At 38.9% G+C, this 144,179-nt stretch overlaps 1 protein-coding gene and 1 long non-coding RNA gene across 6 annotated transcripts; one reads left to right on the plus strand and one right to left on the minus strand.

Moving 5' to 3' along the window:
• Positions 1-9,297: 9,297 nt before the first annotated feature.
• On the minus strand, positions 9,298-38,046 carry SNX16 (sorting nexin 16). 4 transcript variants are annotated; one of them, XM_075085307.1, is made up of 9 exons: positions 37,874-38,046; positions 36,921-36,995; positions 32,731-33,192; positions 28,809-28,895; positions 23,667-23,815; positions 17,931-18,000; positions 13,399-13,535; positions 11,103-11,219; positions 9,298-10,819 (listed from the first exon to the last, which is right to left on the minus strand). In XM_075085307.1, exons 3-9 carry the CDS (start codon positions 33,100-33,102, stop codon positions 10,711-10,713), a joined length of 1,041 nt encoding a protein of 346 aa, XP_074941408.1. In that variant the 5' UTR covers positions 33,103-33,192; positions 36,921-36,995; positions 37,874-38,046; the 3' UTR covers positions 9,298-10,710. The 4 variants fall into 4 exon arrangements, with proteins under 4 accessions (XP_074941408.1, XP_074941409.1, XP_074941410.1 ...); XM_075085308.1 differs by lacking the exon at positions 37,874-38,046 and adding an exon at positions 37,266-37,540; XM_075085309.1 differs by lacking the exon at positions 36,921-36,995.
• Positions 38,047-38,137: 91 nt separating this feature from the next.
• LOC142053528 (uncharacterized) lies at positions 38,138-98,088 on the plus strand. Of its 2 annotated transcripts, none has more exons than XR_012659248.1 (3): positions 38,138-38,590; positions 41,419-41,566; positions 95,128-98,088. It is a non-coding gene; the product is annotated as an uncharacterized LOC142053528 (long non-coding RNA). The 2 variants fall into 2 exon arrangements; XR_012659247.1 differs by having other exon boundaries at positions 38,141-38,537.
• Positions 98,089-144,179: the final 46,091 nt, after the last annotated feature.

The raw sequence follows: 144,179 nt of genomic DNA on the forward strand, positions 1-144,179 counted from the left end.
TTAAAGTAAGTGTCTCTGTGTGTATAGTATCTCACGTTTTATGTACACACTCACACATGTGTATGTACACATGCATAAAGTGTTGGAGCAGTGATTTCAGACCGTCATTCATTATCTGGTGTGGAAAGGATTCAACTGCTTGGGCAGCTCGTCTTTGCCTCTTTGTAAAGCCTAAAGGCTTTGTCACAGAATGTCAAGGAACTGTTCTGGTCTGTACACGTGCCTGCTGCGTATACAGCTGTGGGGGTAGAAGAACGGGATGGGTGTGTATGGGGAATATTCCTCATGAGAAAATCTCAGTTTTTCATGATGTAGAGGCTAAATTATTGGAATGATTTTTTTTTTTTTTTTTTTTTAACATAAGGAGGAAACTTTAGTCTCAGAAATTATTCAACAGCCAGGACTAGTTTGAATGTCTTAAGAAATGGCAAATATCGTAAGTCTAATCTTAGGTAGCTATCATATTTTCTCACATCTGTCCCCATTGCAGAGACTGTTGCAAGACCCACCATCACAGCACTGTTCAGTCAGATGTAGGGGAAAACCTGCCTGGTTCACGTGACTGATCACAGTTTAAGTGGTTTATTGTTTTGTTATCAACACATAATTAACTGACCATCCCTGAACTATACACTTGGGATCCATATCTGCACTCCAACAGATAAAGCTAGACAGTATAATTACAAAATGTTAATAGAAATTTCTAAACATCCTTGTATAACTAGGATGGCTGTATTGTGTCTGGCAGGGTCATGCCTGCCCCTTCTCTGCCCTGCTCCCTTCTTCCGCGCACTGCACATCCTCGTGTTTTCGTGCTTTGCTTATACATCTGCTTAACTGATCTCCTCACCACACACTAAAAGTCTCCTGGTAATTCCCTGGTTGCTGTTTAATACAGCTGATTGTTGTCTTCCTCTTTACCAAGATGCGCTTTGGGCATATGACCTCAGACAGTTTGGGCATCCACTCGCATACCCCTGTACACCCCACGAGCTGTTTTACTGGCCGGCGTTACCCAGGCCATTTTTAAGACAGCAGGGCTGCGTAGGTACCCACTTACTTGCCTTTCCCAAGGAATAGGCACCTGATTCTCTTAGACGTGAATGACAGTGTGTGTCTAAACTGAAGATCTGCAGTTTGTAAGTGAGCTAAACTTAATAAAATAGGTGGGAATCTAATTGGCCTGCGGTTGTGGTCTTATTCCATGCAGGTACCGAGTTTCGATACCTCTCATTGGTACGACATCATCGGCTTTCAAAGAGGTACTGCCTTAGTGGGCAAGGAGTGTTTTGTGGGTTTGAACAGGATTTATGTGGGGCCCCCTCTACCCCAAGCTTAGCACTCTTTCCACAAAAAGTAAAACGTGCATTTTAGGAGGAATGCATGTCCTCAGATACATTTAATACATAAATATATTCAGATGTATTATATACACTTTTGTGATTGGATTCAACTTACCAGAGGGACCTTGGTGCAGCTGCTGAACTAACTGAAGTCAGCTAGCACTGCCTATGTATAGACATACGTAGGGTTACTCGATTACCCTATACCTACCTATTGTACATAGCCCATATGCAGACCGGGTTGCTGAAGTGCCTGATGCGCTGCTGTTTGTGCCAAGCGGCAGTGATGAGCTCCGTCGGCAGCAGGGCTTGGACTCGGCAGACCTCCAGGAGGAGCTCTGGATTCAGAATACAGCAAGAAACTCCAACAGGCTCAGGCGGCTGTGATTTTCACACAGATCCCAATTTCAGTCTTTCCTATTGCTCATGCTGGAGGGAAAAGGGCCTGCTTGGAAGTGCTGCTCAAAAAGCGTAGGGGGAAGGCGCCTTGTGGGCACCCTCCCACCCTCCCCACTCCCCCCACAAATCTCCACTCTTTCAAAGCTAAAATGTGCTTTTAAATACTAACCCACTGTCTTGACTGCTTTTCTGGCCTCTGTGTCTTCTCTTACCTTTCCCTGTCCACGGCACCTGGCTTGGTTCTCTGCTCTGGACTTGCAAATGTGCAGGGCAGCAGGATGTTGGAAGCAGACCTTTGCGCAGAATTTTGCCAGCCCCCTCCTTAATTACCCCCATCATGACAAACTTGAGCTACAATTCAAAGATTAAATCAGTTAAAAGTACCCATTTCTGAAGAGAAGGTCAGCCCAGCATGACGAGGGGACTTAACCTCTTTCATACCGGTTCAGCAGTTGTGCTTTGCAGTGACCAGCTGCAAGATGGATGTCATTGCAACACATAGAGAACACTGAACTGCAAAGAGGGATTTCTCAGTTCAGTGTGTGTCTCAGCCTTTGCTCGGGTTCAGAGCATGTCTGCAGTTGTGTGGTAATGTCAGTGTTACGTGGAAACACGTGGGAGGTGTCTATAGGAATTGCAGCTGTCGGTTTTTGAGGCTGTTGAGAATGTTCAAGTGTAGAATTAATCACTTTGATTTGTTGACAATTTGGATCTTAAAGGTAATTTTACCAAGAAGGTGAGGTCTTATTCGTCAAAGGAAATTCGCTCTGACCTGACACAATCAGCAGATTGGCCCTGTTTTTAGGACTGGCTACACAGAAAAGCTGAATTGGGTTTGGGCTTTCTGACCACTGAAGACGAAACTCTGCAGCCCTACTAGTTGTTGTAGTGCAATGTCTATCTGTAACTAGTGTCATTTACTGCACTCTACAGAAAAAGCTTTACCACGCTAGAAGATGTATCTCTATACTTTGGAGTATCCTCCTTCAGGTACTATAAAAGTACCTAAGTAAAGCACTACAAAATGTTCTCCTGAAGGAAGATAATAGGCTGGAAAGAGGAGGCCCTAATAGGACAATATCAAGAACAAGGAGAATAAATCATATAGATAATGTTTTGAGTCTTTCACCATGCTTTGCAAATGTACTTTTTACACTGCACAAGCAAGAGCTTGAGAGAAAAAGCCCTTCAGATCTTCTGCACAAGAAGCTGTTAGAGCATCTTGGCTATACTAGAAATGGTGGCCGTGCCAAATATCAAATTTGGTCGCAAGAGGAGGTATTAAAAAAAAAAAAAGCTGCCTCTGGCTCTGGTAATTTCTGCTAAAACAAAAACAAATACAGTGGAAACTGCACAGGTAAGATGGATTATGCTACTAGTAACGTCCTATGGCTGCTAATGCAAAGTTTCAGAAGTTAAAGGCTGACCGTGGGAGCAGAGACCAACTCACACCTTCAGCTCCCAATGCTTTGCAGGCTCTGTCAGCAACATGTGTCTAATCAATTTAGTTTCCCAAGCTAGGAAAAAAAAATCCTCCTGCGTTGACCAAGAAATTCTGCAAAAGGTTTGTAATAGCATTAACCTGACAACAGATCTTACCTATATGTTGTATTGGACACTTGTGGTTGAACACAAAGGGTTTTATTTCACAAAGACGACAATAGGAGAAAGAAAATGATGGGGGAAAATGATAAGTAGTTGCGACATTAATTTATGTAGCTTGAGAATCTGACCAGAGCACATATTGTGCCTGAATAAACTGAAATCTGAGCCAACAGCTGCTTCACCAGAGCAGAACAGAGCAGCCTCTTTGTTGAGAGATCTTGTGCTCTGACCTTTCAATGATCATGAGTCTTGTGTAACTCACGTTATCTGAGAAGCGAAAGATGTTGGTCTTTCCATGATTTTCTAGATTCAGAACTGAAACTCGTACCTCTCAGAGGATGCCAGCAGTTGACTACAGCATGCCAACAGCAAAGATACACGAAGTATTTTCACATGTTCTCATGTTAACTCATGTTAACGAGCAAGGTTGAGCTTGATTTTTCATTGTGTAAACCTCCTTCATAACACATTACTTTGCACATTAATTTTGCAACAGTCTCAACTTATTTTTAATTGCCTGTTTAGTAGGGATGATTGAGTCAGATCTGACTGGTGTGAGATGAAAAAACAGTGATCTCCACAAGAAGCTGGCTTCTCTGGGCTTGTCTCATACATGTGAGTGGAAATAACACCTCTGTAGGCACATCAACATTTTATTGAATGGCTGATTTTATTGTTTTTCAAAAGATTATATTGAATGGGACAGTTTTCTCATCCGTCTCTTCCCATGCAAGTTATTATCCCCTTGCCCAACTCAAATCTAAGAGGAATCACGTTTTTGTTAGGTTTACATTATCGTACAAGCTATGCTATAAGATTTCTAAATTAACACTTCACATCAACACAAAAAATAAACTTCTCAGGGCAAGACTTCCTCTAAACATACAAAGCAGCTGCCATGATAGGGTAGGCCTCGTCCCCAACGCCTCTGCTTATCCCTGTAACAGGCCTATTTATACTACAGAACGAGCAGGAAAGGGAGACCCCTTCACATCACAAACTATCTACCCCATAACTCAGCTGTCAGAAATGCTGAGAATATCTAGGAAAGAGTCACAGCAAATTTGGGAGGAGAGATCCTGTAGGAGGTCTGCATGTTGCAACTGCTTCCTAAACAAAACTTGTCTATTTATTTATTTACTTTTCAGATATGCAAAGCAGTAATGAGATCTTGAAAGGTTAATGCGCAACCTTCTCCCATTAGGCCCTTGCCAGATGAGCAATGCTTGACAAACCCACATTAACTGCCAAACAAACTTATGGGCAGCATTTCATAGTCATCCTCGACGTTTCCATAAAACAGCCGTGGCAGCTGTCGTTTCTTCTAGATGAAAAACATTAATCCACAGGGGGCTCAGAGAGCAGAGGCTTGTTTCTCTACCACATTAATGCAAACGCCCTAGCATTTTCAATTGGAACTGGTAGAATAAAAGAATATTATAAAATCTAGAAGCAGCTAGTAATTCATGAGCGGGGATATTTAAACCTGCTTGAAACCCAGCTGAGATATTCCAAGACACAGTTCCTGTATTGTACAGACAGGAGCCTCACCGGATCAGCGAATCATCTAATTTTAACCTGCTGACAAGTCTATGGGATCAGCAGTAACACTAGGACTACACCAAATGACTTACTGTGCAATTAGGGTGAATCATGTAATTGCTTTCTTCCTCATTTTCCCTATTTGCAAAGCAGAGGGAAATACAATACTTATCTCTCAGACACAAAGTGGGGACAAATTCATTATTGGGAGAGCACCTGGATGACCCTCAAGTCACAGGAGTGCTGAGTATGAAACAGCAAGCATTTAAGATCTCCATGAAGAGCTTAAAAGGGGTAAAAAGCGCAAAGGTCTCCACGAAGATTGTTTTGAAAACCATGAAAACACAGGTTAGAGTGCTACTCCTGAAGGCTTAACACAGGGTTCTGTAGAGCCTGCTAACTTCCCTTAAGACAGATGAGACTCAGCCAGCACTGGGAGCTGAGCCCAGAATCCCATTTATTAGGCCAGTGCTTTAATCAGAGGAGCCACAATGCCCATTGGCAGGCAAGACCCATGCTGATGGTTTCTGCACTGTGGGAAGTGATCTCTCCTCTGATGATGCATGTTTCTGCTTCCTGAAGCCGAAGGGTTCAGCTCTAGCTAGCAGTGACAGCACTTCTGAGGACTGGACTGAAATTATTACTGAAGTTTTTACCACTCCCACTTCCAACTCTCATCTTTCTCCAGAGCCACGCTGCCCTGCTTGCAGTTTGGGAGCTTTAAAAGCAATTCCAGAGCCCCAGCCTGGGCTGGTCCCTGGCTGGTCCCCTGTGATATCCTTGATGAGACAGAAAAGGCACAAGTCACACAAACAGGGACAGGCAGAGGGTAAGGATCTGGGTTACACACGAGATGAACGTGTTGCAGACTACTTTGCTGCCTGTCAGTCGGAGGTTAAAGGTATAAAAAGAGAAAGAGAAGCTTTGCCAGTCCAGCTAGAACATCAGCAGCTTTCCTGAGTTGTAATCTTAGTGCCAGGTGATGTTCCTTCGCAGAAAGACTTCAGGCTTAAAATTTTCATTACCTGTTAAGTAAAAATGGCCTATACATCAGGCTTTCTGATTTATCTAGCTATGCAGGTTTACATTTGAGGACTGAGTAACTTCGCCCATTTGCACAGCTCCTTCAGCCTTCCTGTTACCTCTAAATGACAGTGAATAACGCCTGTCTTTCAGAAACATCCTGCCTGAGCACATCCTGTGCTCTGGGCAGCCTAAATGTAACTCAGACTGACCCTTGTTAAACAGGGTCCTTCAATGTTAGTATCTGTTTAATTCGATGATGCTGGGTAAAACTGTAGTTTGGATCTTTAAAATGTGCCCACCAGAAGAAAAAAAGGTGCTTTGTATGTGACACGTGGGGTTTTATGCTTAGACACATCTCATAACAGTTGCCTCCTCACTGTGGCGCAGCTATCAGGGTGGTTCCGAATTCATCAACCCAAGGAGAAATTTAGAGAGAAGCATTTCCTGTTCCGGTATGGCTGTCTGAAATGGTCTCAAACTGTCCAACTGGAGAATAATCTATAAAGCAACAGCAGGATAGATATGGCCAACAGTCACTACTACTCATAAGTGGGGATGACATCAGTTTATCATTTATCTCTATGTCAAGATAAGAATATGTTAATCTTTTTCTTTTGTTTAGAATAAAGGACTGAATTTTCCCACCTTTCCACTCTTCCAAATCTGTACAGTTGCAACAGATAACAAAAGATACAATGAACTCTGAAAGAAGATTGAAAACATTTAACAAAAGTTCCAGCTCTGTTTGTTTTCTTTGCAGTTCACAACCTGAGAAAGGCCAAACACAAAAGGTTGCCCTTTGAATCAAGACTAGGATAAAGGTTAGCACAACAAAGGTTTGCAAGGAAACGCCAGCGCTATGGAAGAAGAAACCCTAGAAGGAAGCTCCTGAATGGGTTAAGATAACGAAGAACCTAAACCACTCACAACACAGAAACTAACCTTTAGTGGAGAAGCAATTCTGGTTAGCAGATGATTAAACCGATTTTCACTTTCAAAGGGGAAATATCCTCAAATGTAAACCATGGACAATGCAACATCTCTTACCTCCTCTGCCTTTTACACTTCTCGTCTTTTCTTTCTGTTAGGAAGTTAAGATCCTATGCACTACAAACATGATAAAGATGAAAAAATCAAAATGGACAACAAAGAACTCCACTGGTCAGTACATCGACTGCTCACACAAACCGTGTAGAAGAGACATCTTTTGGGGACAGCTGCATTATCAGTACTCCAGGTTCAAAGAAACAAACATGGATATGAGGATCTGGTTCGGTCACCCCTAGCATCCCTTAAACCAAGCCCTGGATTTTGTAGGAAAAGGACGTATCTAGTTTTAAATGTTGGACCTGTCTAGAAATCTGAATGTACTGATCTCTGGGACAAAGATTTAATTGAAATAGATAAAGGAAGGACAGGAAGAAAGACCCCTAGAGCTAGTATTCCATAAAGGGAGTGTTTCCTACAGGATTCTTCCCTTCCTTATTGATTAATGACTATTTGTCTATCTGATGTTTCTTAAAAAACCTGATTGCAGCAGCAGCAACTTCAGAGGGTAACTCTTCAGAACTCCTCCCCCAGTGTATATTAGAGCCTGCTGTAGTATGGGGAAAAAAACCTCCACAAGCAAAACCACATAAAACTTCCTGTAGGAAAGTTGCTTTTGTTATTACTTCCATTAGAAATGAAAATTTGTGGCGTGATAATTGCTACTGCTTCACAGCTACATTTCAACAAAGGAATAGAAAACACAGAGAAAAAAATTAAACTACTTAGTGGTCTAATGAGATGCACACTAAAAGCAATGTGGGGCAGACATACCACCTGGGGCGGGAGCCCCTTTCTCTACAACTGTGGTCCCCCAGAGCAACAAAGAGATGCTTAACACAGGGATGAGGACAGGGGCCTACAGGAAAACACACGGCATAGGCTATTCCCCCACCTGTCAGGTACAGTTTTATAAATTAGTGAATTTGCTCCCTTCCTTGAGCTGGTTCAATAGGACTATTATAGCCACAGTAATTAATGGTTGTCACAGTGGGAAAAGTATGAAGTGAGAGTCTTATACAGACTCAATCTCGATTCAAGACTTTAATTGATTTAGGAATACACAAATCAAAAGCAGAGAAGTTGCATGGGCAGACTGCAAGTGCTTTGGATGGTAAAAAATATCCTGCAGGATTTATATGTAAGATGTAGTGTTAAAAAAACAAGCAGCAAAACCCCAGTAAGATTAAGCTGGGTACAATGTATTAAAATCTAAAACTACGGGAAAAAACCTGATTGTATATCAGTGGCTGAATTATTAAGACAATTACATTTGGAATGATTTAACTACAATAGACAAGAACAAAGTGTTATTGGTTGCAGTTCTCTTAAGTAGTTCACTCTGCTACAATTCCAGTTTGAATACTCCTCTGCTCATTAGGAAGAGCACAGAATTCCACTGTCAAGTTTTCGTGAATGAAACAAGTGAAAGTTGGCTTCTGCTGTACTAAAATTGCAGCAGTGAGTGAAATGAGAAGGAAATGAGTGGAAAATAGTGCCAGAATGGAAGCAAGCGCACTAGAAAAATTCAGTACGGGACAGACTTGGAAACTACCTCAGTCAGGATGTTCAAGGCCACCATGGGTTGTACACCTCAAATTTGCCTGTCCCTTAGGGGGTGACCATGCATTAACCAACAACATAAGCCAAGTAATACCACATGGCTGCTGGACAGATCCACATTTTTCAGCTCGGTTTAATTAAGAACCAAGGTCTCCCCCAAACAAAACTGTCTATTTATGTGATATTAAATATTTTGCGTCAGCAAAGTATCTTCTAAACCTTGAAGACAGAGCACAGCAAAATCTCCATTCCTTTGCCCTCCCTTGACCGAACTGTAAACTAATGCTTTCTTTAGTGTCTACATTTGCAGATTTACCTGAAGTACTTTAGAAATTTGTACCATGTATGACCCAAACACCTTTTCAAGATTTTTAAAACACTTGCCGTGACCTAACACTATTTCAACATAGAGTTCACCCTTTCCAAATATGTGACATCTGACAAAAGTTTACATGAATTTTCAATAAGGTGGCAAAACTTTGAGTTCACTCAACATCTGTGAAGATTTGTGTAGACTATATGAAAAAAAGATTAGTTCCTTTTTTATTTTGATCTTCAACAGAAGTACAGTAAGCTTTCTGGTGTCTCGTTACAGAATTCTCATTCATTTTCATGCAGACAATTTTTGGTACAAACAGAACTTGGACCAAAAGTTGAGGAACTGTAGGAAATCACTGACATAAGAAATCTCTTTCTAATAGTATTTTTATCCTTTTGCTAGACAACGCATTGAACATCTCTTTTTTCTACAACAGAAAAGAGAAGACAGGTGTTTTGTCCATAGTTTTATTTCACCAGGAAGGTTTATACAGTTCTGCATGAAGGTCATTGTATGCACAGCCTGAAGTACAAAGCTCCCTTTGAAAACTCCAGCACAAAGACACTGCATATTGACAACATTAAACAACGATGTGGGTGGTGTAGGGAAAAAAAAAAAGGATTAAAACAAAACAGCATTCTTCCTATTGGAAAAGCAGAATAAAACAAGGCACTTTGAGTAAATAAGTGAAGAACAGAAACAAGCTGCATCAAGGATTCCACAGAACTGACGCAGAGCACTGTAACAAACTTCTGCAGTAATGAACAAGTAAAATACAAAAAGGCACTACATAATCCTCTCCCTGCAACTCCCCTTCCTCAACCAATTAGCCAACTGAACTTGGCACAATGGAGTCTTAATTATAAAGTGCATCTCCTGTCTTAATACATTTTGAAAAATAGGCTATAGAACATAGGTACCAATATCCCCATGTGTACAATATATCGAAACAAAAATACATTGCAGCTAGATTCAATCTAGTTACGAACTGTGCAGGAAAAAAATATGGCTTCTTTACAAGTCTTTCAACCATCTCCATACAATCTAGACTATTTCTAAACAAACATGAATGTATTAGCAAGATGGTAAGAGGTAGTGTTCTGAGTAAAAGGCAAACTCGCCGATTTTATTGTTACATGGGTATATAGCAAAGGTATCCCAGATTTTGAAAGCAGCATTACCGAACAAAAAGTATAACAGCATGCTATCTTGGGATGAAAATACACAGTGTTTTGGGGGTCTCATTACTTCCTTCAGCAAAAATGACCAGTTCTTTTAAAATGTCCAACTATAATCCCATTTTATAAGTACTTTTCTCTTGGAACTCTAAGTTTTCCTATTGCATTGCATTAAAATTTCCAGAGAAATACTCCTTAACTTTAGAATTTAAAACCAACACATTCTACACTCTTATTAAACGTAGGATGAGTTTGTTTTTACTTCAACAAGCATTAATTTATGGCTATAGGGATATGAAAACACAAATACCAAACAGATGAACACATCAAATGTGTCACATCAGTGGCCACATACGACATGCTAGTTAGATGTGTTTGGTGATTTAATGTGAAGTTTTCATCACTCCGCTAGGAAAGTCAGCCAAGTTGTGTATGTACACTATCTAAACTTTAGCTGATTTTAGCCCTTATTAGACTTTCATATATTAAATATATAAAGGCTAGATAAAAACTGATATCAAAGCAGCACTGGGTATATTTCTTACGTTAATTTGTAAGGATTTATGTAAACATTCAATATGTGCATTCTTGCTGTTTGCTGTGAATTCTTCACAGCTACTATGTGCCCCTACCCACCGAGTATGTCCCAAACATGAACCTTTCCCAGGTAACAGCAGCTGCTACAGATCTATTCCTCTTCATCAGTGGTATACGCTACTTCAGCGACTTCAATTTCTGGTACAGAATTTTCAGCCAAAGAGCCACTCCAGCATGCCTCATGGTTCTCTTTATCTGAGCTACAACAGATCAATAAGCTTGGTCAAATGGAAACTAATATGGTTCTCCATAGTCATTTTATGCCTGCAGTCCACAAACCATTTACAAAGCTTGCTCAGCTTATCACTTATTCCAGATCTAAAATTATCTATCCTGAGGGCCTTTATGAAACATGGGATAACTACAGAGAGGTGCAATAAAATGCTGAATTCCTCAGCTGTTCAGAATTTATGCAAGACCAAACATTTACAAACATACTTTAAAAAACCTAAAATATAATATAAGCAAAATAACAGTATTTACCAGCTGTCCTCTCCCAGGGTACCCTGGTCTGCTTCTACTGCAGAAGACTCCACCTCACCACTGCACTCACTTTCTTCTCCTGACATTTGACGAGTCATTTTTCCTAAAGATAGATCCCTACAACAAATAAGAACAGAGTACCACAAATCCATACAGCAAACATTCATCACTGAAGAGCTGTTTGTTTCATTTTAAACTTTGCAGTTTCTGGTTACCTATCAATCCCACTCCTACATGCCCCATTTCTTTTATTACTAGAGATGCAGGGCTTGCACTAGATAGGTATTTAAACAGTTTCTTTGCTCCAGCTGCTTATTCCTGAACTAAATTCTGTCCTCTGGTTGCATCAAAATTTAGTAGCTTTACAAAATTCAATTCCCAGAGGAGTGGTTATGACTTAAGGTAAGGAATTACAAGCAGATGATCTAAGCCACACACATCTTGCATAAATAGCAGAAGGATTATAACCAAAAAGACAGTCAGAAGGAAGACAGACAGGATGATAAAAAGACTTCAACAGTTTCCCATTGTAATTTTAGAGCCACGTATTAAGTTTTAGAACCATACATTTTCCCATTAACGTAAAGAGACAAGTAATATTTTTTTCTTTACAGCAACACAAGTTGGCGGTCTGACTAGGCTGGCTACAAATGGGAATACAGTCACGTAAGATTATCAAAAACACCTTTTTTCCAGAATATTGATCTGTGTGGAAACCATATCAATTTAGCGCTGAAAGCTGCCACTTGAATTGGGAAGAAGAGCTTGTGACCAATTTTGTGTTGGAAGTGATACTACATTTCACCTTCTTTTTAAATTACTCTGCTATTGTTTCTATAGTTTTATTTCAATGCATGCATTTTAAGTAATACTTCAGCCGTATTCTCTAACATGATCATTGGCCTGCGCTTGGGCCAAATCCCGTACGGTATGTAAAGGCCTACAAGTCTGATGCCTTGTCCAATTGTCCCCTCCTACCTCACACACCTTTTAGGTACCTGGCTTTTAGAGCGTAAAGGCAGAAGATTTTTAATTCTTGTTGGGCCATCAGATCAAAATCCTACTTCAACAAGGCCTAAGACGCACTCATTTCTTTTGGGTTCAATTCCTATCAGGCAAGCTGAATTTCTTAAACAAGTCATGGGTTTACTTGCTAACTTTTACAACTAAAAATCACAGGAGTTATTTTCTATTAATTCTTCAGACACTACTTGGCTAACTTTCAATAAATTTTAACTGTCTGGGAAAGTGGCAAGGTGTTTTTGTTAGAACACAAACCTATCTTCAGGGAAAGCACTAAATCCCTTTTTGCTACTCATGCCGTATTGTCAGTCACACAAGATTTCCTATCATGATGTTTTAGCCAAATACAAGCTATTTAATTTTTATCAGCTATTTCACTGTTTAAGCCAGCAGTAGTCAGAACTTTCTCGTCAACCCGGGAAAGCATCTTTCAAATGTAACTACTTGTCTTCAGGAGTAAGTGACAAACTGAACATGGTGTTCAGATCCAAATTTTCAACAAGCCACACCAATTTCATTCAAATCCTTTTCCAAATGTAGTTCACTTAAACCTTATAGCTAAAGATGTGATTTGTTAGTCAACCTGGATATGCTAGAGTCAACAATCCAAGCAGTATTAAAGTAACTTCTAAAGCAACTATGGGAATTTACTCCTTTGCTAAGGAAAGCCCACAATGACGGACTGAGCAGGTCTACTGGGACACTGAATAGCCCAAGATCAACTCCCCTGGGCCTGCTACAAAATTTAGCAGATGGGCACCATAAAGTTTTATTGTAAGACTTCACGATTCTTTTCCTTATATTTCAGTGGATGATATGCAACATCATTCCAGAAAATTCAGAACAAAGTTAGACATTAACACAGACATACATCCGCATGATCACTATGTTGTGTCAAAGCTTTGAGCACAGGTGGAATTTTGTAACTCAAAGCGATTTTTCCACTGCTCTCATCTGTAGCAGGGCATTTCACATATCCAACATTTCAAAAGCAGAAGAGAATATTTGCCTTATCTTTACAGGACTTAAGGGATTAGGAAACATAATCCCAGTTACTTTAGTGATGTCCCATCTTTTTCACTCTTAGTCATTTGTACTAAACAACAGCTTGTTAGCCAGCGTACAAGGAAGAGCTTACCAAAAATATTGCTTTGTGTGTAGTTATGTGGGGAAAATTGTTTCCAAAAATACATTTAAAGCTGGTGCTTGTGACTATACAGAGAAAATGCCTTCATGGAAAGAAACTCCTAAAACCCATAAAATTTATACATACCTAATTCTTCTTTCAATAGCATCTATATGAAGTTGCTTTTCACTTAACAACTTCTTCAGTGATTCAACCTCCCTTTGTTTTTCAAGCAGTTCTTTTTGTAGACGGTAATTTGTTTCCTCCAGAGTTTCACAGAAAGCCTAAAAGAAAAATTTAAGAACACCCGCCATTTAACTTCAGTGGACTGCCTTTACTGATTTTTCTTTTAGAAATATCTACCTGTAACAGAATTGCAGCTGCTTTTCTTTGTATTGGTTACCATAAAGACCTATACAAACTTTTTAAAAAAAGTTGTCCTTAATAAAACAATGCTGCTTTGCTTTGAACAATGAATTTATTATGCTAAACTGCAATGCAAATACTTTATTGCATCATTTGTCTCACATGAGACTTGAGAAAATGTTTCTCTCCTTTGGCGCACAGTCCCTAATTATGAACCTTTTTGCCTGTATGGAATATCAGCTGAACTCCCTACTCTTCTTTCCCCTCATATAAGCTTTGCTTTGACATGCCTTGGAAGGTATGTTCTTCCCTTGCCCAGGATAAAGACAAAGTTGTACAGTTCTGTACAAAATAGCTGTTACAAATATCACAATCATAAAAGTCAGAAGACCAATACAAAAACGTTTAGAAAAAGTTTAATGAAATGCTAAGAACACTGACTACTCAACCATGGTAAGCATGTTATGTTACTCTGCTGAGCATGGCATGTATATATAGTACACCCTGATGAATCTGACAGTGAGCAATCTCAAAACTTAATGTGAAGAGCCAATGTATAATGCAATATCTACTGTGCAGGAAGTGACAGAAGCGTTGGCACAGAGCCTGCTGATCTATTACTGGAAAGAGCAAGTCTACCAGCAGTAATGTGCAATTCTGATTTAATAATTTACATGTTCTCACTACAAAGCCCACGTAGGAGGCTTTCTTGGCTTAACATTACATGCGACTAACCAGTAATTCACAGAATCCACTGAATAGAAACATTTTATATAAGCTCAGTTAAGAACAACATTGTTAAGACACTGTTTTCCTCAAGTTTTAAAACAGGCTACAAACATCAAGAAGATACTATTCTTTCCTTTAATTGAAGCAGACTTATTAACTTCTTTAAAATGTTGTTTTCCTGTAATTATACAATTCAAACAAATGCAGCATTTTTCAATCCAATAACCATTTTTTTTGCAGAGTTTTCCTTTCTTTTATTCACTCAGCACATTTATCTTGATTGACAGGCATTGAAGACCAATCAATTAAGCCACAGCTTTATTCACATCTTCTAGAGCCATGTAACATGCAATTCATTCTTGACACAGCACTTTTAGTGATTCCTCTAGGAATCGTTCCAGTTTAGTCATCCTGTTTCATCCAAACCAATTAGGTGAATTCTACTGTATTTTGAAAAACTGAAGTTTTGCTGGTGCCCTAGCTGAAAATTGGCTGTTATTTCCTTAAGAATATAATGAAGTTATGTTATTTCTACCTTTAGATCTGCACACATGAAAATTCCCCTATTCACAGAATAACTAAAAATATTCCGCAGGTGTTGTGAACTGTTTCATTGTTCTGTACGAGAACTGAAAAAGCCTTTTGAAAAAAATCATCTCTAGCTGCAATCTGTGTATCAGTTGCCCAAGGAAAGGACGTCACTCTTCACAACTGAAAGAGAAAACATCATCATCATATTCTGAATGCTGTGTAGGAGCAGAAAGGTGAACCAAAGCTGAGGAAGACCTATCAGGGAATTGTGTGTAATGAGACATCTTGCTCCTTGAAGAGCTGGACACCTGGTGAGGTACAGTTCTAATACTCAGGTGGGACAGATTTTCCCTGTGAGCTCTGGAAGGGCAACAGGACTAGGCCAGCTGGAAGAGAGCTTCACTTCCTTCTTCAGTGGATCATGAAACACTGATGGCTGGGAAAGGGCCTGTGGGAACAATTACCAAGGATATGACAAAAAAAAGATTGCTTCAGTGAATATTTTGCCTACGTTTCCATGATTAAGTTTCTGTAAGGCCTAAATGATTTCTAATGGGGGAGGTACCTGTACCCCTCCCAAAAAAGACAAATATGCTTTGGCAAGTCCTTACTGAACTGGAACAATAGAATGAACATAAACCAAATAGAGGTTATCTCTGTTTTTCATTATCAGGAAAATAGTAACAGCAGAAAGTTGAAACAGAAGTGATTTTTGAGGTACCTTTAAAAAATGAACTCCAGGAATAAACATGTGAACTACAGCATTTGCCCTGTAGCTGGGTACTGTTACAAAAAAGCAAGGTATGGATATAGATGCGCTCTGATATGTAGGAGTTCAGGATCCTAATAGGCAGGAGCAGGGCAAAAAGCAGGACCACAACTATGGATTTCGGGTGAGCAGACTTCAGTCTGTTCAGAAATCTGCCTGGAAGAGAGAATCCATGGGAAACCACCCTAGGGGGAAAAGCAGCCCAGGAGAGCTAGTTGACATTCAAGGATCATCACCTCCAAGCTCAAAAAAGGTCCATCTCAACAAGTAGGAAATCAAGCTTAGGCTGCAGGGGGCCTGTATGGACGAGCAAGGAGCTCCTAACTGTATTCAGACATAAAAAGAAAGGTTACTAGCATGGGAAGCATGGAGAGGTGACCCAGGAAGAATACAGGGCTGCTGTCTCACCTTGCAGGGACAGGGTTAAGAAAGCAAAGGCCAACCTGGAGCTGAATCAGGCAAGGGACGTAAAAGGAAACAAGAAAGGATTCTACAAGTACATAATCAGCCAAAGGAAGACTAGGGAAACCATGGACCTATTGGTAACTGGAGTGGGGGAGCTTGTGACAGATCACGCTTAAAAGGTTAAGGTGGCAACTTTGCCTGTCTTGACTGCTAAGACCAGCCTTCAGGAATCCCAGACCTCTGCAACCAGAGGGAAAGACAAAGAAGGGCAATACAGACTTACCCCCAGTGGAGGACAACCAGGACAGGGAGCTGGACATGTGTAAGTCCATGGGGCCTGACAGGTTGCACCCAAGAGGGAGCTGGCTGATCTCCAGCTTGCTGTCCACCAGGACCCCCAGGCTCATGATTCAAAGATCATAATCAAAGATAATTAAGGTACTTGAGCATCCTTCATGTGATAAGAGGATGAGAGAGCTGGGACTCTTCAGTCTGGAGAAGGGAAGGCTCAGGGTGATCTTATCAATGGGTATAAATACCTGATGAGAGGGAATCAAGAAGAAGGAGCTAGACTCTTCTTGGTGGTGCCCACTGACAGAACAAGAGACAATGGGAACAAGTTAAGAAACAGGAAATTCAATCTGAACATACAAACCCACTTTTTTTACTGTGATGGTGATCAAACACTGGAGGAGGTCACACCGAGAGGTTGTGAAGTCTCCTCTGTAGATTATTCAAAATCTGATGGGACATGGTCCTGGGCAATCTGCAGTAGCTGACCCTGCTTGAACAGGAAGGATGGACTAGATGATCTCAGGAGGTCCCTTACAACCTCAACCATTCTGTAATAAAGTGGGGTGTTCCTTGGAGAACAGAATTCTCTGACAGCTGTGTCTGACAACTTTACAGAGATGGTTAATAGCTGTGCTGTTGTAGTTCTAGCTATTTTAATAGTTTGCCTAAAATCCTATGGGGGAAAAAATAACCCTGAGACTACACCATGGTGCACATGATCAAAGTCTCGATGAAGGCAGCATTTAATTATCTGAATAATTCCTGTAATTTTTATTAGTTTTCATCAACTTATATAGCTATGATGAAAAGTGATTGTACAGAAATCAAATATGAGCTCATAACACAAAAAGCATACCAAATCCTTCAGATGCACATAGCAATGTAACAAGAGCCAAGGCACTCCCACTTACATGCAAAACAAACTGGTAAATATAAATTTAGTTGGAGGAGCACCACTTAACATTCATAATTTCTACAGCAATAACAACATATGTGCAATTCCAAAACACATTGTTATTTTATAAAGCAAGAAAACTAAGAAAACCTGTTCTAGACAGACTTGGTATAGCTCTGCATACCAGTGAAACACTTCTAATACAACAGGCTGCAGCATACAGTATTATTTGTTCGGCGTGCTCATATGCACATTGAAAGGCTGCTGTTTTACAACACTACTTGACACGCTGTTTTTGGTGGTCAGAATGAATCTTTTAATTACATTTCATAGAAAGAATATTTTACTTAAGACCTGATGTCTAAGGTGTATGCATTGTGTCAATGTGTTGAATTAAACCTACAAAAACTCTCCTTATATTCAGTAGTTGCCTTAAAAACAAGTTTTATCCACTGGTCATAAAAAGCAAAAAGGAAGAGATTCTGTCTTGGAACATGGATCAGGTACAGCAAAGATTATTAGTCTGCACCAGTAAGCAGACTGTATCAGTTTTTGAAATACACCCATTTGCAAATTTTTGTGAAAGAACAGAAATAAAATGTTTCATTCCATATCATTCAGCAGATCTTACAACATCCTAACAACTACTTCCTTTTGCATTTTCTTTTTATCATACTACATAGCACTTACCCTGCTCTCTTCCAGACTGTCAAAAGGACCCGGAGGATCATCCAGACACAGAAATTCTCTCACTGGAAGGCTTAACCAAATAAAAGAGAGTGAATTACTTGATGTACAAAAAAGTAACAATCCTTAAATATGATGATACAAGGGCAGTATTTCTTTAAGGGGCACAAGCATCTATCCTCAAATTTACTCCCAAGTATTCAAAATAATGTTAACAAACTATTAAGTCTCAGTTGTATGTGTTAACCAGGGACAGTATTTAAAACTTGACTTAAGAAGCAGCACAAATATAGGTAGAGTTTTCAAACGGAAAGTAAATTTAGAACATAATTTTTTCAAATCTTCAGAGAATTTGTTGCTACAGGACAACTGACAAGCAAGTTTATCCTTTTGGTACTGAAGAGGTTTAAAAAATTCTCTTGGTGCACAATAAATATTAGAAGATGGATTAAAAAGTATGCTGCTACAAACCATACACAGATCCCTTCAGGAAGTATCAGTGGAAATAAGCATGGTTACTGAAACATGCTTACATGACTCCATTTTGCTAAGATCATAATCCATTGACATATACACAGTGTATAATTTTATATATATACACACAGACAATATATAATTTATCTATCTCTATATAAAAGAGTAGTAAGTTATAAAAGAATAAGAAGTGTCAAGGTTAATGTGCTATGGATATACTACATAGCATCTCTAAACACACATTTTGAACTAATGCATTCAACTTAAAATTGTGTAAAACTATAACAGCTGTCATCACCCTCTAGGCATTGTTTTGCCAACGCCAGAAGGTGGAAGTCCATACAATCCTGTGGTTTACTATAGAGTATTTTGAACATCTTGCTCATTCTATCTTCCAAGCTTAGAAAATACTTTTCACAGAACTCCAACATCTCCAAACATGTCCCTTCACCCACCTTTCTTGCTCTTTTGTATTCAAGCATCTATAAACAACTTCTAATCAGCATACTACTTTCTAACTAATTGTGATTATGGTAACTTATGAGCAATTCTGCGCTTGCACTCACTACTACAAATCTTTAAATCATCTCCTGCTGCGATGAATGCACAAAAATGGAAGACATGAATCCAAACTGGTTCCCTATCCTTTCCTCCCACCCAAGTCCCATGGGAAGGTAAGGGCAAGAAGTAGTAGTTTTCTACTTTCCCCTCATTCTCTGCATTTGAGGCAGAAGCAAAGTACAAACACAATAAACTTCTTTTACCCAGCTACTAATCTAATCAAACAGCTTCAGGTTTAGCAAGCAAAATGGGGAGAAGGTTTTCAGCAAACCCTAAGCATTGACCATGCCACCACTTTTAGTTTTAGAAAGGCTCTGAAGAATATTTATCTAAAACACACTGAACCTTTATTTCGTTGCTGCATTTTTGTAAGCCTGTTTTGAAGTGCTTATTGCTCATGTGAAGATACCGGTGGGTTTTTTTAGCCAATGGCTGGTGAGAATTCTTGTCTTTGTATCCACTTTCAACTCATCAATCTTTACACCAAGCTGAAAAAAAAATTTCTCCTAGAATCATGATCATTCCTTTCTCCACTGAATCTATGACAAATGTAATAAAACCTTTCTTTTTCAAGCCCTCTCCGCTGGTTTACATTCATCAGTCCATGATATGTGCAAGCCATAGCCTAAACCTGTACTATTAAAACAGCTTCTCCCATGTGCTCAGATAAATAATAAAAAATTCCTGCTATTTCAACCAAGACTATCACTCCAGTTAGCACAAAAAATGATAAAGGATAAGAAGTAATTAGTTAAATTATTAGAAAATATAACCTCAAACCAAATGAAAAGTTATTCAGGCATGTAAAGTACATTTTTAAGGAGAAGATCAAGGTTGTTCCTTTCCCCTCCAAATAGTTTAATCTGTTTGAAGTGACCATTTTCCAACTGTTCTTTCCATAAAGATGAAAGCTGTGCTGAATGAACTTATATGTGCCTAATGCAGAAGAATTAAGTACATGGAAACAATTCTGCTCACCATTTTTATTCAATATCTTCATCCTTATTCACATAGCTCAGTCCAAACATATTTTAAAAGTATTTAATTTCTACATTTTGCTGTTAATTTTATTGTCTAAAGGGTTAATTTAAGACGGCATAACATGCAGTAATGCTTGTGAGTGAAAAACAAGATCCAGATGTGCAAAAATATCCCATCTACATGTATCATCTGCTTACATCAGGTCAAACCCTTTTTTTTTCATTTTCCAGAAAACTGTGGCTTTTTCCTATAGTTTTTAAAACTTAGTGAAATTGGAAATTTTAGATTTATTGTTTTACATAAGGAAGGCAAGAAACTTAAAACCACAGGTCCCTGAAAACATTGTTTCTTTAACTAAAATATGCACCTGATGGCACAAACATTCATTTGCAGCCTAGCTTTACTCTGGGAGTCTGCTTTGACCCTGCTCTCCCCTCCATGTGTTACACCTCTTTCTTTCATTTAACAAATAGGAGAAAATTCTGCCTTAAAAGTATCACAGAAGTCTTCTACATCACGTAATGGAGATTGCTATACATGGCATCTTTCTTTGCTCCTATGCTCCCTGACATCCTTCTCAGGAGTGGCAGCAATGCCAGTGTACACCAGTGTTTGGGAGGGCTGCATTGGGCAGTGCCACACGTGGGATCCCTGACAAGAGTTAACAGCTGACCAAGTTCCTCCCTTTCAACCTTCTTCCTACACAGGGTGGAGGCAGAGCGAGCTGTATCATCTCTATAAAGCCAGATGACACTTCTGTTCAGCCAGCTAAACTTCTTTCTCACACTGCATGAGTTATATGAAATTTTCTTGAACACATTAAACTCTGTGGGTGGATTTCAGTTTGATCTTTCACTGGATCTTCGATACAAGGCAAAATATGAGAAGAAATCCATAAAATGCAGACTTTGAATTTAGTCACTGGCATACCATCCTACATTTTATCTTTAAAACCAGATTCCCAAAGTAGTTTATCAAAAAATAGGTATACTAAATGAGGTCTCCTATCCCTGAAGGGCAAATATTTCCCACTGTCAATACGCCTCAATGATAATACAGTGCATGAAGGAAAATGAAACATACTTCTCTACAAAGAGAACAGGCTTATTTGGTTTTGGTAGGACCCAGGCAGTCTGACCTATTTGCAAAACTGTAAAAGTATGTGGTGAGGTTTTACAGAGGAAGCGGGGTCAAATGATCACCACTGCTTATGTAAGGTGCAAATATTAATTTCCACTAATAGTAACTTTTATTCTCTGATAAGTAGGGTTAAAAAAAAATCAGACAGATCAAACCTCGCTGGTTTTAACCACTTCCTGAGGAATCCAGACCTTCCATAGATTCAAACATTACAACCTATTGGTATGGCTTATATTAAGTTTTTTAATAAACTTTATCTTCTTGCTTTACTTACACAGCCAAGATCAGAGTTTTCCTCAAAACCACACTGCAGTTACCTATCTGTTAATTAACCAAAACACAAACTGATTCCACAAACATTTAAATTCCCCTTTGTATCTGATGAGCAATGCAGTCTAAAAGCTATGTTTTGGGTTTTTTTGCCTTAAATTATGACTAAACACTATTTTGCCCAATATGGACCTTCATCAAGATACAAACAAGCTAGCTGAAATACCAAACTAGCTGCAACAACATGAAGCATAAAGTCTTCAATCTATTCAAGCAAAGTCCATCCAGCCCACTAGCCTGTCTCTAGCAGCATAACATAAGTGGCATTTAAAATTTTTTTTTTTGGCACACCCATTATCGTCTAATTTTAGAATCAGGAAGTTCTTACACTTCTCAGCCACATATTTCACCCATATGATCATGTTTAACAGCCACTGACAGAAAGCTCACAGGTTTATCCCAATTTCTTTTTGAAAACATTTAAGCTATCTGTCTCTGACATTTCACAACAAAGCTTCACAGCTCAGTGTGACATATTGAAAGATGACTATGAATCATCCAAAATACTAACATTCTTTACTCACCTTCCCTATCCCCTCGATGATTTCATATGCCCTGTTTAGCCAGCCCTTTCCCAAAACAGACTAAAGAGAACAGTACTCTTCTTGTAGCGAAGTCTGTTTGTATCCTCACCTGTTCTTGCTTGCCTGCTCTGTACTTCTACCAGACCCTCTTTTGAAATTGAATGCTGTGTTTTAGCATTGGACTATGTGGAAGTGCAATTCAGATTCCCACAGCAAAGACATTTTTCTTCCGCTTTCAAGTTCCTCTTCAGCAATTTTACTGCAACTTTGACTATTGTTGAATACTGAACTGATTTAGAAAACTGTATTAATACCAATATTTTCCAGGTTGGAAAAAACCCACAAAAACTAATTGAGTTTATGATTCTGTATATATGTACTTACTGTCATTTTGCACTTCATGACATGAAATTTAATGTTAGTAACTCAGTGCCTCAGGATTCTTCTACAATACTGCATGATCTCATTGTTCATTCCCTTTTCCAGATAATTTCCAGATACTCTGATCATCAGTGTCCATAAGTGATCTGCATTCCATACATAATATCCCTGAATTTCCATCAATCTTTTTCCCCTTGCCTTTCAGCCATTTTATAGAAGCTCCCTCATAACTACTTGTAAGATAGATTTCCCTCTGCAACAGACACCATTGCTTTTCCAAGTATTATTTTTGTTTACCTGCTTACCACTTTGGGAATTTTATTACAAGCAGCACCAAAAGTCAGACTTACTGATCTTTAGGTCCCAAACCCAACAGTCAATGCCTTATAAAAGTGTGCCAAATGTAATTATAGCCATCCTACTAAAAAGTAGATATGAGCATTAGATAGTCTTACACCACAGCTCAGCGATTTTACATTTTTAGTTCCTTTAAAATTCTTGAGGGAATGCTGTTTGCTCTAGATAATTTCTTAGTCTTCAGTTTTAATTGAGTTTCAGATGAAGACAGTCCTCAGACTCATTCCTCAAATCTCTGGTACAGCAACCTCACGCTTTTTATTTCTATTGTTTAAAACTAGCTGCTCTACCTCTAGCAACTTGCTTACTAAAACTTTCTTTTGGCCTGTATTAAAGTGATTCTACATTTCTTTTGCCAGAATTATGTTCTGCTCACCTTCCAGCATTGGAAGAATCTTCCACTTTGTATGAAAAAAGATACTGTTCAAAGTGACTTCTGCACTTTGTAGCTTAAACATATTATGTTTTTCAGACTCTCCTTAAGCCTTTTCTGATTTGTGGTTTACATTTACTTATGCAAAGCAATCTATAAGGTACTTCTATTACTATCATGTCACGTAAATGAAAAACCTTTAGTTTAATACACATTTTAAGAACTCGTCACATAATAGTGTGGGTACTTTCCATTATGAAAGTCTAACATTTAATCTCAATATAAATTAAAAATGTATCAATTCTGCATGGAGCACAGAGAAGTAATGTTTTAGGAGTAAACATGGGATTAGTCTAACATTTTAAATACTACAGCTTTTAGTTAGTAGTTAACCACGTACAAGTCAAAATACTGCAGTTCCTCTTCTTTTCTTAGGTTAAGGTGGGATTAACTTAATAGGACACTAAATTCACATAATGACCAAATGCACAACTTGAATGTTAATGAAATTCCTCACTGTGTTGCTAAAAGATACACTGATAGAGTTAGGAGCTTATATGAGGAGTTTGCACACACGCACAAAAAATCCAAATCCACAAGCAAAGTTTAGTTACATACCAGTTAGCAATATCTTTGTGAGCTACTAGGTTCTGGAGGAATGCTTGTAGTCCCAACTGTCGATCTTCCAAGAAGTCAGGATTATAATTATCCTTGAACCAGCGCTTTGGTGGAAGGGCCAACCGAAAGCCTGGAAACATATCTTTTAGCTGAAACAGAAATTAAAACCAAAGAAAACCAACAAAAAAGTCTCGATGAAATACTGAATTTGACACAGGTACTGACTTCACTCAGAATTACAGGATCTTGCTATCTTTTGTTAAAGTACAAGGATGTCTCAACCGTAAGTGCAATCCAATTTATGACACAACTGTGTCCAAAATTTATGCTACTTGCTGTGTTGCCTTAATCAAATGACCTCTCAAATTTACCATATGAAAATCAGAATGAGAGACTTTGCTTTGTTATTTAATGTCTGAGTCTGCTATTTAATGCCTTTGAGTCATTAAGTATAAGAAAATTGTATGTAAGTAAGAAGTATCAGATGAAGAAGCATTTTAGTGTTGTTTTTTCTAAAGCACTCAGGGATACTAAGTACTACATAAATAAAAAAGCCCATCACAGACTTACAACTCAAACTCATCTTTTTTGGGGGGCTAGCAGAATGAATTACAACACATGAATGGGATACTTCTAGCAAAGAGTAGCTCCTTGTATACCCAGAATATTGAAATTTCAATATGGATGGGGCTCAAACTCTAGTACTAACATGCAAAATTTTGTTTTTGAGTTACTTAAATAGTAATGGTCTATACTCAACATGAGAAATACCTAGAATATTTCTTTGAATTAGAAATTAAATATGCAAGTGAATGGAAGCATAAAATCATATAATGACATCCATAATTAATTGGCACCCATGGACATTATTTTTCTAATACATCTGCAGATCAAAAAGCCATGAACACTTTCATTAAAAAATTTTAGATGCCCTTCCTTAGAAGGGATGCTTGACCCAAAAAAGATCTCAAAGAGGATTTAAAACCAACAGGAAAAAGAAAACAGTTTTTACAAAATCTAACGTTTCTCCAACTGCCACAAGAATCGTTTAATCTTTTTCTAAGACAGGATCAAGCCAACTTCTGTCAGGAATGTACTGCACATACCAAACGCATTCGCATGAATGTTCCAGTGACAGGGATTCCAGAACATGCCTTGAAAACAGTTTAGCTCTCAGCATTTACATAGCTGCAAGGTAATTCTTCAGTGTGTGCCTTGAGCCTTGCATGGCAAATTTTAAGGCTTCTGTCAATAAGCTTTATTTAACTACTCTTTATGGACTCATTGAAAAACTAATAGGTAGCTCTTTCAGCAGAATAAGTTTTAAAGAAGTTAAAACAGATACTGTGTTTCAGCTAGAATCTCTTTACACCATTCAAAGGAAGAACCACATTAGTGGATCACCCTTGTTCAGGAAAGTACAGTTTCACAGCACAAGAAGGGTGATTTTTTAGCATCAGAAGTACTGTATATTCAAATAGCCCATGATAACTACTAGTTTCTTATTTATAGAATGGCTTATTATCAAAGCCTTGCTCTTTATTACTGCATTTAATTATTTAAGTACATGTTTTCCTCTTCTCTTACTGAATTTCATGTTGATATTAGACACTTCTTGATATTTTTGAGTTTTACTTTGGTCATTCAAAGTTCCTTCATCTCTTACCAAGTCATCATTAAAACCATATATGTAAGTATCCTCTGGGCTCCATAACTCCTCTTAAGTTAATAAAATACTGAATAGAACTGAACCCAAAAAAGATAACAAAATGAGTTCCTGTGTTAGTTGTGGAGAGGACCACAGACAAAAGCTGTGAAAGCTTTTCAGCCACACAGATTTCTGCTTAATGGTAGTTTCACTTGTCTGGTTATGTAGATCATGTAATTTATTTCTAAGCAAAGAATACGCCTACCCACAGATTACTCCTTTTGCGGATGAAGAGAGTATGAGAAAGCCAGCTGCTGTCAGCAGACTAATTTTCAACAGCACAGTCCTGGGGCATTTTTCTTGAACACTCCTCAGACACAGCAGGAAAAACCGTGGGTCAGACAAGTTATGCTGGCTGTGACTGCTTGCTCACATCCAGCATCTTTTCTACATGTCTCTCCCCTACATCATCACATGAGGGATTACGCATGTCACATGAAGAACAGTCTCAGGGAGAAACAGTTAACTACTTGGTTCCTGAGACTGGCCATTTCATTATTTGTTCAACACCTCTACCAGCATAGTAATAAAGTTCTTTTCCCACCATTTTTTTGACCGAAGAGTATTCCTCACTTAGATCTCCAGTCCACTAGGTGTTCTTAACAAACAGAACCTATGCATCTAGCCAGATGTCTGCATTTTAGAATTTGAAGAGTTAGGAACAAAGGCTGTCACGTTCTAACATCCTCCAAGATTAAATTTTTTGTTAATATTACAGCAAAAGACAGTATTTCAGTCTTTGCTGCATCATTTGCTATTTGCTGCCCATAGTTTGCTCTCAAGTAATGGATCTGTTATTTTACTGCGTCCTTCTCTTACTGCTCTCTGATGATTTATAGAACTTTACCTATTGCTCTTAGCATCCTGTGACCGTCCATCTTGCATCTCAGCACTTCTTCCTTAGTCTTCAGAAGTCTGTATTACTCCCTCGTGCTGATTTCTAATTGTACTTTTTTTTTTTTTTAATTACTTTTGACTTTGAAATCATTATGTGACTTCTTGCACAGCCATACTGGCAGTATCTAATTTTTGCCTTATATTGGATTACTTGGCCATCATCATCTATTTTGTCTTCTTTCAGTAGGTATGGAGTTTTCACAACCTTTTCATTGCCTGGAAAGTAGATAGCTTTGAAATTCAAAGAACTTGTTGCTCACACTTAAAATCTGTTCACATCAATGTGCTGCTGCACTTAATTTCATTCATAAAGAGAAAATTAATGGTTTTGAGCTCTTTTACTCCCATTCATCTGTATTTCATCAGCTGTTCCTTATTAAAAATATTTCAGAAACTACTGGAAGTACAAAACACTTTCTAGGATCCTACAGCCATCTGTTCTGCCTTCTTTATTTTCTTTTGAGAGATCAGGGCAAATAAAGAATGCTATTACTAAGTTCACTAGCTGCTTCTATTAGTTAGCTAAGCTGCATTCATTCATCTATTCCTGATTTTATCTACCCATGCCCCAAATGTACTTATTCTCACATCTTCTCCATTTTTAGCCACTGCCAAAGTCCAACTCTCAGTTCAGTTTGGACTTCTGAGTAAGTATGTGTCAGGCATATACAAACCATAGTGCTCTTTTGTCTTTACCTGGTCTTCCTTAAAAGCCACTCCCTCTCTGTTAATACTTTAAACTGATCCACATAGTGATAGATTATTCAATTCAGTTGGCATTTAATGCCAAATTTCTAATACCATTTCAGGGAATGAATAATTTGCCACAAACCTCAAGAAGGATGGTGGGGAAAAGGACAGTGTATTTTTCTTGTTTATATTGAATTTCTAGGAGATAGGGTACAGAAAATCCTGTCAGTATACATACATGCAGCTTCCTGTCTGTATTTGCCATTAGAGAACAAGGAACCGCAAGCATTGCACTGTGTGTTTTGAATCACTGATGTGTGGATATAAACATTTGCTCTTGGTTGGTAAGACATTATGCTTTTCACAATACCAAAATGCCAGCTCCAGGAACTGAAACATACCATAATGCTGAAACTCCTAGAAAATTACAGAATAGTAAAAGTTTAGATGTATGCCAAAAGATGTAAAAGCTTCATCCAGTGACACAAGGGAAAAATAAACTTCTTCCTTTTAAACAGAAATCCTAATACCTATAAATTGTGCTAGAAGCCAAACATTTTTGTCAAACATTTGACTGCAAAGACTAAGGACTTCACTTGTAGTATCTAAGTATCTAGTCTAAAATGAATACCTCTGACATTTTAATTTTTCAAACTACTGATAACCACACTAGAAGTAAACACTTGTAAGCCAGTTCTTGACCTATACCTGACATAGCTGACCAAAATACAAACTCTTGTATGACTTGACTTCTGAAATTTCAGTTGAAATTCCCAGACCATCATGATCATCTCAAAAGAAGTCAGGCTTTTGCCAATATCAAGGCACTCCTTAATTTAGGATAGAAAGAAATCTCTAAACTAATTCCCATTAACAATTTGTGGTAGTTTTAGACTGCACTGATGTTTTAAAGGTAGACTAAAATATATCCAAACAGTTCAAACCAAGAACCCAGAAAATTTAAGTTCAAGTCCATATTCAAAATTTCAGCAGAATTAATTTCTTAGTTGTTAGGCACGTTGATCCAAGAAGAAAAGGTACACAAAAAAATCCTTACTATAGGTGAAAAAAGGGAGCGTTAAAAAGCTAAGTTGGACATGAAAGAACATATAGCAGCAAATGTGTTAAACTTGCAATGAAAGATTTTTCTTAGGAGTGGACAGTAGGACAAATAAAAGTGCAATTCTACTTTTATGCTTCTGTAGAAGTAATGCTAAATGGGATAGCCAAATGCTATTTACCAATTAAAGACTTGTGCTTTTTAGACAAACATTTTTTGCTTTCAAGTGTTCTAAAAATATGAAGTTGCTGACCCAGAACTACTTACCTGCCATCTTGGTTTTCAGCTTCAAAGATCTGATATAATATTTCACAGTTACCTTCAAAGACACTGAAAACAGCTGAAGACTGACCCACATACAAAGAACTTCCTATGTTCTTGAAACTTCAGTTTTATTATTAAAAAAAAAAAAGCAGAGTTTATGGCACTGAAAAGGACTGAATAATTACTGGATCATTCTTGCAACAGAATACAGGCCCCTAGTACTATTTCCGTGCCGGAGATACAACTATTAAAGAGTTAATTTTCTTTATCACATAGACTAGGAATAAATATAAAGTATGAAGCACACCAACACCTTCAGATGAAGAAATACCTTCTTTACATTAGCTGTAGTTATTTCATATATCTTTGAAAAAACAAGGAATCATATTTTCATTCGTAGTATGTGTTGTATATGCAGTAAAAAAAGCAAAAGAAAGAAGTGACAAAAATGTGAGACAAAAAATGAAACATGAAAGAAGAGCAAGGCAATTTAGCTGACAATTTAAAAGTGTATAATTCTCACCTTGTCATTAAGCCTGGAGAAGTCAGTGTACCGTCTGAAAACCACCCAACTTTCCTCTGGACTTCTTTTTACCAGTATTTTATACACCTGTGTGGAAAAACAGGAATATCAGAAAAATGTGCAGAACTTCATGCTGCGTTGGCTGGACAGCTGAAATTATCCTTTATTTCTTAATGAAACAAAAAACTCGGATTAAAAAATCCTTAAATAGATTTTAAAAACACCTTAATTATTAGTGTAAATTAATTTCAGACTATAAGAACGGAGTTACTATAATTTCTAAATACAGACAGAAAATAGTTAAAGAAATGGTTTGTGAAACTGCATCCAGATTTCTTCCCCAGAAAAAAAAAGTCTCAGCTATCAAAGAGGTAAGTGAACTATGTTTTAGTGATCTACTTTAACCTTTGCTGAATTATAGTTTTACTCATTATTCCTTGAGGCCAATCTGCTTTTAAGATGACTGTAATAGTCAGGTACTCAGTGTTATATTGTTTTAAAATGTCTCATCTGCCTTGCTTCACAAGGAAAAGTGATGCAAGATAAAAATAACATCATCTCTTGGTTCCATTTGTCTTGAACCTTAGGTTTTGTCTTTCCAGGCAAAACATGAACGCTTCCCTAGATAACTGCATCAAAATGATTATGCTAGCACTGTCCAATACTTCAGTTCTATCCTTTGAAGCAGAATTAGCAAGACAACAGCACAGCAGTACTATTCTCCTATTTAAAAGCAAATGGATTAATAAACGATAATAATAATAATTAAAAATAAAAAAATCAAACTATTACCTTTCACGAGGACTGATACTCAAATGCCTGAACACAGTGAATCTAACACCACACAACTTTAACTAGAAAACATTAAACAGTGTCTAGGAAAGAAGGGTTCTTATGTCACAACCCTACTTTCCCCAACGTAAGGAAGGAGAGGCTGTGCAAGTGTACTGGGTTAACTTTCCCAATCTGGGTGTTCTCTATTTTTATTTTAAAAATAAAATACAAGAGAAAAAAGATATTTTTGGAATAATAATGATAAACAATTCCTTACAGGCATTTAAACAAATTCTATTTAAAACATTTTCTAATCTATTACATAGTAAAATCTTTTCCAGGATTTCATATTTTCACAGCAGGTTCTCTTAGCTGATAAATGCATTTTTCTTGTTGCAGTCCCAGCATGTGATAACCCCAGTGGTAGCCAACTTCTGTACACATGTGAGACTATTTTAACATTTTTGTATTCGATAAATATGTTAAGTTGCAGACGGTTTCACAAGCTACAGATAACTACAGTGCAAATTAAAAGCAAATTTTTCAGCAAGTACTTCTCTTATTTACATTTTAAACACCAAATTCACTTTCAAGCAGCATCACCTGTGGAAGTCAGGCACTTTGGCAGAGGTTGTATTTCAGCCATTAACTAAAAGCTATTAGCTTTTAAAATTCAAGCTACAAGACATGCCTGTGAAGCAGGCATTAACATGTAATTCTTCTACCTTGCATTTTCTGTATGTTTGTCCAAATATTTCAGCTTTCTTGTCATATCAAAGGTATAAATGGTTTTATTTTATGAAAACTTCATAAAGCAGAACTGCTGTACAAAATTGTGAAGACACTTTGCCAATACACAGTAAAATGTAGAACAAGCAGCTTTAGAATATGCTTGTGGATTTACTTGTTACTCAGTATTCTATTCTATTCTTTTATTCTACTAAAATTTCTGCCATGGCATTGCTTACAAGTGCACACATGAAAAAATCCAGGTACTCTGACCCTCACTTTGAATGGTTTCCAAGTAAATATTAGACAACTTAAAAAAGTGCCTTCACAAATTATGGTCAACTTAATTGTAACAAGGAGCACAATTAGCTCGTCATTACTGGCCCCCAAAAACCCAGAAAAACCCAAAACCAAGTCTATGGTCAACCTGAAGAAATCTAAATATTTTTAGATTTCTTGCCAAAGTTGAAAAAAGTTTTGGTGGTTGGGTTTTAAGATTTATAATTAACAAACAAGGAAAACTAGAGTATTACAAAAACGTCAGTTCCTTCACACGAGGTCTTGGAAAAAAACTACAAATGAATTTAAAAAATTCACATAATTCCAGTCAATCCTGAATTGCCTTACTCCACAAATACAAAATATTCAATGAAAATATGCCAATATTTAGGAATAATCTCTGGCTGATTCAGCATCTCATTATCATTTCTATTTGGCTTAACAAAAAAAAAAAGCAGCACTAATTGAACATTCCAGGACTGCCAACTCATTCAAGACCAACTGCTTACAAACAGAGACCTTTTTCAGCCTGGTTTTTTCTCCCATAAGCTTCAGCAGCCACCTACTCCAACACGCACTAACATTTAATTCCTGAAGTTAGTACATCACCCAGCTTAAGTAATTCAGATTCACATTTTTGGGAACTATGAGACGCTAACAAACAGTAAGAAAACTTCAGCAACTGAGTCTCATCTCTTAGAGGTGGTTTCAATTTGATGTCCACTGCCTTCCATCTCATTGATTTTGCATTGCAGAAGCAACCAAAGTTTCTAGGACTAATTACTTGCTGGATTTAATGCACAATAGCAAGCTTATTTTCAACATGCAACTGAAAACAAAGTTAATTATGTGCTTTCAAGAAACAAACACAGCAAGAGAAGTGAACTCAGAAAGTGCAAAAATGCATCCAAGCATTTTAATGATGAAGAACGTTTCATTTGTACTGTAACCTGGCCTTCTACCTAAACCACGGAGTGAAAGTTGTCACTGTAAACAGCTGAAGAACATCTTACACACACACACTGAAATACGCCTTGACTTATTTTCAGGCTAACCCTTGTTAATATAACAATACTAATAATTGTTTTAGTTTTGAAGGTATTATTTAAAAGGGATCTTTTAATCTACGCGTAAAAAAGATTTGGCTCTTCTCTTATGCTACTATGCACAAAGACATTAGAAACTGAAAAACTTATGACAAGACAAGCCATCCTTCTCAAATAATCATAGAGTATTTAATTCTTTGCAAGAGAACCTGATGATTTTATCAGTATTTCAACAGTCACAGGGGCATTAGATGCCACACTTTTCTAATCTAAAAGAAAATAGGAGAAAAGAGTGTCTGCTATTTTGCCCTCCTTAGTTATTTGTAATTAATGTTGCTCTCCTGAAGTAACATAATTAATAAATGATTAGTAACAAACAACTTTCATCAGTCCCACAAGCGTTGCTGAATTATCTCAAAGAAATGTTTCAACCACATCCACAAAAACAAATGCGTTAATGTATTTATGGCATATAAAAAACCTGAATTGCCAGCTCCAATATATTTTGAGAAAAATTGATACAAGTCAGTTAAGCTTGTGTTCTGTGATGAGATACTGCGTATGTGACATCTCACTGATGTTTTCAGAACAGGTTTCCCCTCATCAGAAACCAAACCTAGCAATGCAAGAAGCTGAAAACTACATGTTTGCACTTCAGTGCAAATGATGTATCTTACTAATAACTGTAAAAGGCAAATATCAGGGTATCTTATAATAATTAATTTCAAATAAAAACCTGTTTTATTTAAGATGTTTAACTATCCAGAACTTCTGGAAAGTTCAATTTCACAAGGAATTGTAACTTTGCAAGGAATTCCTGACTCTTCCAGCAGAAATTGATAGCTGAAGTAGAATGAATTCTTTCTATTCCACATACACAATTACAGGAGAGACTGCTTCTGAGTCTCAATTTTCCCACCTGTATAACAGGAATGATATTTGCCTGTCAGATGGTAGTACTTTAAGCTAAATTGGTATTTGTGAAGTACTCCAACATCCCTGAACTCCAGGATTAATAATCAAAAGAAAACGCAAAGTACATTCAATTATTATCTTGTCATTACAGGATGAACTATACTATCCCCAAAACTTACAGTGAATTTTGCTCTTTCCTCCATCACCTCATAACCCAGTATAGTAGGCGTGGACGGTCGATCTTCCCAGCTCCTGGAATCTGTGTTCTGCTCTATTTCTTCTACAGGCTGAGTACAGTATTCTATGGATGTATCCATAGCTGTAAATTTAGTCCTAACAAGTGGACTACTACACACAGATGACGTAGAACCAATCTGGTCAGGCACGCTCATCTTCTTAAAACTACCAATTGTAGAGTCCTCCAGCTGTCCTTTTGAGGAGCTGGAACTTGTTGAGATGCTCCCAAAAGAAGAGCTTCTTTGGTTTCTGTTTGTAAAGCTGGATGATGAATTCCCAACAGGAATAGGAACAGGAACGTATGGTGTTGCCATCCTTCATGAAAAAAAAAACCCTCAGTTTTTGGTCTAGGAATTTAAGGTTCATTTGCTGTATAAGCCATGTTTTCTCTTCAAGAACAGTACCTGCAGTGAAGGACAGAAAATATTGTTGTAATTTAAGTGAAAACAACACTAAGATACTGCTTTGGAAGAATCTGTATCAACATCAAGATGGTAAGAGCAGTATCGATGGTTAAAATATTTTCACAAGAAATTTCGCTTCATATAAAACACTGCTTTTAAACTGTATCTCTACAGTTTGACAGCTTTACAGGAGTTCTGTCTTTCACCGCTATTAAAATGACAGGAAGTTAAAGATTACAAAACAGAAAACCCGTTGTCCTTTATTATTTGTTATTTTATTTTATTGAAAAGTCAGCAATTTTTAGCCATATAAGAAGCTGTTGTGGTTTTAGTGACTGTTTATACTAAACAATACAAAAGCTTTTCTCAGAATTGCTTCTGTAAGATATCCAGAGCAGCCTACACGAGCTAAACACGCATGCAGCAATACATGACATGAATCAAAAGACACCACAGTAAACAACTTAGGTGAAAAACATATTTGCATGTATTGCATATTCACTGAAGTGTAATGGATCTGTTTTCAAAGTGAAATATTTTTTCAAAACAACTCTGTAGCATATAATACTGCAGACATTTGTAACCATGTTATCCGGGCACATTTTCTGTAGCTTGAATTGGAGCAATTAAGTTTTACAGGCATGTACATCAAAAGCAGGTTGTAATAGCAGCTAGTTTACCATTCCAGCAGATTAAAATGGAAAAAACAGATTCAGGGAAAAAGAGGAAAAAATATCAAATCTTTTACCTTAAGAAAATAATTTCAAGCTGAATTTAATCTTTTGTATGCATGTGTGTACATTTCTAAAAAAGGCAAAAAACAATTAAGACAGCAATATCGAACTGCCAAAAAGGCACCGTCTCCTCATTTTAACAAAGTACCCAAAGAAGAGCTCTTACAAGATGCAAATTAGATGCCACCTCTTTGGATTAATAGGATTTGAGTCACCAACTATTTCACCCAAGAGTATACCAATTAACCACGAGGCTGCAGGCGGCTGCGAAATGGGAAACCTGATTTACGTCATATATATAATCAATCATCTACTGGAGAAAAAACCAAATGAGTTTCCTAATTGCCAGGGTGAAGTGATGCTTTCATTCTCTTGCTCTAAATAAATCTTAGAGAACATGAATAAAGAAATAAATATGAAATGAACCAGCATCAACAAGAAACACTGAAAAATGCTCTTGAAAGAATGCCTTGAGTGAAGGAAAAAAATAATTTTGTCATCATTTCAGCTACACAGAAATCTTAACACAGTCTGTATGTCAGGAAGCTCAGGGAACCTGACCAACAGGAACAGTTTTAAACTGGCAGCGACTCCTCAGAAATACCTTTTGTTTCCCTATGGGATGAGGCTGGACACTTGGCAGCAACCGAGGGAGCAGAAATGTCAGTATCAACCCCTGCAGATTGACTTGTCTGGTCAGGTACAGGATTTGGACCATCCAGCAGCTGCTGTTGCAGCACAGCCCTGTGCTTGATTGTGTGACTTAACCCCACCTGTCAGACAGATGACCTGCTTCAGCCTCTTATAGTTTGAAAGAAGCAAGAGACAATGTCTTGGAGACAAGACATTCTTCTGGAGCCAGGCCAAGATCTAAATCCCTTTCTCCGCCTGCATTTCAGTAAGTAAATCTGTTTTCTGCCTCAAACAATAAACTTTGAAAATTTTTTTTTAAATAGAGATAGAAATATCAAGTAAAGTATTCTCTGGCATTCTTGTCTGTGTAAAACACTGAACAAATAACTCTTTTTCACTTGCTACTTTGGTGACTCTTCCATGTCACCAGCACAAGGAACTGACAGCATCCGCTTAGAGAATACCCCACCCAGCTACGTTCCTGGGAGATGTGGGATTAAATCCCTAAAAACCAGAAGAACCCACTGAGTCCAGGTTTGCAACAAATAGAAGGATCTGTAAATAAAAAAAGTGGTTGTTATCTTCTGCTGCATGACTTCATGAATCTGAACCAGGAGAGCAAAATAAGCCTACACCTCAGGAAGCCTGGTGAAGATCACAGAATTCTAAGAAGAAAAAACACCTGTGCTTTTCAGCACTTTGGGGGAAAAAAACACTCAAACAGACCAAAACCTACAAAAGCAACCATGAACCATGAGGGCATTTTCACCAGTTACAATACTTGTGAACAGTGTCTTTCTAGAAGAACTTCCTTCTTTAAAGTGAAATGCCAGTCAAGAACTTACTATCTTGAACTTCCATACTTAAACTACTCTTAAATGCATGTGCATTGCTGAAAGGCTGAACCTATACTGGCAAGCAACGTTGCTCAACACAGATCTGTAAAGCACTTGGTGTTAAGAACCCAACATCTCCATTGTACATGCTTCAGCAGCTTTTATGTCAGACTAGCTGTAATTTGGTACCACTGACTTAATGCCTATTAGCAGCTGGACTGCATTAGGTCTGTTCCGGGGGTACATTTTCTGGTTTAGTTTCTTTTATACTCTGCAAGACCATTCCAAATTGCGAGGCAACGCATATTAAATGGCGATGATCACAATATTTGCTTCTAAAGGAAATTCTTGACTCAATCTGACACAGTGAACATGCGTATAGATAACTAAAAGGGGCTGATAGTGTCACACCCAGATTCCTAAATCTGAAGAGTAACAGAAGAGTATTCTTTGAGTAACAGAAATGTCAAATGAGCAAAGGGCACACTCTGTGATTTTTTTTTTCCCAAGAAAACAGAAGAATAAATATACAAAGATATTCCATAAGAACTTACTAGACTCAAACACACACATGTATGTAAATCCATCTTAAACTGTAAAAGTATCACAGTTTCCAAATATCTAAAGCATTTACATGCTATGAATCACAACAGGGTTTAAAATGCCATTAATTTACACTTTATGAAGGCTACACATTAGAAAAAGAATTCAGTGCTCAAATGAGGGGGGGTACAACCTTAGTACTCAAGCCTTTTCTATGATTCAGAAGTTTACTGTCAATTCACACAATAAAAGGAACTGAAAATAATTTAATAAAAAAAAACCCCACCCTTTTAGACAAACTGTATCGTTCTTGCTTACATCACTTGCAGCGAGGAGGGAATATTTAGGTGCACAGCCTGCTACTACCCAAGCTTCACCACAGACTGGTCTCACATGTCACTGCAAACCAGCAGAATCATTACACTACACCAACTTTCAGAACAAAGAGATCACTCACAACACCTAAAAGATAATACAGTGACTGCACTCTTTCTTGTCTAGATATTTACTTACTTTACTTGTAAGAAATTTGTTTCCTGTTCAGTACCTGTGTGTGGTTTAGTTTGATTCCCAACTGTAAGTTAAGAATGTAATGAAAAGAAGACAACATTTGCTGGAAGTTCTGAACTGCCAGATCTGAAACAGGATAGGACAGAGTCCCAGGAACCCTACCGTCACATGCTACAAAACAGCATGACACCAACTTATCCTACTGGGTGTTTACAACAGTTGCCTCCCTTCTTGCGGGTGAAGCAAATAGGCTGTAATAAAACCACTTAAAAAGGGTTTGCCTCCAGCTTGCAGCTATTGCAATTCCAAAGCCTTTTAAACTAATGGTTTTTATGTTCAGCGAGAAACACGTAAGCCACGCCATTCAAAGATAATAGATTAGAAACAAAACAATCCTTACTTAACAGTTCTAATTGGATTTAGAAGACTTTCAGCTATACAATACTATTTGTGATCTGGTTACATGTATTACCTCTCTGGACAACGCAGCCGGGCTGACCTCTGTTGTTTAGGATTTCAGTGCTACCATGGGATGTCAGCTGAGGAACTAGTAGGACATTTAAAGAGACAACTTGCTGAGTTAGGTTTTATAAGTTTTTTTTAAGAACAATCGTTTTGTGGCGACTTCATTCAAGTTACTTAACAACATCATTTCACCTGTTTACGAACTCAAAGCTGGAGCCTGTTTATCACACCCCGCACGCACGCACAGGAGGGCAATTCCTGCCCCAAAGAGTCTCTTACTGAGTTAGAGACAACTGAAGGTAACCGTCCCCCCGTCCCCAATTCCATAGCAGGATGCACTTGCGTTGCCTACCTCTGCCTGTGACTTAAAGGTTCTGAAACAGATAAAAACCGGGCAGCCACCCGCGACCGGCAGAGCCCCGGAGCGGGGGAACCCGCCGCGGGGCGGGCAGGGCCGCTCGGGCCCGTCGCGGAGGGGACGCGGCTCCCGCCCGTCGCTGCGGGAGCGGCCGCCGCCGAGCCAGCGGTACCGGAGCGGCCAGGTGGCCGCAGCTCCACCGCCGGGCAAACCCTGCCCGGCCGCCCAGCTTCGGAGACCGGCGGGTTTCACCGCAACGCTGGCTGAGGAACCGCCTCTGAGGTGAGGCGTCGCTTCCCAACCCCGCCCCGCCCCGGGGAAGGGGGGGTCCGGCCGGAGCTGCGCCACCGGCCGGCGCGGCGGGGAGGCGGCGGGGGCCGGCCGTGCCCGGCGCGGGACGGGCGGCGGCGAGGCTCCGCTCCCCCAGCCGACCCGACCCGATCCGGCCCGGCCCGGTCCGGTCCGAGCCGAACCTCCCCACCGCCTGCCTGCCTGCCTGCCTGCCTGCCTCCTTCCTTCCTTCCTTCCTTTCCTGCCCCGCTCGCCCCTTCCTTCCCGCCCGCCGAGCAGGCAGTGAGGGGAGGACGAACGCCCCCGCTCACCTGCTCACCGCCGGCCTCGCCTCCCTCTGCCGCGCCACCGCGGGGGCCGCCCCTCCCCCTCGGCCGGCCCCGCCCAGCCCCGCCCCGCAGGGGACGAAGCGGGCAGGGGGCGGCGGCGGCGGCGCAGGGACCCCAAGTACCGGCGTGCCCCCCCGCCGGCGCAGCCTCCGCTTCCCAGCAGGCAACGCCAGGCCCCGCGGCGGGAGCCGCCCGCGTTGCCCGTCGGGTGCCGTAGTTCCTCGGCGGCGCGGTGGCCGCTGGGACTTGTAGTTCTGCGGGGTGGCTGAGGGGTGCGGGGAGGGCCCTGCGGGCGCCCGGGCCCCTGGACCGCCGGCCCCCGGGGAGCCTGGCAGGGGGAGCGGGGAGGGGGCTCCGGGCCCACGGGGGAGGGCGGCGGGTCCTCGGCCCCCCCGTCGGCTACCGGGCGCGGAAACCCCAGGTGCTCTGTCAAGTGCGGGGTGTTTGCGTGATTTCACCTAACGCCGCCATGAAGCCCTGCCGTGGCGCGAGGCGCGCTCCCGCGGCTGGCTGGGAGGTGCAGCGCTGCAGCCGTGGGGAGCGCCAGGGGTAAAAGTGACCAGTGAGTTGTTGGGGGCGTCGGGAATCACAGTTCTTAAGTAGTGGTGGGGATAAACCAGCATCTTGTTATCTCATAGTGACCTAGGTACGTAAACAGGGATATGACTGAAAATGAACACAGCACAGGTTGCGTTAAAGGTACATTTTATTTATATATTTTTTCTTTATACATCTTTATACATTCTTTATACATAAAAATGTGATACCTAGAATTTCTGAGAAAGTCTTGCCGTTGAGTTTTCATCCGGAGGTTACCACACACGTGGTTTTCTGGGACTGCCTTTTCCCCTCCTTCGCATCTTTTATCTGGAAGGTACTTGAACACTTCGGGATTTTAGGGTGTCGGCAGCCTGCTCGAACAGTAGCTGTGGCTGCTGCCTGACATCTGTCTCACATTCAGGGGTCCGAAATCAGTTAGATTCTGTTTCCAGGAAATATTGCACCTCTTGTTGAAATGCTGAGCAACTGATCTGCTTGTTTATAATAAACCTGATACTTTCTGCAGGGCACAAGCACACAAATAGTGTAGCGAAACTCTGCTGGGAAGGTGATCTGATCTGCGAGTGCAAACAGTGGTACGGTCTCTTGCATTACCCCTGTCAGTATACACTGCTCTGGGGGCTCCTGTTGCTGCCCGAGTGTAATTCATCTTCTGCTGAAATTATATTCTTAGGGTGTCAGGGAATTTTGTTCTTTGTTTTTTCTTTTTTTCCTTGTGTCATATTGTTTAAGCACTACATCAGACTCTTTGGAATGAATTTTGAACTTAGTGGTTTTTATGGATGCAGGTCTTTCAAGCAATTTCCTTGGATTTGGCAGGGTAGCTAGCATTCATCATGAGCAGAATTAGTAGATTTGAAAAGCATTTGTGAATGACTAGTTCAGAAGCCATGCCATGGGGAACATTTTTTGATCTAATTTTCTCTTTAAATTCCCATTTCTGTTTTAAATATGAAGTCCTCAGAGGAGATAATACTGGAATTTTAAGATTTGTTATATTAATGCATATCAGAGGAAATTTAATCAATTGCCTTTTGAAAATGGCACTGCTGAACCTGACAGGCTAAGCGCATAGCTATTACAAAATTCAAACTTTGTCTCACTCAAGATGAAAACATCCTCTAACATATAGTGACGGAGGAAAAAAAAAACCTGCTAGAAACAAGAATCCTAACTTCCAGTTGTTCAGAACATGTTTTTCTATAGTAGTTGAACATATCTAAGCATTGCAATAATTCAGTTGTATATTATGTGTTTTTAAAATTTTTTACTGTATTTTTTAAGGTTTTCTACCTATACCAAGCTACTTTTTGAAAAGAAATGAATTTTTTTCACCTCTAGAAAGATTTGATAGTTATATATGCATGTTTTTCAGTCTGTTAGTTAGCTATCCTAACAGCTTGTGACATGACATTTATTGTACAGGTTAACAGAATTTTTAACAGCCCGCCCCCACCCCGCGATAGCGAGGTCAGTTTTCACTATGACACCGTCGATCAATCAAGAATCCTATTCCAAATCCTTGAAGAGAACAGGACAGGACACTTTTTGTCACACTGAGCAGGTACAGTAACAAGGCATGAGGCTGCATTTCTTTGGTCATTTGGAAATTCCAAGGAAGTCAGTGGGATTTTTGGCTGCTGAGGAATGTGGGCTCAGTGCCATCATGTCACAAGGCGCTATCCACCCACAGAGTCATCAGGAATGACTGTTGCTTCACTGGGGTGAGAGAAACTATGCAGGATTAAGTGAACTAAAATCGCGTCCGTGTCCTTCCTGGTTTTCTCTTCACAGTAGTTCTTCCCCGTCAGTGCGGGCTGCAGCAATCCGTAAAGCTTTGAGACTGCTTTGCTTCAGCTGCTGGTGCAAGCAGAAAATCTGTGGCTGCCATTGCGGGCTAGATGAGCCACCCTGTGGCAATACCGTGCATTTCACCTTTATTGAGCCGAAAGCTGGTTAGCTAGCTTAATTTAACCTTTAGGGGCTAGGGCTTACAGAATCAGAAAAGCCTATTAACGTAAGAGAACTTCAGGCAACCTCTGTGAAGTTCCCAGCACTTTCTCTGCTGGGAAGAAGAATGCAGGAGCTGCTAGTTGCATAACACTAGTGGTCCAGCAATTCCATCTTCTGTTGTTAAAAAAACCCAAACAAATAATCCTATAGGTGAGAACTCTGGGATAATCAGTTATTGAATTAAATGTAGCTTGTGCTGTGCTAGTTGTGGCATAATGTGATATGTTTCCAAAGTCCCACCTGCCCTCTTGATCGTGTGAAACACTGAGGGCAGATTTTTAGTCAAGTTATGGGATTTAGGCACTCAAATCTCATTACATTTCAATTGGATATAGGCACTCAAATTCCACTCTATTTTAGAAGAATTCAGGTATTTAATCCCATTATATTTCAATGGGATTTGGGCCTTTCAGGATACTATAAAATCTGTAACTTGGAGGATATTTGTTTTATGACACAGCCAATTTTGTTTCTCAGCTGTAGAGTCTTCAGCATTAGAAGTGATGGAGTTTCTCCTAAAGGCAATTATTTCTGTATTTCTAGAATCCTAGAATTCTGTAATGGTTTGGGTACGAAGGTACCTTCAAAGATCATCTAGTCCAATCTCCCTGCTGTGGACAGGGACGGCTTTCACGAGATCAGGTTGCTCAAAGCCCCGTCTAACCTGACCTTGAACACTTTCAGGGATGGGGCATCCACAGCTTCTCTGGGCAACCTGTTCCAGTGTCTCACCACCCTCATCATACAACATTTCTTCTTTATGTCCAGTCTGAACCTACTGTCTTTCTGTTTAAAATCATTGCCCCTTGACCTACCTCTGCAGGCCCTGGTAAAATGTTTGCCCCCATCTTTCTTATAAGCCCCCTTCAAGTATTGAAAGGCTGCAATAAAGTCTCCCCACAGCCTCCTCTTCTCCAGGCTGAACAGCCCCAACTCTCATCTTTTTTTTATAGGAGAGGTGTTCCAGCCCTTGGATCATTTTTGTGGCCTTCCTCTGGACCTGCTCAAATATGTCTTTCTTGTGCTGTGGACTGCGGAGCTGGACACAGTGCTCCTGGTGTGGTCTCCTTCCAGGTTCAAAAACTACACAACTTCAAAGAAGTACAGCTGGATATTTTGAAATAAGGCATAAGTGTTGAAATGCTACAGGCTTGGGGAGGAGTGGCTGGAGAGCTGCCTGGAGGAAAAGGACCTGGGGGTGTTGGCTGACAGCCGGCTGAACATGAGCCGGCAGTGGGGCTCAGGCGGCCAAGAAGGCCAATGGCATCCTGGCTTGTATCAGGAATAGTGTGGCCAACAGGAGTAGGGAGGTGATCGTGCCCCTGTACTCAGCACTGGTGAGGCCGCACCTTGAGTACTGTGTTCCGTTTTGGGCCCCTCAGTACAAGAAGGATGTCGAGGTGCTGGAGTATGTCCAAAGAAGGGCAACAAAGCTGGTGAAAGGTCTAGAGAACAAGTCTTATGAGGAGTGGCTGAGGGAGCTGGGGTTGTTTAGTCTGGAGAAGAGGAGGCTGAGGAATGACCTTATCACTCTCCACAACTGCCTGAAAGGAGGTTGTAGCGAGGCAGGGGTCGGTCTCTTCTCCCTAGTAACAAGTGATAGGATGAGAGGAAATGGCCTCAAGCTGTGCCAGGGGAGGTTTAGGTTGGGCATTAAAAAAAACTTCACAGAAGGGGTTGTCAGGCATTGGAACAGGCTGCCCAGGGAGGTGGTTGAGTCTCCATCCCTGGAGGTATTTAAAAGAAGGGTAGATGTGGTGCTTGAGGATATGGTTTAGTGGTGGACTTGGCAGTGATAGGTTAGTGGTTGGACTCCATGATCTTAAGGGTCTTTTCCAACCTTAACGATTCTATGGTTCTATTCAATGAACCTATGGGAGTTTCATAAAGTATCGGTATCCAGATCCTGAGCTGTGATCCTGAAATACTTTAAGCAGTTGCCATGTCATTCTAATGTGTCTCCGCTTCATACTGTATCAGTGTGTGTGCGTGTATATGTTGTATGTTAGTAAGTCCTATGTCTGTATGATACTGCTTCAGCACATGTTCAGAGGTACCTTGGCTTTTAAAGGGCTGAAAAAGATGGCCTTTTATACACATTCTTTGAGAGCTTCTGTCATTGGCAGGTTGTACTACATAGTTTCAGACATCCAGTAGTCAAAAAGGACTGAGGGGAAGGTAAGAGATGGGATTTAAACTCAGTTGCTGGCTGGGTCTTTGCAGGTTTGGTCTGGCTTTCTGTGATTCACTGCTCTGTGGCTGGTTGTGCTCAAGCTTGCTTGAGGCAACTTGCTTGTGCAGTATAGGCTCCTGGAAGCCTGTACTCCTTGTTCAGAATTTGAAGTAGCACCCTGAGGACTAGGCTTCTCCAAAGTCCGGTTGTTTGTTAGCCCTAGATCTTTTATGGTTTCTAGGACTTTGGTCTAGCTCAGGTCTTGAATTTCAGACTTGACCCTTGTTCAGAACACTCAGGTGTGCGATACTCGTTGCCCCTTTGTCTCCTAACTGATTACCCTCAGCCTGGTAACATGGATATATTATTTTCTGATGCTTACTGTAAACTTTACTTGTAATATAGTTTTATACCTAAATTGGTTTCAGGGTGGTATCCTGGTAATAGACTTCTTATGGAACAAAAATAGACTTAATAGACTCTTTGAGGAATACCGGATTCATAGGTATAGTTCAGCTGCTGTGTATTATTCTGGGAATTCACTGAGCTACAAATGGGTCTTACCAGCTTTTATTCAGTTATTCCTGTTGTGCTTCTTGCTTAGATGGGAATCCTCAAATAAGAAAGCAGAAGCAGCAGCCTCTAAGGAGTTAAAAAATTCTTGCCTGTCAGAGGCTAGGTCTGCTTTGAGTTATAGGGAATTTTTCTCTCTCAGGATTGCTTCTGGGTAGAGAAGCTTACACATGTTGTGCCCAGTGTTTTCAGCTGAATTAACTGTAAGTGTGGGTTTGAAATAATATGAGAGTTATAACATTCGCTTCTGTCCTTTGATGTGTCCTTCCTTTTTCCTTTTTATCCTCACCATCAGCATTTTCAGCCCCTGTCCTAGCTGGGTATATCTTGCTTTGGCTTTAAAATACACAATTAATTATGATTAGCATCTGCTAATAATGATGTGTCATAAGAATAGACAGAAGTATTCTGATAATTGATTGCATTGATGCTTGGGCAAAATTGTCCTAGAAATTGATGACTAAAGACTCATTGACATCTGGCTACACTTTAGAAAAAGAACAAAATATGTAATTTTGATAATAGGTAGACTTTATAACATTCCACTGGGGTCCTGCTTTCCCTGCATTCTTTGCATTGGTTTTTACTGGTAAAATCAACTTTCAGGGACTCTCAGTCCCCTGTGATCAGTGGGAAAGTTTGGATCAAGACAGATTTATCTTGGTGAAAGAGGATTATGTTGGGGAACATTTAAACAAACTGGACATATGGAAGTCCAGCGACCTAGTGGGATGTGCCCATGAATGTTGAGGGAGTGAGCCAATGTCACTGCAAGACCACTCTTGATCAGATTTGAAAGGTTGTGGAGGTTGGGGGAGGTTCCTGAGGGCTGGCAGAAAGAAAATGTCACTTCTTATTTCAAGAATGACAAGAAGGTGGATCTGGGGAGCTACAGGCCTAAGTGTTAATCCCTGAGAAAGTGATGGAGCAAATAATTCAGGAAACCGTTTCTGAACATGAAGGACAAAAAGGTGATCAAGAGTAGTAGCTAGGAAGGGAAAATCGTGTCTGACAAACCTGATAACTTCCTGTGACGAGATAACTATCTTGGTGGATGAGGGAAGAGCAGTGGAAGTTGTTTATTCTGACTTAGTTAAGGCTTTTGATGCTGTCTCACATAACATCCTGACAGATAAACTGATGAAGTAACGTCTTGATGATGGCACAAAGTACACCTTTGTCAGGTTTGTGGACAATACAAAACTGGGAGGAGTGGTTGATATACTGGGTAGTTGTGCTGTCATTCAGGGGGACCTCAACAGGCTGGAGAAATGGGCTGTTAGGAGTCTCATGAAGCTCAACAACAGGAAATGCAAAGTCCTGCCCCTGGGGAGGCATTACCCCATGGGATAACCAGTACAGGCTGGGAACCAACCAGCTGGAAAGCAGCTTTGTGGAAGAGGCCCTGGGGGTCCTGGAGGACACCAAGCTGAACATGAACCAACAACATGCCCTCGTGGCAAAGAAGACTAATGGTATTCTCGGCTGTGTTAGCAGGAGTATTGCCAGCAGGCTGAGGGAGGAGATCCTTCCCCTCTGCTTAGCGCTGGTGGATAACACCTGGAGTGCTGTGTCCAGTTCTGGGCTCCCCAGTACAAGAAAGATATGCACATACTGGAGCAAGTGCAGCAAAGGGCCGTGATGATGATTGCAGGCTTGGAGCATCTGACAATGAGGAGAAGCTGAGAGAGCCGGGATGATTGAGCCTGGAAGAGAGAAGGTTCAGGAGTGTCTTATCCATGTGCAGAAATACCTGATGGGAGGGTGTAAAGAAGTTGGAGCCAGGCTTTCCTCACTGGTGCCCAGTGACAGGACAAGTGTCAGAGGGCACAAACGAAATACAGAAACTCCATCTGCACATAAGAAAGCGTATTTTATTGTGAGGGTGATGAAACACTGGAATAGGTTGCCCAGAGAGGTAGTTGCTTGACGATACTTAAAACCTGAGTGGACACAGCCCAAAGCAACCTGCTGTAGCTGACCCTGCTTTAAGCAGGGGCTGGGCGAGACAATCTTGAGGTTGCAAGGGACCTCTCAACCCTTCTTTGATTCTGTGAGCTTAGAGGCCTGCAATCCTGCTGTTGCTGCAGAACAAAAAGATACTAGATGCAGTTTCTATTTCTGTTTTCTTAAAAGCATCTAAAAGCATCTACCCTTCAAAGAGTATGGGAGCAAAATTTGTTCTCCTGATTTGCTCTTGTGTGATGAAATAAAATTCAACTTGTTGCAAGTTGACAGGTAATCTTTGAACGTACTTTCTGATACTTTTTTTTCTGAATAAGTTTTTTTTTCTTTTCTTCTTTTTCCTCCCTGTAATCAATGTGAAAATAAAAGAACATTGTAAGAAAAACCCAGGGAGTAGAGAATAAAGAATTATTTTTAATTGAATAGTAGACTACATGGTTTCTTTTAAATCTAAATAAAATTGTTATGGCAGAGATTTCAGGCATTTTGACTGAGGAGTCATATTCATGTGCAATAATGGCTTCATTACATGCGTTTGAAGCTTCAAGTTTGAAAATTATTAGTTTGCCCTTAGCTAGAAGAAGTGGTTTTAAATGTTCTTTGTTTTACATCATTGAAACATTCACTTACTTTCCTTGTGGGGAAGGGGTGGGTCTTTCCCAGTAATAACCTTTTGGACGCAATGGCACCCTGCGCTGTAATTTGACATGACAAAGCTTTGGTCCTTTGATATGGCCTTTGTAGAAGGTTTTGGTTTTCCCTCCTAATGCTTTACATCTCACTGTTTTGTGTGGCACAATGTAGTTTAGTATTGATTTGTGAGAGGTCTCAAAAGTATTTCTTTCTCTGTGGGGTAAAGAAGAAACTTGGTATTGTTAAAACATGAAAGGACACGCAAGTGGGACAGACAGTTGTTTCACGGGTTTCTGTGTGACCTTGGACAAATCACTTCAATTCCACTTTACTGTCAATTCCCAGGTTTTGCTATAGGCTCATTAAGCAAGCTAACAAAGTTACAGTGAATATAATCTTCTTCTAAATCTGGAAAGCATCCCTATTACTTGCACAACCCTGTGTTCTGAATTTAAAGCGATGACTGTCTTTCCTGCACAACACAGCTCTGTTACAATGCACTCCTTCTGCACGCAGTCACTGATACAGCCCTGTAAAGGGCAGTGTTCATTAACTGTATCCTGTGCACAAAGGATGTGAGTTTCATTGTTTTTAACAATAATACAGCAACCTTTTCCTTTATTTCTGAAGTTCAAATAGCAGCAGTGGTGTGAAACAGCTTTGTCTTGGAGAAACATGTGGCGCATTGATATGGAAATGAGCACACCCTGTACTTCAGTAAGTGCCAGGGTGGCAGCCACACTTAAGTGAGCTTTTGCATTGTGCTCAGCATATGTTCAGCTAGCCAAAATTCTAGCAGTTTCCTTCTCTGTTAGAGGTAGACTTTGAAATAATGCTATACTTGACATCCTTGCCTGTAAAGTTAGATAGAATCATACTCTTCCCCTTCTGTTGTGAAGTAGCAACATGTAGTTAATTATTTTTAGATGAATATTATACAATAATGTATTTTGTTTACGGTAAAAAACACCAGATAATTTAGACTTTTGGCTTTGAAGAAGAAAAATATCTCTATCCTTCAGGAAGACTCTTATCTATTGCTTTCTGTTTATTTCGCCTTTTAGTCTTTTTCAACTCTACCTTGTGAATTGCAATTCAAGAGTATGTTGCACACTGACATGTTAATTTAGCATTAACATTTGCAGGCTATTCTAGGGCCGGAGGCTACTGTTCAGTGATTATTATTATTGCTATCTTGCAGTGCCAAGAACTGTGCTAAACATTTGCAGACGTGTAGAAAAACATCATTATTTTCTGGATGGATTTGTAACTTTATATTGAACAGGATGAAACAAGGGATGATAACAAATATTTCAGGCAGAAGTTGATAAGAGAGAACAAGGGTTATTAGATGAAGATCAATCACTTACTCATTTTAGGCCTTGACATAGAATTTTTTATTATCAAACAGTATTTATCACGATGGATGATTACATGGAGCAATGACTCTTTTAGGAGAGATGAGCTCTAGGGGGAACGCTGCAGCCGATCACAGCTGCAGCAAGTTTCACTGAGTCAGCATGGTAGGAAAACCCCAAAGTGCAGGAACTGAGAGGCAAGTCCTCTGCACAGTGTGTTCTGCACTACTTGTCTCACTGTCACCTGGACATGGTCACAGCGGCTGGAATGCCCATCCCTTCCATTTGAACTGCTCACATGTTTTATTTCCCAGTGAATGTAAGAGTATAGGAGGGAAGCAGAAGGTGGGATGGTCAGAGCATGCCCGTAGGACACAGCCACGTCTCACACCCTCACCCAAGACTGGGGAAGAGCTCCCACGTACCACAGCTTAGAGGTAGTAATAGGTACCCAAAATGTCATTTCACCTAGAAATCTGGACACAACCAATCACTAGCATATTGCAGCATTCCCAAAAACTCAATAATTGTAAATGAAGGGGAAAATTAGACAGTTGGATGAGTGAATAATATATTTTATGCACTGAGGAGGAAGGCAATTTTTAGGATGCCTTTTGAATTAATACATTACTGTGGCTGGATGTAATGGAAACCTCAGATATTCCAAGTGGAGGGTGAGATAGGAAACACGAGGGTAGTTGTAAGAAAGGTAAGGAAATATTAGGTGGAGTTTTGCTGTCAGAACTGTCATAGGTATTTCTAAGGAGTTCCTAAATGGTCTGATGTGTTAGCCTGACTCTCTCATTGTATGATATTAAGGACTTGTGAGTTTCAGCAGGAAGACCTTGGCCTACTAAGTCCACTGAGTCCACAATTGCCACTGAAAATTGTTTTAATCTTTAAATAGAGATACAGAAAAAAGAAGAAAAGTAGTTAGAGCATTTGAAATGTAATGTATTAAGTGAGGTTTTGCGATATACATTTTAAAGTAAAACTTGTAACTATAAAAATATGTAATACAGTAAAAGGTAAGAAGTTTTTGTTTCATCAGCATCCCCTGATTGCTTTCCTTTGTATATAAAAAGATTTTAGAAGGAAGTTCTTCCTCCTACTCCTGTTAAACTACATTATAGCTGGTATGAAAGGCTTTATCAAATGTCTTTTTTGGAAGAATTAAAATGTATTTGAGGCACATTCAAGGTATTGCTTTTCCTAAGTTTATGTTTCCATATGGCTTTGCTGGCAAAAAAACCCCATGACAAATAGGCACAAAAGGGGAGGCAACAACAAAAGCCAACATTGCACTTTTTATGGTTGGTGCTGATTTTTAGCTTGCAGCTTCACAAATTGGAATGACAGGAGCGCTGTGCCATCTTAGCATCCAGCCCAAGACCCAGAAAACCTGCATCAGCCACCTTTCAGGTCATGGGCTGACAATTAAATGAAGCAAGGTTCTGTCTTGGTTGGCTATATCAGATTTCTTTCACACCAAAGAGGAAAAGACAAGTAGGAAAGAGCAAAAATAAATCAGAGCAAGAAAAAGAGAAGAAATGTTGCATGTAGGACATAAATCTTATGTTCTGGATGGTGTAACAGGTGGATCTAAAGAGCAGTGATCAGTTGTGCGGCAAAGGAAGCTGGACTTCTCTTGCTCTGTACAAGGTAGAATACAGGACTTTATACCACAAAGCACAGTGTATGAATTCTACTTGCCTGGTATTACATGGAGTTTCTTTGGTGTGAAATGAATTGTGTGCTGTAATCTGAATGGTAGCAATCTGACTTTTGTGCAAGAGAGATGGTTGAGAGGAAGCATAAATAATAACCTTACCATTTCTTTCTGTCATGTAGATTGTGCTGCACATTAGATGATGAAGATATTTCTGTCCTTTGATATCCTGTGTTCTCACAACAAATTATTATACATCAAAGAAATGAGCTCTGAGTCAAAATGATAGTAAAAGAAAATAATGTAAAGAGCTGGTACCTATGAAATACTGCAAATGCCTGAAGAAATGGGGTGAAGGAAATTGCTCACAAAGTTGTTCAAATGACTTAAACTGCTGACTGAAAAATAAATAATCTGGGATATGACTATTAAAAATGAAATGTGGTTAAAAGCTGAAGTTTTTGAAGCACTGTATCCAATACTCAGTGGTAAGCCATCTTTCCTTAACCTCCTTCCCTCATTAAAGTTTTAGAAAGATTGTAGCAGGGGCAAGTAGAGGGCAAAAAGATTGCCGATGTCATGAAGAGTCTTTCTTATCTAAGTCATTATTCCTTTTCCAGCCATGTCAATAGTGGGTTGAAGTCATTATTGCCCAAAGACACTTCAGTGGTCTATGTGAAATGGTTTCCTTCTTGTTCCTGTTAGACATTTACATAACAAAAAAGTTTGCTAGGGTCGATACCACCCAGCTGATACCAGAGACTAAGCAGTGGTTGGGGTTTCATCACAGAGAGAAAATTGTAGTTAACGTGGGTTGAGTGAGTCATGTACAGTGGTAGGGAAACTTGTGCTTTTTGCTGGTGAGACTCTTGTGTGATCTGGTCTAGTCTCACTTCAGTGCAGTGTCTTTCAATACCCACTTGGGGACGAGGCTTTTTCTTCCGTGTTTAGCCAGCTAAATTTACGTGTGAGGTGCTTGTCTAGGATCTCTCATAGCCCATACAGAGACAGAAGCATTTTCAGAGGACTTCAGTTTCTCTGAGATATCCATTTTGGAGATGTTTTAGATCCCTTTGCAGAGGTTGTCCATGTAGTACTGGTCAGAAATGTTGGACTCCAGGTTGTCCCCTCCTGCAGAAATGGCTGGGTCTTGGTTTTATTCATATGCCCAGAGGGGAAATTAACATAAAAACTCCTTAGTAAAATGACATATGGGTTAAAGTTTTCCTTTACAAGATTAAGAACAGAGGTAAACAGTAGACAAAATGTTATGTATTCTGGGAAGCTTTTCCTATGAAAAAAAACAAAGGAGGAGAATGTAAAGTTTTAGTGGATGTTAACTATTCACACTGAAAATGTTAGTGATGAAACTTACTCTGAAGGCAGAAAGTGGTGTTTCCCATTACTCAGAGCACAGACTTTCCACAAATTCCTGCAGTGTAATCTTGTCTTTGATAGATCTTCTTTCTGTGGCCTCAAATTAGTTCCTGAGCTCTCTCTTTCAGTTACTAAGTCAATAAAATAGGGATAACAGGACTTTCTGTCTCCCTTGAAAAATGTTACTTAAGGATCTAGTGTTGAATTACAAGTGAACAGTGGTAGTTATGTGCTGTATGTGCTCACAGGCCTGGACTAGCACCAAGATCTCTTGAAGTTGATGGGACAGACGTAACCTAAATATGTAACTATCACATTTCTATCAGCAAACAGTTATAAGCTGTACATAAACTTGTCAGTTGCAGCTTTTGAACCCCATGCTTCATTTTTGGTTATGGCCTTAAAAAAAAAAGAAAAAAGAAAAAAAAATATTTCCCAGAGGGAAAATACAGAGCAGAAGGGTTACTCTAGGCTGTGCTCTTGGTGATATATTTGGATGTTATGGAAAATTGGAAAACAAGTTATTGCCATGTCTTATTAAAGATCCATGTGTCTGGACCAGATGTTTGCTCTACAGCCAGTTCTGCTAATGAGGAAAAGTGTAACTAACCATAACGTGATTGATTTCTGGGTGAAGGTCCATCTTTGCCTCTAACCCTAGCAGGTGTATGTATTTTTCTGTATTGTAGAGAATACACGTTTTCTGTATCACAGAGGATTTTGTATAGCCTGTCCACTACCAGGACTTATGAAAGAAAATGTATTGGCGAAGACCAACAGATTGTGACTCTTTCTTTAGGACATGCCTTACACCCTCCCTCTACCTTTTATTAGAAGTATCTAGACAAGTGGCAAGTGAATTGCTTTGATTATACTTATTTTAATGCTTTGTTGCCTTGAATTGTGAATTGTGATTGCTTAGATAAATGCATTGAAAGACTGTCTGTTCTCACTTTGGCTTCCAGAAATACCTCTTTATGTTTTTCAGTGAGGTACTGTATTGTAATTTACAACATCAGTCTCATTGTGTGAATCTCTGCAGACATCTCAGCAACCTCTTCAGGAGTAATACTGTGGGTACCGTTTCCTTCTACTTTCCAACAGTGAAAGAATAATGCTCTCACAAAGCTGTGCTAAATTAGAAGACTAGCTCTTTCTGTGGCAACTCCCTATTGTTGTGTACAATTTTAGTCAGTATGGTTAAAGAAAAGGATGAAGCATCCTAGCTTTCTGGGTGGTCTAAAAAATCTGCCGTCTCCCCTCAGGTTTTCCACAAATGTACTTGGGCTTTCCTTTAAGTCTCATGTCTGAATTTGAGAATCCCCATAAAGGAAAGAAAGATTCAAGCAATCTCTGAATGTAACCTTAAAAAGTTGGAAATAAGACTAATGAAATCTCAGTGTGGGTCCCTAAAGGATAATTTAGTGGTAGGTACTGAATACAGCATGCTGTGTGATTTGTTGATGAATCCTGTGAGTTTTACTTAGATGCAGGATCCACCACACCGAGAACAGAGCAATAATTCAAGCACTTCTTCTGGGTGACAAAATTGCTGTCTTCCTGTAGCTGAGTTAGTGCTTAAAGGTGCAACAAGCTGGCTCATATATTTTCAATAGGAATTTTTTAATAAAAGGCAATAAATTTAAAGCACCCAGCTGTTCTATAAAGGCATCATAAAAAAGGGACAGTGTATAATAAATTACCCATCATTTATTTTAAAGAAGGGGTTTCTAATGAAAGCTTAGCACTAACTGGATCTAATCACACTGGGAAAATTTGGCTATTTTTGAAGACACTTAGATCCTCGTAATAGCTATTCTACTTTAACACTTTCTAGATTTCTCTCTCATCTGCAGTATGTCTAGTACTCTTCAAAACTGCTTTTTCCCAAGACTGGAGAGTACATACCATGTTATAAACTATAACTTTATGTAGGCAAGCAGAATTTTAATCTTGTCTAACTAGTCCCACTTACAGAGCTAACTTTTCCTTTTTGCAACAGAAAACGTGTGGATGTATTAGTCGTTAGCAATGTACGTTTGCTCTCACAAAGTCTGTAATCTCTTCCTCCATATTTTCTTACATTTTCAGTTCAACAGAAAAAATTTTGATTCTTTTTTCCCTGTCAGACCCATTCTAAATTTGTCCCCATTTAACTGCATATGCTGTCTGCTTGCTTGAGGATTTAGTTTAAAGCCCTTCTGCATTCTTTGCCATCATTTGCTGTGCTTCCATCTGAAAATTTGGCCATTTCCCAAGATGTTTAAACAATTCATATTTTTCTTTTTGCCTACTTTGTTTTCTCTTTCTTTAAGTCCCCTTAAAAGCTAAAGCAAACCAAAATTAACCTGATCTTTAGATATGTTAACATCTCATAAAGGGAAAAGGCCTTGTTAAATAAATAAGTCCATGTTAGTTCTTGCAAAACTCTCTTCTGTTCCTATTTAAATTATTTAATGATGTTTAAGTCAATTCAATTATTTCTACTAAAGAATATTAAAACCCCGTATTTTAATGCAGTGTAAAGACACTGATACATATAATTTTGCATTTAATACAATCTAATATCCTTTATTTTTTCCCTCCATGCAAACAGAGGAAGCTTACAAGGACAGTGACCATACATGGAGATTGGCTGGTTTCCTCTTTAATAATTTTTAAAGGTTTCTTTAGATACTCCTGTTCCTGTGGTCTACACACTGAAAAGAAGACTTCTACCTTCAGAAACTCTCTGCAATCAATTGAGACATCAGTGCTTCTTAGCACTGATAAAATAACACCCTGTCAAATATTTGATGGTGGAGGGATGGTGAGTTGCTCGCTCAGATGACTGACCAAGTCACAGTCTCAAGATTTTGGGGTAGCGGGAAAAATATTGCTTTTGTTAACGCTTTCTCTCACCTCAAGATGCTGAGAAGCCAGGTGAGGTAAAGTCAGGCTTTTATAGGAGAGAAGCTTGCCTGAAGACACTTTTACATGTCTACCTTTTACTTGATTCATGTTTAACTCATTTGCCTTCATCTAAATAAACATTGCATATCATTGGTAGAAAATGAATTAATTTCCTTCACAGCCAATCTTCTCAGGTGATGCTTCTTTTTTTTTTTTTTTTAATTGATGCCTTCCTCTTACTGAGTTTTGAACCATGGTTCTGTGGACCCCAGTCATGCCTCAATATATATGATAGACCAATATGACTTTTTATAAATTTTTTAATAGAAAGAGTTAGGAAAGCTCATATGGTCTCAGGGACTTCCACTGGTGGTCTTAAGGGCTGCAGTGGCCACTGCTGCTGTTGTAGGGCATTTTACTTTCCCCCCTTTCTATGCAAGGATCTGCAGCTGGCCATTTGAACCTCTGACAAAGGAGCGGAGCACTGACTGTTGTATTGCTTTTACTCCTGATGACATCTTGTCATGCACACCCATTCAGTCACTCATTGTCTGTCTTCTGTGCACAGGAACACCACCTGTGTCTCCATCATTCACACTGTGTACCTTGCTAATGGCTTTTCAGTGTGCATACACAGAAGCGTGTGTGGGATGTGCCTGGTTTTGGTCTAACATTTGTATTTGTACCTATTTCAAGGTCCTTTTATGCCGCTGGAGCTGTGTAAACAGGCAGTAGTGGTGTGTACCTAAGAATTAAGTCCTATTTAAACAGGAACAGCTCGATTCTGTCACCCTGACTCAATTTCACGTAATACCTTACTGTACAAGTACTACTAGATTCAGTGGATCTGTTTATGTGACAAAGTGCTGTTTGTGTGAGAAAGGGCAGCAAAATCAGGCTGCTTGCACTTCAGCCCAATGGCAAATAGGCTATTAACTGACTCTGTTATGGAAGAAGGGCTGTCGTAAAAGAAATTTGGCACTGGGAAAGAAAGAACAGGTCAGCAGGATAGCACAACTTTAAGAACACAGGCGGTGATTATATGTCATTATTTGTCAGTATTCCTCTTCTGTAATCTACAGTGGCATTGGCAAAGTTAGCTGCAGAGCTCAGGAGTAACTCTAATGGGATGTTGGCATACCTGAATGGCTTAAGTAATGTGAACTGAGCGTGATCTACCTTTATTGGCAGCAGGCAAACAGAAGCCAATACGGTCAAAATTCCTTCTATTATATTTTCAAAGATGTTCTCTGTAGAATAAAATATTGCTTTGAAATGTATTTGTTTTGAAGCACTTATATTCACAGAGCTCATATTAGCTCCAAGAGCTCAAGAATAAAGGTTTGAGAGGAACCTCTGTGCCTAACAGACACTATACTTATGAACTACATTTCCCCAGCGTGCATAATTCTAAATACTGAATGATGGCAATTACTAAGGGCATTTGAAGAGTGGGACATTGAGGAGTGTTGTCATATTATATTAGTTATGGGTAATAGCTGCTGACTTTGGAACAATGATGTGAAAATCAGACCGCTTCAGAAGCTCAATTTGGAAGCTGGGAGAGTCATGCAAGGTGACAGATCAGTACCAATGTAGGAAATGTCTTAGAGGCAGATAACTGCTGTTTTATGCATAAGTAGTCAGGGTCCCAATATTTTTCCTATGCAAATCAATGTCAAAATTCAGTTTAACCTCATGAGGATTTTCTCCTTGCAGGAAAGGATTGTCTGTTGCTATATCACAGACAAGAGTTATAATTACATTTTAGATGGGGAAAAGTTATGAATTCCATCATTTACATAATACGTTGAAACTAGCGATCCCTAGGAAAGTTCTCAATCTCAGTTATTGTCTGTATAGAACAATTCTTGTTCAGAGAAACAAATGAGGAAGGTGCTTTCCCATGAATTTAGGAAGGCATTGTGAATTGGTATGCATGGTATGCATTTGTGCTGATCCTGCAATGTGCATTTCTCATAGACATATTCCTAACTTGCATTTGCATTTGGTGAGAGTACACTGAACATTCCAGCAGACTGCTCGCTCATCTTTGGTATTTTGCCTAAAACAGTGTGATCTCCATAGCTAATGATGCTTAAGGTTTTTTCTTGCATCTCATCCCTCATCTACATGGGGTCACCTTTGCCATTTTTGAAGAAAGACTCCCACAAAAGAAGCGTGTTCAGGAGAGATTGGCAGAGTCCTGCAGTATGTCTCAGGGAGGAAGGAAGATTCCTTCCAATCTGTGTTATAAGTAATAAAATGTGGTCAGGCAAATCATTCTTCTCTGGAAAAGTTCAAATAAACCATAAGGGAGATATTATGAGCTTATCCAGCATGTAAAAATACTCATGTTCTCATTCATTCATGAAGCAACAATAAAGAATTTATTTTGTGTCTTGCATATTTATCATTTGTGGATGTCAGAAGTATTGCTTTCTGTCATCACTTAAAAAGATTTTCTGGTGAAGCCCTCACATCTTCCAAGGAAGATGTATATTATACTGGGAAAAGAGTTCTTTTGCTATCATAATATAAGCTGCATTTTGGAATAGTATTAACTGTATTCACAAAGAACTGTCTTTAACATCTGGGTATCTAGATTAGGAGTGTTGCCATTGTATGCAGAATTTCCATATGGGAAAATTTTATAAATGTGGAATTACTTTGGACTACGTAGTAGCTTACTGAATGTAATAAAGTATATCTATCTCAAGATTTTCATAAGCTATGCCTAGTTAGCAAGAAGTATATGTTGCAGTGAGATTGGTTTAGTAGGATGTTTTGCTCAAATATAAGAATAATCAATGCTCTTGGCAAATACATAATTTCAAAGTTAGTTCCCCTGATTTGTCTCTGTTACCTCATTCCCCCTCTCCAAACAGTGAGGCTCCTATTTCTAGAACATATCTAGTATCATCACCAACATTAGTCCTTAGCTGATAAATCCAAATGTCAATGCAAATTTTTGGCCATTGAAAATGATAGAAGTGTTTTTCTATATGTGCTTTTTCAAAGTAATTTCTTTGCTCCTTTGTTGCAGTGCTACTTTTTGCTTTTGTACAACCTGGTTTTCTTTAAGCGGACTGACAAAAATAAATGTGGTGCTGTTTAGATTATTGCTCACATTATTTTAGGATTAAAAATTGGATTGTTGTGCTGTGGTGTTACTATTTACAGTGATATGCATCATAGATTATTAGGGTGAAAAGCAAAATTTTTTTTAATAATATAAAAGGAAGGAGAAGCAGAAAAGTGCACAAATTTTGCATATATGAATTCCTATTGTTGTATTTTGGATATAGTCCTGTTCTCTAAGTAGTAAGGCTCATGTTCATTGTAAGTACAGAAGAGTTGTATAGTTTTTAGTGCTTAAAGTAAGGTTTGTCTTTGTGTCTTTTGACAGTTGTGGCCCCTATTTCTTCTTAGGTATTGCTTTACATTTCAAGCAAAGCATAATATAAGTGTACCAAAAATTCAGAAACAAAAATAGAGCATAATATGCACTGAGTCTGAATCCATTATGTGATGGTAGGTTTTGCTTATGGTGAGAGAGATGGTATTATTACCTGACCTGGACTACTTTTTGTATAATTTCTGTATTAATTTTCATAAGCTTTTGCTTTCCGAGCATTCTTCTAAAAGGGATTTTAGAGACAATATAGCAGGGGGAATGTTTTCTTTTCAAAGTCAACACTCTGGTTTCATTCGCAGGAAGTTCTGCTGGTATCTCTGTCTTCCTCTCTTAATAACTTAATAACTCTGGGGAAGAAAGGTTAAATTGCAGTAAATCTCAGTGCATACTATGTATGTATATTTAATTATGCCTGTTCCCTAATAGATAGGTAAGAACTTTAACATTCCTAGGTCTGCAATCTAAAGTTATTATTTGTTGCAGATATTTTTCCTAACTAAATGCAATGGAAGTACAACAAAGCTTCCTTTCTGGAAGCAGGGTGGTGATTTTTTCTGCCATTCAAGAAACTTCAGAACAATAGGAAACTCTTGAATTTGGTGCATTTGCATGTACTTGGAAAAAGTCTACTTTTAAATAGGAGAGCACTGTATCATTTTAAAGCACTGAAGAGTAAGTAATACAAAATCAACCAAGAGGATAATCTCTGACATTTACAAACATTTATAATGGCATTAGTTCCAGGTAAGTTAGCTGAGGCAATTTGAACCTGTAGACCTGAACAAATAAATAAGCGTGGCTTGCCATCAGCTATTTCAGAAATGTACCAGTATTGCTGTGGAGCTTTGTGCATCTAAATAAGCAGGGAGATCTACCAGATTTCTCTGGGGCTTCCTTCAGTCAAGACATAGTGTGCCTTACTGGGAAGTATTTCACAAACAGGTAAAAATGCTACGTTGCAGAAATTCCTGGGCTTTCTGGAATTTCTGCTGCAGTGTTTCAGAGCTGGTCTGAAAATAATGGACTTACAAAAGACTCAGTGACAGGGCTTAAAGTTGAAATTTTGATGAGATGTCCCTGATTGGCAGGTCTGGCAATAGTTTCCCTTGCTTACCTGTGAAACCAATCCATTCTTTATGCAACTGTATGCAGCGATTAGACCATGTTGCCAGCACAGGCCTGAGCTTGCACTTGATCCCAAACTGACTTGTCCAAATTCTCTGAACCCAAGCCAGTATCGAAGCAGCTTTCTGCAAGCCCTGAGGCGTGCAGGAGAATAATAACTGAGCCTGTGCAAATTTTCAGCATAAGCAAAGTGTGTGCTTAGTATCAGGAAGGAGAGCTAAGCATAGGTGTGTCTGCTCTTGCGTAGCCTCAGTCCCCTGCCATAAGTGCCACAGTGACTTGCAGTCATCTAGTATGTCCATATGTGGATTGGAAAGACCAATATTAGGGTCAGCATGCACTTACGGGAAGTGGGTCACTGTGGCACAAGTGACCTCGGCAGTATGAGTATGCGGAGCGTGGCTTGGGGAGCGCGCTGTGCTTTAGCCCGCTCTTTGGTTCAGTGTGCACCTAGCAGGGCAGGCACGGCTGCAGGGCTTTGCTAAGCTGCCTTGCCACCGGTGTGTATTGCTATACGAAGGACAGAAGCACTGATACTCACCTCTTTGGACTGAAAAGATAATTCAGTTCCTCACCTACTCAAATGCAAACTGTCTTCAGGGGAAATCTTATTTATTAAAGGTATCATCCACATTATTCCTCAGGCAAAAATGGGAAGAGGAAGAAGAGATGTCTGAGACAGCAGTCTGAGGGCCAAAGGAATTTGGACATTATTAAGAAGACATCCCAGCAATTTCTGCTCAAAGACTCAAGCAAGAGCGTGCAGAATGGGGCTGACCAGTGGCAGAGACCCTTGGTAGGAAAATATTAATCAGGGTCCCAAGTGCCTGTATCAGCAATCCTCAAGGAAGCCTCTAGACATCCAAACTCAGCTCCAACAACTTCAAATATTTGCCCTGAGAACCATTTAAGGCAATTAAATGGATGCGGTACTCAAAACTAGGAGCTTGATTTAAAAGCAGAGATTTTATAGAAGCACAACTGAGAGTTAAATTTGGCTTGTGAAGCCTTTATTTCTGGTACTAATGTTTAAGATGGAAACAACCCAGCTTGACTTCCAATTCCCCAGAGTGAATTTGTAGGCCTGAGATTTAGAAGAAAAAAGCCCTTTTGCTGGTATATTGAGATATTTAACCTGCAAATCCATGAGAGAAGACAAAAATGCAATTTTCATAATGCTTTGATTGCATTTTTTAGGGGAAAACATATTTAAAAACTAGAAACAGCGCTAAATGCCCATTGTAAGATGCATGCTTTAATGCTGATTTCCTGCTACCATCTGTTCTGTAACAAAAACAGTCTCTTAGTTTCTGGGTCAGAAACAAGGCTCTGGTAGTAACTTTGTACTTCTTGGAGGATGTCATGTGCTTTAAACCAATTCACTCCCGTGGTGCTGTGCTGTGGGAGGTCAGCTGAAAAGTTTAAGATAACCCAGGACAATTTAAATCACACAGTTTTAGCAAGGGTCTGTTAGTTTTAAGCACTAGCACAATTTGGCCAAGGACTACGTGTAGATTGATTCTTCAAAGTTGAGTGAACATCTAAGTAAGACCCGGAGGCTTGCTGCAAATGGTTTTATGTTTATTCTTTTTCAAGACTTCCCTTATAAAAGTTTCTAACTGGGTGACACATTCTAGTTTATACCAAACTTTTGTAATGGTGAAACTTAGAGTATAAATTGATCATCCTGTCTGTAACTGCAGCTACAGCCTCATGGAATATAAATCTGTTGTCCCATTCTCTACATTATTATTCTAATGAATGCCTGCTTTGTGGTTTGGGTTTTTTTTTTTTTGTGTGTGTGTTTTTTTTTTTCCTTCTGAAGATGTGACAGAATTAATCTTCTGAGTTAACGATATATTTTCAAAATTGTTAAAAATTTGAGTTTTTAGAAGTACCCAAAGTAGTTACTTGTAGGGGAATAGACAGGGATCGGCGACCGGAAGATTACAGGATGTGATGGAAAGATAGACTCCTCCCCATAGGAGTGGCAGGAACAGGAAGCGCAAGAGCTATATAAGCGTGTGACGCAGCTAAATAAACAGACATTTTGTATCCATCACATTGATGTCTGTGCATCACTGTCCCCAGGGTGGGTAGAGCCCTGTGTCCCGGAGATATGCGGCCCAAGATAAGTTCTCCCGTAGAAGCGTACGGCTACAGTTACTGTTCATTGATAAAAACTGAGAGGGCAAATTATTGGTATGCTTTAGTGTGTAATCAAATGCTTTTGTATGTATGGGGTTTTGTAGGAGCTGAAAGATTTGGTTTCTGTTACCAACTTTCTGAAATTACTCTTCTGCTCTCTATTTTGTCTTCTTTGCATTCCTTTTCCAAAAGAAGTTCATAGATAGTTCACAAAAAAAGAAAAAAGGTATTAGCAGGTAAACATTTCCATCTGCTAGAATACCCTGTTTTAGCACCTGTAATTAGGGTTGCTTAGAAGAAACCCAGGAGACCAATATTTACAAATATCACCATTTTGGAAATAAACATTGATTATTCCAAGTAAGTCTGGAAATGTCTTGAAACCGATAAAAGAAAAGCCACCAGCACTCAGTGAAGACCTAGTCTTCCTAATTTGAGCGTCTTCCTCTCTCCGCTGGCAGCGTAGGGAATGTAGCATGTCCAGCATGTGCTGGATTTCAGTTAAACTGGGACTCTTCAGCTGGAAATCTAGGAAACCCATAGGACACGCAGGGGGGTCCTAGTCACCAGTGTGGTGTTGGCATTGCCACCTACCTCTTACACAGAGTCAAAGAGCACCCTGGGAGGAAACTAACATTACAGCCCCTGCTCTTGGGGTGTGGCACATGCTTGGCGTGGCTGGATCGCCAGGTAGGCATAGATTTGACTCCTAGTGAATGGACTTCACCAACCCCCGTTCCCTCCTTCTCTGGGATGAGTGGGCGTTTAGGAAACCTTGCTGCCTGGCACAGGGGTCACCCTTCCTGGGACAGTGCCCTGACGCAGGGCAGCGGGCCTGTCTTATCTCCCATGCCCATGGCAGTAAATCACTCGTAACCTTTTCAGGGACTGAAGTGGAGTCTTGTCTGCCTTGTCCTCTCCTGCCCTGGACCTTCACTTTCAGGTTCAGTGGTGCATCCCCAGTGTTGATAAATGTACTTAGTCACTTAATCATAGACTATGCTAGAAAGTAACTGCCTGGATTGCTGTCTTGGGCATTCAGGGGGTTTTCTGGAGCTTTCCAAATATTTTCCTGCCCTCTTTCTCCTCCTGTTAGCCTGGAAATGCTAATAATTAAAATCCCCTCTTTATTCAGAGAAACACTGGCAGTGGCCCAGCAAGGGTGCACATATCACAAACACTTGTAATTTTACCTTGCCTATAACGGAAGCTGAGGGCAGAATCCAAATGGAAAGATTAGAGTTAATCCTTGGAAGTAAGATGAAGTTCACAAATTGTTTGTTTGACAACTTAGTTTATTTGTCTAGTTGCTGCCATCTATATAGTCTGCCTATCCCTTCTTGATAAAGAGATCATTTATCGTTCAGAAACATGGGTCAATTTTTTTCTGAGCTGGTGCACACAACTAATGCATGTCATTAATGGGATCCAGAGGGAGCAGTTCGAAAGATGAGAGGATAATCTACTCACCATGTGCATTCAGTCCTCAGCCTCCTTGCTGAGATTGTCCTGCTGGTTTGGTTTCTGTTCTCTGACATAAACCTGCCCTACCTGTAATAACCAGGAACGTAGCGAGCCTACTAGTTTAATTCAGGGATAGGATGGGACAGATTCTATTTGCAATCTTTGGAATTCCAAAAGTTCGGGGTAGGTGGGGAACCAATTTCAAGATGTGCAGTGCTGCAGGGGTGTTGCACAGTGCTGTAGGTCCCGAAGTGCCTTGGCCTTCGCAAGAGCCTGCTCCTTGCAGCTCTGTACCCTCCCCCTGGAGCCACTGAGGCACTAGCTGGAGCCTCTCTGCCAGCATTTTTCCATTATTGTTTTCATGCTGTTATGCTTGTATCAGTCACATAGACTTGCACCTGCAAATCTTGATAATGTTGTTACAGTGGGCTTTCACAGAAGTAGCTACCACTGGTTTAAGAACAACCCCTCTTTCACCTCTTTTTTTCCCTCCTGTTTTGTAGATTTTAATTTATATTACAGAAACCAAACACTCTGCACAACAAAGTAGATAATAGTCATGGAAATGCTTAATAAATGTTATCCAATAATATATGTGGACAAAAGCTTAACAATCAGTCAATATACAGTGCGTGCATCTGACCGGTGTACTCTGGTCGCTGCTAACACCATCATAAGCAGGAAGAATCCATAGGGAATTTGAGTGGGTCTCAGTGAAATATTTAGGATGAAGGGAAAAGTCGTCCTCCTCTTCATGGACCACCTACCTCCATCACCACTGGAGACCCTGTCCAGAGGATGGTGCTCACCTGGGACCCCATGGCTGCCCTTACTGGCTGGCCTCTGGGGAGTTTTTCTTCCTCCTCTCCACATTTTCCTCTCTCCTGTCCTCTTTGCTCTGTCCTTCTCCTCTGCTTTTGTTTTCATTTTTTAACCCAGATTACTTTGTCTGTTAAAGTCAATGTGTGTCATCAGCAGTGGATCCTGCTAATAAGTCTTTGTGCATGTTACCCTGCCTCAGCATCCTTTGTGCAGCGGAGGAATTGAGGATCAAGGCTAAAGTAGGAAGCTGTAAGAAAGTGAAAGGTTGTGATACAGACAGGTAAAAGCTGAAGAGGAAAGAGGGGTCGAGCAGCAGGACCTTCAGACAGACGTAGTGCTGGTATGGATATGCTGGCTTGGTTGTGCTGATTTCTGCTATCAAAGTGCTCTTGCTGAGGGTATTGTAACAGGAAAATTATGGGATGCTTTCATCTCTCTCTGCAAAAGTGCAATTTTTCTGGAATAAATACATCTGTGGAAGGACTTCACTGGCACTGATATGTCAGTCACAAGGACTCTCAGTGCCAGCAAAAGTCTGTAGGACACCAGAGCGTGTTTGTGAATGTTGAAGAAAGTGGGATGCGCACAGAGGCACAGGCCTACATCCCCAGCTGGGCCCAGTACGTTTCCTCTGACAAAACGGGACACAGAATGTGTCAAAGTTCTTTCGCAGGCCATGAACGACTCCAGTCTTCCAGCAGTTAGCTTATTAAACGTCTGTTAAACTGTTTCTCCTTCTTCCTGTAACAGAGGGTGCCGGTCACTGTGTAATCCCCGATACAGAGCGGCAAGCATCCCAAGCAGTCAGCAGTCTTGAAGATGTGTAGCCCAAAGACTGGCTCCTGTGCAGGCGCTGCAGGGCTGAGGTCCCCAGCGTGGGGTGGGCTGGGCAGCACAGCACACCAGCGGTCCCTGCCTCTGCCTGTCACCCCCAGAAGAGCTTCTAGCACCTGTCAGAAGCCCGCCTGCAGATCTCTAGGGCCAGGACACTCTGTAAAGTGACCTATTTTCACATTTGCTACTCCTTTTGCTTACAAAAGCAGATTTAGCTCAGTCCTTATTTGGTTTTCATTCTATTGTGTATACACTAATTGTATAATCCATGGAAAAATATAACTAGCTGACATTCACAGAGAGATACAATATCAAATATAGTGTCATTTTTTTCTATTCATAAGTAATTGATAGAAAACAGCAGGTGTTATATTTTGTCTTGGAGCAGATAACATTCAAGGAAGAAGAAAAGAAAACCTCTCCTTTTTCCATGGTAAGAGACTGATAAATTATTCCATGCTAGATAAGGATAGAACTCACACAGGTAACAAAGCTTTGGCAAAAAAGCACATAATAGTAACAGCCATAGTAATAATAGTAATAATAAAAGGTGTATACATGTTTATGCTGCTAAAAACTTATTTAGATGCAGAGCTCCAAAGCTTTCCATATTATTGAATCTGGAAGAAAAGCTTTTTATTGCTCTTAAATAATAATAATTAAAAAACCCAAAACAAAACAAAAAACCCAAGCCATTTTGTACCAATGGGAACAAAATCAGAGTTTCCACCCCATTTTTTCAGTCACACTGAACTCTCCTTATTCTGATGCTCCTCAATCTGTTCTTGGTGACCTGCTGGGTGGTTTGGCTGAGGTCTGCTCTGTGGGAAGCTGTATGCCAAGTCTGGGTCTGCCGTGCCAACCACGCAATCTGCTGACCTGTGCCTGGGACCTGCAGTGCTGCTGTGGCTGCTCTGATGGGCCGGTTAAGAGTAATCCATGCAGAGCAGTTCACCAGTGAAATCCACACCTAGGTCCTGGCCAAGACAAAATTTACCAGTGGTCTGGGTGTTGGCTAGAGTCTGTCATTGGAATAATTCTGCTGAGAACAGGGCAAAAACAGTCACTGATTATTATGGGCTAGACCATGGGCGCTGTGCACAGACTCATACTATTAAAAATTTTAGTCTTGTTCATTTCATCCAATTCATCAATATAAAAAAAGTGAAGAAAAGTTTAAAAGTTGGTTTTAATGAAATACAAGAGAATTAACTCACAAAATACGTCCACATGCTTATATTTCGTGCAGTCCCTTGCTGATTACATCTTTTATTGATACCCATCTGAGTTGGTGATGAATCTCTTCTATGTATTCTTCACTCCTCCAGTGTAATTGAGCCTTACCTATCTGAGGTATATTTAGATAATTGGCTGACTGTGGTGCTGTGCAATTGATTTTAAATTGATGCTGAATAGTGGAATAGTTGCTTGTGGTACAAAATAATAAATGAAAGCAGCTCTGAGGTCTGTCCAAGAGCAGTTTAGAGATCAAGGTTAAATCAGACCTTGTGAAACTGGGCACAAATCTGCGCAAGTTGATGGAATCACTTATGCCAGGGCTGAGTGTGGCATAGTGAGCTATGAGCTGGGTTTGCAAAGCTTTCTGGGCACACAAAATACCATTTGAACTGAGTGCTTCTTGTTGATCTTCGTCTAACATAGGGAAAACTTCAGATATTTTGAAATTCACTAGAAAATTATGATAACAAAAATGGAAACCTACTATCTTGGAGCAGAAACTATTCAGGTATTTAGGACACTAAATGTATATCACGGTAAATAAAGGTCTGAATCTCTGCTTTCTCTGGCTTGGAACAAGGACTTAAACATAGTTGTCCCTCTTTTCAGAGGCCAACACATCATAATTTGCCATTTGGCTCTCCTGTCAGGTCATTCTTCACCTGTCCTCTGAAATGGCAACCAGATCTAAGGCATGTTTCCAGCACAAAAGTTACAAATTCCTCATACTGGAACGGTTTGCATGAAATGAACTTTTGTCAGAATTTAAGTTAAGCTTAACATTTTTTCACCTAGCTCCTTAGAACATCCTTTCACCTGAGAATATGGCCTGGCCTGATCTTCAGTTAGGTCTCTGATCTGTGTCTTCAAATCAACTGAATTTTGTGTTAGCACCTAAGAACTCTTTGGAGGTGAAAAAGAGTTATAACTTGTGATTTTAAAAGTTGGAAGTTTTAGTATGGATGTCAACATAGAAGTTTAGACTTGCTGATATGATGGGTAGGAGCTCGCTGCAGCTTCACCAGCTGTGTAAAAAACCCCTTTCCATTGTATTTACCCTGGGAAAATGGTGCCTCTCTGCCAACATCTGTTTGTCAAAGGTGGACTTATTTTGAGCTTAGCTTATTAGCAAAAAACTCAGGATCTACTGTCTTTCATGTGCCGATGGTTTGTAAATAGGCTCAGAGCTGAATCAGAGATTTTGTGTCCTGTTGCCATTCAATAAAAGTAAAAGAAAGGGCTGAAGGTCTGAATTGCTTGGCAGGCAGCAAGGAAGAAATCCTGAGCTTGCCTCTCTGCCATTCAGTTTAAAAATGTTGAATGCATCTGATGAAATTGAACATTACTCCTACCCATTTTAATTCTTTATAAAACTTTTGCAGACTGAGTTTCCACAACAGAATGTGAAGGTTTCTCTGCTTCTCTGGACATGTCCTGGAAGATGGCTAGTGCTCCCTGTTACCTTTGGAATAATTGAGCTGCAGCTCAGACAACAGGACTCTCAGTTTTGCCAGTTGTATTAATTTGAACTTGTTGAGTAGGTGAGAAGAGAAATGAAAATAACTGAGCCAGAGTTACATTTTTTGTGGCAAAATTTGACATAAGGAAAATATAAGGAAAATGTCCTTACACTGGTTGTAGCTGAAGGGGAAGGTATATTTTACAGATGCAAAGGAATTTTTGCTGAAACCATTCTTGTCCATTTTTCTTGAAGTGAAAGGATGGAGTCAAGTTCTGAAGCAATTTATTTTAAAGCCAAAAACTTACCGTCAGGCTGCAAGGAATAAAAAATAGTAGAAGTATGTCTGTGGACTAAATTGTACACTTGGAAGGTTTTGTCAGTTATTTCCCTTCATATGGTTTTCTATTTACTTGAGATACTATATAGACAAGAATATTTTGATTCTTGACACAACAGTAGTACAGATGTTTAATATCATACTTCAGAAATTTTTAAATAGCAAAATTTTTAGTAATGTTTTGCAGATCCTAATGATACTTTTGAATTCTTACAGTCTTCCTCTGTTGAATGGTTTCATAGTTGGTTTTTTTCCATGTGATCTGTGGGCTGATCATTATAAAATGGGGATGCTGTAGTAAAACACTTATATTGGCTTCCACATTTTTTCAGTGATGAAGGCATGCTTTGTTGTTTTTAGAGTAGCTTTCATCTGTCTGTCCTCTCTTCTATCCAGTTACATACTAAATAATCTATGTAATTTCTGATTACTTTTCTAATAGAAAAAGTGTTTGGGGTTTAAAGTACTAAACTGATTAACAGTAGGTCTAGTGTTAGTGCTCAGCTTTGCCACAAACTTCTTGAGTGGTACTTGGCAACTTGCTTTATCTCTCTGAGCCTCCTTCCCTGTCTGTTAAAGGATGGAAGAGTGTTGATGGTTCATCCTTTGTCCCATTCTTCTGCTAGAATAAACTTATTCTGGAGAGTGGTTAAAGAAAACTTAAATACCACTGTATCAATAGCTTAAGTACATGTTTACAGCTTTGCTTAAATAAGCATAAATATATGCCATTAAATCCTTTCCTGAACTAGGATCGTGAACTGAAAGTTCAAGGTAAGAAGCACCCTCGAGAGTGTGCCTGTGTTTGTACGTTATGTTGGGGCACCTGCCAGGGTGGAGAGCTTGGAAGGCTTAAGGGGTACAAATGACTGTAAAGGGTGTTGCTATTTGAACTGTTCCCTTGCACACTGGACCTGCATCAGTTCTGCTACCAGAGCATGTCCGGAAGATGGGATGAGGTTGCTACTTCTCACATTAAAGGATTAATTTATGGTCTATTTCTTTGATTTCAGCATGATTGTACCTAGGCTGCATGTGAAACTGCCCTGCGATCCTATTAAAATGGGAACGACTTTGTCTCACTGTCCTGCAACGGAAGAGTCAGCAGCTACTGTCAGGCTGTCTGAGAAACTGTGACAGTGAGTTCTTGGCTGTTTCCATCTTGCTAAGCTAATGGTAAACTGAACAGCCCAGTTAAGTCACGTCTGGTCCAGTCTCTGTCAGTGAGTGCTGACCATGAATGCTGTGAGAAGTGCTGTTATTTAACTAAAAGTCTCATATGATTATGAGATATGACCATTTCATATGGTAGAAAAAGCTGTGCTGAAAAGAGGTTTGAGATACAAAATAAGCATATTTTGATTCTGTATTTGGTTATGAGTATGATTACTTCCTTATTGCAAAACATGGTATAAATAAGAGCCCTAGATGCAGCCCTGGCAAGCATTATTGGCAATCAGTATGAAAGCAGGATACTTGGTCTTTTGCAGAATTGGGCTGTTTATGATTGAAGTTGGTGGAAGGGTGGTTAGGCTGTAATTTTACTGAATTAATCCCATGCTTGGAGATTAATTTGGAACTTTTTTTTTTTTCCTGGGGGGAAGATTATCTGTTTGTTTGGCTTAGCATTCAGTGGCATTTACACTAGGACTGAATGGCTCATATAATTTCATTTTTAAGTCTGAAACTAATTTTGCATTTTGAATCCCCTTTTCTCCCCCCACTACTCAGAAGGAGCTGGAGATTATTTTAGCTGTCTCATCACCTATGAGCAGTTGCATTATGTTTAGTTTTAATCAAGTTGTATATAATAAACAAAATGCTTGTTCCTAGGCATTCCTCCTGAATGTTGAGGAGCTAGCATTCATATAATTTTATAAGAAATACATTGATAAACTGAATGAATTGATAAACATGTATTTTTCCTTAATACATGATTAGCCGGAGACATATGAGGATAGTAAAGATTAGAATGATACAAAGAACAACAGACTTAAAAACAAGAATCAGCTAATATATTAGTTATACAGGGAAGGGACTGTAACAAACTGACTATTCCTTCTAAAAAATCTTATTAGTATTTGTATTTTAAAAAATCTGAGTTATAGTTGCTGTGGTTGCATGCTTCAGGGACTGTGTATGTTGAATCTGATTTGGATCACCTCTGTGGGTGCAGGTAGGCATCCTTCTGGAAGACAATGCGCAAGCCTACTTTATCTACCCTATTGAGAATCACCCCCTCATCCCACCCCAAAATGGTTATAAATGTACTGAGACTTCCCTTTGTTTCCTTTTAGTTGCATCATCATTTTTCACCTGTATTCATTGGTGTTTCTTTTCCAGTGCAAACTGTGCATGACTGATCCTTTCATGTTACTGGAAATTAAAGCATGATCTTTAATTGCACTTCTATTTGTAGATCAAGCTGTTCTCTCCTTATGTCCCATGAGACCAAGTTGCGGCATCAACTGCGAAGCCACTTCCCATCAGCCATTTAAAACAAGGCAGAGAGATTACTATGTGCATATCCATAAATAATAATAATAAAAAGAGCTCCTCTCAGAGCTGGAATTAATTTCTTCATGTTTTTTCCCCAGTCTCATGGATCAGATGGAAAGTGCTTTCTTCTAGGTGAATGGGTATGTTGTCCCTTTAGATGACTTGATTCAGATCTGAGTACAGATGAAAACATGCTTGACATTTATTTCCAAGAATGTATTGAGAGAGAGGGCAACTCTATTCAGCAGCTGAGCTTTGTGTTCATGCTGAGGGGCAACAACATGCTGAAGTACCACAGAATCCTTTCTTACAGGTCCTAAGTAAACTCCACGGGGATTTCACTGACATAGTGTATCAGGCTTCAGCAAGGTAAATTTTGTTAAGGACTTACGCTTGTTCAGTAATGGGTGTCAGTGAGTGGACTAATATATTTATTGTGATGGTGAAAATGGAAGATTTTAGCACGTGTCATGGAGTTACTGTGCTCAGAAGCCCATAGAGCAATACTGGTTCTTTTTTGTATCTATCATACCAAATCATCTTTAGAATAGAAAAATTCAGAGTTAGTTTTATTGCACAGAGATAACTTCAGTGGACCATCAGAAGCTCAAATCTACCTCTAGCAAATTTTGTTATTGTTCCTAGTGGACAAAGGATCAAATATTTCTGGTATGGATTCTCTTCTGCTATGGGGAAAGGGAAAAAAGGAGTATTGCTCAGCTGCCGTTATTGTTGGTGGCACAATATGAAAGTTAAAGATGAGAGTTTTACCAGTTTGCAATAGCTTCCATGCCAGCTGGAGACTGCCAGAAAGCATTGTGCTCCTGTCAGTTCCCATCGCTGTTTCTAGAGCTTTTTGTAAAGGTGATGCTGAGGGTCTGTTGCTGCTGAGAGCTCCCTGTGCCTGGGGAATTACCAGCAGGGGAATGTAGAGCTCATTTCTGGTCTTCCTGCACACCATGAATAGCACTTAGGAAGCAGAGCATTTGGCCTTACGTGATGTAGTTGTATTAAGCTGCTCCTTGCCCTCAGTTACTGCCAAAATATATATATCAAAGTTAAGTTCTTCGTCATTCTGATGTCTGCATGTAAATACCCTGCAAAAGTCATTGCACCATTGACTTTCAGTGTAAAGTGTGAGTCAGAAGCCTCCCGAGTGACTGTCTCTGCTTTTGCTGCTAATGATTTTAGTGTAATAACCTCACTTGGAGATGGCAGATGTACAGAAAGACTGAGTCTGTTTCCCAAACAATGTACAGGCTAAACCCTGTGGGCTGCTGGAAGGAAAGGACTTCCAGTAGCAGTTCCTCGGTTCGGCCTTGATTCTGTGGGGAGGTCAAGGCCTTTGCTTTCCAGTGCATGTATGAGCAGGCTATGGACCCTTGCTTACCTGCTGCTTTAATCTCAGGGGCCCAGGATGAATGAAGGTGCTGAGGTAGTTGCAGACAGATGGTATTTTTACAAACTTAAAGTGATTTCATCCAGGTGGGAGCAGGCAGGCTCTTGCTGATGATCGATCCAGCTTTGCTGAAGGCTTCAGCCTGCTCACCATTGAGCACTGTATTCACTGACTGCTGAATGAGCCCCTAGTTAATTTTACTATTTGTACTGCTTTTTGGGAGACGTCAAGCAGTGCAGAATCATACAGACACATTCTGATGACTCTGTGCCCATGCCTCAGCTATCCCAGACTCAAGCATCGAGCTGTCCACAGGGGCAGCTCTGTCATTGCTGGAGGTCAAAAGGGACTGCCCTGTCAAAAAAACTTCATCGAAACAGATCAAAAAGTACAAGTGTTTGCATAATGCCTGGTTATAACATATGACTGAAAACTTTAGCATTCAAAATTTTTGAAGGGATAGAAAGGGACACGTGTTTTCTGCTTCTACTTCATAAGCTTATCTGAGCATATAAGCACTGTGAACAGATTGACCATGTCATGGAGGTTCCTCCATATGGAAAAATTTTTTGTTTGTCGTGGTTTGGTAAACTGTCTCCTGTAGTTCAGGGTTTGTCCCTATGCAGTTCTCCTCTATTATATCCCCCGAGCCTGAACAGTACTCCAGAAAATAAGTTTTTATGTGGGGAAAATGTATTTCCAATCCTTTAGTTGCAGAGGCAACTTTTAAAGTACAAACTAGTAAAGTCTGTGAATTTCCAGGCATTCTGGCTATGTCTAAAATGATATAACCAAGCTGGCTTTCAACCATGTAGCTTGCTTATAACAAGGACACTGTGCTGAATTAAAGTAGCCAATTAGCTGTGATGAAAAGCTGATATGTGGGGCTGGGTCAAGGCAGCTACCTTGCTTCTGGAATAGCTTGTTCCAAGGAGCCTCCATGATCTCTCTGCAGCACTGCACCATGCTGAGCAGGCACATCTCCAGCAATGAAAGGTTGTACAGCTGTAAGCTGCCATTAGTAATCTTCCTGAGGTGCTGCCTGAGGCTTCATCCTGGCTCCTTTTCAGGCTATGACCCTGGAGCGCACAAGGCTGCTTCCTCATTGCATCCTGTTGCTCTGATTTCCTCAGAAAGGAAAGTGAAGGAAGTTCCAGCAGGATCCCAGCTAGGCAATCAAAATCCTGGAGCATGCTCTATTTTTTCTTGGTAATTAGGTACAGCCTTAGGCAGTAAGGGTGGGATTTATCTCATTTGACTGAAAGTGTTGGGAAGTTAGCTATCAGTTCTGGACTGGTTGTGTAGGTTGCCTCAAAAGGAGAGAGGGAGGTACTTCTAGTGGATGCTTTATCTTGTCCTGTAATAGAAGAGATGAATCACACTCTGGAGGTGTCTGTCTTTCTCCACTGACTGCACAGAAGAAGTCTTCGTGATTATGTTGAACTTGATGCCAGTCTTTTAGGCAACTGAAGTTTGGAGAGATGCATCTTTTGGTATTTGAAGCTGTATATAAGCCGTGTGCTGGGACATTTGTTGTTCAGGAAGAGAAGAGGCATGTTCCTAGTCAGAGGAACCGAACCACCTAGTATAAATAACTGCTATTCTAAAATGATGAGAAAGTTATGTGTGGGAATAAGCCATCTGAGACCATTTAAGAAGAGGAAAAACTCAAAAATCCCACAAAGCCTAAGAATTCAGCCAAATCAGTGTATGAATCTAGCTGGAGCAATTGCGTGAGTAGCTAAAACCAACACCTTATTAGATCAAGTTATCAGGACACATTTTATCGGCAGTATTCCAGGGAGTATGCTACTTTATTTTCCTTGGTTTGACTCCTAATCTAGCCATATATATAAAAAATGCCTTTCTATTTAATTTCCAATAGATAGCAGCAGTTCACACAGCGTATTTTTTCCTTTTTTCTTTCTTTTTTTTGCTGTGAAAGTACATGTGAATCAAAGAGCACCTTAAAATGTCTCCTTTTCACTCAGAATGTTCAGTATAATTCTAATGCATGCGATACATGCTGCTCCTGTCACCATAGCTAATTTATGAGGAGTATTGTTGAAGGGTTAGGTTTATCTTGAGACCAAGCCAATTAAAACCACTTTTATTTACAACACCAAGGAATAAAAGGAAAAGAAGAGGAAAACAGGTCTTTCCTTGGTAAATTTTTGTAGATTAGTTACATTAAATCCATTCATTCAATGAGAGCATTTTCCTCAGAAGCTTGATTAAAGTCAACTCAAAAGTTGTTTTAGGTGCTAGAAGCATCAAGACTTGAAATGCCCCCACAAATGATGTCTGGGCTATTGAACCGAATTCTTCAGAGTTCCCGAGTTTGATACACACCCTGGCTGTGACAGAGTGACAGTTTCAGACTACTGAATTGGAGTGGGTATGTGGTCATGCATCTGCTAGGTATCTTCTGAAGTGATTGCCTGTGTACAGACCAGGTAGGAGCCACGGTGTGCTCTCACAGGTGTTAGTTCTGCTCGGCTTCACCTACCAAACAGATGCTTTTCGAGTGTTTTTTGAGTAGATTGAGAGCTGATTTTGGGGAAGTGCTGAGAAAAATGACAGTGTTGCTAGAGGACAGGCAAATCACTACAGGGCAGAAAAGGAGATTATGAAACAGGAAAGCAAGTATTATCATTCTTATGCCATGCTGTACATTTATTCCACCTAAACTTCTAATTGTACTTAACACATTTATTTTGATATGAATAATTTCTTTAGTCTTGCCTTTTGTATAGGTCATTTTATCTGCTGTAAGTCTTTCAATATGCTCAGAATTAAAATTGCTACTCACTTATAATTATCTGAGATCCCGCACAGCATTTTTCCTCTGGAAGGCAGGCTGCAGCTCAGTTCGGCAGAAGCAGCATGCTGTGTACCTCACTTCCAATAACGAAAGGCAGTTGCATAGAATTCAGTTTTCTTTCATATCTGTAGAAGAATTATGGGAATCTTCATCTGTGTTTGCATTCTGAAAGTATGCAAGATATTCGGTAGAATAGAAGATATAAAGGTCAATACCTTAGCATTTTTAAAATACATTTAGCTATTGTTGCAGTCCCTGTTATGTATTTATTGCACCAGTGAGTTGAAAGCTGAGATGTTGTATGCATGGTTTGACTGTTAATGTTCTTTCTGTCTTCAGACCTTACCTGAGTTGTGAGGAGAAAGACACTGTGTATGATGGACTACTTGGCAAGCAGTTCCACTGAAATAAAGGGTGGCAAAATGTGACTGAGTGGAAATGATTGAATTATTTTTGAATTGTGCTAAATTCACAATTGATGAGGTTCAATACAGGAGTCTGACAAATTACTGAAATCTACATTTTGGCTACCTGGCCTTAAACTTTCTGAAGACCAAAGCAAACAGCAGCTTAATTTGCAGCATGCTCAGGACTGAGTCTGGACTGAGATTTACTTTGTGAATATCTGACCTGCTTCTATGGCCCATCCTCGTTCCAGTTACCAAACAAATGGGTGAATTATTTGGGCTTGCTTTTTCTGCTGTTTTTGAAAACAGTGAATACATGAGTTCGTAGCTTATTGACATTAATCAAACTATATTAAAATGTTAGGAAAATTGAACTACCTCTTTCTTGTACAGTAATCAAACGCTGTGTTCAGTTGCTTATACTGTATGGTCAATGGCAGCAAAAAGCTCCATGTGCTTCTCCAAGTGTAGGGCAATGTGAATAATGATGCTCCAATCTGATTATGGAGCTTCTTAGCTTCTTGTATTTATATTGAGTACTTCATTTTATAAATCAGTATACACAAATATCAGCACGTATTAGTTTTCTGACCAAACAGAAATTACTTTTTCCTAATCTATTATCAAAGGAAATACATGTGGGTAGTGTCACCTCAATATTTATGGTTGTCTTCTGGATTTGTAATATTTATACACTTTGAATAGATGTATAGAATTTGTTAGATGTCTGCTTTTTTTTTTTTTTTTGGCAGGAGGAAAAATTTGATGTTTAGAACAACATCTTGTTATCAGTTCAAAATCGAATCCATATGGAACATGGGGCCTTGAGGATTTAGAACATTGTAGGTCCTCATCTAGTAATTTCTTTTCACATTTTCATTGACCCTGCCAGCCCCTGAAAACTGTTAACTGCTTCTCTTTTACAAAAGGAGGAGGCTGAAACCGCAAGCAATCCCTAAGCATGTATATTTGCATTTGGCATCAACTGGTGATTTTTAGAATGTGTGCACACCCCTCTCAGAATGGCCTATAAATCTCTGCTATTAGCAGAGACAGCCTCCATATATTTAAATGTTTGGCATTCCTCACAGATAAACTTCTTCTGATTATTTTGTTGAGCAGCAGCAGCAGCATTTAGTGAGATGGCCCAGTCATATGGGTAATTCAGTGCTTATTCACCAAAAGCAGAAAAATAAAAATTCTCAGCATAATGGGTAATGAATATGTCTTACTTCAGTGACTACGAGGGGCGGATGGTGAATCATCTTCCTGCGAGACTGAACATAGATTTTTTTCCCCAATACTTTTTGACATTTTTCATACTGAAGAATACATAAATCTGTCCTTTCTTTCATGCAGCTTGGCTTTAACAACACCAAGCAAGTTATGCTGAACAAATCAGTCTATTACTTCATGTCTGTTGTTAAAGTTTATTATTCTTTCAGATTATGATGAAAGTTATTAATTGTTATGATTTCAAGTGCACAGTTTTGCCTATATTCACTTACATAGTTACTTCGCATTGTTTTAAGGAAGTGATTGATTGCAAAAGCCATGCAGAATATCAGGCCCTCAATATTACCTTGGGAACTACAGTTTTACCTTCTTATTTCAGAGCTATGAATGGGAGGGAGCACATTGCCTCTCTCCTGGCAACTTCTGAATACTTTCAAGGTAAACAGTACTAATTTCTTATTTCTGTTGCTGACTGCTGGTTTTGCTTTCCATGTCTAGAAGAGACCGTTATGGTGAGATGATCTATCCATCAGCAAAATACAAGCTGTTCACTTACACCAGACAATTCTGTATCAACAACATAACTTTATGTTTGAGTTATGACAAATTTTTTAGGATATGTCATGCAGTAAACACTATCGTGGTCCATGTTCTCGCTCTCTACCGAACTTATCCTCTCCCTATCTTGAGGAGGTCCCTTTCTCTCTTTCTCTGTACTCCAGCACTCTCCAGTGTAGTTCACAGATGTATATGGCTGTGGTTGACTCTGCTGTTGGGCAACACCACCGCCAGAATGAACACCATGCTACTTGGCTCTGGACAGGACTGGGATGTGAACTGCGTCACACATTGAGTGACAGCATTTATAAAGTGTTTTCTTGTATAATAATGTAAAATTTAGTGTTATTGTTTCAATCTCACTATTTGATCCAGATAGGTGCATAATTGGCTTTATTATTATTCATCTTACCTGTCCAGGATAGTCTTTTTAGTCTAATGTATTATGACTTCTGATGAGGTCCCAGGAGACAGCACAGGTTTTTGAAAGCAAAGAAAAGCAAATATTGTTTTTCCTTCCCACGATACTCCTATATTTCAGTGCCAAACACTGTCAACCTGCCAAAAATAAACATATATAATACATTTATTCATGTGCTTCTCTTGATTATCTCAAAAGGCATGTCAGTTCCAAGCTTCTGAGCTGGAATCTGACATGCTGATATGCTGGTGTGGAAGACGTTTGAGTTAAGAAAAGAACAGATAGTGTCTTGACACATTGTCTCAGTAAAGGGCTGAGGCAGGAACTCTTTGGAGCCATCAGTGCTGCAGGATCTAACTGGGGATGCTAGCCTTTACTACCAACTTACGTCCCTTCAATGCCAGTCCTAGAGGCACTTTACAGGTGAGAGACCACTTGACTTTGAAAGTCTTCCTGGAGGACAGAGCTTTCACCAAAATGCAGCCTTAATAGCTCAGATTTGGAGGCTTTAAAGAAAGGCCTGTCCACTTAGTGAGAAATTGGTTATAGACAGAGAATTTTTTCTAGAACAAATTGGTATTTATTGATCAGTCCTTTTACAGGAGGAAAAAGACTTTCTGTAGAGACTCCACAAAAGTCATTTCAACATGGGACCAGGCGAAGTGGCTGTGTTCCTCCCTAGAATATAAACTGAATCCTTTCTTCTTTACTTAAAGCCAGTTTTTCTCCATGTGATTTCATTTTCAGGGTTAGGAGTGCAATGACTTCATAGAAATTTGTGGTTGAGATTTACTCTTCTTCCAGTTTCCAATTTAGAAATAAGGTATGCTATTGTCATTATGGAATGAACTGACCAGTTAATGAGCTCTTTAGTAGTTACTAAAAATATAAATTAAGACCTTGAGAACTTACTAAAGGACACTAAAGGCCTAATTTGAAGGGAGTATTATTTTCTTTATTATCAAAATTTCAAAACCCAGTCAGATATTTGAAGTTAGATCTGACTGTCTAGCAAATGACAAAAAAAATGTCATCCCAGTGGTTTTATTTTCTTTAACTAAGGAAAAACTTAATATAGTGGAGAGTGATATAAATTAACTTTGGCTCTGAAACAAGACATCAGGATTTTTTTGATTTGGGATTGACCCAAATAGGAATAGAGTATGCATTCCTTGCTTTCTAACCCTTGGGATTAGCATGCATTTGGAGAAGCCTGCATTCAGAGTCATACATGAACAAAAGCTTCTCAAATCTTCCTGAAACCAAGTATATATATTAAAACTTTTGAACAAATGGAATTTTAGATCCAGAAGGCTGGAGCTATATTGAGACTTGAATCTCACATTAGGAAGGTCTTGGCTGATGACCTTCTAGCTGTGGTTGTATGAGGCAGTGATGTGTGGTAGTGGTGCTGAGTCAGCTGCACTCTGCAGAGATTACAGACCTTTTATCACCTGCAAAAAGTTAATCTAGGAGAGTCTTGCTTTTGTCTTGTCACCCTAGAAAACAGATCTGGGAAAGACCCATTTTGTACTTAGTCCTTGGCAACACAGCTATCCATTTTAGCTACCCACTTGAAAATGTAGACCAAAGCATTCCTTGTGTTAACATTAGCTATGATGAGATCACTGGACATATTACTGGTCATTTAATAATTTTTGCATAATCTGTTCTGCCAATATAAAATAACCAAATAATTGTTAGGGGCTGGAATTTAGCAAGTGATGCTTTTCTCTGTCCTGTTTCTGCTACCCAGGACATGATTGGTTTCTTTCTGATTCCTTCCTGGCACCCACACTTAGATTATTCCTCTTCCCTTCATGTTGATATATGCTTTTTGTTTCTTCTTGACCTTCAGGAAAACTCTTTTAAGATGATTGAGCTTAAGGCAAACCGAGCGTGAGGATGTGCCCTGAATGAGCAGGAGGTGCTACCCAAGAGAGGGGGGAGGGCAGAGGGGGAAGGGAGCCTAGCAGAAAAATTCAGTATATTTCTTAATTTTCCTTTCACAAATTGTTTTTAAAATTGTCCAGAAGAAGACCAAACACTTTGGACAGGGATTGCTACATTTTTAATTTCCATTTTTTGGAATTTATCTTGAGGGACCTCCACGGGCTGTTTTCTTCAGTTGTGTTTTAGCAACCTTTTATCTTTGAAATCTCAAATATAATTTCTTTACATGAAGAACATAATGAATTCATACTGTATGATTATTTTTAGCCACATACAGCCGGACATGCCTGCACCAAAATAACATTGGTGCTGTCAGGAAACAGGTAGTTAAGCAGGTAAGCTGTAAATATCTACAGATATTGCTTGAAAGCTATCAATTATTTGTGTTCCCAAGTTTAACCGATATACTGAATATTTACCCTGCAAACTGAGAAATAGCAGCCAATCTAAGCAAGTAATTTGTTTTTCAGTATTAATTTCACTTCTTGTGCTAAGGTCTGTAAATGTTTCCTCATACATCATTGTCACAGTGCCATACATTTGAAATGTCATATTATGCAGTGTCTGGTGTCATAAGAATAATATTAGCAGCAGAGAGGAACAAAAAAATACCCTGCAGAGAATAAATACTTGGTTTTAGTAGCTTTCTTACCTGGTGTTGCAGTTCTACAGAGAAATCTGAGGTTTGTTTGGATGTATAGGAGATACATCCTTTGAGTATTTTAGTCGCCCCTTGAGGAACCTTTTTCCTGTACTGAAAACAAATGGCTTGTGCATTTCAGCTGCAGTATTTCTTTCTTTCCCTAGGCTCTTGCATCCAAAGTGAACATGCCAGAAAGGGTAGATAAATGCCATTCTTTTTAGTAGTTGTTTTCCAATTATTGTTAGTTCACAAGCCTTTTATGAGAAATTATCGTGCTAAAGCAAAGTAAGAAGCAAACTTTCAGATGACTACGTATTGTATGTAGGAGACAAAGGCTCTATTCTGCTCTCCTGCCCCCATTTACCATTAGATTTATACCACACTAGCACAGTAACTGAAGATTAAACAGGGATTAACCTTTCTGCTTATCCACAATTTCTCACACTATTTGTAGAAATAATATAATTTACCACCGGGTTATTATTCTCCTACTGGAGTAATACTGCTAGAGGTTAGAGAAGTCAGGGCTCTGTAATAACCTATTTATAATAATAAGCAGAAGGTGATCACATTATTATTCTCAAGAGGCTTCACAGAAGGAGGTCCATGTTATGTTGTGTTTTGTCATTCGGACTGTGTATTTCTACCCAAAGCAACAGACTCTTCTGTGCTGCATGTCCCTGGAGCTGCACAATGCCGCCTTGCATCCCTACCCCTGATCCCTTTTCATGCCTCTTCCCGCTCCGTCAGAGGATTTAACAAAGAGGTACAGAGCTATTTTTGTCACCATCTCCTCTTAAGGTTTGAACATTTCTAGACTGGTGGATAAGTTTAGAGGGCTGAAGTCCAAATTTAGTGTCCTTGGGCTCGATTAATTTGCTCATGCATGAACATCTAGCACTGTCTGAGTTACTTGAGGCTATGCTCTAGCAGCCTCCAGAAAGAAATGGGTCTCACAGAGGTCTTGTGAAATATATACCAACTCTGCAGGGATCTGTCAGATACTCTAGTATGTCTCAAGTGGCACTAAGGTATTTAAATACGCATCACCACATCAGGGCCTAAATATTCAGTTTGCAAGTCGGAAATCTATGTTCCATTTTCTGAATATTCAGTTCTATAGGATAGCAGCGAAAAGGCTGTGATGTTCCTGAAGGGAAGGCAATTGCCTGTCAGCATGTCTAAATGGCCCATACCATTGCTCAGGCCCAGGAAGCAAACACAGAAAATGTTTGGCATTTCAACCAGCTGCCTGTGTAGGAGCAGGGATTGGGAGCTGGATGACAGTCACTGCTGTGGTGCTGTGAGCCTGAGGAGACTGGTAAGTCTCTCCAGGACACAGCTCATCTTGATGAAATGTTAAAATTGATCATAATGTAACAATTAAAAGTAAGATGAACTGATGACTGCAAATGCCAGTCTGTTTTCGTTGTCTTTACAGGCAGTTTAGATGACTTGCTTAGACCACACTTAGACTTGCAGGTTGCTCAAATCAGTAAAAATGAATTCATACTTTCAAAGAAAAAAGAAGGGCTAGTTTGAGTCAGATCCCTGACCCAGCCAGAGGTATCAGAACCCAAAATTTGCATGGAAAGTACAAAGTCCAAAGTACATATTTTTATACAGACTTCATACGTAAGTCACTTGCTAATCTTTTGCTAGAGTTACCTATTTCTTGAATCACCAGTTTTAGTGTTCCTTCTCTGTTTCTGGACATTAATTATGACATCTCTTATACAATATAGTAGTTCAGGTAAATTCCTAGTACTTTTCCAATAGCCTGAAGCCCACTGTCTGAGCTTTACAAATAGCACAAAATGCTGGATTTCATGATTTAGACATGGAGCACATCTGTTTTCTATAGTCATGAGACATTTAAGATGTCCAATGCAGAGGACATCTGTGAGCTGCTGCACACAATTAAGAATGAATTGTGATATGCTGTGGTTCCTATTTTTGGTCTCTTCACTGGCACGTAGTGTTTTGTCTTGCGAGTAAATAATATAAATTTTCTATAAAATTGTCTATTTCAAGCGGTGTGATTGTATTAAATTGTATATAGTTCTCTGGATGTCCCTGAGAATTTATAAAAGTACATTACTGTGTTACTCAGATTTATGAAATACTTTGAAATATACAGATATAAAAATAGTACACGTACTTAATAGTATGTATGTCTTGGTTTCATGTATGTTTGCCTATTAAAAAAAATTCTTGATGTTGATTTTTATTATTTGTGTTGATTCCAGTGTGGTTAGTCTCAGTGTTAAAAATCATGAGTCAATCTGGAAGTTGTGGAACTAGCTCTGGCTTCATGATATGTGAAAAAGAAATAATGCATGTGTGTTCTCCTTCTGTATTCCATCTATAGTTACATTGCCGTCATGGTTTTTTAATGTACCCGTGACTAAAGAGATACTGATAAGAAATAAGCAAGAGAAATCTGTGATATTATTGAATCTCTTGAGCTGAGACTATAAGAACAAGTCCAAATGGCAAGAGTCCAAATAATGCTTCATCTGTTCTTAAAAATCTCTGAACGCCAGTATTTCTTAACTTCCCCAGCTGCTTTAGGACTTAACTCTCCTCATAAACAGACAGATTTTCCCTACACCTTGCATAAATCTGCTTTTTTACCAGTGTTGCCAATTTCTTGTATACAAAGGGTACACAGAAAACAATTAATCACTGCCATGTTTATGACAATATTTCACATACTGTCATTATGTCTCTTCTCTGTTGGAAACTAAGCCGGTCCCATTGCTCTATACTCTCTCCTCATATACTGCGTATCAGTGTTGCTGATTTCTGCTGAACTTAATTTCCTAAATTGCCACTTCCGTGTCTGTCGAGCTGCACCCACACCTGTACACCCCAGGTTTGCGTTTGCCTTTTTTTGCATCAGCTTTTCACAAGTGGCTCCAGCACAGTTTATACCTCCCAGGTCCTCTTTTGCTAGTTTTTTTTTTTATTTTTGCCAGCTGGTGTTGAGGATGGTGGTGGATGTGAGATGCCTTTGGTCTTTGGTCAAGAGCAGGACCTGACGGTGTGAGGTGCCGTAGGAGCAGTGCGCACCAGACAGCTCTGCCCCCAGGCAAACCCTGCCGCCTTCTCAAACCCCGGCAGTGCCATGCTCCCTAGGACAGTGAGGTGGTGCCTTGCCGTACAGTGCTCATGACTTAGCTCAGCTGAGACTGTCTCATATCTACTACTGGAAGCTTAACTTCCTCATTTTTGAATGGATTGTATTAAATCTCCTTCTGTTTCCAGTAGTTAACAATAGTTGGCTGAAAGGAGCAATGCTCTGGAGAATGTGTGCACAGTTCCTCCTTGCAACAGGGAAACTGCTGTTTTTATCCATCACATCCTCAGAAGGCAGCAGTTTCAACCCCGTGTGCAGCATGAAACTGTTGGGTTGCTTTCTGCAACATTCATTTTTGCCCTTGACATTTACAAAGCCTCAATTAGGAAAAAAACTCTCACATAGTCATTATATCCAGGCTGTGGATATAAAAGGATAGTCACATGGATCAGTGAAGACTTTGCCTTGGTGATCAATGGGGCCAGGATTCCACATGGTATATCATCAAGTTCATTTTTGTATTCACTGATTCTGCTTCCCCGTCTTAAGCAAGCACTGGAAAGGCATTCGGTGTCTCCAGGTGACATGAAGATGGTTGGCAGAGACAGTTAAGTCATCCCGGGGAATTAGAGTTTTTGAAAGCCAACTAATACAATATTTCCTTTAAATCCTGTATTTCCTGTATTCATCTTCAAAAATGCCTCCTCCTCCTCTCTCCCCTTTTACAGCCATTAAATGGAAGTGAGAATTTTAATTTGTAAAATGGTTTGTTTGTCTAGCCTTGCCTGGGACTTATCAACTGCAGCAATATCACAGGCAGAGAAATTGTATTGACCATAAACATTTGCCCTCTGTGGCTTTTTAGGCTGGGAGGTAACACTGCTGACTGCAGCCCCGGCTCTTCTCGGCAGTATAGCACACGTTTATGGTCACAGAAACATATGTGCACTTGGCTTCTTGATTTTAACTGCTTCATGAAAACAAATGACTGTTAAAAGCTGAGGAGAGTGGCATTTTGATCTTTTCTTTGGAGAAGCAGCAGTGCCGTTCGCCGAGGCTGGCTGTCCTGCAGGTGGCAATGCACAGCAAGGAGACGGCTCGGCAGAGGGACGCGAAGAAAGCGCAAAGTTAAAATTATCTTGCTTCACATATGTGTGTCAAAATGCCTTCTTGTGCTTCTGACTGGTGCATCCGGCTGCTTCTGCTAGCGCTGATAATAAATCTGAGTGCTTGTGGAAACAAGCACTGCAATCCTTGTTGGGATCGCGGTGTGTTTGCAGCTTGCTCACTGGGCTTGTCCGGGAATGGGCATGTGTGATCCTATTCCCTCCCTTTTTCCATTTGTCATCTTTTCTCCCTTTGTTTGTGCTACATACAGAAGTCATTGTGATAAGGGGAAGGCTATAAAATACCTGCAAGCCAATTTATAGCTTCTGTTTCAGTAGGGTTTCTTTCCCTGTGGTATCCTTCCAACTGGTTCTGGTGGGCACTTTGCTAGCAAATCATTCCAGCTGTTTCACTACAAACTCAAACACCAAACAAGTTTTCCAGTCTTGCTACCACAGTATTTAATATTTGGATGTTCCCTTCACCATTGTCTTGGGGCTTATACTTATATTTTCAGTACAGTAAGAATATTCTGCAATGCACTTTCTTTGTAAAATATGAGTATCTTTAGCTTTAAACAGCCCCCGTCAATTTTTTCCTCACAGAAAATAATTATTTTTCTAATTGAGCTATTTTGCAGCTAATAGTGACATTTATTAAAGAGAAACTAGAGAAGCTGTAGCAGACCACTCACTGAAATCTAGCTATCTTGATCACAGACTTCATTATTCTTCATGTAATTTTATTCTGTTCGTGTTTGATTTGATTAGAAATATTTCCAGTGAAGCAGGTTGCAGTATTTGAAGCGCTTGATCTTCTTTAAGCCTTCTTCAGTGCTTAAGGAAATACAGAAAACCCTTGGATTTTTTTTTTTTTTTAGCCTGTATTGTTTTCTGCTGGTTTTTGTCTGTGGATCCCAGAAACCTTAGCAAGGCAAGATATGGTAGTGAGTATGCACTGTGGTGACGGATATGCATGGCTCTTATAGTGCAAAGTCTCTACAGTGATGCCTGGTGCAATACCATTTGTGTACACAAATGAAAAGGCTACATGTGAAAAGCTGTTATTTCCAAAGGGAAACAAATGCAAATAAGGCAGGTTTGCTGCTACAAATGCTGTAATTTGCATGTCTGGGTGGAAAACAATGGTGTGACTTAAATTTTGCAGATATAAGTAGAAAGTTCAAATGTTTTCTGATGTAGTTGGCAACATTTCTAATGTATTTATTTATATTTTCCTCCAAATGTGTGTACAATCACTATTCCCATTCTTGCCTTCAAAGTATCTGAAACCAGCTGCAATGTAAATTGTAGTGAGTTGTTTTAAACAGAGTTTTACGTGATATTATACTTAGGATGGTGAACCCCAGAATTTTCAATTAGCAATAGGCAATTCAATTCAATAGGCGATTTTCAAAATACATGGGTTTTGTATCATTTTATGACTTTTTCTTTACGTCTTTGTACAGAACTTTGTTTGTTGACTTTTACTTTTGCAAAGTGGCACATACTTTAGGCACTGTCAACTTCCTTTGCCACATTTGTAAAGAAGTTGTGCTTTTTTCCAAGGTCGTATGAGGTGATTAATGAATTGACTAAACTATGTATCTCTCATTTTTATATTTGTTTTTAGAGTAGTGGAAGTAAGTTCAAATTAATAATCAGTAATCTATAAAGGATTTAACTAAATTACTCTTTATCATGCATTTTTGTCACCTGTATCAAAATGTATTTATGGTGTCCTTCTCAGATGTGGGTTTGTCTGCTCTCTTACCATAATTTATTAACCTGACAAATATGATGAACATTCATGGCAGCACTGAGGAAGGGCATTCAGCAAAGTTCACTCCATTTCAGATGATTTTACAACAACAAAGTTCCACCTGAGAACTGCAACTTTGGTAATTTATTATTTTATGTGACCCATTTCTGCTGCTGTGATCTGCCTGGGATTCCCAGGCATTGCAGGGCACGCCGTCTTGGAGTTTTACCAGTAGAAAAAAAGGAGCGTAAATATGAGCAACTCAGTTCAGCCCTGAGTTTCATGGGTCTTTGCCCTGGGGTAAGGCATTGAACAAGGAGGTTACTGCACTGCAAGGAGCTGAGTATTTCTCATCCTTGAGAGGCACCCAAGCATACAGTAACAATGTGCAAAGACAGAAAAGAGTTGGGAAACCCAGGAGATCCCTTTGATTCAGTGCTCTGGCCAAAGCCAGAAATAATATAATGTGCCCCCAGACTGATGATATCTAGCTGTAGCAGTGCTCTCAGAAATGGTGATGATGCAAACCAGACCGGTCTTGTCTGGTGGCATCCGTTAGAGTGCAATAGCCCAAAATAACAATTTTGCCATCCGTTTTCCCATTTATTTCCCATTCAGTTGTATTGTTATCATTACTATTATTAATATTAATTTGATGAAGATGATGCCGGATTTCCTTTGAACTTTTTAGCTACTTTTCTCACTTCCCTTGCTCAGTTAATCTATGTTTGGAACTCTTCTAATGGAGTATTTCTACCATCTGCTCTCTGCAGCAATTATTCAAATTATTTGCAACCCTCTGTGCCAGCAGGGGTGAATCTAGCAGAGTCCTTTAAACGTACAGATTTCCTGACTGACATATTTTTATCCTGGAATATGCCACAACTAGTACAGATCTGTAATTCTCTGGGGTCAGGTTGGGGTGGAGGACTATGCTTACATTTCCAATGATTTCAGTGTCTGATTCTAAGGAAACTATTATCTCTTAGTTTTTACAGGACAAATCACGAGAAAGTTGGTACTTTACTTTTTTTTTTTTTTTGGTCCTAGTTTGCTGGTTTTGAAGGTTCTTCCTTTACAGTTTCAGCCTGTGCTAGAAAATTCCAAATCCTGAATACTGTAATTTGTTCACAGCACTGAACACAGCACATGACAAGCCTACACTTGCTATTCTGTCATTCAGAACACAGGTCCCTCTCTGTTTCGCTATGACTAAGGTACTGCAGTAGTCCTGTGTTTGTCCTGCCTCTTGTGATATTCACCTGCTATAACAGGAGGAATGATATTCCTGCTTTGTGTCCTTTATCACTTCTTCCTAGTAAATCGGTTCTTTTTGAAATGCAAACCCAAGCTCAAGGTATCAGTGGATCTGCATAAACACTTCATAGCCTTAATTTTTGGGAGGAATTAAAATGAAGGCAGGAAAAGTAATGCGCATGCTACTGTGAAAAGAAGAATCTTAAACTGCATTAGAAAGTGTCAGAATATTATAAAGAGATAACTAAACACCCTCTATGCTGATGGGTATACATGGCAGCTGAGAGTTATAGGCAGTTCTGGTCCATTTGTGGCTTCCTCAGTTAAGGAGGTTTTCAGAACACTATCAAAGTAACTCTGCAGCCAGCAAAAATCTTTTCAGCTTTCAGCAAGCTTTTATTCATTTTATAGACACACATACTTTAACTATAACATGAGAGGGGCATGCAGCTTCCATCCCACCCTGTGTTTTCAAAGCTGTGTAGGAACCACAGACCATGCTTTTGTATGGGCAGTAATTTCTCCCGGCATTTAAGACTGATAATCTCTTGGTTTGGGCACTAAAATAATACAGTCTAATACAGTCTCCAGGCCCCACAGATGGAGATAATGATGAAAGATTTGAAAACATATGGCTTTAAATCTTTGTTTAGAAATATGTAACGATTTTTTGAGAATTTCTAAATAAGTTATTCATTGCTATAGTTACAGAAATATAAAGCACAGTCGGCAAAGGAAAGGTCTTTAGCATGGTGCTTTCCTAAGTACCATGGGTGATTTCTAGGAAAGTTCCTGTTTTGCACCTATTGAGAGGTTCTGCCCATGTCTTTCATTCTCATCCAGTTACTTTTTCTCCAAAGGTTGCCGCCAGAGTTTTCATGAAGCTGCCAACATCCTTTCTGCTTTACTCTATAGCGTGTATTATGAGAGGAGCTGTGGGTCACCATAATTGCTTTTCCTTTTCTTATGGATGTTATTTGTTATAATTTTAAAGCAATGTTTTTTTATTACTAGGAACCTGGCTTTGTCTATCTTAGAGAATTTTGTCCTCTTTGCATATTGTGCAATATGCATATACAACATGCAACGCATGTATGTATAAAATGTCTGTCATAACTGCCAGGAGTGCACGGGTGATACCACTGCTGCTTTGATAGTCATTCCAAGCGCAGGCAGGTTTTATGTTACTGGGCTGATAACCTCCTATTCTGCACATTGCCTCGCTTCTGAGGCACTCAACTGCTTTTTGGACGTTTGGACTCCTGTAGAGTTAAAATCTGTTTAGACAGAATCATCAGAGAGTTACAAGACCAAGAGAGGTGGAGATTGGCATCATATGAAAGTCTTAATCCCCAGAACAGAAGGCCAGGCTGAAGCTATGAGGAGGTAACAAAAGTTCTTGCTTTTTAGAACAAGGTTAGCTTTAGCAAAGGTGTTACACGGATAAGTTAAAAAAGCTGGTAATTCATGTTTGTGTGGTTGTATCTTCTGAGACACCCATTGCAAATCTCCTTCTTCTGGAAAGATCACCTGCTGTCTAGTGAAGGAGTATGAGCTCTGACTCCATCTTCATTCAATAGTTGGCTGAGGCTGTGGTCAGGGCTTCCAGTTACTGCCAGTCATGAGACCAGTAGCAAATTTAGGAGCTGGGAGTGTAGTTCTGCAAGTAAAAAGGAGTGATTCAAATGAAAAGAAAGAAGGCAAGAAAGAGATGAAGCTAAAGCTCAGCTTAATTGGGACAGCATCTATGGCTTATGTAAGTTTTTTCAGTTAGGTGATCTAATGGTAAATTTTATGAATATCTGAATAAAATGTCTCCCTAAGAAGTTAATTGCTGTATGGAATTGTCTGTAGCCATATAATAAAGTGAAAATGTTTCTACCTGAGAATATTGGTAAAAATCTTTGTCTTTGCACTCCTTACCAAAACGTTTAAAACAAGGTCACTGCTGACGAGTTTTCTTGAGTGAAGCACTAAACTCAGTATGTGTGAACACAGAGTTTGGCTCTGGGTTCAGCTTCAACTAGAGCTGGGTAGCAAACAGTTTTCTTACTGCACAAAATTTTTCTGATGTTATCTATAATATTTTCCACCGCATATCAGGGTGAATTAGAGACTTTTCAAAGCGGTTCAGGGGAAAGAAAAAAGAAATTCTGCAATTTATTAAATGGCTTGCTGATCACAAGAGTTATGCAAGAGACCAAAGATTAAGTTCGCATCATGATTTGAAATAGCAGCTAACTCTGGGCTTCAGATGGCCCAAATGAGTGTTTGGTTATTTGTAGTTCAAATGTCTGTTGTCTTCTTATTTCCTATTTTTAGCAGCAATTTATTGCTGAAGCAGAGAAGCCTTCTTAATTTCTTTTCCCTGCAACTTCTGTATTCTCACAGAAATCTTTGCTTTGATCAAACAACAAAAATACATCTACCTTTTTTTCTTGTGGTGTACATTTACAGTACATTTTTTTCCTTTTCATTTGTCTTGTTTTTTGCATCTCCTCCCTTGTACTTTCCAGGTTTCTCCTTTCATGATCCAAAAATGCTGCTGAATACAGATGAGCCAATAGTTAGTCCAATCCCAGACGGTCTTTTGTTCAGGTAATTACTCGGAACCACAGCAGCTCTTAAGTGCCCTGACTTCCTTGACTGAGATTGAATGATTGAAAGATTAGGCAAGGCAGACATTTATAGCCAACCTGGTAAGAAGACAGGAAAAATGTAGACTCATTTAAATAAGGGGGTTTCTTTCCTTCCTTCCTCCCCGCCACTGTATCAAGGACACATCCTGAATATTATCCAAAGTTATGTATTTAGGTCAGAGCCAAGCTCGTTTGGTTGGAGCGGAGGCAAGCATCCCTACAGCCACTCCTGAACAGCGCTGGAGGTGTGCTGGTATCACTCCTGCAGCCAGTATCACACCCTGCAGGAGGGTGAGCTTCTTAAAGAAGAAATTCTACCAAGCTTCTCAGGGAAAATAATGCAATTCTCCTTACAATAAAGCCAGTGATTTAGATTTATACCTGATTTATTTGCCTTGGTTTCTCACTTGCTAAAGACATTTGCCAGTATATACCAGATGACACAACCCATTTAAAACAAATGAAATTGGCTTTGAAACCTTTATCCCCATCTTATCAGCATGGCCGCAGCAGATTCTCAGTAAGTAATAGCAGTATTTTGCAAAACAAACAATGTAACCTCATTTTTATATGGAAACAAATAAACTCATTGTAATCCCTGCTAAAATATATTTAATGATTCATATAAAAATGTTGCCAGCCTATATCTAAGACACATGTTCATGAACAAAGACATAAAATCATATCCATAAACATGAAAAAATATCCCAGGGCTCACCGATGAATCAGAGTAAATGTATTTACAATATTGCCAGCAATGTTTTTTTTAAAGAAAACCTTGTTAATGAAGCACTGAACAACAGAGGAACAATGCTATGTGTTGGCCTCTTTTTTTAAAAGATTAGAATCTATAAAATGACTGGCATCTTTACATAGTCTGGAATGGCTACTATTAGTACTATTATTACTATTAGAGCATTTAATGTAAATTGCAATATCATAGTCTCTCCTGAACTGTGGTCAGTATTACAGCTGTACAGCTCCAGGATCAAACACAGTGTACATGTCTATCCCCAGTGTAGATCAGTAGCAGAGCTCCTTTCCTCTGTGGGGCTCATGCTATAGATCAGCTATGCTAATTTATGGTTGGGAGGTGGAGCCAAAGCTCCCTCCTTTTCTTGCCTTTGGACCTTATGTGGGTGAGCAAGAGAGCAAAGGAGAACGATGCTTAGAGGTGGATGCTTTCTCTCATGGCTTCCATGGGGACTTTGGGGTGAACAGCCTGCAAAATTCACCATCAGTCACATTTCACAGCGTGGAAGATGCCACCGTGCCCTTTCTATCATGGCTGTTCATCAGCTAGAAGAAACCTTTTGTGTTGTCAGTTCTGAGACATTTCGGCTTAAGAAGTCACAGAGGAAAAAAAAGCAATATATTTTTCAGTACAAAGCTTTTGATGTCTAACTGTGTTGAATGGGCTTAATCATTGCACTCTGAGATAAATAAGATCAGTCTTAATATTTTTAAAACTGAAGCATTATAATTTAATCTCTGGTCCTCAGACTACTAATATCTGTGAAACATATTCCCTTTAAATTGGTAAACTGTTCGGTAATGACCTTGAGGTACAAACAGGCAAATATTCAGAATTAAATATTGAAGAGATGGAAAGATAAATAACACAGAAGACATAAAAGTTCTTAGATTTATGTAGTCAGATGATTCTGTTATCTGTTTGAAGAGTTACCCAGCATGATTTATAATTTCTATTAGAAATATCAAAACACTGTCTGGACTCGATCTAAGCAAGTGAACATCCCTAAATCTTTGGTTTATGTCATTCTAAGAAAAACAGTACACATTTACCCACCACTTCACCTTCTAGTCTTCACTCAAAACACAGCTTTATAACAAGGAGGAAATCAGCCTTTCTTGAGTCCTCAATTTCTTGTGGAATTACATGCATCTTTCTCTTGAGAAAAGCGTTTCAACTTGCAGGTTGGATAATCCCTTCACTTTTCACTCTTTATGTAAAAAAATGTATATGATACTAATTTTGTTCCCTTCTATAACTTTGTCCTCTAAGATCTATGCAAAATATGTCTATTCTCTAAGAGCAATTCACAGTAAGATTTTTAATTAAGGCAAAGGTGGGGTAAAAAGCAGCTCTGTTGAGATTTATATCTGGGAAACAGATCTAAAATTACACTTTCAAAATCAGTTCACTAAGAACCCATTGTCTAACTGTGCTGCACTTTGATAATATATTTATTAAAATACAAATGAATTCTTTGTCACTGGGTATATTTTGTAAATATTTTCACCAGATATTCTCTAGAAACAATAAATTCCAAGGGCTAATCCAACATCCCTGTTCGTTAGAATATTATCTTACTCTATAAACAAACCTCAAGCAGGGCTAAATATTAAGTGTCTTTTCTTCCAAAGAGTGGAGCAGCTAACATGAAAGGATGAATGATATGAATTTTTTGAGATTTGCTCCAAGATATTAATTATCTAAACAAAGTTCCAGTTGTCTGGATATGTGAGGGTCTCTGCTTTGCCAGCTGAATGTTGCAGATCTCTCCGTAACAGTTCTCACTCCTTTAAACCAGTGCTTTTTCCCTTAATCCAAATAAAGTGTTAAAGGCTACATGGAATACCTAAGTTTGAAGGAAAAGCTGAAATACATTTTGGGCCAAAAATATTGGTTGGATTCTATAAGGAAGGGTCAGAAGGGTCCCTGTTTTATGAACATGTTATCTATTGGTCCTGTCTGTACATGTAGAGGTCTGGAGAGAAACGTGCAGGTTGCGTCATGTCTGCTGGAATGTCATTAAATTCATTATGTGGTGAATCTACCCTGGTCTCGGAAAAAGAAACTATCTACCAGGCTCAAATTGCTAATGTGATAAATAAAGCAGAGGTGGGGGAGTAGGTAGGAATTCTTACGTGATGTGTCCTTTGCAGGAGTGAAGTGGGATTCATATTCTTATAGTGCTATTTAAAGCTGAAAGCTTGTTTTTCCAATTAGATGTGTGTATCTGCATTTGCAGTGTGCCACTGGCAAGGTAAATGGGATCAGCAGTAAGCGTTACCGAAAGCTGCAGCTGGCTGACAGTTGCAGCTTTACAAAACTCCCTCTTTTTTCCCTCAGAGTCTATGCAGATATGAGTTTCAGCAAGACTTGCCTCCAGCCTCTTTCAACTTTCTTTTTAATTAAAAAGCTTAATTGGGAGTAATAAAAATTCCAATTAAGCTTTTTAAATAAAACCCAAAAGCTCAAAGTAGCTGCAGTTGCAGATAACTGCTACTGCAACCCATGCCTAGCAATTCTGTTTGAAGAAGGCTTTTGTTTCACTATAACAAATACTGTGGTCTATGATTGTACCTCCACATCTTTCAAAAGTACTGTACCTTTAAGTCTCACGGAGCTATCATTTGCATGTGAAATATGGACATCCTCATGAATGTACTAAGCACAGCACAGGGACTCAAGTCTCCTTAGGTTGCTACGTGTACATGCCCCTGAGCATCACGCCACATTTTATATCTGTAAGCAGAAATAACAGCAGTGACAGGTGCTGATCAACCAATTTCCCTGTGAATTCATGTGACTTTATAGGTAAGTGAAGAGAAAAAGCACCAAACTTCAAAGGGTTTTTTCCAGCCAAACACCTTTATTGTATCCATTCTGTGCAATTATTTAGACCAGCTTGGTGGCTTAATTTTATGTAACAATTTACGCTCTGTATGTGTGGCTTTTCTTCCTCAGAAAGACCAATGAGAAAATGCTTGAATTAGATCTTGTACATCATGATACCTGACTTCAGGGGTCATCCATAGATGTAATCATGGAGAAGTGTAAAAGACGCAAACTATATAATGTTCCTTAGAGGAATCACTGAAACTTTTACTGTTCTGCTTTTGCTGAACATGACAGAAAGCAGTACTTGTTTCCGGTGGTATGTCAGCTGCCTGCATGGGGCATGACCATGGTTAAAGCAGACTAATTTTAAAATTTGCTGCATTTTTAATAGATTTCTTTTGCCCAGTTCAATGTAGCATTCACTTCTGTATGGTAGGAGGTACCTATAGATCTAAAATAGCCATTAAATCACAATAAACCAGAAAGAAATTAAGGAAGCGGTTGGCGAGGTTCAAGTTGTTAAAAAGGAAGAAAATTTACAGAGTGCTAAATGGTGCTTACTAGTGCTGCACAGCAGCTCTGAGGGAAATAAAGCCTGGACCATCACTGAAGGGCACTGCTGGCCTAGCTACGCTTCATTCCCAGCTCCAAGGGCACATGCAGAGTGATGGCAATAGGACCTTAGGCAGGAAAAAAAAAAGTCTTGCTATTACCTGCATTCATTGCAAATTCTAGGTTATTCAGGTTCTTCCAGCATGATCTCCAAACAGGGACCTGGTCTGGTAGAAATAGTGGCACTCAGTTCAGGAGCCTGAAGTAGCAAAAGGAGGAGGAAATTTAACTTAATGTGGCTATCTGACAGTTTCCAGGGAATGCTCTATGATGGATTATGAAATACTTAAAGGGTCTCTGGAATGGAGAAATCATCCTGCATTGTCAGGGAAGGCCAAGCAGTTAAACGGGAGTTTTCATTTCTGTTTAACTGTATTCTTCTGTGAAAATATCAGATTGAGCTGACCTTACTCAGAAATGTGGTCCCAGACAAACCCCGTGGCTTAGTGCTTGACTGTCCCTTTCTTCCACCGTTTAATTCAGTTCAATGTTGGGATGTTTCATGGTGCTGACTATGCCTGAAATTCCCAGGACTGCTTCCTCTACAGCTTCATAAGGGTTTTCTTTTTTTTTTTTCATTTACTATTGACTGATTTCTAGCACTTGTTTTGAAAGCCTACTTGTGTTGGATCCAGATACCACTGGCATTAGCTTCACAGGCTTTTCTCATCAGCCTGATGGACCCAGGTGGCCTTGTCTTTCACTGCTGTTGTTGCTTTCATTTTCTCAGCCATCTGTTTCTGACAAGAATGAATTACAGCCCTAGTTTCCAAGAAGTACATTGATATTTGTAGTTCAAATGATTACCGCAAAAAATCCCCAGGATGGCTTGAAAAGCAAAATATTCATATAGAAAAAAAATGCATGTACACAGTCATAGGACTTTCAAGAAAATAAAAATGCTAATCTTCTGCTCAACTAGTATTCAATTTATAAACAATGTTGAACTTATTTAGTTAAATGATGAATAGAGTTGGTTATTACAACAGAAAATGTATTTTTTCTCCCTAAATTAAAACCTTAGTATAAAGAATTAAGCCAAGTTTTTTGTACTTCTTGCCCCAAAATTTTGAAAACAAGAAATGTTCTGTCCAAGAACTCAAAAACTCTTGGCTGTCATCAGAAGAGATCATTCTTCTATCCTAGCCTGTTTCACTGGAAAATTTTCTTCCAACCCAATGGTCTAGTAGAGTAATGACATGGTAGCGCAAACAGAATAATGTGCTTCTGACAGATATAATGCCCTGTGTCACCAAGTTGCATTTCTGTCCAGCAAACATATGTTTGCCGTGGGTCACGGGAATTGAGAGAGACTTATTGCAGGTTGGGCTTGTTTGGCTAGTCCTCACTTCCTCTCAGTCATGGTTTATCTGCTGGATCTGGACTCTGACTAACAGCTGTATTCAAGGAGAATTGGCAGCTTGAATTACAGGAGGGAAGGAAAGATTATGTTTCAAATATAGAGCTTTCTTGGGTTTTTTTCCTGAGCTTTCTTTGAAAGCACTTTCTGGAATAAATCACAATATCTAATAACCCAGTGAGGCTTTTTAAGTGGAGTTTTAAGAGTGTACCAAGGTCTTATTGAATCACGTTATCTACCATTTCAAATCCTCTTGAAGTTAGTTACAAAGAATAATAGCTATATGTTCAGTCTGAAGAGTCTGAAGATTTTACTGACTTTGGATTAACAGAAAGATTTCTGTCTATCAGTGTTTAAGCTTCACCTCGCTGTCAGTCATTTCTGACAAGGCCAGAATAAGGTACTAATGGCAGTGACTTTAGAGAGGGTGGTTTTTCATTAGTTTAAGCAGAATGTCAATTAAAAAGGAATTGAGATAAAGAACCAGCAACTAGATTAAGTTTACACTTCTTCATGGATGATAAGAAAAATCCATTTACAGGTTCTATTTCAGACTGAATATACTTCCTAAGGTAAAGGGCTCTTATATTATAGCTTTAAAAGTCTATTGACTATTTCTGAAAAGATTTAATAACTATTGTGTCAGAAATGTGGAAGAATTTTTTAACCACTGGAAATAATTATTTCTTACCTAAAATGAATATACTAAAATTAATTTAAATTTAATTTCACACATTTTATTACCGAATGTTATCACCTACCATAATTTTTTCTCCTCCTGTCTGACTATTATTTGCATTCTCTAAGAACTGACAAAGCCCTTTTAAAATAGGAAGAGCAACCTATCCTTCTGTGATCTCTGGATAGGAGAGGACAGCCTGGGGCTTATTTCCAGAAAAGGAATGTGGGACACTTGGAAGCCTATGTGTGCTATTTTTTACTATTTCTGTGGACCATTTGCAAAATTTTGAGCAACTTAGTAGGAGTTATGAACTCAGAATTTAGCAGGCTGCACAGGAGTGTGGCAGCATTGAGCTTTCATCTGGCTTAAGGCAAAAGAGGCTCCTACAGGGATTCCCCCTTCTTTATATCCTTGTTACTCCTTTGGACAATACTGGTCCTCAGGGTTCAGACAAAAATTATTGTTTCAGGCAGACTCACATAGGTATTTATTACCCTGGACTCACATAGTCAATTTTTTTTTTCCTTCATGCAGGCTAGAAATGTTTTCTTTTATGGAAACTGAGACTGTGATTTAATGTTACTGTGTTCAAAGCCGAGCTAGTCATGGGTTTCTGCTTTGCCCAGAAGTGCAGACTAATCTAGAAGAGACAAGTATTTTGAGGGATGTTTCCCAGTGAGAAGTACAGTATGGCCCCCAGCGTATGACATGGGGTAAGAAGGGAAGCTCAGACAGTTTGGAACTGTTGAGCATGATCTGCAGATTTTGTAAACACCGTCATCAGATCTATAGTGCTTTTGCCTTAGTCCACTTCTGCCCATTTTAAAAAGTCTGTTTTTCTGCCTTTTAATTGTAATCTGAATAGAGTGCAGTTTCAGACCAGACAGTATGTAAAAACTTGCATCTACTCCTGAAGTTGGGTAAATCATTCATTCTGGGTATTATCTGAGGGATTTAGACCTCTTTACTGTTCCTGTGACTAAATCCTGAGCAGATGAGTCAGGTGTGGGGTTTTTTTTTTGTTTGTTTTTTAGTAGCGAAACAGCTTTCAAGTTTGGTCCCTCTGCTATGAAATAGTAAAATACTAGCCAAAAGAACCAAAACTTTTTACCACTGACAAAATAACAGTTTTTTTCTCTTACAGGTAACCAATTTTCTTTTATAGGTAACTAAGGAACACGGAGCAAAACACCCACCTAAGCTGGAGGGGAAGAGAACTACCATTCAGAGACATCCAAAACCAGGAGAGATGCTGACAAACTCTGATTCTCCTACACCATTTATATTGGCTGACAGAATGAGTCACGTTATGCTACTTTTTAATAGCTTTCTCACCTTCCTGAAATGAATTACATGCTTGCAGAGCAGTGATGGTAAACTAGGATTCATAGCTATCATTATTAGCTTTGCAACATCCTTAACATCAGCGTAGCTATTTGTATTCAGTACCCATGAATCAGCTGTAATATATTGTGATAAATAATCTGTCCAGAGGGACATCAGTATTGCATCTGATGAACAGCCCAGACTAATCCTGTGAAATCTGCTTTGATGCAGCCTGTGAAGTTAGGTCTTGTTATATCTCTCTGAATTGGGGGGTGGCTATTATCGGTTTATTCCTCCTGATAAAAAAATTGTTGAGCAGCTTTTTCAGAAGAATTTTAATGCCTTGGTATTTGTGACATAAAGTTGATGTTTTCAGCAGCAGAGTGTGACCCTGCTCTCTCTATTAGTTACATATACACCATTACATTAAAAGCTCACCTAAAGCAAAAGGAACATATTTGGCCATGATGGAGGGTATCCTTTTGAACACTGTATTCCAAGATCTCTCTGTGGTTTTGAAGGTTTCAGCTGAATCAATTTTCTGTCACCAGGTTATGCAATAGATTCTGTTTCCATTACAAAAGATGTGACATTAAAAAAAGCATGGGAAGATGTGAGGGCTTGTGGCAGCACCAAGCTGAATCTGTAAGGCAACAGCCTGAAACAATTGCAGGGTACAGAAAACAGCCCCATCTACATTGTCTGCATGCTGAGCCTGTTAATGCTTATTTAAATGTTTATTTAACCTCCTCTTACCAAGTACCCGCAGCAGTGGGGGAAGATGTGAATTAATACCTTTCACCTACCAGTGAAAGCCAGAAATGGTAAAGGCCAGAAATCCTGGCCTCATTGGTACTGGCCAGACAGCAGATGCTTTTAGCTTTTCTCTGCTGTTGGATAGACCTTCAGATCTGTATAGAAGGGAGCCACATTTAAGGTGAATAAGAAATTCTTACCTTTCATTTACTAAAATTGCACTGGCAGAGCCGTTGTGTTTCAATAGCACAAAGATCTGGGTGTCCCCTAAAAGCTTCCATATGGCAACCTAGAGTAAATGAGATTAACATCCCTGCAGGGTACAGGAAATGTTCTGATGGTAACTAGTTAGTAGTTAAGGTAGTGTGTACTAGTGGGTGACTATTCTGACTCTCTTTTCATGGCACAGGGGTCTGTTGCTGACTCTGCTAGTGACCTTCAGTCCCTTTCTCCCTAAGTGCCCCTTGTTCCATTGTCCTTCCAGCAGAAGAAGATGACGCAGAGGGTCCTGAATGACTCAGGTGATTCACCTGACTTAAAGGCTGGAGCTGCACAGCCCAACAGATCAGCTGTGTAAGTACACAGTCCACCACAGAGCCAGAATCAATCATAGAATCAGAATGGTTTGGGTTGGAAGGGACCTGTAAAGGTCATCTAGTCCAAATCCCCTGCAGTGAGCAGGGACATCTTCAACTAGATCAGGTTGCTCAGAGCCCCGTCCAGCCTGACCTTGCATGTTTCCAAGCATGGGGCCTTTACAGCCTCTCTGGGCAACCTGTTCCAGCGGTTCACCACTCTCACTGTAAACATTTTTTTCCATATATCCAGTTTAAGTCTACCCTTGTTTAGTTTAAAACCATTACCCCTTGTTCTGTCACAACAGAACAGACCTTGCTAAAGAGATTGTCCCCATCTTTCCTATATTCCCCCTTTAAGTACTGGAAGGCTGCAGTAAGGTCACCCTGCAGCCTTCTCTTTTCCAAGCTGAACAACCCCAACGCTCTCAGCCTGTCCTCATTAGAGAGATGCTCCAGCCCTTGGATCAGTTTTGTGGCCCTCTTCTGGACCTGCTTCAACAGTTCCATGTCCTTCTTGTGCAATAGTTGTCTCCTTTCAGTAGGACTAATTTAACTTAAGCCCACCAAAGCATTGCTAGGGCTGTAAAGTGTCTGGGTCCTTGTATTTCCTGCAACCCTGCCATGCAGATGTTCTGGCTTAGGATGCCACCAGCTCAGGGGTCTGAAAGACCCTTTGGCTCAGCACATGGAGCTGCCGTGCTCTAAGCATTGTTGCTGGGAAGGGAGAATCATCTTTGCTCCAACTGGTGAATCACTTTTAACCTGGTGCCACACTCCATTGCTGCCTGTATAAACATTCCTACTATTTCTGCTATGGACTTGTAGCTTGTCTACATAATATGTGCTGCCAGTTTATTAAGAAATAAGATCATGTTGTTAATACAACTTTTTTCAACCAACCCTCTAGAGTTTACCTACCAATGAAGAAAGACTTACAAAAAAGAAAGTTTATAGCCTGTCAAATACAAATTCTACAAAACGGCTTTTATATTTAAGGTTCATTTATGTTTATTGCCGTAGTAGTACAAATGATGTTGATGTGATTTAATGGGCTGTTAGCACAATAATGCACTGTGCCTTAAAAGTGACACAAATTTCTATCCTCCATTTGGATGTCGTAATTGACTCAGAATGCAATGAGATGTGTTCTTCCATTACCTAGCTCTTTGCCTGTTGTCTGATGATGAATTTAGGGTTTTCTAGATTTCAGAGATATTTTTCTGAGTTTAACAGCTTTAAATGTGACTTCCTTTTGCCAGCACCTGATATATCAATACAATCTCATACAGTTGACGATGACATTTGGCAGTTTGTGTCAGATACATGTGTTCAGTACTTCTTACGTGCAGATTTACTCTGTAGAAGTAGTAGTTAAGAGTGTTTATTATAAATCCCCAAAAAACCATGTTGATTTATTTTAAAATAAAATAAATTCTTACATACTGGTTTGTTTCTTTTACTCTTCTCTAGATGTTAGAAAATTACCTCAGTGGTCACTTTCAAATTCTATGTTTAATAAATTACTGCATTTTAGACCAAAGGAAGTACTATGTGCCACTTCCAGTATTTCTTTAATGGGCTATATCATGCTGATAAACTGTGTATGCCTTCCACCAGGCTCAAAGTACAAAAAATAAAGCTTTATACATGGACACTAAAGGGTGAAGGGTAAGTTTAAGATGTGTGAAAAGCTGACTGAATACAGATGTGGTGTTATCTCAGTGAAATCAACACAGACTTTCTTTGCAATAGTTTAAAAAAAAACATTGCAGCTTTTTTTAAAACAGATGATTTCAGGAGGAAACAGATCTAACAGGTAGGGAGGAGTTTGCCTCCTTCTGTAGTATTTTGTACGGCTGGTTTCCTTCTAGCTATATTTTGTTTCAGAGCCAGATGTATATAGGAATCCATTTATTGCCCTACATCTGTTGCATGTCTCCTCCTCAGGGGTTAGGTGCAGCTTTGGGAGAGGCACGATGGAGGTGCTTCTGGATGTCCTGAGGGCTGCAGCTCCCGTGGGACATTCAGTGGACGTTCTGGGCCTAGGGGAGAGGGGTCCAGAAACCCACTCCTGTCCTGGAGGAGGGCCAGCTACGCAGCCTGACCATGAAGCCCAGCTGAGATGGCCAAACCAGGAACAGCAATCTGTCACAGTTCAGGTATTACTCAGGAGAATGGGATAGAGCCACCTTGTGAGAGTAGTTTTGAAGTAAGATCAGTGGACATAGGTCTCTATCTGGCAGACACTGTGTGACCCCCTTTCTGCAGGTTCAGGTGCAGGAATAGTGAGTTCATCTGCTTTGGAATGTTTGACCAAAGGACCAGTTGCTTTCGTTCAGCCTAGACAGTGCTTTCTACTGCCAGGATGTGGCATTAGTGGTATGCGCTATTCTGCCAGGGAACAGGCTGAAGCTATCTAAATATTTGTTACAAAACATTAACTACAGCTTCAGAAGCGCCATTAATACCCTTTTTAGCTTCAGAAGCTAAAGTAGTATTATTTGTAGTTGTGCTGGTTTTGGCTGGGATAGAGTTAATTTTCTTCATGGTAGCTAGTATGGGGCTGTGTTTTGGATTTGTGCTGGGAACAGTGTTGATAACACAGGGATGTTGTAGTTACTGCTGAGCAGTGCTTACACAGAGTCAAGGCCTTTTCTGCTTCTCACCCCCCCACCAGTGAGGAGGCTGGGGGTGCACAGGAAGTTGGGAGGGGACAAAACCGGGACAGCTGACCCCAAAGGGATATTCCATACCATATGACATCATGCTCAGCATATAAAGTTGGGGGAAGAAGAAGGACGGGAGGACGTTCAGAGTGATGGCATTTGTCTTCCCAAGTAAGCGTTACGTGTGATGGAGCCCTGCTTTCCTGGAGATGGTTGAACACCTGCCTGCCGATGGGGAGCAGTGAATGCATTCCTTGTTTTGCTTTGCTTGCATGTGCAGGTTTTGCTTTACTTATTAAACTGTCTTTATCTCAGCCCAGAAGTTTTCTTACTTTTTTTCTTTTCCAATTCTCTCCCCCATCCCAGCAAGGAGGAGTGAGCGAGCAAGTGTGGGGCTCAGTTGCTGGCTGGGATCAAACCACAACAATAGTGTTCATGGACTAAACTCACTCTCATAGGAATTTCATGATCAAATTCACATTAAGTTCAGCAGAAGTCAAGCTGAGGTGTCCTAGAGAAGCCTATGGAAAATTTCATGAGAGGCAGCCTGTGCACCCAACCTGTCATGGAGGACTGATTTACATGACTTAAGTGAAAAACCTAATTTTCAAGTTATATATTGTGAGTAAATTATTTAAATACTAACCTAATTTACTTAATAGTAATGTGAGAATTTGTAACTTTGGTGACCTTTTATAAATTTTAGAGACACAGAGAGACTGACAAAAGATTCACAATGTTTCTATGCCCCGTTGGCTCACAGAGAGTGTTGCTAGTAGGCAGAGCGGTGGGGTAAGGAAACGCAATTGCTCACAAAAGCCAGGCAGGTATGCTTAATTTTTAAGCTTGCCAGCCTTGACATAATTCCTTTAATTTTCCTAAAATCCTCTTGTACATCTTAATTATCCTGCGTAGTCTCATAGGATGGGTTTGATAAGGACAAACATGAACTATTTCAACTTCAGGGTTTTAAAATAAGTGATGAAGCTTGTACTAAGAGAAAAAAGATAGGCATCTTCAGTTTCAGAATACAATGCTCTGTGTCTGATGAGCATTCGGTATATATTCTGTACCCTCTAGCAACCTTTACATTTTCAAACCAATAGGAAGCTGACCTTTACAGGAATACAGGGCATATGAAAATGCCTGGGATAACTGACCTCCCTATCAGCAGTTTGTTATCTGCTTTTGCAAGGTATGCTTCAGATGTGATATCTATCTATAAAATTATGTAATTTCAAATATTTAGAGATAAACACACAATAAGGTACATGAGAGAAACACTGTAGCTGGTTAATGTAAGGAATGTGAGTATAGTTTGTAGACTGAAAAATACTCCACTTTCAAATACAATACTTTTGGGATGCAGCACAAGCAAAGGTTACATGGTCAGAAGATCTATTTTCTTCCAAATGCTTGTAGCAAAAAAGATAAAAGCAAGAACAAAACCCCAAAGAAATTATGCCTATTATGATTACCTCCTTAATTCTGGCAATCAGATAATCCTCTAGTTGGGGCAAAATCTGTTTATTTAAACTCAAAGCGCTCTAAGTCGTATCAGTTAATCACTCCTAATTTCCATCAAGACCTAACTGATAAAAGAATTTTCATCATAACAATACTTGAAAGTATTAAAAAATGTCCAGTTTTGTTGCTAAAATTCTGACTTCATTGCTGTGGTCAAACACACTCTAAAACTTCCAGTTAACTGACCTGCTGACCCAGTAAGGAACATGACCTGATCATCTTAAACAACCACCATTTAGACGACACAAATGCAGTCAGCCTCAGAGATAAAACCAACAATATAGAAATTAGACTTTTCCATTCTATAACAATAATGTTGTGAGACTGCTTTATTAAAATCTAGGATTTGGGTTTTATCTTGAATTATAAAATAGACATTTATGAATTCTAATAATGCCAGTCATTTCAGAGGTAAGAAGAAAAGATGCTGAAAGGAAGCAATAAATTCCAGGGAATTAGTGCAGAAACCAGCAGAAAATAAAGATGAAAAAGCACAGGAGGTGGAAAGAGAAAGTACTGCGTGCGGTTGTTAGGTAGAGGAAAGTAAGATTGATCACGACAGCATGATGACAGAAATGAGTGACTTATGAGTTAGTAGTAAGAGAAATTCTGTGATACTGCCAGAATCAGGAAATTAAAAAGGTGTGAAATTTAAATGAGAGGCTGTGGGATGTCTGGTCTTCCCCTAGTCAGAAGATACATCATGTAGTACAGCCAATTTTTTGTCAAGTATTCCCTCCGCAGAAGTGGTTGGGCAGTTGAAGGTAACAACTGGCAAGAATTTGTGTCTCAGGAAATGAATGTTAAGGTTAGAACAGGATCTTATTTTGACTTATTTGGTTGCCTGGTCCTCCTACTTCCTCCATTCTGTGGAACTATAAAGTGTCTTGCTTGGACAGAGATCATTTATACAACAATTTTTTGTGTCCCTTCTTATTCTGTATAAGTTAAAATAAATTTCAGATAAGAATTTTACGGTGGTAAAATGGATCTGAGTCGGAGTGAAAGGAATGTGTACTTGCAGGAGTCTAGTTATATATATATCATGTTTTGGCTAGAAATTTAGAAATACAGGTTGTAGTTGCAGGACAAAGTTGCATTGATCTAGCAGTTATGCACGTCTCTGGAATATTCTTGGAGTTAAGATGTTTCCCAGATTTATCACTCTTATGTGATAAAAGCAATAAAATGAGCATCCTTTATGTGGCTTTTTCCAGTCTAGTGTATCAATATAATGCAGAGGTACCGGTGAGTCCTCTTTGTCTCTATTTCATAAGTTGCAGCTCAAAGAGGCTCATCAATATGAAATTAATATATAATATGAAAAATATTAAATGTATTTTTTCAAAGTTCCAGCAAAGAGGTCACATTCTTAGGGGTTTTTATCAGTTATTTGGATCAGAGGATAATAAATAAAGCCCATTACTTAAGGGCTTTATTTTGATTTTCTCTGTAAACCTGTGAGTTGCTATTTCTGAAAGAAAACACTGGAAGAAACAGCTAGTTAGACATAAACAAAGCAAAGAAAGTTTATTTATAGGTTTTCTCTTCTTTGAACTATATATATTTCCTTCAGGAGCCTGAAATCAGCATTGCTCACTCTGACAAACTGGAGCCAAACCCCCCAAATATCTGAGCAAGAAGGGTAGACAACTCTTAAATAGCTGTGGAATGCACTATTTGTACCAGTGGGAATGTAAAGGGAGATGGTGGATGTTTATGTAGTCCAGTGTTGGAAACTTTGCTCAGTCAATACGCGAATGTAGTCGCATACCCTTTAGAAGTGTAGCAAACCACTAAAACATACATAAATTAAATGGATTCTTCATATTCATAGGTTCCCTGCATGATGTTAGATTGTTTAGCTTTCATGGGTTATTTTGCTACTTTCAATGGTGCTATTAATCATACTTTCTCATTTTCTTTCACTGCTAGGATTTGACAAGGATTTTCTTTCACCTTGAAAAATTGCATATTCTGAGGAGTTTCTTCGCAGTGCTCCTGTACACTTAGCACACCCTGCTGAGTGAAGGCAGCTTGTTTTCTGCACTGCAGTTCTTTCTAAAAGATGGTTTCAAAACCGTGGGTTTGATCTCTCTCTTGGTAGTGCAAGATCATAAACAAATATGTCTTTCAAATTTTTCTATTTTTCTCCTGGAAGCCTTTATAATTCCATCGAAGAGGAAACTGAACTAACTCAATAAGCAATGGACCGTAAGGCAGTAAACTGATACGTTGTTAATTTTTATTGCTAAAGTTTCTTTCTACTACTCTGGTTCAAAATGCTATTAATATTTTATTATGCTGATTTTTTTTATGATTGCAATGGCAAATCCTTATGATATTCTACTCAATATTTTTTGTTGAGATGTGTTGGCCATAGCAAGCAACAAGGCAGGGAGTGTAACAATATCTCCATCCAAATGAACAAAGAAAGAGACCAGACACGTTACAAATGGACCTGCAAGTTGTTGGCCAGGGCTAACAAAGCACCTGGGTGGCTGCTCCAGGAACCTGCTCTAGCAAGGCTTTGGAAGAAGAGTGTTAAATGCCTGATGAAGAGGGAAGAAAGGGATATGAAAGTATTATGAAAAATTGTTTGTGGTAGGTGCTCAGGAGCTAGGTAAGGAAATATATGAGCTTTGGCAATCTCCTCTGTCCCTTAGCATTTTTTATATATTGTAATAGCAGACTGAGAGCCCAGGGGGAGCAGGACCTTAGAGATTAGAGATCTGTAGGCATAAATTCTCATTAGGTGGCAGAGGTGGCTTCTCTGGTTCAAGTTACAGGGATAATTTCTCTCTACTTGTTCAGGTGCTTCTGCACTGTGTTTAATAGCACACTATAAGTGCCATGTTTGTTTTCCCTCCCAGCCTTAATTTCTCATGTTTGTTGATTACCGAGCAGAATGAGACCCCAGTCTTGACTAGGCTCTGCCATGTTCCATCTGGCCAATATAAAATCCTGTTTAAAGGTTACCAAGGTACTGATTTTGCAGACTCGATTCACAATGTTGTTTGTTAAATAGCTCTGAATACAAAAACACAATCTGCTCCACCAGATTGGGTTTTGGTCCTTCAGGTCCATTATTCTGCTTCAAGCAGTTGCTTTGTCTAATGCTTCAGCAGAAGGAGAGGACAGACATAACATACCTTGCCAACAGTGTGAAGGTTTCCATAAGGGCAAAATTCCATTTTTAATCCTATGCCATCAGCTCCTGCCCATTGCCCACATTCGTCCTATTGGAAATAAATTTTAATTTTTTCTCTGAAAATGATCACTTCTTTTCAAGGTCCGATATATGACCCTGTAATCCCTGCAGAAACGAATTTCACAGTCTATCAGCAAACTTCCTGGAGAAGTGTTCTCTTTTCCTTCAAAATTGCTTATTACAGTGTTCTACTTCTTATAGTTAATGTGTATTTGAGGTTAACACAGAGATTCTGAAAATCTAACCCTCCTTTGAGGGTACTGATGTAAATCAGACATAACTCAGTTTATCCCTAAGCTTAGCTCAGATCGATTTAGTCCCTTGTACTGGTCTCTGATATGGTCCGTGATTTGCAGAATTTGTTGTAAATTGGATAATATTCCTCAGTGAAATGAGTGTATGAAGAAAAAAGAGACGCATCTATACTGCATTTGTTTGTGACTGTGGAAGATTATTTTCAGACATGCTCATCCAGGTAGCCAATGTTAACGTTTTTTTAGGAACTGCAATCCATAAACTTCCTACTTGTCCCACCACCAGCAACACAACTAAACAAGGATAAACAGGGATTTAGTGTCTAAGTGCTATACTGGTCATTGTAGTCTCACAACTAGACCTTCAAAAGCCTTGGTCAGTCATTGCCTAATCCTCAGAGCATCTAGGGGCTCTGGCTGCATTTCTGCCAGCACTGTTCCCCAGCAGCCTGAATCTTAAAGGGTGTTGAGAATTTTGTATTTGTACCTTGGTGGCTTTGTATTGGGGTTCACTAACTACGCACCCACTTCCCTGTCTTCTTGTCGTGACCTGACAAGCTGACAGTTTGGAGCATGGCTTTTAAGCCTAAAGAAGGAGGAAATGGTGTTTTCCTTTCCCCACTCCATAGCCTAACGCTTGAGAAACTGCATGAGATACATTACTCAGGTAAAATGCTATCTGGTCTGTGGAGACCTGGATCTTCCAACAGCTGGGGTCCTTTGATGTGATCTGTCACATCTCTGGATGAAAATATTCATAAATTTTGGGCATCAGCCTTTTTTTCCCCGTCTTATAGGTTTCCATGTTGAACAGAATGCTTAGGTGCCTTATATGTGACTGTAATATGTCAAAGCATCTCAACTGTGAATATTAAAAAACTGAGTTTGTGGCACTCAGGTTCCTGTGTGTCCCATCTTAGGAAGAAAACATTTAACTGGGAAACTATAGGCCAGTCAGCCTCACCTCTCTCCCTGGAAAGGTGATGGAGCAGTTCATCCTGGAGGTCATCTCCAGGCATGTAGAGGACAAGAAGGTTATCAGAAACAGTCAACGTGGATTCACCAAGGGGAGATCATTCTTGACCAACCTGATAGCCTTCTTTGATGGTGTGACTGGCTGGGTCCATGAAGAGAGAGCAGTGGGTGTTGTCTGTTTTGTCTTAAGTAAGGCATTCAACACTGTCTTACATAATCTCCTCACAGGCAAGATAAGGAAGTGTGTGTTGGATGAGAGGACAGTGAGGTGGACAGAGAACTGGCTCAACAACAGAAATCAGAGGGTTGTGATCAATGGAGCAGAGTCTGGATGGAGGCCTGTCACTAGTGGTGTTCCCCAGGGGTCTGTGCTGGGTCCAGTCCTGTTCAACATGTTAATCAATGACCTGGATGATGGGATAGAGCGTAACCTCAGCAAGTTTGCTGATGATACCAAGCTGGGAGGAGTGGCTGATACACCAGAAGGCTGTGCTGCCATCCAACGAGACCTGGACAGGTTGGAGGGCTGGGCCGAGGGGAATGTGATGAAATTCAACAAGAGCAAGTGCAAGGTCCTGCAGCTGGGGGGGGAACAACCCCATGCACCAGTACAAGTTGGGGGCTGAACTACTGGAAAGCGGCTTTGTTGAGAAGGACCTGGGAGTGCTGGTGGACAAGTTGACCATGAGCCAGCAACATGCCCTTGTGGCCAAGAAGGCCAACAATACTCTGGGCTGCCTTACAAGGAGTGTGGCCAGCAAACTGAGAGAGGTTATCCTCCCACTCTACTCTGCCCTAGTGAGACCATATTTGGAGTACTGTGTCCGGTTTTGGCCCCCCCCCATTTTTAGGACATAGAACTGCTTGAGCAAGTCCAGTGGAGAGCTACGAAGATGATCAGGGGACAGCCGTGTGAGGAAAGGCTGAGAGGCTTGGGTTTGTTCAGCCTGGAGAAGAGAAGACTGAGGGGGGATCTCATCAATACCTCTAAATATCTAAAGGGTGGGTGTCAGGATGATGGGACTAGGCTGTTTTCATTAGTGCCCAGTGACAGGACTGGGGGCAATGGGCACAAGTTGGAACACAGGAAGTTCCACCTCAATATGTGGAATAACTTTCCTGTTAGGGTGCCAGAGCAGTGGCACAGGCTGCCCAGGGAGGCTGTGGAGTCTCCTTCCCTGGAGACATTCAAAACCCTGCCTGGATATATTCCTGTGCCCTCTGCTCTAGGTGTCCCTGCTCAAGCAGGGGGGTTGGACAAGAGGATCTCCAGAGGTCCCTTCCAACCCCTACCATTCTGTGATTCTGTAATGAGGAAGTCACACTGAGTGGTTGTCGTGGTTTAGCCGGCAGCTCAGCCCCACACAGTCGCTCGCTCACTCCCCCACCGGTAGATGGGGGAGAGAATTAGAAAGGTAACGCTCGTGGGTTGGGATAAGAACAGTTTAATAATTAAAATTAAAAGAAACAACAGAAATGCAATGTTAAGGAGAGCAATGAAAGGCACAAAACCCCGGGGGGGAGGGGGGGACTGAACCCCCAAAACAAACCGCACTCGACGCAGCCGCTCACTGCCCGCCAACCTGACACTGCACCTCCCCCGAGCTGCAAAGGCCCCCCCCCCCCCCCCCCCCCCGCCCCTAATATGCTGGTCACGGTGTCACATGGTACGGAATGAACCTGCCATTGGCCAGTCGGGGTCAGCCACCCCCGCCATGGCCCCGCCCCTCCCAACCCCCCCCCCCCGCCCCCGGCCACGCGGCAGAGCGCGGGAAGCTGGAAAGGTAGCCGACCCCCCACAGTGAGGAGAATTAACCCCTTCTCAGCCAAAACCAGCACAGTGGTTCTCCTCTGACTTTTAATGGACTACTTAGGTCATAAGACAGCAGTGTAGTATTGGGTCTATACACCTAATATAGGTAGTATTGGGTCTCAGGACAGCATTCACCCTTGCTTAGTTGTAAACCTGAGACTGGAAGGCAATTCAGTCTTAAGCTCTATTTTCTGTGTGACTTAGATTTCCATTTGGTCCCTGCTTCACTGAGAGATCCTGCACCAAATGTGTGATTGGTAACGGACTGGTTCAAATGAGAAAATTGCAAAGATCTTTCTACAGTGTTTAAAGATTCATTTTTATTTGCTTGGTGTAGAGATGCAGTGAAATTTTCTGTCAGTCCATTTAATTCTTTAAGATAGTGCTTAAAGTTTAAAATGTATTTCTCATGATTTATAACATTTTACTGAACTCATGTAGTCTTAAGCACCCTTCTTCAGAAAATATTTAAAAATGCATTTAACCAGTTTAATACATACTTAATAGATACTTGTTTGCTGCTAAAACAGCTGTTTTTTAAAAGAAGCATACATGTGCTGGTTGTTCTTCCAGTCAGCTTATCATTAGGAGCGTGCAAAGAACAAGTATTAATGTCAGTTTAAATGTTCTTGGTAGTGAGAATGTAGATATTTTTATTCTATTATAATCATAAAGCTCTGAAAATATAAAAAATTATAGAGTGAGCTATCAAATCCAGAACTATTGAAATAATAGCAGAAAAGCTAAAATTCAGGTGAGACAGCATTCATACTTAACAGATGTTTCAATTCACTACTGATGGTCACAGAAGGGAGTCTGCTTGTAAAAGATGGAGGCTGTCAGCTTAATTTGTATAGCTGTGAGGAATAAAGACTAACTCATGCCGGTTTTGTTCTGACGACCTTAAAAAGAGATGGTCCAATATTCTGTTACCATTTCGCTGAACCACCTAAATGCACTTAAATTTTTTCTAACATTGTTTTTAATGATGATATATACGAATGAAGTCAATGCAATAACAAAGGTAAAAAAAATAAAAATTAAAACCTATTCTGCATCTGACAGGGTGAGCTGAGTAACTCATTGTCTTCAGTACAAGCCTACTGTTTGGCTTTTGTGCAGCAGGAGGCAGTATGTAATTCAAAAGCTTTACTTTCAAGACTTACTGAAATTTGATTTCAAAAGTTGTGAAAGCACCATAAAACCACATCAATAAATCTACACATATATGCTAAACCCAACCATCTATCAATTTTCATGGAATCAGCCTTTCCTCTCTCCTGCAGAGAGGTAAATCTGTGTATTAAATTTTGTCTATGTCCATTTCCAAAGACAAAGAAATAGAATAATTATTCATGAAGGGATAAGTCTCTTTATAAAATATTCTATTTCAATATTTTAAAGCTTTCCCCAAGACTGAATCCAATTTTTCCCGATCCTTTCACTATGCTGTAGTTTTTGCTGTCTTTTCCTGTGTTTTCCTGCTGCCTGTGTGTCTTGGAAAGAAGAGGGAGGTTGCCGAAGTGACCCATACTCTCTGCCCCTGGTGCTACACTGCAGCAAAAGGAGAGTTGTCCTTCTGTGATACCCTTGGGAGGCATTCAGTAAATGAGGGAGCTGCTTAGGAGTTGATGAAATAACACTTGAGCAGCTGAGACTTTGAAATAGTAGCTTAAGTTCAGGTATTCCTATCTATGTATCTCACCATCAAAAGAGGTAAGAGCACACCTTCTTTAAAAAGGAAGCTGCAGTTTTTTTTTTTCAGTCAGTGTATGCTGTTCAGCTAACAAAGGAAAGATTAGATTTTCCCAAATCTTAAAAAAATTGAATATAAAGCTACTTAATAATTTCAGGGTACTCTCAACACTCAGGTAAGAGAGCATTTTGAGCACAAACAAAACAAGCATGGTAATAATAGCTGGCGTAAAATGAGTTATTTTCTGTCTCTAGATTTGTAAACATTAATGGCTTAATACATATTCTATCTCCAGCCAGTTAAATTAATCCTCTCAGCAGAAGCAATATAAATTTACACTATATTTTCCAGATGATTTTGCTTACTTCTGATCCCCTTTAGTACATAATGTGCTGTAGCTCTAAGAAAATTAATGCTTACAAGTATAGATGTTTATATGAGTCAGCAAAGCTGGCATAAAGTTGATGACACCTTGTATGCCCAAAGGAGCTGACATTCACTGCTTAATGAAAAAAAATCCTGATCTTCAGGCCAATTATATTGCTATAGATTAATGTGCCAATGAGTCTATTTGAAAACATTATCTTGTGCTTGCATAGCAATTTATGTAACTCCGATTGCAAGAAAGAACAAATGAACATAACCCATTAAAGGCACAAGTCAAGAATAACCCAACTGAATTCAAAATGCTGCTGTTTCAGCTAGAATTAGCTGATCTGTTTTAGTCTATGTGAGCTCTCTTAGACAGCAGTTTCCTCATGCTGAACTTGGTCTCCATTGGAATAAGATGCTGGTTGCAGGTTCCACAATGAATCTGTAAGAGTGCTCTCATTGTCCCCACCATTTTACTTCTTTATCTTGAAAATTTCCTGTTATATAGCAAGAACAGTCTGTGACTTCATACCATGCCTATGTATTGCACCTCTCTCTGCATTATTGTGCTTTGCTTTTACCCAAGAAACAGCAGATCCCAAAGTAGAAATTAAGGACTATAATGAACAAAGAGAAAAAAAATCTCCTCATTGCAGAGTGTTGTTAAATGTGTTTCTTCCATGGTTGTCAGTGGGAATTCAGCATTTTACCCTTGGTGCAGATATTGAGACATGAAAGTTTCAAATTAAAGGTATTTATCAAATTAAGGCATTATTTTTGCAATGAGTGTAATTAAGGAATAGCTCTGGAAACTGCTGTGTTCTGAGTAACTGGCTCAGCCCTGTAAAGGAAAAAGATGAATCTTCTAAATGCTTCTAAGGTAAAAGCAGCAATAATCAGCAAGTATGATGGCAGGAATGAGAAACTAACCGCAGACTCAGGGGTAGGGAGATGGATGATATCTAAACAATGCCACAGACAGCTGTGTATTGGGGTGCCCAATGGTAGTGACAAAGACTTTTTTTTTTTGATTCAGTAGAATTTTTCAGGGTAAAGATCATGTTTAGTAATGTCATGTTTTTAGTAAAACAAGCAAAGATATCCCATCAAGTTAAAAAATGCATGTATGATTTGCTTTTAGCAGATGTATTTCATCTAGAATAGTCTAGATAAAGTGCTTTGATATGTCAGGAAAATTACATTTTATTAATTCCCATGTAGATTATTTCTTTTTGGCTTGTCTCAGAATTCAAATGGTCCTCTAATGGTTTACTGAAACTCTCACAGAGCCTCTTAGTCACTTCTTGGGGAGAGACTAGCTCAGACTTCATGTTGGATCAGATGCTGTAAGAAGAAGGTGAAGATCAGTGCTGTGCTCCTGCATAGAAGATGTCTTGCCAGGCAGAATTTTGGAGACTTAAAATTCCCTTGAAACAGTGGAACTGTGAATTGTCTCATTACTAAAAGTTTGCGTTTGGCCCAATGATATAAGGAAGTTCAGTTTGGCCTGACTGAAAACTACTCAACATTTCAGATGAAAAAATTCTGATTTTAGATGCAAAATTAATCCTCAAGTAGTAGGCCCTGAGGGGTTTTTTTAGTGGTTTTTTTTTTTTTTTTTTTTTTACAAGTGCTGTTCTACTGTCATCTACTCAAAATGCAGCATTTATTGCAAGTGCAAGAGAGTTCTTGAGCAAAGGCATAATCTTAGCTGGACTTGATTTTTGCTCTAGCCATGATAGCCTATGGACAAAAGCCGGAGCCAGAAGTAGATGGAGGTAATTCAGTTTACTGCTAGCTTGTATAGCTGGTAAATTTAAAAAGCTTTGGGCACATGAATGCTTCCTCATCTTAAAAGGAAAGTAGGGAGGGGATGCATGAGTAAGTGACATTTATGGCATAAAAGAAGGTGTTGGTGATGGACTATTTTAAAAGACAGAAGCAGTTAATACTCAAACCTTGTCAAGGTGCTGACAGTAGTCTGGTCGCCCCTCCGGCAGCTGCTGTGCATGGGTAGCAGAAGAATGATTTTGTGCTCACTTTTTCTGTAAAGGCCAGTGAACTTCTGAATTCTCAGCCTCCTTCTGTACTGCTAAATAGAAGAGGAATGGGGAGTTATTTCAAACACTGCTCTACTGATCATTCAGACTATTTATGCCCTCTGCATGCTACAGTAAATATTTCGTTCTGTGTCAGCTGGCACGTTCTGAGATGTTTTCTGGGTATGGCTCAGAGGACAGGACACTATGCCCGACAGCAGTATCAGATTTGGCTCCCAGCATGTACACCTCCGGCACTCTCTCAGCAGACTTTGCCTTCCCAAACTGCTCACATATCTTCATGGCACACTGCCAAGCATGCTGCATAGTTTCATGCTGCAAAGCACCTTTCTGATGGGCTGTAACACAGGCTTTATTTCAGACACTTTGGAATGAGAACGCTCCCCTACCCCCATCTTAGGTGCATCTTAGGGCCATAAGGGTGCTAAACAGGTCTGTGGCCCTGTTTCATTTAGCGGTACACTGTGTGGTTTCAGTGTCAACTCAGATGTGTCCATAGAAGAATGACAGGACTAACAAACATGCTGTAGATTCATGCCTTTTGTGCTGCACGATAGCTTCTCTACGTAGGAAAACCATTTATATAGCAGCAATCAAAGTTGTGGCTATAAATGACACCTAAACCTTCCCAACATACTTGGCTTTGGTAAGAAATACATTTGCCTGAGTGAATAATTTTTAGCCTGTGAGCTCTTTAGGAACTGTTTGCTTAACTGTTCTTTCTCAGTGTTTTGTGCTCCCTGCTGAAGTCATCTTTTGGTTGCCTTCTCCTTGCTTGAATGACAGGAGATATGAAATAGTTACTTCTACAATCAAGTTTTGAAGAATAATCTTCTAGGAAATGATGAATTCATTTTTTCCTCGCTATTATCTGAAAATATGACTACAGGTAACTTTATCTTGCATATTTCAACTGTGAAAATATTTATAAGTCAGGTCTTTACCATTTAACAAGTTTAATAAGAGTTCTATTTATGTCAGGTAGCCTTCACATCGCACATTGGATATGCAGTGAAATACAAGCTTGTAAGACTGAGAGATCACAATAAACATCTTACTCTCATCAACAAAAATCAATTTACTTAGCTTTAGTTTAAACCTGCCCTAAAATTCAAACAGTATTTATCTCCTTCAGGGGCCAGAGAAACTAGCTTTTTCTAGACAGATGCACAGCTTTGAAAGACATACAATACACTCCTAGTCTGTCAAAGGTACAGAGAATTTTAAGCAGTTTGGCATTATCATAACTGTATTAAGCTATGTTTGGCTTTATCATGTCATGTTCTTTGACATTCTGCTTGGCGTGTGTGTGCTGCCTGTCAATCAGAAAGTCAGCATGTCATGAGGGAACTTCACTGCAGAAATGGTGCTACTCAGAGAATTCAGATGAGCTTAAGGAAAAGGAGCAAGGAATGCTTGACAGCTGTGAGGAGAATTCTTTAGGTGAATCTCAGTCTCATTAAGTGTATGGTTAAAAACATGCATAGGGTTGGGATGGTAGAGGGAAAGTCTCTGACATAATTCCAAGACTCCTTGTACTGGAAGTGCTTTTTAAAACTTTATGGTTTTCCACTGGTGAGAAGAGTAGTGAAATGAGTGAGCAGCAAAGCATAACAATTTATTTTTAAAGTTAAATAGGTAGTTACTAAATTATTTAAAGGATGCGTGTATATCTATATAACTTAAACTGAACATGGGGAAAACCAAAACAGGATGAACTCAGCTAAACTTCCTTTTGTGGACAACTTGTGGCAAATTTGTCCTACGCTGTGACTTGGCTGTGGACCTGCTGCCCCTGCCTTGTTTGATGCTACTATCACTGTAAGTCAAGTGGTGGCAGGAGATGTTCCTGGGGCCTGGAACCTGACCAGCAACAGAATCAACTTGTCACAGTGGTCCCTTCACCAGCCACCTTTCAGCCTGTGCTGGGGCCTTGCTCAGGTGTTAGGAAAAGGGAAGGACGATCCTAACAGGCAAACTAGGTAAGGCCATCCTGTTTGGGAGGAGAAAGGAATTCAGTAGTATGGACATGGGCTGGTCCATGGCATTTAGTTTTGCTGTCATAGAATGGTACTGCCATGTTTAATTTACTTCTCTGTAGATATCAAGTTTTTCTATATTACTGGTAAACTGCTGCTCTGACTCCTTTAATTTCTCCTCCACAGCTTTGGGGGTCAAAGTGTGACTCTTGTATACGTTCAGAGGAATGAAGAAGAGAAACACAAGATATAGGACCTATTTGATAATTATGTAGAGTGCAAGTGATGGTAGTTTCTGCTGCGCACTTACTCTCCAAATCTGGAAGATTAGGAGCAGCTAAAATGGACTGAGGATTGTAGTGGATCTTTGGCTTGGTCTTTCCTCCAACTTCACAGTCATCACGGCGATATGGGCATTGCTCTGCCCTGTTGAAAATGGTTACTGTAAGTTACTTCTCCAGGGCTTTGACAAGGAGAGAGCTGGAAATTAGAATGTGACTATAAAAGCTGAACAGAAGCATTTGCAAGGTTAATGCTAGAGGCAAGTAAAAAACCTGACGTGCTTTATGTGGTCATGGAAAAATTACACTTTATCTCCAAGACAATGCTAAAGCTGGGTGGTAAATACTTTGATGGATCCTTCTCTGTGGAAAAACAAAGCCCTGGCAAATTAAAAAACTCTGTGGAAACAGTAAAATACTCACCAGATTTTTGGTTTTGGAGAATTTGAACAAACCAAGATATTCATGCAGTATTGTAACATTGAATATTCACTATTTTTGCCATTAACTTTTTGATCTTTTTACATTATTTTTATTGCAACTTCTTTCTATGTTATATTATTGTCTACTTAAATAAAGTATTTTTAAAAAGTCGGTTTGAAATCTGTAAATCCTCCAAAACACATAACTTCAATCTTCAGCATGACTTTATTAAATTCCAGACAAATAAGACTGAAAGAAAGATTTGTCTCATAGATGCTGCAAGTTCTTTCATTTCCCTCATCTTACAAAGATCAGGAACTGTGAAGCTTAGGAGGTGAAAAAGCATGTTCCTTCTTTCCTCTTAGGACCCAAGATATACTGCAAAGACTATGCCAGTTCTAGTTGACTTTCAGATGCAGATAGACAGGTTTGAACTCCCAGCTTGGAGCAGGCTCAGCTCTTTTCTTGTAAAGACAAGTTGGGTGATATACCTGGGAACTTTCAGAAAAAGGAAGAGATTTTATTGGTAGTGAGAGATAACTGGCTACAGAAGAGTTATTTCAGAAAACTGAAAGCAGAACTGAGCTCAAGAGTTATTCATTTTAATCAGACTAGTGTTGCTTTAACAAAGCATACTGAGTCTTTGCTGATTTTGTAATATTTAATTAAATTTGGAAGGTTAGATAGAAAAGGTATGTTTTCCAATTAACCTTTACCTCATTAAAATTTCTTTCTAAGTTGCAAGCAGTTCTTTAGAACACATACTGTTAAGCACTATCTGGCCATATTATTTCCTGTTACACTTGCTACTTATCTAAACCTGAACCAGGATATCTTTATTTTAAATTCCTACCCTGGGAACATGTATTGCTCTACATAGATCACCACTGATTTACATCATACTGTCTATCTAACAGCTGCAGAATGTAATCTGATTGAACGTGATTTTTGCATGATGTAAAGCAGGATTTTTCTTTATATCTAAACAGAAGTTGCAGCAGGGATTAATATGACTCATAAAGAGCTAGCAATTCAGAAAAGAAAGCTTTTGAAGAACACAGCCAGAAAGCCAAAATATTGGCACTGCTTTTCTTCCACCTGGGAGATATCTGGCCCGGAACTCTGTTTACCTCTGAGTTCTCCGGTATGGTGTGCATGGTGTTTTCTTGAACATCTATGTTATGCTGAAGTTGCTAAAATTGAAGAGAGAATAGGAGTGTGCTGTAATGTAGTTTGAAACTTTTATGATTTGTGAAGGTTTTGCCAGTAAGAAGTTGATTTTTTTTAAAGCTACTGGCAGAAGTAATCATGAGAGAGGCAAATGTCATTCAAATGGAATGTAAGAGTTCAGTGTCTTTACGAACTGTTGTTTTTGCAACTGTGGCAAACCTGCCTATAATTATGTGTGCTCTGATAACAAAGAGATAAAAACTCAGACCAAGATACTGAAAAGCTGTTAACGAAGGACAGAGGCTTATTGAATATAGACCTGGAGGTGGTGCAAAATATGGAATGCAAGATACTGCTTCAGACCAATCTCATAAGATCAGTGGGGCTGGTCTTCCCAAAATGATCATAAATTGCCTTCTAAAATAGTTTTGTTCATTCAAAACTTGTTTTATTTCAGACCAAAATCTTTTGCAGACAAATTTGGAAGCTTACTACCTTCTTCTTATTTAGACCCAAATTTATACTATACTACAATATTATTCTGAGGATTATGCTGGAGCAAGGAGTAGCCATTCAGAAATATTTGACTTGGCAGAAAGCTAACACAGGAAAAGGAATTAATTGGTTTTGCACAAGGACATGGTAACCATCTTTATTCTAAGACAGATATCTTAGCAATCTTCATCCTTCATTTCCTAAAGTCATCTTCCTGGATTGAGAAGGATAAAATTAACTTGTTTAAATTTACTCATACTGCAAGCAGGTATAACTCCTATTAACGCTGATGAGAAATGTACTGAACTTACTGAGGCTGAAGTTACTTAATTCTCCAAAGCAACTTATATTTCTTTTTCATGGCTGTGACCATTCCCTTCCTCTACCATAATTATATTCCATGCTATATAGGTCTCAGCATTTTATCCTGGAGTTACGCCCCAGAATAATTTCTTCAGGGATTTTTGTGATCACACCAGAAAATTTCGACTGCTTTGGCACATGAGAAAGAAAGAAAAAATATTTTTTAATGAAAAATTTTAACAATTCTATATTCTCTCTTCCTTGTTAGCATTATTTATCTATGTTAAAAAATTGAAAAATAAAATTCCATCTTCATAATTGACTCAGTTGAATGTCATACCTAATTTTAACATTTTGGGATTTTTGGATATCCTTTCTCAGACAGGAGTTTAACAATAAAATGTTTTTAACAAAACACTACTAAAAACACAGGCAATTGCAAAAGATAAACCACACTTTTATGTTCACTTGAGCCCAAGGTACTTAAAGTCAACCTACTACTGAGTTTCTTGTAATGCAATAAAGATTTTAGTATTACACATGCCTGATTTTCTTCTTACCGTTTTTACGTCTAAGAACCTTTACAATTTTAATGTGTTTAAACTTATCTGAAAGCCCATAACAACATTTCTTTATTTTATGCCCCTTGTGACACACAGGCAGTCTTCAGGCATAATTTCAGGACCTGAGAATTTATGGAAAATAATACTGTGCCCCAGCCCTTGTGAGAGGCACAGAGCTCAGGTCGCAGAGGGCCAGCCGTGGTCCTTGGCACTGGCTGACCTGTCAGCACCAGCTCATTGAATTGCACTGTGAATTGCATGGTGAGAAAAGAAAAAAATAATCCTTGCATTTCTTAAGTTGGTTTTCCTTTAGGCTGCAGCTTGAAGAGCAGCTTTACATGTAGGTGGAATATTTGGCCTTGAGTTTATTTCCTTGTGTAACTGCACTGCAGACTCGGTGCCTGCGCACAGCTGCCCGTTCCTCTGAAAGCCTTTAGGCTTAACAAATGTCTTCAACACAGCAATCCAAAGTAACCCAGAAACCTGGCAGCACCCATTAGCTCAAAAAGCCCTGCTGTGAGCCTAAAACTGTAAAGGGGGAAACCAGACATCACATTTTTGGCACAAGAGGTGTCTGGGAGATTCTCAGCTTTCCTGATAGCTGCACCAGCAGCAAAGTAGTGGAGCCTCCTCTAGTACCCCAACTGCTCTCTGTATAGAAAACATCACAGGAAAAAAATATTTCATGCCAGGGAGGGTGAGTGTTTAGCCAGCTTGCTTTTCTTCCTTGCTGTTCAGTCTGCAACATTAGTAACCTCCACGACTGCCACCACGTTTTAAAGTATCTGGCATTTTTACCAAGAAATGCACCTCAGGTTATTCTGTGTAATGGAAGAAAACAAGCTCCTGTTAAAGAACCCGGGAAAACACAAAAAAAGGCATCAAAACTTTCTATATGTTTAGCCTTTTGAGCTGGGAAACAAGGATAGACGCCAGTTACAATTGGCATTCTAACAAATGCAATAGGTTAGAAACCCAGTGGGCAAATAAACTGAGGCTCAATATGCAATTTTAAGACTCAGGGTTTTTAAGCCAAGCCGTGATTTTTTAGAACTGACTTGTCACCTCGAAAAGATCACTGTTGGCAGGTAGTCAAATAACAGGACCATCACAACAGTATGCAAAATAAGGGCTTAGTGAAGTCTTCTTTTGGGCACTGAGGATATTTTCTTGATGACTCCCTCAGCCTGACTCAGCATCCTGGATGTTGCTGAAGGATCCAGCAGGACATGAAAAGTCTATAGACAGCCTTGGTTCCTAATAAGCTTTTGTAAAATAAAACTGGGTAAAGTTTGAGTAACAAAGCGATGGCTCAGGCCCATATTTAGATTGTTAGGACCGACTGCAGCGCTCCAGACAACCTGAGTAATGTGAGTCCCTACAGTAGATCTCAGCATGTGTGTCACCGTGCTGACAGTGGACTGACTGCCTAATGCATCCCAAATGAAAAGGCAGCTCACCTGTCAGCAGAACACATGCACTGACAATAAGCAAGATACTTTATAGCTAGGGGGGGACCTAGCTGTTTCAGAGAAGGTTGCTTTTCTGAAGATGGGGATACTGGACTATCCACAAGTATTGTTGCTACTTTCACTAGCTAGTCATCAGGTCAACAAAAAAAGCTGTGTTTTCTGCCTCATAAATCCTCTTTGCTTGTTTGTTTCCTTTCTACAGAAATCCAGCAAGGACTTTTTGTTTTGCTTTTCTTTAAATGCTGATACATTTCAACTGTTCGGGGCCCTGATCCTGCCTCAAGTCACTGCAATGATATAAATGTAGGTGTTTTTGGCAGTATTTCTATTCACTAGAGACTAAAACATATCTGCAAATATGCATAATGTATTGTTTTAAATCAGAATTACACTAGAGGACTTCGATGTTGTCTAAATCTTCCAGAAATGAAAGAATTCTATATTTTCTTACATTTAGTAATCTGATAGGATTCCTTGAGTTAAATGGGTCTGGGATGATTTCTTAAGTAAACATAGACTTTAGTTTGGGATTGAAATTAGATTTTTAGAAACTAGAATATTAGGACTATGGTATTGACACTGACAATTAAGGTAAGTTACATCCTTTGCACAGAAATTTAATGAAAAAAATTGCTATGATGTATTTCAAAATTACAGTATGATCACTTCTTTTTATTCTTTGTAACCATTACATGGCATATTTTTACAGAGGTGCTACCTAATTATGTTGTAATTAAAGTGATTCATCAAATAGATCTGAAAACAAAACTGGTAATCAGTGAGTCTCTTCCATTCACAGAATGTGTAAAAAAAGGTGTATCTTGTAATTAGTTTAGAGTTGTTTACTTTAGAACAAGTAAATCAAAATTATAATAATTTTTCTTCTTATCATCTGCTAGAATAGTTTACCATATATTTGCAGTGCGTAACAATGCCTTTTATAGGTGCGACAACAGGCCACTCCCAGGAATTATCAGCACAGCTACAATAATAATGGCTATCCAGAGGATAAAAAATGTAACCTCTTACTAAAGGTAATTAATAAGACAAGATTTTAAGTTCAGAGGCAATATCAGAAGTTTATTTCTGTTTGTAAGGATTATGTATGACTGAAACATCAACTATTTATTGTTTGCGTTGATTGAGCTTACTTTCCTGTGCAGAGGTGAGTGAATACTTCTGGAAAACCAAATGCTGCAGCACACAGTATATTGATTAAAAATGCTTCTCCTTGGGAATATTTACAGGCTTCAGTTGTCTTTCTGCTAGAAAGGTTTGACCATGCTTCTAATTGCACTGGCTATAATCGCTTGACTTTTAGGTAACTGAGAAAAGTGGGTTCATTTCTCCCCTGAGGTGCTCCATTGCAAAAATCTGAATAGACAAATTCTGTGAGCTACGTATACCAAGCTTTGGTTTTGGCCCATTGCTCTGCTCATGAAGTACAGAAGAAAGAGGGGCAGTCTGTCACTGCTGGTATTTTTGGGGACGTCCCTAGCATGAGAGTCTTTTGTGCACTCACATACACATGCATGCACACACAGCTGGTGGGCTATGGGTCTGCTCACACCTCCTCTGGGACCAGTAAAAGGCACACACTGATATTTGATCACATACCACAGCTATAGCATAGAGCCTGCTGGCATGTCCTGGCAGCAGTATAACCCTGGGGATCAGAGCACTTGTGGAAATAGCTGCCACGTTTCTCCCTGCTACATCCTGGACCAACGACAGATTGAACACCAGAGAGTGGCAGCTGGACCCTGGCCCCCAGCCCCCTCCTGTCCTCATGCCTGACACCGAGTGCAGCGGAGCCTTTTCAGAAAAAGGAAAACTTAACTGAGATCTCTTTTTGTTTTGACTGCTGGAAGTATATTTAGCCTAATCATGCTTAAAGCAGGTAATGATGAGCCATCCTATTTATTTATGGAAATTACTTTCTGCTAGAAAATAAATCTGTTTTCCTTCTGAGTACAGACCCAAGCCCATCCTACTTCTATCACTCACTGTACTCCCCTATATTTATCCACCCACACAATCTATTTGAAGCTACAACCATTTGTAGGACTCGTCTTATCTTCCCAGACTTTGCAAAGACTGCCTGGAGAAACAGATCAGCTTAAGTAAGCTTTGTTTAGGGGCTCCTTTTTTTCCTATTCATTTGTTTAAAGAACATTTAGCTGAAATATAACTTTTGCTCTTTTACAGCTGTTTTTGCTTTTTTAGTAGCAACAAATCTTTCATTGTGTGACAAGCTATTTCCAGGACAACCCGTTATGATATGACAGAAAATTACAGCTTAAGTGAGGAGGAAAGAGAAGGAGCAGATGATATCTCATAACCCCACAAACAAATCCTGTTGTCATGAAAAGTATGCCTATTAATAGCTACAAAGATGAAGGAAAACAGGTACGATTTACAATTTTAAAAGGTTGTTACTAAGCTGAAGGTTTTCCTAAGCACTTTGAGCTCCTTTTTGATAGTGATAAGCCACTATCAGTTCTGAAAAATGCCTAGCAATAGGCACTGAAGAAAGAGATACAGCATAGGCAGACAGGAAACACTCTTGAAGCTTAATCACATGCAAATTGGAGATTAATAGATTACAGCTGACTTCAGTGCATGTGAGTAATATGGTGTAAAGCCTTCACGTATCTTCAATTTTAATTCCACATTAATCTTTTGGTGTGAATCATTCTTAAAAAGAAGACCTCAGAATTGGGAAGATAGACCAAAGAAGCCTCAGCTTCTCTGCTATTGAAATCAATAAAACCATTTTCAAAGTTGGGGGTTTTGTTACATAAATGCCTTTCCCTTAGAAGAGGTTAGAAAGTATTCCCAAAAATTACTTGCCCAGTAGGGTCTAGAAGAGATTGAGGGTTCTATAGTGATGCCTTGTGCGTCCCTATCCAGATATCTATTTAGGGACAGAAGTCAAAGTAACATGTATTTACAAGGCGTCAGCTTCCTTTATTTCGTTATTAAGATACATGGAAGACAGTTGCTGATTGTTAGTTAAAGTGTGAGCTGAAGGTGTGTGCAGCGCCACATGAAACCTCCTTTATAATATTATCTCTGCCATGGATTCACAAGAATACAGACCTTAAGCCAGAAAAGACCATGATGATAAATGATCTGTTGTACAATTCGGAAAAAATTCCTTCACTTCTTTGTGCCCCCGCTGCCCATCTGTGACATGATGGTAATCAGAGGGTAAGTTCAACCTGACATTTTTCAAGGAAACATTTTTCATATCCCCAAATATGGTAGGACAGATTTATTTCTTTTTTAATTGCCATATATGCTGAATAATTAATGGGAGGTAGGTACTTACTTGCGAGACTAAGAGGTTAGTTCTTGGGGCCTGATCCAAGTTCAACCTACTTTGAACATTTGAATACAGTGACTTAGGTGAGGGCAATATTGTTATGGAGACAAGCAAACTGTGTAGATAGCCTTGACCTCGATCCATAATTTTTGTGCATTTCGGCCATGCTACTTGAACATCCTTTTTGCCTCTGTTATTTCCATTTATAAAAAGAGTACAATTATTGTTTCTTTATTGTATTAAGATGAAAACCATTGTTATGTAGTAGTAGAGCATATAGGCTAGATACTTAGCTCAGGAAAATAAGGGATGTGCCATTGCTGATTTATGCTAGCTGACCATCTGTTTCCTGAAGTAGAAAATATTTATCCATAGAATGCTTTCTGCATTGCTGGTGAAGGTATTAATGGATTTTTCTACTCCAACTTTGACCTACTCTTCAACTATGATATATAATTAATACTCTTAAGTCCATTTTTAAAAGTTTTTAAAAATTAGTTTTTGATAGTTTTAGAAATTTAGGTTTTCTGAATTCAGAAAGAGACATTTGTCTTAAATAATAAAAAAGGATGAATTCAGGTCAACTGATCATCATTCAGCGGTCAAAGAGAAAGACTCATTTATACAATTCACACATGATTATCAGTAAATTGTTTTTATATTATATGACTAGAACTATATCTGTTGTGTGATCACAGATAAAAGAATTGTAATTATTCTGTCTTTTATACAAAGATGAATGCAATAAAGAGATTTTGTACATGTTCTTTCATAGCAAGAATAGCTAATAAATTACCAACCGCAGGAGTCTGTCAGCTGGATACAGGATGCAGCATTCATTTTTGTAAATAGTTCACCGGTATGACAACTGCTAGTCTGACATCAAGAGAACTGAACAGTATTTTCCTCAAAAAACTTTATTCCCTTGAATAAAATCCTGGGCAGAATGTTATGTGGGAGCTGTGTCAGTAGGGAAGGAAGATAGCCCCTAAAATGGACTACTCACAGGCATTATTTACAACCAGAAGCTACTATAGGAGAAAATTTCTATTGAAAGCTAAAATGGTACTGTGGTTATTACAATAGCCATTTCCTTCAGTGTATAAAAAGATAGCTTAAAAGGCATCTTTTAAAATACTCTTCCTTGACAAAGAAATGAATGTGTAGAGTTAAATAGACCTGCATTTTCCTCCATGTTGTAGACAGAAATGGTAAATACATGCAATTATCTTCATATTGCCAGAACAGGTTCAGCATATGTGAGGAGCTACAGAGTTGAAAAACGACATAGCGCTTACATGCATTCGGGAATGACAGGAACCTTAAGAAGGAGACTGATAGGACCCAGACTTCAGCTGATGTAACCTGACAGAGCTCCATTGAAATAAATGGAGCTATTATGATTCACGTCAGCAGAGGAGCTGGTCAATAAATGCATTGCTTTGGGACTTGAGCTTTTCTAAGATTACGGTAATTGTTAAGTGCTGTCGATATTTTATTTTTTCTTCTGGACTGCATATATATTTATATCTTCTATGTCCCACTTGGCATCTTATAATACAAGAAAATTAGAAAATAGTCTTAAAGCTTTCTAATCTGTCAGTCCTCAAGTCCTTTTCAGGAAAAGCTCTCAGCACTCAGACTTCAGTGAGCTTTCAGCCTCATTACAAACTCACACTCTGTGTGGAAACGAGCAATTTGCTGTGCATGCAAATGTGTGCTGAAGCTGGTCGCTCCTTCTAGTGGGCTCGACTGGATTCACAATGTTGTGGTTTAACCCCAGCCAGCAACTGAGCCCCACACAGCCGCTCACTCACACCCGCCGGTGAGATGGGGGAGACAATTGGAAACATAAAAATTAGAAAACTCATGGGCTGAGATAAGAACAGTTTAATAGTTGAAATAAAATATAATAATAATAACAAGAGTAATAACAACAGTAGTAGTAATAATAATAATAATAATAATTGTTATTATTATACAAAGCCAGCGATGCATGATGCAATTGCGCACCACCCACTGACCAATGCCCAGCCAGTGCCTGAGCAGTGGCCCACTGGCCAGCTTTCCCCCAGTTTATATACTGAATATGACATCATATGCTATGGAATATCCCTGTGGCCAGTTTGGGTCAGCGGTTGTGGCTGTGCCCCTTCCCAGCTTCTTGTGCAGCTCCAGCCTTCTCAGTTGGTAGAGCATGAGAAGCTGAAAAGTCCTTGATTTAGTGTAAGCACTACTTAGCAACAACTAAAATGTCAGTGTTTTACCAACGTTATTCTCATACCAAATCCAAAACACAGCCCTGTACGAGCTACTAGGAAGAAAATTAACTATCCCAGCCCAAACCAGGACAACAATTTCACTTTCGTGACCCAGAAGTAAAATAGTGCTCTGAAGTCTGCCTAATGCCCTACTGCACGCTGACCTGGTCGGAGTGCTTTTAGCAACCTACCCTACAATAACAGCATTGATTCTCCAAGAAGGTGTCTAACTGTATGTAATTTTTAAGTATTCCTGTGCCTCAGTTGGAAGTATCTGAATTTCTTTTGATCTTGCCTCTTCTCTTTTCAGCAAAAAGCCTGCAAAAATGTATCTGGGGCCAAAAGGTTTCACACAGAGCCTTGTCAATGACAGCTATCAATGACAGGTCATAATGGCCCTGTATGCCAGTCCCCAATGTTGTCTCAGTCAACCATATTCCAAAAAATGTTGACCAGTGTAAAGCTGTGTGGGGACAGATTTAAAATTAAAATTTTACACGTGTTCCTTACATACTATACATACTTCTAAATTTCATAGAGTTGCAAAGAATCAATGTTGTTGAAATCCGGAGTAACTCGGGTTTTGAACACATCATCATGGACAATGAGTACTTCTGATTAGGCTTTTGTGCCTCTGGATGTCACTGTTGTTTTGGAATAATATAAACAATGTTATATGACAAAACAACAAATGAAAATGGTATAATCATACCATAACTGTCTTATGTTTGTTAAAAAGAACAAGGCTGAATGCATTGGTAATCTAAGAGGTACCATTCTTCCAGTGTAAGCGATGAACAGCTGAATATATAAAATAATGCTTACTTCAGTTTAATATTAGGTAAAAAGTTAAAAAACTCTATACAGTTCTTCCAAGATGAAAATCAGCTTCTCTGGTGTCCCCAGATGTGTTCCTTTGGAAAGGCTTAAAATGGACTATGAACCTTCATCACCCTGATGTGGCCTATTAGATTGTGTCAAGGATAAATATTGGTTTATTTGAGTTAGATGCAATGGTGAAATGTGTCAGGAGGAGGTGGGTAAGTGACAAGGACCATGCACTAGCATTGCTGCTCACAGCTGCTCAGGAAAGGAGTGGAGCTTGCTTTTCCCAAGTAAATCTGTCATGCATTTGTAACAAATTTGGGAGCAAAAAGAAGGAAGGGAAAAATCATACCTTTATTCTTTTACAGACTCTTGGACAGCAAACAGTTCTACCTTCTGGCAATATATATATAAAATTAATGGAGATTTAGTGATTAGAGAGGGTATTTTCAGAATCATAAACTGCTGCCATTGCCCCAGTTATTTACAATAAAATGGGATGTTTGTCTGCACTATGTGCAGAAAGTACTCCCTGGAACAAGAGAGATTGGTTAGAAACTTGTAGGGCTAGCAGGGTGTGGCGGAGAAATAAATAAGAAAGTGTGGTTTTCTAAATGTGTCTGGTCTTTAGTTTTTGTTGACAATTCAATGGATTAGAGTAGATGCCTTTGGTTGGAAGTATCAAATGCTAAATAAAGATAGAAATAGACAATTTCCATGAAAACATGGAACATGACTGATTTTTTAGAATCATTTAATTTCATTTGATCTCAGTCTGAATGGGAAATTTTGCCTAAAGAATTTCTAGGACTTAGTGGTCACGAAACACACTGGCATCCTGTGTTTTTGAAGTCAATAGCCATTGACTTCAGTTTGGATAGGATTTCTTCTTTACAAATAGATCTCATAGGATCCCACTCTCAGTTGGAGTCCCACTGACTTCCATGACTAATGGATTAAGGTAGCCAAGCTACTTTAGAAGTAAATGAATGTGTTTGGGTATGTCCAAAGTACTCTTTGCTGTTATTCCTCAGCTAGACCAAAACAAATGTATTAAATCATTCATATACTGTAAATCAGATTCTGTTCTTAGACTGTATGTTTCTTTCCTAGTGTCAGGATGCTAATGCCACATCATGCTGTGTGGGTGGGTTTTCATTCTTTTCTCTATTTTAAGCCTGCAAAAAAAATATCTTGCACATTTCTTTTATGGTTTCAAACTGCTACCATTACAAGCCTGATTAATAAGGTTTTATGAGCTAATTAAGATGCCTTTATCTGTATGAGCTTTTATCTTTATGTGCCTGGTTGCTACAGTATTCTGTAACATTACAGGAAGCTATTTATTTTCATATTAGCAATGTCATCACGACCTTTTTACCACACGGGTATTCAAGATTCTGGCCTGCCAGGTACATAGAGGGTAGCTCAAACTGTTCAGTGCTAGTTGTAAATTACAGGCTGATAAGAGGGTGTGAGTGTCTCAATTCCTTGATGTGTATGCAGCAGTTTATTCTCCCAAACATAGCTGATGATGGAATTCTCAAACACTGGAAAGACATATTAAACAGGCAATTTCTAAAGTAGTAATGGCATTAGGAGCATTAATGGATGTAGTTACTGGGGAGCGAGTGTCTGTGTGCCTGGGCCAGTCCCTGATGGTGCCTGTAGCTAGACATCCAGCCACCTGGACATCTCCAGTCCTTCCAGTTACTCTGAGAAAGATCCTCTGCAGGGTGTGAGGCCCCAGTAGAATATGGGTTAAGCTTAGCTCTTGGTAATGAACTAACCTATAATGGGAACCTCTTCCTTCAAAAAATTTAAAATCTCAGCAGTAACAAAAAGAGAGGGGTTAAAGAAGAGCCACTGAAGAACAATAGTTCTGTTTTGTCATAACCATGACTTCAGCATTTGTTTGCATTCAAATGTATTCAAAGACACTTATGGGGAATTATTTAGAAGTATTTATTTTCTAATATTGAAACCATCTGGCTTCTTAGATCTGTCTTTCCTTTGAAATGACTGGACCTTGTCAATAGCAAGATGCCACCACAAATACTTAGACTTTAAGAAAATGTGTTTTTTTAATGGAACAATAATATCTGGTAAAGAAACTTAAAGGAAGTGCAGTGATTTTGGAAGGCTACTGGAAAAACTGGGAAAATGGAACTACAGTCTCCTAAGTTTCAGTCCAAAGTCTTATTTTCTCACAAAGATATTTTCCATTTCAACATTTTTCGTCCCCTCTCAGTTCAATAGTTCAGCCTTGCATGGCTGATTTTTTTCATGACTTTTTGCTTCGTCCACACAAATCTAGAAGACTCTACTGCTTTCCAGGCTGCGGTTCAGACAGTGTTTCTCTGGAAAATTTTTAGCTTGCATTGGTAACTCAGATAATTTAAAACACAACAATAATATTAATTGGAAATAATAAATATGACAATTATACTACTCATATAAGAAAAACATTTTTTTACTCTACTGTAGTTTCAAAGTTATGGATAAATAACTTTAAAAAAATCATTAGGTTTTTTTCACAGCAGTTTTGATTTGGATTCTTCAGAAGTGGATAGAGTCTGATTTCTTTTAGAGTTAGAACTGATCAGACTTCCTTCCATTAATGTTAAAGTATCAAGTTCTGGACTATTACACAAAGGGATTAAAAAGTGTAGTGTGTCTAGGGGAAAACATTCACAAAAGGATGGAAATGAATTTATGTGGTATTTGTGTGACTATCATACATGCTTTCAAAGGATTTCTATTGTAATTCAAGATTAGTTGAGCATAAGTTAATGGACTCTTAAAGTATTACCCAAAGCTTATTATGATAGACTATAGGAGCCTCTTTTAAAAATGTTTTTTAATAATACAAACTACAAGGTCCCTGAAGACATTATATTTCTAGGCTTAGTATTTCTTCATCAAATATTAAAATAGGTCAAGCAATTTTGTTTCAGTTCCTTTTCTGCTAATTCTACTGCTGTAGTGTGCATACCAAGTAAAGTGTATTATGCAGATTTACCAACTGTTAAGTTCCCTACTTTGTTTCATTATGTTGTTTATGTTGTAATCTATACTGAGAGTAGAAGAACTACAATTACATGCTGAGCAAACCAGATATTTACTAATTTCATAAAGTTAAGGTCAGTGGGAGAATAAATTAATTAATCAGAATTCAATCTTGCAGATGCAGGTAGGCTGTAATGAAAAGACTGACATGAGAACAGATGACTCAACAAGGTTCATACCTGCACGATTAAACTACTAATAGTTTATAGTATGAATAACAGTATAACTCTGTGGATCAAATTGTGTGTTTCCTAGGGAATATTTGTACCTGTGAATTAGAATTTGGCTCTGTTAAGGGCCTCAAAATTTCGTTCTTAGGGCCTAGTAGTCAAAGACAATCCCCAAAATTCAAATCTTCTGCATGACTTTCCAGATGAAAATTTTTCCACACCCCTTGTTTTGTTTCTGAGCAGGAAGAAGTATATAGTATGTTTAAAGCTTAGTCCCGTCAATCTGGCATTAAGTTCTGTACAAATTTTCACAAACAGTAGGCAGGAATCAGACAGAACAGAGCCATGCAAACACAGTGAACTATCAGTTATAAACTTACTTCTGGCAAAGTATAAAGGAATGTGACCCTTCAGACCTCTTTTATTTAAAAGCTGAAAGTACAAATTAGTGCACGGAAATGACATGTTTAAAGTAGACATTTAGAAGAGAATTAAAATGTTTTCATGTTTCAAAAATGAAGATGCACATATTTTTTACAAAATAGCTGGCATGGGAAACAGATTCTTAGGGCATAAATTGCAGTGAAGACATGATTGTGCATGAATTTATAAGCTTATAGTTCATCAATAGCATTACATGAGTTTTCATACCCTTTGTTTATATAGTAGGAAAATGCTACTGTCACTGATTTCATCAAAAGCAATATCTGGCAGCTAAACAACTGTTGCTGGGCAATACATAAGGTTAAAGAAGTATTTGGCATGTTTGGTTTTGATTTTAAGCAATCTAATATTCAGCAACTCAACAACTTAGGAGGCTGACTTTTTTGGCTTGAAAAATGTTTCAGGGCTTGTATAGAGCAATGCCCTTGATCTAGGAGCAGGATCCATGAAAGAGTATGTCAGGTATAGTTTGGAGTCTGCAGATTAGAATTATCCATGAGTCTTTGATTTGATTTTGATGCCAGAGACAATCTTTGCTCTGATATCCATGCCAAGGATTGTCAAGTCCTTTTCAAGTAAAAGTAAAATTGTGTGTTTCAGCATGCCCCTTTTGACAATACTGGTGCATCATTATCTTGGTTTACCTTCCCTCTGTGTATGTGACTCCGTTTCTAGCAATTTAAAATACTTATCATTACGATTTCAAAGACGCCTTATTGTTAATGATATATTCCAAGATGAGCTGCTAGCTATTCTGATTGAATTTCTCAGGGTATCACTTTGAACAAACTTAGGTTTATTGGTTTTAGTAGCTTGCTGAGGAATAAACTTCATGATTATCCTCTTGTCATTCAAATCAGTCTCAGATTTATTTCCACTCCAGGCACTGCAAAATATGAGACAAAATAGGACTCATTTTTTGAATGGTAACTGTGAGCAGCAATATAAAACAGTCATTCCTTAGGAAAGGACTTGATCCAACATCCCTCCAAGCTACTGCAATATGTCTTTTGACTTGCAGAATTTTGGATCACAGTGTAAATGTGCAGACTCAAGGAGCTTTTTACTATGTACCTTGTTACCTCTTGGTTGCAAATTGTGGCCAAGATTACATATCAAGAGCTTTTGTGAAAGAATTATAATTTCTTATATATGTGAAGTATTTTGGAAATTTCTGATGGCTCTAAAATAATTAATGATTGTAAGATAGAAAAGTGAATAACCCCAATGCTAATAACTGTAACTTCATTTTTAATGAAATTTTAAATATTAGAAATTTACAAAACTACTTATGCAAATGAGATTGCCCCATCTCACTGGCTATAATAATCCTGCTAAGACATACACATTTATCAGGTTTAAATAAATGTGCTTAATTCTTCAAAGGCTTTGTCTAATTGCTTCTAGATTTGCCATCAGCTGTACTTGTCTTTGTGATTGTATCTGCGCTTGGTACATTTTCATGTTGTAATTGTATGGTAATTGTTTGTGATTTTATCTATGAGGTTTTTATGCAGTAGTTTTGAATGGCAATTGTCTGACTGTACCTTTGCCGGAAATTTTAGTCCTACTTTTTCCCAGAATGTACTTGCTAACAAGCAATTAACGTAGACTGGACTCAAAATGATATAACTAAAATGGGAGGGCATTTCCACAAAGATAACACATTGTGAATTATAAAAGTGAGCACTTTAGTTTTTTATGTAATGGTCAATATAATCTGCACATAAAAAGTGCTTCAACATAAGGTTTACATTGTGATTAAACTCAAAGAAAGGATGCTGTGAATATGATGACATTTTATATCACATTTATTCTCCATTAATTAGTTCTGTATCACCATGTCATGTTTCACTGTATTAATAGCCTCATAACTGGCATGTGCAAGGCTGAGCCCTCTTGCCAAGACTCAGCATATGCAGGTAGGCTAGAAGAAGCAAGACTTGCAAGACTTTCCAGAGTATTACCTTTTCCTTCTTCTTATTAGACAGGTTCTGCATATGCATATTTTGCAGCCTCACTGCTGAATAAAAAAGTCAAGCATCTACATAGTGAAGTGGAGATTAATAGAACAGTTAGGACTCCAGATCAGACTGATCAGACTGGCCCAAATCACACCTTACCCTCCTGAGCTCCTTCTGGTACCAGCAGTTTCCCTATATATGTAAAGACAGACATCAATTTTGTTTATAACAAAGAAAAATTTTGTTGCAAATTTGCTTTTGTTAGCAAAAAGAGTACAGCCTAAGTGTAGCCTTTAGGTTTTTCTGGTGCGGATTTGGTACATCTCCTAGAAAATGGGGATGATCAATTTGTGAGTAAACCACTGAAAACCTGTAGTCCACAGAGACATAAATGGCTCCTGTATACTCCAACACTCCAAGGCGAGCTGCCTGTCTTAGTCCATCTTCCAATCCATTTAATTGCTTACATTGCCTGGACATAACATCTGCAGAGGCTATAGTAAATAAAAAGTTTTCATTTGGGGGCTGATGAAAAGAAAAAGACTGTAAGCAATACTCAGAAAATGGATTTTTAATGTATTGGGTTTTTTGGAAGTCAAACTAGAAATTTATCTCCATAAAAATCAATTCTTGAACCAAAAATATCTTTCTGGAAACATGAAAAAACTTTTAAAATCCTACAAGGGTCCTAAAATAAATTTAGGTTAAGCTCATGCTTTGCTTGAAATGACTTTATCATATTCAGTCTTTTTTATATTTTCAGATTTTTAACTATTTTACATGAACATTTTTCTTTAGCTTAAGTACATTAAGTAATAATTAATTCTAGTTCCAAATGAAGAATTGCAGTCTGTCAGCACCATAAAACACTGCTAGGCAAGTTTCTGAAACACACTATTTTCTTTCAGAGATGACGGAATGGTAATGTTTTGATGCTTTTGATCTCTCTGCCACTTTTAAATTCCCAAATATTGTCTATACTTGTTTTACAGTAAAAATAGTTTTGGTCTTCCTGAAACTCTATTTTGTGGAGCACAGACTGTGAACTGAAAAAAAAATTTTGGTGAGATCTATCCAAGATCTTTTCTTTCACTGGTTATCTGTAATTTATTGTATTCAATCAACATCATAATTTTTCTTGTAAGGTATTAAGACCATGTAGAGCACAGCAATAACAGCCATAAATCATGGAGACAGTTCTCAAATGAAGAGTGCTTACCTTAATCATCCAGTACTGACCAGAGAAAATGTCACTATCTGATGGGAGAAATGGTGCATCTTATTCCCTCAGTCATTAACATGTATAAGAAAAAGGAAGTTTTCTCATTGTGAAATTGCTGGACCATTTTCTTGAATTTTTGGATAACTTTTTGTTGTTGGACAATTGTAAAATAAATCATGGGTAAACTAACCTTAACTTTTCTAAGTTCACAGATACTAAGCTCAGAAAATATCTCTGCAATAACCCAGACTGCGCCTCCACATAACACCCTGTTCTCTGCGTTATGACTTCAGCATGTTTTTGAGAAAGATTTGCAATTTTTATTTAATGACTTCAAATGACAAGAAATCTACCACAGCTCTCAGTAAATTATTTCAATTAACTGAGGTTATTTGCCCTCAGCTAAAAATAAGCACTTTATTTCTTTGAATTTGCCTAGCCTCAGTCTCCATTTGTTCGTATTATTGCTTCATCTGTTAGATTAAAGGTCCCTGTGTAGTATTATACCTCTTTTTCCTGTGCAGTCCTTAACCTATTTTATTAAATACTATTTATTATAAAATATAAATTCCACAATAACCAGATCCTGTTGCTTGCCACCTGGAACTCTTGAGAAGACAGCCTGTCAAAACAATAGATTCAGATTTTGCTTTTCATATAATCTTACCACTAATTCTTAATGAAAATTTCTTGTTTCCCTGCATTGTTCCATAAATATAGCAACTGGTATATAATCTATAATCAGAGTATTACAAATTTTAATTGAGTTGCTTCCCTTCTCCCATTTAAATAAGTATTATTTAGTAGCTTATATCCCTCAGAGTAAGGGGAACTTTTTCTGCCAAGTGTTCCTTCAAGTTAGCAATGTATTTTTCAAAAACAGGCACTTGAAAAAAGTTGGTATTTCAGCCATGACGTTAAAAGACATAACAGCTGTTTTTTAAGATCAACTATAAAAGTTACTTCTTAATTCTCTTCCTACACATTGTAGAGATAGCTAAATGGACACTCAGCTCTGCAACTTGGGAAGAGCTCCTGTGTCCCACTGACCCTAAAAGAAGTCTTTGTAGGTTTTCAGGTTGACATCAATGAACATCAGATGGCCTGTGGCCTTTCAGAAAAAGATGATTCCTAGGCTTCTTTGACAAAACTCTTATTTGCACAAACCATTATTATTATTACTATTATTATTATTATTATTATTATTTGTTATTATACCTTCCCTGTACTCAGCTTTAGTTCCAAATATTTCAGTCATAAGCCTCAGGTAGTAAAAATGTGAAACAATATTGGATTGTGACAAAAGATTTGTTATTTCTTTGAAGAAATAGTTTTTTGTAGCAGTTCAGCAATAGGTTTTGTAGTCTGAAGCGATTATCTGCTAGTGCAATTAGTGAGCATGCACTTACTAATGTCAGAAGACAGAAGTACTCATAAATGCTGTATATCTATTTATCAATCACTTTGTAAGCTCATCTTTGTAAAACCAAGCAAGCAAGATTATGTGGTAAAGTTAGCTGAAACTTAGAGCTAGCAGCTTAAACATTAATAATAACCAGAGTAGACAAAGTTAGTACCTTAAACATTAATAGCTAGAACAGACAAAGCCTGTGGATCATGGCATATCACAGAATCACAGAATGACAGAATGGTGGGGGTTGGAAGGGACCTCTGGAGATCACCTCATCCAACACCCCTGCTTGAGCAGGCACACCCAGAGCAGGGGGCACAGGAATGCATCCGGGCGGGTTTTGAACGTCCCCAGGGAAGGAGACTCCACAGCCTCCCTGGGCAGCCGCTTCCACTGCTCTGGCACCCTCACAGGAAAAAAGTTTTTCCTCATATTGAGGTGGAACTTCCTGTGTTCCAGCTTGTGCCCATTGCCCCCTGTCCTGTCATTGGGCTCTACTGAAAAGAGCCTAGTCCCATCATCCTGACACCCACATATGAGCTGTAACAACCATATTACAATGTGCTGAATAACTAACTACAGAATTGGCCGAAACCAGCCTAAGAGGATGTGATATTATTTAAGAAGATGGCCACTTAGCAACAAAACAGCAAACGAATAAAACCAAAAATAGAAAAGCAAGAAGACCCCAGGCCTTAGTATTACTGTTGGTCCAAACTATCGCAGCAGGGGTGGGGAACTTGGATTGTAAGGGTATAATTGCCCAGGGATTTCTTTGTTCGGGGTCCGTCTTCAGAGTCACCCAGCTTGAACTGTAGCACTATTAATAGAAAATACTTTCATAAAGGAATCTATTTTTTGTCTTACGCAGAAACTCAGAGTCAAACCCTGTTATGGTGGCATGTGTAATTTCCATAACATACAACCACTAGACACTCCATGAAATCAGAATTAATTTTGAAAAATTATTTTGTTTGCTTGTCTTTGCTTACATGCATTTTCTGCTGTACTGTTAGTGTTTTGCTAACTTATATTTCACCAGTAAACGATGAATGTTTACACCTACTTACTACTTGTTTTCCATAGTTGTATTTTTAATGGAGGGAAATCAGCAACCTTCACATTTACAGAGAACATTCTTCTTTAAATATCTAATTTTCTTTTTATATTTGAGCATTGCCTTTCAATTCTATTAAAACTTCAGAACACAGTGACATAGAGAAGACTTAGGTGCTGGATCTGTTCTTAACATAAATATTTAATGTTGGAGGCATTTAGTTTGATTTGACTGTACTCAATTAAGTAGGCATCACCGGAGTAAGAAATTAATGATCATGAAATAAGATTCAGATAATCACTAGTACCTTGTTTGTATCCATTATGTGATATATCAATACTATGTGATAAAGAGCTTTAATGATTTATAACTTTTCACTTCAATTTCTTCTGCCAAAGCAAAACTGTTTGAGAAAGACTGGTAACTCTATTATGCCTCAGTAGCTTTGGGGGTTTTCACATTCTTTCTGCTCATTCTGCTGTGCAGTTTCTCATGGGCACTCTAACTAATGATATAATCTTTTACAAGGTAATCAGGTTCCTTGACATTTGTTTTCAAGCCAGAAACACAGCTTAAAAGCAGAGCCAGGGCCAGCCACAGTGGGTGGGCAGGCGTTTTTCTGGGTACCATCCAACGGCAGGGACTTTGGTGTGGGGTGGACACCAGCCACCCCCCTGATACTGTTAACTGCTCCCAGGAGAGCCTTGCTATAAGCCTGTTCCATCTAGGTGAATTTGGTAGTGAGGATTCTGAATTATTTGTGTTGTCAGAGCATCTAGAGGCTCTCAATATAGCTCTGGAGCCCCTAGGAGTTTTCAAGACCATAGATAAGTATGGCTTGGCTGCACAGAATGTCATAAATGCTAGGCTCCTTCCATAAATTCTGGTGTATGAACTTTAATTTCACACAAGCACTCACATATGGGAGACAAAAACGAATTTATTGTCAGCAGTGCTAATTTTAGAATTAGCTTTTTTTGTTTGCATATTTAGGAACAGGTCTGCCTCATTTTCATGACAGGTGGAACTAGAAAAACAAGTATATTTTGAAAAGCTCTCTGAAACCAACACTCCAAAATAAGTTTCAAGATTATGGATTTTATTTGTTTCTCTCAATAAATATATTTTATTTATTTTTTATTTTATTAACTTTGAGAAATTATGGACTGTCTTTTCTGTTTCACCATTCAAGGTCAGTGGTAGGGAATTCTCAAATTATTTTTTTTGATAGATTACAATATTTAGATATTTGATTTTTGATGGTTTTCTTACATGTCTTGATTTCAGATATGTGAAGTTGAATAAAGCTACTACCCTCAGCACTTTTTCTTAATTGGCTGATGCACCTTTGTTCATATAATGTGATGAAAGATTCTCCTTCCCTTAGAGACTATTCATTCATTTCTGACACTGCTTGTATTTATTGAAAAAAATGATTGGCTAATAATTTTTCAAAGCTAGTGTTTCTTCTGTTTCTCCACTTTTTTTCCCAAAACTGTCTAACAATATATAACAAAGGTGGAGGGAATCAAATATCAAAATATGCCACCAGCCCAAGTCTGATTTACTCATTCAGTGGCCAGAATTCAGCAATAAACCAGCAAAAAAGGATTTCACTGCAGGCCATTTATGTTAGCAAATGCTGTACGAGTGCACCGTGAATAGGTGAGCAGGCAAGAGCAGATGCGCTATTTAAATGGATTAGGTGGGCCAGTTAGCTATTATTAGGAGTCGTTGCAATTCATTTAATTGAATCTGTTCTTTTGGCAGTGATCCCAATAAGGAGATATTTAATTGCCCAGAATGCCTGTGGTAGATAAATGATTTCAGACTAAATATAATCTACTTCTAATCTATTCTGTTGTTCCCTTAAGCATAAACTGTCCTTAGTCTTTTTTTAAAGGTATGAATAACTTGAAAGCACTGGTTTTACTGCTTTTGTCCAACCTGTGGAACACTCTAGGGTTGCCTGACAGCAAGCATGAAGAGTAAGACAGCATGTAAGGAAAGGTGTGTCACCTTGCTAGGGAAAACTTCAGTACTTAGTTAAAACAATAAGGCAGACTCTTCTGCAGTAAGTATTGCCTGAATATAAATGTCTCAAAAGATTTAATCAAAGATGTCAGGATTTCTGGTTCTCCACAGTTTAAAATTTCCTCATACCACTGGATCTTGTGAAGCTTACCATCACGATGAACTGGAAAAATATGGACTGCCTACACTTCATGGATGCCTATAGTCCAGTAGAAAGGAAAGAATTAAACATTTGTGGCAAAGAGACTTGAAATAGAGAAAGAAATGCACAGTTTAAAATTGTGCTTTCTGAACTGCTAATACATTTAACACTGAAAAAGTTAAAAAACACTGTCAGCTCAAAACACCTCAAACCTGGAACTGTTTCTGGAGTCTCCTGCAGACTTCATGAGATCAGTAACCAGTGTCTGTGAGGGGGCCGTGTCCCTTCCCTGATGCCTGTATTCATGTCACTGGGCTGTGGGAGCTATAAGGAGTCAAATGGGACTCAGAAGAATAAGCACAAGAAGGGAGTCAGCAGTGGAGCATGGAGGTTCATGTGCTGTTGTGCTGCCTTCTAGGGAAGTGTTTTGGTGTCTATTTTCAGGATCACATCTATATTTTACATTCAGCTAGCATCACCTGCAGACCAAAAAGCCTTCTATAGAAGCAATCTGTGTCTGTTCTCTCTGAGCAAGATGCACTAATTACTTGCTCCCCCTACTTGCTAATTGCTGGGGTTACCTAGCCTGTTGTCTAGCACAATATTCTCCATTACAGATTTTGAACCTTGTGTGGATGAGGAAGGAACAAGTTCAGTGTCTTCATTCATGTAAGCCATCTCTAATCACCTGACTGCTATGCAAAAGGCAAGTGGGGCTTTAAAAAACAAATTATTAAAAATAATATTTTTGCTTCTTTCCAGATCACTAAATCAGCAAGTAATTTTTTTTTTGCTTGAAGGAACAAATAAAGGGGTAGGTATTTTCCTGTGAACTGTTTTTGAAGCATTTAGGCCTCCTTTAACTAATTGAATGAGTCCTAAAAATGAACTGTCACCACCCACAGCATTCCTGTCACAAAAGTAGCTCATGTCCACTGGCTTGAAGGCCTGGGACTCCTGAGGAATTGGTACTATGTGAAGCAAAATTCACTCTTTTTCAGGAGATCAGCAAAAGAACTTCTCAAGCTCTGTTACATACAGATGCCCAAGCCTCCTGCTGTGTTCTGTATTCATAGATCTCAATGTGCTCCTTGAAAAGTGGGCAATTTCCAACCTGAGGGAAACAGCTTCTCCTTTAAACTTCACAGCAGGCTGTGCTAAGAAGCCCATGTTCAAAGCAAAAATAAGCATCTGCTTGAAGAGTGTATACATGGCTGTTAACAGAAAAAAAGGAAAGAAAAATGTAGGTTAAGAGCTAAGCCAAGTTGAGACTCAACGTGGGTATTTGTTCGTTGACTGCTGACAGACTATGTACACACAGACCTTCGTCAAGTAATAAACCCTTCTAAGGAAACTGTGTCCTAAGTATCAGATTGTTTACTTGCAATCTTTTGTACACATTTACTGAGAATAACAAAGAATTTGGCCAGTTTAAGTGGCAACAGTAAATTATATATGTTCACTGACACTTGATTACTTTATACTAATTGGTTTAGTAAGTACCAATTATATCCCTAAATGGTTTTCTGAATGTTAATGTATCAGCTACATTCCTCATTTTCCTATGTATTTTGTAGTTAGAAAATGAAACAGTAAGATTTCTATTTCATACCTATTAGTTGTATTTACATTCCCTAGTAAAATGGTATTTCAGATGTAATGATATTTGAAACATTTAGACCAAAGTTCTCAACATTTGATAGAGCCTAATTCAACTCTGGAGCCATTTAGTAATGCATCACATTAGTGGTTCCTCAGAATAAAAGTGGTCCCATTGGTATTACTACAGATGTTTGGTTGACTTTGTGTGCTGAAGATTTTTCTGCTGAAGAATAATATTTTGTTGAAACTAAAAGCCTTGCAGGGATATGTCAAATCCAATGAAAATACAGATTGTTTCAACAAGAAATGTAAAAACAAATAGTTTGGTTTTGAACTGACATTTGGAAATGAAATGACAATCTTCATTTAGTTTTGCATAGAGGTTTGCTTAATTTTTGATAAAAATAAAGCAAACTAAAACCAATTTTTTCTGTCAGAAAGTTGATACAAAATGACAACGATCAAGTCTAGACTTCTCATCTTCTGTTTAACTTCAAGTACTAAAATACCCAATGTCCCCCTTGACTGTTTTGGAAAACCCTATACATGTTTAACATCCACAAACAGCTGAAAAGGAACAGAATTTTGCATGTGCAAATAAATATTAAAAACATATGTGTCTGGAAACAATAGGTACCCATTCTGCATATGATGAGGCAGATGAGGCTAGCTGTAAGTGAACTTGTTTGCACTCCCACAGGAGTCTAGCTGCAGTAGAATTGAACACCTTGTGAATTAATTTGCTTTCAGGCTGCTTCGCGCCTTTTGGCACTCATGTATTTATGGCTGGCCTGAGGATGTACATGCTGCATGACAGTATGCAGCACAGGCATATATCCTTATTCAGTATTTATGCATGGGAGTAGTTGTTACTCTGAGATGTCAGCTGGTTATCTTTTAGAAGAGCTGTCATGGGGATTGCATGCTGTGCAACTTACATTACTATCTTAAAATACTGTATGATTTCTTTAGGTTAAAGGATATTGTCAGGTTAAATCAACATCACATTTTGGATTTTACATCTTCCCTCTATTCTTAATGTGTTTTGAATTGAAAAATTTGAATTTGTTTTCCATTTAAGTTACTCTCTCTGCTACCACACTTTGCTTTTATGCTAAACTCTGGACCTTTGTAAAAATATGTTTTCTCTTTGCTTTTAAATTACTTTGTTTTAAGTTTCTGAATAAAAAGATAACATAAAAAGATACACTAAGAGTGTTTGACAAGAAGAATGTCAATTCACTTCAAAAGCCTCACTTCAGAAAGTCCCATTGCATTTTCTTTTTTCAAAGAAAATCTGACATTCCAGCTCAGTGTAAGTGTCTTGCGGTCTGTTGTTATCATTAATTTTTTGTATGGTAAGAGCACCTGAGCTACCAATCAGAACTGACACCCCCATCACACTAGATGCAAGGACTTCAACAGATTTATTTCCAGCCCATGAAGAATACATGAAATGAGTTATGTACTAAATACCAGATGCATATTAAAGAAAGTGTTTATTCAGACAGATTACGAATGCCCGTAAGTGATATAAAACTGTGAAAGGAGGAAAAAAGTAACCTTCCTTATGCACCTGCACACTCTCAGGAGACGATATGTTGCTGAAAGCAAATTTATATTTTGAGGATTTACTGCCTGAGCCAGCGATTGCACAGAGTACGTATATATAAAACACAGTGTCATGCATAGGTATCTGAGAGGGTGTTTAATGTGGTGCAATATCTCCTTGCACCACGTAACTTGCTTCTAGAGGTGGTATAGTTAGTACTGCTCCATGGCCAGCTTGATTAGCTGTGCTACTGAAAAGCAGTTAGAGTTAGCTTGGATAGATCTACGTAGAGCTGCATTGCAGAGTAGACCTAGGTTCCTGTTGTGTTTAGTAAAGAATTTAAGAAAAGATTAATGGGGAAAAATTCCATGCTGTATTTGCCGCTGAATGGAAAGAGTCTTTAAACCGCTTTATGCCCCTTCTGTGTTGAATAACGCCAAGATCTGGAGCTGTAACTAGGTTGAAATCCAATGACAGTTCAGTACAAATGCCCTCTCCCTTACCCTTTTAAAGAAACCATGGTATTTCTTGGGTCTGTGATAACTTAAAATCCATTGCTTTTCATAATACTTCCTACACTACTTAGAAGTCCTCCCCTGATTTTCCTCTGGCTTTGGTCTTTGAAGCTTCTAAAGCATGCATCAGTGGAGGAATAATCTTCTTTCCATTGTTTCCAAAAAGATGATGTAACTGAAAATTACTGGAACTGAAAGGGAGAAAAATTGATATCCTCAAAAAAAAAAAAAAGGAAACAAAGTCTAAAATTAAAATGTACTGAAGCAGATTTGATATAGTACACAGCAAACTTGAGCTAAATGGACTGTTGCCAAAGCTGGATATCACTTTTGAACAGGGAGAATCTATTTTGCATTCTGTGATCAAGCTGGCAAAAGCATAACTCATCATAATGTTAAAAATAATAACAACCTTAGACCATGATAGCAGTGCAGCAACTGATGATGCCTACTAACATGTTTCTATCAGAGAGATGGTCTGTTTGGGAAAGTGGACATTGAAAAAGTACTTGCAAAACCTAAGTTCTTGTGATGAGCCCTGCTATTCATTTGCTTGGTGATCTTGAGTGTATCACTCCTTGGCTGCTCTTCCTACCTGCTTTTGTGTCCTAGTCATACAAGCAGTAAACTCTTTGGAACAGTGCATATATCTTATTTTCCAGCAAGCTAAGTGAGACCCTTGGTTTGTCCTCTGTCTCTGTCAATCCAAATTTCAAAATCCGATCCTGATTTGCCCCTCTGCAAACCTGTTCAAGCCTTCCCAACTCTTTGGGATCCTGCCTGTTCCTCCCATCTGCTCTCGTTGGCTTCAAGAGCTGCAGTTATCTTAGAGCCAGCAATATCATGACCATGTTTCTGATCTCCTGGGAAGCTATTGTGCTGCACTAGTCTGGCTTGTGTCATTGTCAATTCACTTCAGTGTTTCAAGCACATATTTTGATGACTCTTTTGAATACATATTTGTTTCCAGAACTGAATAAAACAGAGCCTTTCTCAGTCACATAAATCAACAAGAAATCAATGAAAGGAAAGTCTGTAAAGAGAGCACTCAGGTCTGGCCAGGCTGTTTCTACTTTTCCCAAAGTGACTATTTTATGAATAAACTGTAAAGCTGAACAGATTTATGACAGCTCTGAAACAAAGACAACCAATTTCCATGGAAGTTTGTAATTAAGCAATGTTTAATGAAGTGTGGGCCTTTCAAATATTTTTAAATTCAGTGAGTTTCTAACGTTTCTATCACATCACACTGTTACAGGAAGGCTAACCACTTCTGCTGCATTCTGTAGGATTTTTCCATGAAGGGAAGAGTAAATTTCCCTTTATGACTAAGCACCATCTGAAAAAAGATGGTTGTAAGAAATTTCTTGGTTTCCTAATTGAAAAAAATTTCAGACTAATAGTAAACTTCTATCAAAAGAATTTATTAGCTAAGCTTTTGTTTTCCAATTAATGTCAACAAAGTGTTCTTTAAAAAACCAGTAAAGATTAGTTCTGTCTTTGAAAAATATTTTGTTTTAGAAATTGGGGATTTAATAACTTTTTTACTAAGGCCTGCCATATCCCTACGATTTCCAATATCTCCCCCAACATTCTGTTTAGACAGAATATAAACTAGGGGTTTCACTAAACTAGGGAATGTTTGTTCATTTGTTTGGGCTAAAAGGTAATTTTCTGCTGGTATTAATGTTAGATTAATGGAAAGAGTCAGAGAAGGGAAAAAGAAATTACTGACATGAGACCTCTTTATAAGTGCTGGTATTAGAGACCTTATTCTAAAGGATTTACATTAGTGGGATGTCATATGCAGTAAGGAATAAAACACATAATGTGGGTAAAAGCACTGAAATAAAACAGAAGAAAGATTAGATTAAGCCTGCAATTGTTTTTTCCTGACAATAACCAAGTTTGCAAGGTACTTGAGGAAAACAAGATTGGATCATAAGGATTTAGAATAGCTACAATTAAATGCTTGCAAATGAACCTTTTCAGTTTCAGTAACTTTTAAAGGATTAACTTATATTTAATTGACACTTGTATACATATGCATAAATGTACAGATGCATGTATGGTCAAAAACTGAAAATATAGCCAAGAGAAAACAATAGGCCAGTTTACTCTATATGATATAAACTAAATTCCTTTGAAAAAGGACCAAAAATCTGACTTTTTGCTTTTAAAAGACATATAAAATAATTGGGTTAAGTGGGTTTATTTTCCTCAAGAAAATGTAGCCAAGTATTTCTCAGTGAAGCTAACTGACAGGCAGAGAAAGCTTTAGCTAATAATGTTGCCAACTGCAGAGAGATCTCAAATTCTAGATGTGGGTTTACATCTAAGGTCCAGAAGCTGATTAAGGACAAGAATCCCTGACTGAGTTTCTGATTAATGTTTCGAACATGGAGTGAAATATTCTGTCTCTGCATAGTTACAAAATATGGGCATCAGAGAAGAATAATGTCTTTGCATGATCGATTCTATCCCTCCGTGAGAGCAAGATTATATTTTTAAGCTGGCAGTTACAGGGGTTTTTCCAAATGATATTTTGAGGGCTCCCATTGATAGGATGCAGATTGTTTCTCTTGGAAAAATATTCCATGGATCTTCCTGGAAAGTTTTGCTGATTCATTGACATCCACAAAACTCTCCCACTTTCCCTCTTAGGTACACTCTCTTTACACTTATCTTTACCTTTACATTCATATTAGAATTTTAAGATGAGTGAAGAAAGAAAAGAGCTAAAAACTATAAAGAGTTTAAAATGATTTTAAAACCCCAAACTTGCATACAAATAAAGACAAATGAATTAAAATGGTTTTGTTTTTTTTAGCATTTGACTCATAGAAGGGGACACCATTTTACTTTGGATTTATTTATTTATTTATTTGAAGAAGCAAAGTTTTGTACAGGGTCAAAATTATACATTCAAATCGAATCAGTGATGAAATTTAAACTGTCACATATCTAAAGTCGTGTGAATATTGCGTTCAATTGTGAAACTTTCATCTGCTCTGAAATCTCCTCTTAATATTGTGCTAGTCAGTTCCCTGATGTTACTCTTGAATTCAGATGTGTGAAGGAACTACCTCTAACATAGTAAGTACATTGTATTTTGAAATTATGCAATTTTACACTTTTGTCTATGTGAAGAAAAATGTGCATTCTAGCTTTGAGTGATTATGTTTGGCTTATCTTTATTACCCTTGGAGTTTACTAGGTCCAGCATTCTTTCCTGATTGCCTTAATTTAACATATGAGGCCACACACTGTAAAAAGAACCCAAATAAACATCCACAGAAGCAGATTATTTCTTAATATATATAGACAATATACTGCATTTTATTTTTGGGTTTTAGAACATCGTACCCATGCTCATTTTGGCTTGTATATTTAGGTATAATAATCAATATATATGCTATCTGTGCATTTTGTTCCATTTTATTCTGGTCTGTCATAAAGTTTTCAGAAACCTTTTTTACCATCTTCCGTCACTACTGGTTATGTTCTTCGATGCTTTCCACTTTTCCAGTTGTCCCCTCTGTCTTCGTTAAATTTGCTTTGCTTGGAAATTCAGTACAAAGCGCACTATGAAAACTTCATACCATGCTATGTTTGCAATTTGATGTCAAACAGCAATAGACCTGCTCTGTGTGTTACGGAGCAGGTGTTACAAATCTTGTTATGGGGCTCCTGATATGCGGATGCCCAACTATGTCCTCAGACACATAGTTTTGCCGCTCATTTCGAGGCTGCCAGCTTCAAGATTTTCTGCTCAAACATCTTATAAAAAAGAAATCTGAAAGTATAAAGGTTAGCTGTTTTCACTGTGTTCTTTTGACAGGGAGGTTTCATAAAGTCTCTGACACTTAGCTATATTTTCTTTTTCGTTCTCTCTGTACAATGTTGTGTAAATTTGTTGAGAAAGACCAGGTAAAACTGAGATCCTCTGAATGCACGTTGAAGATGCAAGTTGCTATCCAATATTTCTACTTTTTTCCAATACTGCCAGTGTTCTCTGAGAACACAATGTAAAAACAAGCCCAAAATACAAACAAGTAGGTGCATTTAATGTATACTTATCCAAAATTTCATTTGAATTGTCTAGTATTTAGAAAAGCTGACACACAATAAATATGCAAACTTTTTAATGTTTCTCGGTAAGGACTGGTAGATTATATTTTGTAGGACAATAAGCATGTTAATTAGACACAGGACTGGTGACAGCACTATAAAATTGACTGCCATGTAGACATGTTCCACATGCAGTATACTCAGCGGTGTCAATATTAATGTTACATTCCTCCTGGTGAAAATGAGCTTGAAAGTTATATGCTTTCTGTAGACATAATCACAGAAGCTCCTGTTTCCCTTGGCTCTACCTGGAAGTCATACAGATGTTAAATGACAGAAGGGAATTCTGCAACATTAAACATGAGAGACTTTTTCAAGAGAAAACAGACAAATACCAGTAAGCTCTGTTTCAGCTCCAAGCATGTGTGCAGGCACCTGAAAGGCAGCATCTGCTCTCCATATCGATGACTAAAATGACACTTCCATTTTCTAGTAATTAATGTCATTTCTGTAGGGTCCAGTAAAAACTCATCATAAGAACAGCTCCATCCTAAGCAGGTGATTGTCATCCATATTAACTGGGGAATTTTCAGTGATATGAGATTTTCT

This window comes from Phalacrocorax aristotelis, chromosome 2 (assembly GCF_949628215.1).
Source record: "Phalacrocorax aristotelis chromosome 2, bGulAri2.1, whole genome shotgun sequence".
NCBI classification, from domain to species: Eukaryota; Metazoa; Chordata; class Aves; order Suliformes; family Phalacrocoracidae; genus Phalacrocorax; species Phalacrocorax aristotelis.

What these genes read in the sequence shown, in the direction of transcription:
- SNX16 (XM_075085309.1), bottom strand. Translation starts at nt 33,102, where the DNA reads ATGGCAACACCATACGTTCCTGTTCCTATTCCTGTTGGGAATTCATCA. An exon ending in TCTCCAGGCTTAATGACAAG is followed by an intron (nt 23,816 to 28,808) that starts GTGAGAATTATA and finishes TTTCTGTTTCAG; the next exon opens with CTAAAAGATATGTTTCCAGG. An exon ending in GCTATTGAAAGAAGAATTAG is followed by an intron (nt 11,220 to 13,398) that starts GTATGTATAAAT and finishes TATTTGTTGTAG; the next exon opens with GGATCTATCTTTAGGAAAAA.